Source organism: Schistocerca serialis, chromosome 5 (genome assembly GCF_023864345.2).
Source record: "Schistocerca serialis cubense isolate TAMUIC-IGC-003099 chromosome 5, iqSchSeri2.2, whole genome shotgun sequence".
Taxonomy (NCBI): Eukaryota; Metazoa; Arthropoda; class Insecta; order Orthoptera; family Acrididae; genus Schistocerca; species Schistocerca serialis.
In genome coordinates, this window is record NC_064642.1 from 296,037,115 (window position 1) to 296,181,293 (window position 144,179).

The following is a 144,179-nucleotide window of genomic DNA, read 5'->3' on the forward strand; positions in this document are numbered from 1 at the left end:
TGCAATAACCCTAACAGCATATGTAGCTGAACTCAGACGTTTCAGCAGATCATCAATGTGTTGCTTCCAGTTTAACCTCTCATCAATGGACGCACCTAAAAATTTTGAAACTTCTACCTTAGCTACAGACTTCTGTTCAAAGTCTATATTTATTACTGGAGTTGTGCCATTTACTGTATGGAACTGTATATATTGTGTTTTATCAAAATTTAAAGAGAGTCCGTTTGCTGAGAACCACTTAATAATTTTGTGAAAAACATCATTTACTATTACATCACTTAGTTCTTGGTTTTTGGATGTTATTACTATACTTGTATCATCAGCAAAAAGAACTAACTTTGCATCATCATCAATGTGGAATGGTAAGTCATTAATGTATATCAAGAACAGTAAAGAACCTAAGACCGAACCCTGTGGGACCCCATACTTGATAGCCCCCCAGTTTGAGGAATCAGCTGTTGTTTTAACATTACATGAACCACTTATTTCAACTTTCTGAATTCTTCCAGTTAAGTATGAATTAAACCATTTGTGCACTGCCCCATTCAAACCATAATGATTTAGCTTATCTAAAAGAATTCCATGATTTACACAATCAGAGGCCTTTGAGAGATCACAAAAAAAATACCAATGGGTGATGTTCGGTTATTCAGAGCATTTAATATTTGATCAGTGAAAGCGTATATAGCATTTTCTGTTGAAAAGCCTTTCTGAAAACCAAACTGACATTTTGTTAGTACTTTATTTTTACAAATGTGGGAGGCTACTCTTGAATACATTACTTTCTCAAAAATTTTTGATAGAGCTGTCAGAAGAGAGATTGGGCAGTAGTTGTTGACACTCGACGTATCCCCCCTTTTTATGCAATGGCTTTACAATGGCATATTTCAGTCTATCGGGGAAAACACCCTGCTCCAAAGAGCTATTACATACGTGGCTGAGAATCCTACTTATATGTGGGGAACAAGCTTTAAGTACCTTGCTGGAAATGCCATCAATTCCGTAAGAGCTTTTACTTTTCAGTGAGTTTATTATTTTACTGATTTCAGAGGGAGAGGTTGGTGGAATTACAGTTGTTTCAAACTGCACAGGTATGGCCTCTTCTATTAGTAGCCTTGCCTCTTCTAGTGAAGATCTAGATCCTATTTTCTCCACAAAATTTAAAAAATGATTATTGAAAATTTTTTCAATTTCTGATTGTTTGTTAGTACACTTGTCATTCAGTTTTATGGCACTAAAGTCTTCCTGTCCTCTTGGTTTCCCTGTTTCCCTTTCAATAATATTCCAAATTGCTTTAATTTTATTATCAGAGTTACTGATCTCAGACATGATACATATGCTTCTGGACTTTTTAATAACTTTTCTTAGTACTGCACAATAGTTTTTATAATACTGAACAATTTTGGGATCAGTACTCACTCTTGCTGTTAGATACAGTTCTCTTTTACGGTTGCAAGGTATTCTTATTCCTTTAGTTATCCAAGGTTTTTTATATGTTTTCTTGGAATTATGTTTAACTATTTTCTTGGGAAAACAATTTTCAAATACCCTTAAAAATGTATTGTGAAATAAGTTATATTTCAAGTTTGCATCGGGTTCCTTATACACTTCATCCCAGTCTAGCTGCTGTAGGCTTTCCCTAAAGTTCGCAATATTTATATTGTTAATTGAACGCACTGCTTTGAAAGTCTGATTTGATATACTGCATGGAGCTATGTCATGTACTGCAACTAGCTGTGCACCATGATCTGAAAGACCATTCTCAACAGGATAAGCATTTATGTCCTTAAACTTATCTTGATCTATAGATTCAAGATTCTTTATTAGCCATTGATCATGCAAGATGAAATAGGCTTCGTCAGTACATAAAATAATATTAATATTCCAGACACTATATATAAGGCATAGATATAATTAGCATATGAGTAACTTACAAATAACATAAACCTTAAGCAGGTGACTACAATGCTTAATACGTATTCTTGTTTCAGATACATACAAAGGTACCAAAAATGAGTTACATTGTAGTAGCAAACACAGTAGTTACGTAACACATCATAACACTGGCAAATAAAGTAGTTACCTAACACAGTTGAAATACAAAGGTATTAGATATGAAATATTTTGTAACAGTATATATAGTAGTTAATTAAGTTAATTATGCAATTACAGGTTTATCTCTGTGCTACTCAGATCATAATATTCTTGCGTAGAATAAAATGGATTGTCAGATAACCAATTGTACAAATTTTGTTTAAGAATTTTTGTGGGCATGTCCCGAGCAGATTGCGGTAGTTTGTTGAATATTTTTAAGGTATTCACTTTGTGTGAGTTACTACTTTTTGTTAGTCTGTGTCTTGGTATATCATAATCTGCCTTCCTTCTAGTGTTGTAGTTATGAATTTCTTCCCTGACAACACCTTCCATACCATTGTTTTTAATGTGTAACACACAGATATAAATATACAAGTTTACAATGGTCAACAGTCTTAGCCTTATAAAGAGAGGACGACAGTGCTCCGTGGGACCGACTTTACACATTATGCGCAGCATTCTTTTCTGCATCAACAAAATTTTGTTACTGTGAGAGCTGTGCCCCCATATGAGAAGGCCATATGTAATATGTGACTGGAAGAGTCCACAGTACATTGTTCTCAGAAAGTTCATGCTAATCATGTCCCTAAGTTTCCAAAGGAGATAGGAGACTCTTGAAAGCTTTTTGCAAACCTGATTTACGTGTTCTTCCCAATTAAGTTTGGAATCAATATGCATTCCTAATAGTTTTACAGTTTTGTTTTCTATGGTTTTGGGTAACCCTAAGAGAAGCTGTTGTGTTTTCTCTGAGTTACACAGTAATTTATTGGATGTGAACCAGTGGATGGCTGATTTGAGTGATTCCTGTGTGTTATTGTCCAAAGCTGAGATGTTCTGATGTGAGGTGAGGAGGGTTGTGTCATCTGCATAGCATATGGTAGTACTATTTATGTGATGAGGTAGGTCATTGATGGCTATGATGAAGAAGAAGGGTCCCAGAACCGAGCCCTGTGGTACACCAGTACTAACTGCTGCTACAGGGGAGTAATTATTTTTAACTGAGACAAACTGTCTTCTATTATGAAGATATGACTCTATTACTGCTAATGCTGGGTTACATACACCATAAAATTCTAGTTTTGCAACCAGGGTGCCAAAGGGAATGCAGTCAAAAGCTTTGCTCAGATCACACAAGACAAGTGACACCATATTCCGATCTTCAAAGGCTGTTAATGTCTGGTCAACAATTTCCAGGATGGCCGCAGTGGTATTTCTGCCCTGTCGGAATCCGAACTGACTATTGCTCAGAAGGTTGTGTGTCTCAAAATAGCTACTTAATTGAGTGTACATAAGTGACTCAAATACTTTAGAAAATATTGGCACAATTGAGATTGGGCGATAACTTTTAGGAAGATGTTTGTCACCCTTTTTAAACACTGGAATAACTTTGGAAATTTTGAGGGAGTCGGGAAACACTCCTGACTGTAAACATTTATTAAATATGAATGCCAATGGTTTAGCGATCGAGTCTACAGTTTTTTTTACTATGTAATTGGAGAGCCAGTAGCAGTCCATACTTTTAGAATTTGAAAATTTTGTGACTGTTCTTTTAATCTGAGCAGGTGTGATACTATACCAGTTAAAGACATGATCTACTGGTGGAAGGGCATTAAGTAAATCGCTTGCAGATGTATCTGTTTTTTCTATCTTACTTTCAATTTCTTTAATTGAGCTAATGAAGTAGTCATTTAGTTCCCTTGGAGTGAGCTGAGTTTCATGTGTGTGACGTGTGGGATTTTCTTGTGCTACAATCTGCCATGCTGCCTTGCACTTGTTTGTTGCACCTTCTATGTACCCTTCATAAGCAGCCTTTTTTGTCTGTATCAGCTTAAGTTTGTAGAATTTTTTACATTTTTGGTATGCTGCATAAAAGGTGCCCTCCTGCTCTGATCTTTGTTTACATGCATTTTTATATGCTGTGTATAGTACGAGCATGTTTTTTCTTATCTGGACCAGTTCGTCTGTGTACCATTCCAGCTTTTTATTTTTATATGTTCCAGAAGAGTTGGTTTTAATTAGTGGTGAGCATGAATACCATAATTCTGTATAATTTTTAAGGAAGTTTTCAAAGGTAGTTTCAACATCAGACTTCTCAGATGAACACTTATAGACAAAGTCCCAACTTGCATCCTCTAGTATACGAATAAATGACATAATGTATTCTTCTTTTTGTCTTCTTACCCATGTCATATTGTGCACACTAGTGGAATTTGGTTGCTTACTAAAGAGATTGAGAAGCAATGGGTCGTGGTCTGCAAAGCACCCATTTGCAAGGCTAACAGTGTAGCTGCCACGGGGAAAATTCACAATAATATTGTCTATGCATGAATTTTTACGTGTTGGACACTGGATGGTACAGTACAGATTAAGGGACCTTAATAAATTAAGAAAAGTTCTTGAGGTCTCATTACTTGTGTTTACCATTTCTATATTAAGATCACCACATATGGCAATCTTTGTTTTATGCATTAGTATTTTTCTAACCAGTAGTTCAAATCTTTCAAAAAATGTATCAATGTTGCCATTGGGAGATCTGTATAGGCTTACAATTATTAGATTTTCATCAGTCATTTTTATACAACTAAATTCTGCATCTAACTCTGTACAGTAAGATGATACATCTATTTTTGTAAAGTTGAAATTATCTCTGATAAAGATCCCAGCCCCACCATTTCGCCTCTGCTTTCTGCACATTATGTCTGCAGTGACGTATCCTTGAGGTACAAACATATCTAAAAAAGTTATCTGTCAATGTGCTGCTGTTCTTTGTTATCCGAGTAGGAAAATCAATGACGGAGCTCAAATTGAAAGAACTGAGTAATACTACTCCTATTACACTCTTTCAGGGAATCAACATTGAAATCCTCACAAATGATAATTTGCTTCCCCCTGTCTGACAGATAGCACAACAAAGCATCCAAGTTTTCTAGAAATAGCTGGAAATTCCCTGAGGGGGACCTATACACTGTTACAATTATGAAAGTGCCATCATTTAGTTTAAGTTCAGTGGCACATGCTTCCATATGTTGCTCTACACAATTTTTTTTAGTTTCTAAATTTTTTACACTGTGGAAGCTTTTGACATATATGGCAACTCCTCCTCTCATCATATTATCTCTACTTACATGTTCAGCTAATTTGTGCCCATTGATACAAACCTTTTGCATATCAGTGACTATGTGATGCTCAGACAGGCATAGTACATCTATTACAGTCTCAGTTTCTATATCTTCTAAACAAAGCAGAAGCTCATCAATTTTATTCTTCAATCCCCCAATATTTTGATGAAATATACTAACATTACTTTTCACTTTACTTTTGTGAGTATCTTGAACTTTTTTAACATCTTTAGTACTTGCCTGGCTGAGTTTCCCACTGGACACTGATCTTACACTAAAAAAGAGTTTCCACCATGAGATGTAGTTCCTCCCCCCTTTAAATTTCCTGCTATCAGCCCAGCCAGTTTACCCTTCCCTTTCTTGTTGAGGTGTAGGCCATGTCTAGTATTGTCCCACCTACAGAGTGAATCAACAGGAACCACACCAATGTGTGACCCTGCACCAGATCCAAGTAGCTGTTCCAACTCCAAATTAACTCTCCTGACAGAAGAGCTCAAATGAGGTCGGTCGTGGCGCTCCAGAACCGACACTGGTATGACTCGATGTTGATGCAATCTTTGCCAGGTCACATTCTATGCTGTACCCCAGATCTCTGTCAATACTGTTGCCCAGCCCACCCACAATAACCACAGTATCTTCCTTAGTAAAGCCTCTACATAGTGAAACTAAATCCTCTGTAACCTGCCCCAGTCCAGCACTAGGTTTGAAAAAACTTGTGACCTGGTATTCTGACCCTAATTCATCCTGCAGAAGTTGGCCCACACCCCTAGCATGCGAACTACCTAGCAACAAGACTTTCTTTCTCTTTGCAGACTTCCCTACATTCTCATTCAATTTGCTGCTGAAAGCTTGTTGAGCCATGTCTACATCTACTTCTGTGAGAGGCTCATCAGTTTCTGACTGAGGCAACAGGTCAAACCTATTTTGTACATTAATAACAAAGCTGTCAGAAGAATTTCTTGGCCTGTTCCTTATGCCTGTTGCCACTTGCCACCCCTGTTTACCCTTCTCCCCCCCTTAACCTGCCCAGTTCTCGCCTAGCCTCATCTAACTCAGCCCGAAGGGCAGCAATTTTCCCCTCCTGTTCCACAACCTTTCTATCTCTACTGCATAGCCTACAGAACCACGAGTCTCGCTCATTTTCCCAATTCCCACGCCACTACAATCGCCCCAATGAAAAAAGTTACTACATCCATCACCCCAGACCCCAGAGCTAACGATTCTATGGCACATCAGGCACTTTACACTCATGGTACAAATCGATTTTAGTGACAGAAAGACAATTAAGTTACCGGAAAACAATGAAAATACGTGTACAAAAAATTAGGCCTACACGCGACTATGTAAACAGTGGTTCAGAAGTTTTTTACTGGAAATTACTTAAGAGATGACGATACTCTACAGATATAAAGGGGCAGCAAACGTAATAGCACACTAAACTATCAGTAAATGCACTTAAAATTGCGGTATAAAGTTTAATCTGAAAGCTCAAAAGTTCAGCCTGGCCACAATATGTAAACAAAACGAACTTTACGTGATTGCTGTGAAAATACGCGAGTAAGACAAAAACCTTTAATGGTGCACTTGAAGAGCACTATAATTAACATAATAAATTAGTTTAAAGTGTTAAAAACAGTTTATTACTACTTAAATTACTTATCTTGTACGAGAGCTGTGACTCAGACGTCCGTATAGTAGGCGCAGGGCTACCAACAACCTGATGAAAGAATTGTGGTAACTTGCTCCAGGCAAAACAAACTGGGAATCAGTCTACTTCACCCACAAAGTAATGGAAGAACGGAATGAGTAACTGAGCAATTGGGAAGACGCTTAATTGTTAGGTGAACTCACACCATTCAGATTTGGACACATGTCTATCCTGCATGGTGAGTGCATACAACTATGAAGTACACACTAGTACAGGGTTGCCAACATTAGAGATGGTTTACAGGAAGAAGACTCCATCAGCATGTGATATAAATCATCAGAAAAGTGGCAGGAAAGGGGAGGGAATAAGAGAGTTGGCTAGAACAGTAAGGGAAGTATGGAGGAAGGTATAATGAGTGAAAACTAAGTCATTGGGAGAAGCAGGAAGAGCCAGTCAAACAAATGGGGGAATTACCTCAGAATGAAGTGGTTCAGTGGGTTATAATGTCAAGCCCAAAGGGAAGGGTGAAGTCTGTAACACGGACCAGGATCCCTACCAAGTGACTAAAACTACATCACAGTTGAATGTACATGGTGTATATAGTACAGGGCATTAACATCATTTTGGATAAAATTAAAAGTGTACTGAGACATGCTGTTTGGAGACAGCGCGGTTCAGGGGAGGGGTGGAGGCAGGTGATATTTGTCCCTGACTGAGATTTCTGTACAAGAGAAAGACCGAAGAAGAAGGATGCCAGTTTTGATGATGCTGCTCCCCTTTGTCAGAGGTAGGATCATCACCTGGATGGAGTAGCTGTGTTTTTCACACAACCAGACATGATGTTACCCAGACACAGGTGGTCATTCGGTTCACTGTTTAATGTGTGGGAGTTGTAGAATGAAATTAGGAACTTGGAAGAAGTTTTTACTGCATACAACAATTAGCAGGTACTAGTGGGAGGGAGGCGGTGTCTCGAAGAAACATGGGAATTTGCTTGAGACACATGGATGATTGAAGGAGCAGATGCAGGAGGTGATGGGAGTGGTTCTGCATGAATCCAGGGGAATACAGACCATCCTCAGAACAGCAGACTGGAGCATTGTATGCATGTTAAACAAAATTGCAGAGACCGCAAGGAGGTCAGCAGAGGCAAATAAAGTAAATGTGGAGTGGCATTCTATGTTGATCATGAACTTGGAGAACAGAGTGCTAAACAACACATGTATGCTCCAGAAACTGACTAAGGAATAAGGAAGTTGTGGATTATGCCAGGTCCTCAGCTGGCACTCTGAACTGGGATTTGGAAACAGTACCAGCTCTAACACAGGTGCTGGATGTAACACTGACATTAATGAGGCTACTACAGTCCCTGGGAGATAGTACCAGAGTTGCCAGATCGGAATTATGAAATCCGCAGGAGGCATCCATCAAGTGCTACATGAGCCAGTTAAGTCCTGTCTTGCTGTTACCTGAGCAGAACTTGAGAGGACTGAGGAAAGTGCTAGGAGAATTGCCACCAGAATTATAGCTCATAGAGCATAGCAACCAGAATTTGCCAATATACTACCACGGTGCAACAGTGGGTGATGCAACAGATAGAGCCTGATTGTTCGTATCGATGAAGGTACCAGTAGCGAGCAAGCACGCAGTCTTCAGATGTTACACAGTTCGAGGAAGTTGGAAAATTTGTGCAAGTAAGAGAGGTAGGGGCGTTGCTATTAGTGAAAGATGGGGATCAACAGGTGGTGATGACCAAGGATGAACTCCAGCAATGCCACAGCAGGTTTGTTACCACGTGCCTGACTCGTGAAATTGTGACAAGTAGGAGCACATGCAGCATGCAACTCCTCAGGGGTGAAACAGAGGAATGCCCTTTCCAAATGAAGGTGATCGAACTGGAACCATATTTTTGTAGGACAAATCTGCACTGGATATTCTCAAGTGCACAACAATGTAGTGATAGTTTCTAGTTGCTATAAGCAGGGGAAACTAATGGGGGTAAGACAATTGGAATTAAGAGGCAGCAGATTGTTGACAAATGGGATTTTGTGTTATATTTTCGGATCCATGTTTCATTTGCCAGTTACTGTGATGGGAGTTCTAAATGTGACGCAGCCACAGCCATACTGGCCATTGAACCATTAGTGATGTTGTTCCAACAAAATCTTACATTCCTTAAACCTAGCCTGGACCATTCATTAATCCAAAATACAGCAGCTGAGTTGTTAAGAATAGCCAATTTAGTCTTAGGTAATAGTTTTATTGATAAAGGGTAGAAGTAATTACAAGAGAGTCTGGGTGGGGGTAAGACCTGAGGGTCCAGGTTTTATCTGTAGGGGACAGCAGTGAAGTGCCACGGCCCAGTCTTTAAACAGAAAATTATTAGGCTTTAACAAAAGTAAGGAAAAGCAGAATGGAAGCACCATAGAGCATTTAGTTAACAGGTGTGGCAACATGTGGGTTACAATAACAGACATGCCAGTGGATTGCGCAGTGAGGACAACCGAGCTCAATGGTAAACAGTACACTGCAGCCGTAACCATGTCTCAAGTGGTGTGGTGTCGTCACGCCAGGGCAAGTCTCTTATTTTGGCAACATGGCTAGTGATACATGTGGGCTCTAGAGGTATATGAATAAGCCTGGATTTTAAGGCAGGAATCATTCATTATTGCTGAAATCCAGAAGTACCACCACGGCATTTGAGCAACGCTGTACAGCAAGATGACCAGGCTCCACCAGCTGCAGCCATGGGTTCTACACTAGGCTGCACCTGCCATCTCCACCAAGTCACTCGTGGGACTTGGTGTCTCAGCCCAGCTGATCTGCTGTCTGCACCTGTTGATTCTGATTTCCTAGCATGACTCGGTACCACAGTTCCAGCTGCCAGTCGACTGCTATCTGAGGGCAGCGATTCATACCCCACACAAAGCCACCTACGCGTTCTGTCACAGTGAGGCGAGTGGCCACTGGATCTGCATGACACTGAGGAAAGTAGTGCACACATCGCCACCACACATGTATATGCAGAGCCGAGGGGCCACCTCCCAAATGGGGCGCGATTGCAGCACTTCATGCACTGCTGATGTAATGTCCATGACCTACAGGGGCGGCTGGTCTCAGCAGCATGAGATGCGTAGTCCAGCAGCCTCAGGCAGAAGCCACTGCCAAAGTGGGTCCAGCCAGGGTCAGTGAGGAGAGGCACGCCTGCCTCACTATGCCATGTACCAAGGTCAATAATGCTCTTTGTAATTGAAAACATTGTTTGCCCTAGACCCCATAGCGTATCACCACCAATCATTCATGCCTCAGCATGCTACACTTTGTACATGACTGCAAATGAAAGGAGGAGCTAACTGTATGCTCTCAAAATCAAATACATGTAATACGAGTATCAGCCATATGCTTGCTTTGTGTAACTGTTGTGATGTAATTGTGAAGATTACCCTCATTTATCCTGACTTAGAGTGCCCTTGAAAAAGAAACAGAAATACACCATGGTGTAGTCTACATATATTCCTTGCTATTATATAATTATGACTTGTTATTCACCTACATATACATTGTTCATATCAGGTTACTGTAAGAAAATTGCAAAGCATTTCTGGCAACACACTAACCAGGAACACAACTTATAAAGTGACTACACAAAGGAATCTATCTAATGTTTGCCACAGGGATCAATATTAGGTCCACCATATTATAAAGTCTTAGGTGTTTATTTGAGTAAAAACTAGAACTGAAAGCCGTTTTACAGGGATGTAAGCTGTGCAACTAGTGTGTTGTGGATAATATCAGATTTTGAAGTTTTAACAAAATCAAATAGGGTTAATGCAAGAGTAGGTTTAATAATGAATAAAAAAAATAGGAGTGTGAGTAAGCTACTACAAACAGCATAGTGAATGCATTATTGTGGCCAAGATAGACATGGAAACCACACCTACCACAGTAGTACAAACTTATACGCCAACTAGCTCCGCAGATGACAAAGAGATTGATGAAATGTATGATGAGATAAAAGAAATTATTCAGATAGCGAAAGGAGACGAAAATTTAATAGTCATTGGTGACTGGAATTCAATAGTAAGGAAAGGAAGAGAAGGGAACGTAGTAAGTGAATATGGAATGGGGGTAAGGAATGAAAGAGGAAGCCGCCTGGTAGAATTTTGCACAGAGCATAACTTAATCATAGCTAACACTTGGTACAAGAATCATGAAAGAAGGTTGCACACATGGAAGAATCCTGGAGATACTAACAGGTTTCAGATAGATTATATAATGGTAACACAGAGATTTAGGAACCAGGTTTTAAATTGTAAGACCTTTCCAGGGGCAGATGTGCACTCTGACCACAATCTATTGGTTATGAACTGTAGATTAAACCTGAAAATGTGGGAATTTAAGGAGATGGGGTCTGGGTAAACTGACAGAACCAGAGGTTGTGGAGAGTTTCAGGGAGAGCATTAGGGAATGATTGACAAGAATGGGAGAAAAAATACAGTATATGAAGAATGGGTAGCTTTGAGAGATGAAATAGTGAAGGCAACAGAGGATCATGTAGGTAAAAAGATGAGGGCAAGTAGAAATCCTTGGGCAACTGAAGATATATTGAATTTAATTGATGAAAGGAGAAAATATAAAAATACAGTAAATGAAGCAGGCAAAAAGGAATACAAAAGTCTCCAAATGAGATCGACAGGAAGTGCAAAATGGCTAAGCAGGGATGGCTAGAGGACAAATGTAAAGATGTAGAGGCACATATAACTAGGGGTAAGCTAGATACTGAAAAATTAGAGAGACCTTTGGAGAAAAGAGAACCACTTGTACGAATATCAAAAGCTCAGATGGAAACCCAGTTCTAAGCAAAGAAGGGAAAGCAGAAAGGTGGAAGGAGTATATACAGGATCTATACAAGGGCGATGTATTTGAGGACAATATTATGGAAATGGAAGAGGATGTAGATGAAGATGAAATGGGAGATATGATACTGCATGAAGAGTTTGACAGAGCACTGAAAGATCTAAGTTGAAACAAGGCCCCGGGAGCAGACAACATTCCATTAAAACTACTGATAGCCTTGGGAGAGCCAGCCCTTACAAAACTCTACCACCTGGTGAGCAAAATATATACGACAGATGAAATACCCTCAGACTTCAAGAAGAATATAATAATTCCAATCCCAAATGAAGCAGGTGTTGACAGATGTGAAAATTACCGAACTGTCAGTTTAATAAGTCATGGCTGCAAAATACTAACACGAATTCTTTACAGATGAATGGAAACACTGGTAGAAGCTGACCTCGGGGAAGATCAGTTTGGATTCCGTGGAAATGTTGGAACACGTGAGGCAATACTGTCCCTATGACTACAATAAGGAAAGGCAAACCTACCTTTCTAGCATTTGTACACTTAGAGAAAGCTGTTGACAATGTTGACTGGAATACTCTCTTTCAAATTCTGGGGTGTCAGGGGTAAAATACAAAGAGTGAAAGGCTATTTACAATTTGTACAAAAACTAGATGGCAATTGTAAGTGTAGAGGGGCATGAAAGGGAAGCATTGGTTGGGAAGGGAGAGAGGCAGGGTTGTCACCTATCCCTGATGTTATTCAATCTGTATATTGAGCAAGCAGTAAAGGTAACAAAAGAAAAAAGGAGTTGGAATTAAAATCCATGGAGAAGAAGTAAAAACTTTGAGGTTTGCTGATGACATTGTAATTCTCAGAGACAGCAAAGGACCTGGAAGAGCAGTTGAATGGAATGGACCGTGTCTTGAAAGGAGGATATAACATGAACATCAACAAAAGTAAAACGAGGATAATGGAATGGAGTCAAATTAAATCAGGTGATGCTGAGGGAATTAGATTAGGAAATGAGACACTTAAAGTAGTAAATGAATTTTGCTATTTGGGGAGCAAAATAACTGACAATGGTCAAAGTAGAGAGGATATAAAATGTAGACTGGCAATGGAAAGGAAAGCATTTCTGAAGAAGAGAAATTTGTTAACATCAAGTATAGATTTAAATGTTAGGAAGTCGTTTCTGAAATTGTGTGAAGTGTAGTCATGTAAGGAAGTGAAACATGGACAATAAATAGTTTAGACAAGAAGAGAATAGAAGCTTTCGAAATGTGGTGTTACAGAATAATGCTGAAAATTAGATGGGTAGACCACATAACTAATGAGGAGGTATTGAATAGAATTGGAGAGAAGAGAAATTTGTGGCACAACTTGACTAGAAGAAGGGATCGGTTTGCAGGACATGATCTGAGGCATCAACGGATCACCAATTTAGTATTGGAGGGTAAAAATCGTAGAAGGAGACCAAGTCATGAATATACTACGCAGATTCAGAAGGATGTAGGTTGCAGTAGTTACTGGGAGATGAAGCAGCTTGCACAGTATGGAGTAGCATTGAGAGCTGCACCAAACCAGTCTCTGGACTGAAGACCACAACAACAACTGTTGTATGTGAATTTTTACTGTTGTGTTTATTGTGAGCCCCCGACTGGCGGGCGTGTTTCATCAGGGCACTGGTCACATTCGATAATGTTTTCACTAGTGGCTGTAATTCTTTCTGTAATTAAATTGTTTCAATTATGCAGAGAATTATATAATCTGCTAAAATACATTTGTTTTAATAACACCTCTTTTCCTATTACATTTTTTATGACATTCAAGCACAATTGTTTCTGTTTTATCTGCTGCATTTTACTTGTATAAGATGTGAATTAACTTTTTATACACTTGAGTATAAGGAATGTACTTCTTTGAAATAACGCAGTGGCGACATCTAGTGGGCCTTTGATGGAGGCATGTTTCTTGCCGCTGCATACATGCCATAATGTTATTTGCTTAAGTAGCCAAAACGGCTAATGATTTTGAATGCAGCATCGCATGTAATAGCGTAATATGTAAAATACAACACTTTCTTATTCAGGTATGGATATCTGGTACACTTCTTTTATTGTTTTCTCCTTTAAATTCATATCATTACGAGTGTTTTGTAAATTAGGTTACCTCTATGTGCTTTTATTTTCTAGGTCTGAAAATGGTCATTACCAATGAAAATTCGGTGTGCCTGAGCGGTTCTAGGCGCTTCAGTCTGGAACCGCATGACCGCTACGGTCGCAGGTTCGAATCCTGCCTCGGACATGGATGTGTGTGATGTCCTTAGGTTAGTTAGGTTTAAGTAGTTCTAAGTTCTAGGGGACTGATGACCTCAGATGTTAAGTCCCATAGTGCTCAGAGCCATTTGAACCATTTTTGAACCAATGAAAATTAATAACCTGATTGCAAACAAACATAGTGATTCACACACAAAATTATAATAAAGCACATAATGATTACCTACCAATGATTAGTTGAAAGGGTCTAACACGTCCACCCCAATAAATTGAATGTTTGCATTGCTTTCAGTAGCCTTTGTTACAGTACCTGCTTCCGACTCAAATCCACTCAATGTGCTCAATTCACAGAATTCTTGACTTATTAATCATTATCATCCTTCTTTCCCTTCCACTAATACTTTTCTTCCACACACTGATTTGTTGCCCGAGATCCCCCATGGCTTGATAAAATGTGATCATCCATCTCGTGTAACACTTCTAGTTTCAGCTTGGCTGGCAACACTACCTGTGGCCCCAATTTTGTCTCTCTACGTAACAATCCACTGTGCATGCTAAACTGTTGATGCTTGCCAAACTCGTTACATTCTTCATCTTCTGCACTGCTTGCCATTCCCCAAGGTCGTGATCTAGTGCCTGTACTACAGTTGTTTTCTAAGCCCGTCTGCATTGCCATGTTTCCTTCCTGGTTGTGGATTCCTTCATACACAAATTCACCGAGTTTCAATGCTCACCTTGTCAATCTACTGAATGAGTCCTTCAAACTAAGTAACACTTCAAAGCATCATGGTCCATCACTACCTTGAAATTCCTTCAGGTAACACCAGGAGTATGTTACCCCATATATCAAGTTAAACATTGAAAACTGCGTGCCCGACCGAGACTCAAACTCGGGACCTTTGCCTTTCACGGGCAAGTGCTCTGGCAGAAGTAAAGCTGTGAGTACCGGGCGTGAGTCGTGCTTCGGTAGCTCAGATGGTAGAGCACTTGCCCGCGAAAGGCAAAGGTCCCGAGTTCGAGTCTCGGTCGGGCACACAGTTTTAATCTGCCAGGAAGTTTCATATCAGCGCACACTCCGCTGCAGAGTGAAAATTTCATTCTGGAAGTTAAACATTTCCTTTTCTGTTGCAGAATAACTCATTGTACAGGTAACATAAGTACATCACTCTGTATATCCAGCTAAGCATTTCCCTTTCTGTTGTAGAATAATTCTTCTCGACTGTGATCAACTGTCTTAATATGTAGGCAATAGGACGTTCCTGTCCGTTAATCTCATAGCTCAAAATACACCCCAGAGCATGAATTGACACATCACATGATAATATGAACTCCTGAAAGTCTGGAAATACCAACACCAGACTACACATCAATACTCTCTTCAACTCAACAAATGTTTCCTCACATTCTTCCAACCATGCAAACTTAATCCCCTTCTTCAGCAACTGTGTAAGTGGGCTGGCAATGTTCGATAACCCCTTCATGAATTTTCCATAATAATCTGTGAGACTGAGAAAAAGACTGTAATTCCTTGGTCGTTTGCGGTACCAGAAACTCTACTGCCTGTATTAACCTTGGCTCAGTCCTCACACAGTCATTACTAATGACATGGCCCAGATAGCTAACCTCTTCTAGCAGCTTCCACTCCTGTTAACACAATGCTCTATGACGCTTCCATGCTACTTTTTTTTTACTTTTGTTAAAGACTACTAATTTTCCTATGAAGGACTGGGTTGTGGCACTACAAAAGAAATGCTTTTCATTATCTCCAAACAGTGGAAACACCTGGTGTGAATCTTGATGGAAGAAATCAGACATGACTTTACTGAAAAAAGGATACTGACATTAGTCTGGAATTATTTGAGAAATCCACAAAAACTGTTTTAATTACCATTTCTAAAACATGTTTTCAATCATTCTTTACCATATCTTCTAATTTTGTCAGGTATTACAGTGTTGATGCAATGCTAATTCCAGTAACAGTTCAGTGCAAAAGTTAATCCAGCTGTGGTGTGTAGGGTTGTGATGTAGCCTATAAAATGAATTCCTACAGATAATCACTAGATAACACATCACATTGCTTTGCTCTTCCAGGTAGCTGCCACACGATGTCAGTAGAGTGGCCCAAGTGGGTTTCTATATTATGAAAAGGATAGTTGCTACTCACCATATAGTGGAGATGCTGAGTCACAGATAGGTACAATAAAAAGACTAACATAAAATAAGCTTTCAGCCAACAAGGCCCCTGTCAAAAATAGCACACACACACACACACACACACACACACACACACACACACACAAACGACCACAGTCCCTCTGGCAGCTGAAGCCAGACTACGAGCAGCAGCAATGCATGATAGGGGGCAACTGGGTGGGGGTAAGGAGGAGACTGGAGTGGGGAAGGAGAGAGATAGCAGGGTAGGGGTGGGGACGGTGAAGTGCTGCTGGGGAGCATGCAGGGGCGAGGCGGAGAGAGGGTAGGGCAGCTAGGTGCATTTGGTAGGTTAGATGGAGAGCAGGGGAAAGGGGGGGGGGGGGGGGGGAGACTGGGTTCGTTGGTAGAATGGTGCCAGAATGGGAACAGGAAAAGGGGCAAGATGGGTGCGGACAATGATTAACGGAGGTTGAGGCCAAGAGAGTGAACAGGAATGTAGGATATATTGCAGGGAGAGTTCCCACCTGCACAATTCAGAAAAGCTGGTGGTGGTGAGAAGGATCCACATGGCACAGGCCATTGAAGTAGTCATTGAAAGGAAGAATTTCATGTTGGCTGGCGTGCTCAGCAACAAGGTGGTCCAGTTGTTTCATGTGGACAGACAGCTTGTTGGTTGTCATCCCCATATGGAATGCAGCACAGTGGCTGCTGCTTAGCTAGTAGATCACGTGACTGGCACAGGTAGCCCTACCTTTGATGGGATGGGTGATGTTTATGACTGGACTGGAGTAGGTTGTGGTGGGAGGATGTATGGGACAGATCTTGCACCTAGGTCTATTACAGGGATATGAGCCAAGAGGTAAGGGGATGGGAGGAGGGTTGTGTAGGGATGGACAAGTATATTGTGTAGATTCAGTGGACTGCAGGATACCACTGTGGGAGAGATGGGAAGGATGGTGGGCAAGACATTTCTCATTTCAGGGCACAACGAGAGGTAGTCGAAACCCTGGAGGAGAGTGTAATTCAGTTGCTCCAGTTGTAGGTGTTACTGAGTTACGAGGGCAATGTTCCTCTCTGGCTGAACAGTGAGACTTTGGGAGGTGGTGCATGACTGGAAAGATAGGCACAGGAGATCTATTTCTGTACAAAGTTGAGAGGATAATTATGATCTGTGAACGTTTCAGAGAGACCCTTGGAATATCTTGAGGGGAACCACTTTTCACTGCAGATGCAACGGCCATAGGTGGCTAGGCTGTACGGAGGGGACATCTTGGTATGGAACGTTTGGCAGCTATTGAAGTAGAGATATTGCTGGTGGTTAGTAGGTTTGATATGGACAGAGGTACTGATTTAGCCTTCTTTGAGGCAGAGGTCAACACCTAGGAGGGCGGCTTGTTGAGCTAAGTACGACCAGGTGAAACAAATCGAGGAGAAGCTGTTGAGGTCCTGGTGGAATGTGGATAGGGTGTCCTCACCCTCAATCCAGATCACAAAGACATCATCAATGAATCTGAACCAGATGAGGAGTTTAGGAAGGATTCCTCTAGATGGCCCATGAACAGGTCGGCATAGGACGGTGTCATGCAGGTGTCCACAGCTGTACCCTGGACTTGTTTGTAGGTAATGTCTTCAAAGGAGAAATAATGGTTTGGAATATATCAGACATTGGGAAAGGTAGTGTTCAATAGCAGTAAGGCCATGCGCATTGGGGATGTTAGTGTGAAGAGAGGCAACATCAATAGTGACGAGCAGGGCACCATGTGGTAAAGAAGCAGGGACTGTGGAGATTTGGTGGAGGAAATGGTTGGTATTTTTTATATAGGAGGGTAGGTTCAGGGTAATACACTGAAGGTGTTGGTCTACATGAGCAGAGATTCTCTCAATTTTTTTGGGGGGGGAGGGGGGGGGGGCGGCATAGTAACTGGCCACAATGGGGCGTACCAGTGTACACTGGTCATCCCCCATTTGGGGGGATTCCATGTGCCAAGCAACAACGCAGAAACAGTATGTGGGATTGGGTTCTGACTAAGGATAAGGAAACTTTTCTATATTGATGCAAATGGAAGGAACAAGAATCCACGGTGATGGCAAAAATGTGAATATATATATATATATATATATATATATATATATATATATATATATATATAAATAAAAACAAAGATGATGTGACTTACCAAACGAAAGCGCTGGCACGTCGATAGACACACAAACATACACACAAAATTGTAGCTTTCGCAACCAACGGTTGCCTCGTCAGGAAAGAGGGAAGTGTATGTTTGTGTTTGTTTGTGCGCCTATCGACGTGCCAGCGCTTTCATTTGGTAAGTCACATCATCTTTGTTTTTAGATATATTTTTTCCCATGTGGAATGTTTCCCTCTTTTAATACATTACACGCAGTTTTTTCGAAATTTTCCCGAATTTCTCCGTCCTTTAAACATGTTTTGGCGGCAACACAACCAACTAACCTTTGTGCACATCATTGTCTACCAACCCAAGTCCAACATAGCCCAGCTGTAACCAACACCTTTTCGCCTTTTTCACACCAGATCTCCAGTTACTTTCCAGTTCACCTTTATCTCTCCCCATATATTTTTATTTTCATTTTCATTTCAGCCTCATGTTACACTTTCCACCTTTTAATACCATGTCACCCTCACAACACCCCCACAACGACCCCATTAAGTTTTATTTACATTCCCTCCGCAAACATGCCTTCGCCCTAGCCAGATTATGCTCCCATATTCTATTTTCTCAGGCTTGTCTAACATTTGGCATTACCCCCAAAGGCCTTACACTTAAAGTTCCCATCTCTGGCTACAACCCTTCTTTCCATCAGTCCCTATACCAGTTCCAAACTGAACAATCCATTGCCCTCACCCACCTAATCCTTAACCTACACATCACCTTAGCCAATGAACACATCCGTCGACTCCTATCCTTAATAAAAGTCCTTAATCTTTCCTCTCCCACATCCACACCAGCTGTTCAGAGCATCCTCCTACAGGCCAACCGCAAATTAGAACAGCATGCCACCCTCCACCTCAAAAATCTATCCAATCTCCTGGTTTCCCACCTCCGGAAAGGCAACTCATTCACCCTTCACAACCTTTCCAGCAAACCTCAACCTCCTCTCATTGCACACAAACCCAGTCTCTCCCATCTACTCAATCTCCCACTTCCAGCTCCACTCCCTCCAAAACCTCAAAATTCCAATCAACACAATCTGGAACCACAACACCCTAATTCAGTAGTTAACCTTTCCTCCAAACCTCTCTCCCAATCCGAAACCTCTGTGCTATACAAAGGCCTCACCTTCAGCCCCACTCCTAGATTCAACCAAACAGCCCTCGTCAAAGATTTACTGTCCTACTCTCGTACTCTCTGCTGGAAATATCACTTTGCCACGAAGAAAAATGATCCTAATCCTACTCCCAATGATCCAAGTCCCCAGGACACTATCCAAATTGAACCCTGCCTGGAACAGTTCCGTCCTCCGTCGCAGTGGGACCCACCTCCTCTTCCTCAAAATCACCCTCTCCAAACCTTCCAGGAATTTCTGACTTCCAGCCTTGCATCTCAATCCTTCTTAAAAAACCCTAATCCTACTCCCAACATCACCACTACTGAAGCCCAGGCTATCCGTGATCTGAAGGCTGACCGATCCATCGTTATTCTTCCGGCGGACAACGGTTCCACGACCGTGGTACTTGATCGTCGGGAGTATGTGGCTGAGGGACTGCATCAGCTTTCAGACAACACCACATACAAAGTTTGCCAAGGTAATCCCATTCCCGATGTCCAGGCGGAGCTTCAAGGAATCCTCAGAACCTTAGGCCCCCTGCAAAACCTTTCACCTGACTCCATCACCCTCCTGACCCCACCGACACCCCGCACCCCTACCTTCTTCCTAAAATTCACAAACCCAATCATCCCGGCCGCCCCATTGTAGCTGGTTAACACGCCCCCACAGAACGTATCTCTGCCTACGTAGATCAACACCTTCAACCCATTACATGCAGTCTCCCATCCTTCATCAAAGACACCAACCACTTTCTCGAACGCCTGGAATCCTTACCCAATCTGTTACCCCTGGAAAACATCTTGTAACCATTGATGCCACTTCCTTATACACTAATCCTAGAGGAAGCCTTCTTGGTTACCCAGGCCTGCCAACCCAAAGTTTGGTACAGATTTATTGATGACATCTTCGTGATCTGGACTCACAGTGAAGAAGAACTTCAGACTTTCCTCTCCAACCTCAACTCCTTTGGTTCCATCAGATTCACCTGGTCCCACGCCACTTTCCTTGACGTTGACCTCCATCTGTACAATGGCCAGCTTCACACGTCCGTCCACATGAAACCCACCAACAAGCAACAGTACCTGCATTATGAAAGCTGCCACCCATTCCACATCAAACGGTCCCTTCCCTACAGCGTAGGTCTTCGTGGCAAACGAATCTGCTCCAGTCCGGAATCCCTGAACCATTACACCAACAACCTGACAACAGCTTTCGCATCCCGTAACTACCCTCCTGACCTGGTACAGAAGCAAATAACCAGAGCCACTTCCTCATCCCCTCAAACCCAGAACCTCCCACAGAAGAACCACAAAAGTGCCCCACTTGTGACAGGATACTTTCCGGGACTGGACCAGACTCTGAATGTGGCTCTCCAGCAGGGATACGACTTCCTCAAATCCTGCCCTGAAATGAGATCCATCCTTCATGAAATCCTCCCCACTCCACCAAGAGTGTCTTTCCGCCGTCCACCTAACCTTCGTAACCTGTTAGTTCATCCCTATGAAATCCCCAAACCACCTTCCCTACCCGCTGGCTCCTATCCTTGTAACCGCCCCCGGTGTAAAACCTGTCCCATGCACTCTCCCACCACCACCTATTCCAGTCCTGTAACCCGGAAGGTGTACACGATCAAAGGCAGAGCCACGTGTGAAAGCACCCATGTGATTTACCAACTGACCTGCGTACACTGTGATGCATTCTATGTGGGAATGACCAGCAACAAACTGTCCATTCGCATGAATGGACACAGGCAGACAGTGTTTGTTGGTAATGAGGATCACCCTGTGGCTAAACATGCCTTGGTGCACGGCCAGCACATCTTGGCACAGTGTTACACCGTCCGGGTTATCTGGATACTTCCCACCAACACCAACCTATCCGAACTCCGGAGATGGGAACTTGCTCTTCAATATATCCTCTCTTCCCGTTACCCACCAGGCCTCAATCTCCGCTAATTTCAAGTTGCCGCTACTCATACCTCACCTGTCTTTCAACAACATCTTTGCCTCTGCACGTCCGCCTCGACTGACATCTCTGCCCAAACTCTTTGTCTTTAAATATGTCTGCTTGTGTCTGTATATGTGTGGATGGATATGTGTGTGTGTGCGAGTGTATACCCGTCCTTTTTTCCCCCTAAGGTAAGTCTTTCCGCTCCCGGGATTGGAATGACTCCTTACCCTCTCCCTTAAAACCCACATCCTTTCGTCTTTCCCTCTCATTCCCTCTTTCCTGATGAGGCAACAGTCTGTTGCGAAAGCTTGAATTTCATGTGTATGTTTGTGTGTCAATCGACCTGCCAGCACTTTCGTTCGGTAAGTCACATCATCTGTGTTTTTAGATATATTTTTCCCACGTGGAATGGTTCCCACACACACACACACACACACACACACACACACGTACATGGCGTAGAATTACACCTGAAAATTTGCAAAAATACATCCAAATATGTGGGGGGGAAAATCACAGAAAGGATTAAATAGGGAGAACAAGATTAAATCTGAGGGAGTACGATGATAGTGAAAGGCAAAAAGCCACTAAAATTGCTGTGAAGTCACAAAGAGATCAAAGAAAACATTTATTTTATTTATATATTTTACTGTGGGTTGCAGGGTGCCCTCCCTCCACCCTCCCGTCTGCACCTAGCTTCCCTACCCTCTCTCCACCTTATCCCTGCACACTCCCCTACAGCACTTCACCATCCCACACCCCTACCCTGCTATCTGCCCTTCTCCCAACCCCAGCCTCCTCCATACCCCCTCCCAGTTGCCTCTCCCATCATGCATTGCTGCTGCTGCTGCACTGTTCGTAGTCTGGCTTCAGCTTCCAGAGGTTCTGTGGTTGTGTGTGTGTGTGTGTGTGTGTGTGTGTGTGTGTGTGTGTGTGTGTTTGAACAAAGGTCTTGTTGGCCAAAGGCTTATTTTATGACAGCCTTTTTGTTGTGCCTATCTGCGACTCAGCATCTCCACTATACGGTGACTAGCAACCATCCTTTTCATAATATTGTTACATTCCATCCTGGATTTTCCAAGTGTGTTTCTGTAACTTTAGTTGTGAACAGGACTTCGTGAGGTGGTGTTGAAACAAGTTTGAGCTTGCTGGGGTTTGTGAAACCCCAACTTACTACTATCATCCCAGAAGAAGAAAAGTCAAGGTATCTATTTCATTGCATTTTGGATGTTGTTGTTGTTGTGGTCTTCAGTCCTGAGACTGGTTTGATGCAGCTCTCCATGCTACCCTACCCTGTGCAAGTTTCTTCATCTCTCAGTACCTACTGCAACCTACATCCCTCTGAATCTGCTTAGTGTATTCATCTCTTGGTCTCCCTCTACGTTTTTTACCCTCCACACTGCCCTCCAATGCCAAATTTGTGATCCCTTGGTGCCTCAGAACTTGTCCTAGTAACCAGTCCCTTCTTCTCATCAAGTTGTGCCACAAACTCCTCTTCTTCCCAATTCTATTCAATACCTCCTTATTAGTTATGTGATCTACCCATCTAATCTTCAGCATTCTTCTGTAGCACCACATTTCAAAAGCTTCTATTCTCTTCCGGTCCAAACTATTTATCGTCCATGTTTCACTTCCATACATGGCTACACTCCATACAAATACTTTCAAAAATGACTTCCTGACACTTAAATCTATACTCGATGTTAACAAATTTCTCTTCTTCAGAAACGCTTTCCTTGCCATTGCCATTTTGGATATGATACAATATTTTACTGTGTAACTAATAGTAGCAAATACTGCTGTGGATGGATCCTTACAGGATCCTAAGGGACCAATTACGAGCATTGATTGATGACTCACTTGATCAGGGAGCAATTGCATCTGATGATGAAGATGAAGAAGATGCTGTTATTGTCAGTGATCACAACACATCATCAGAGCACGAAGAAGTGAAACAATGAAGACGTGGTCAGTGATAGTTATTATCTGGGAAAAGATGGAACGACAAAATGGAGAAAATAATTTTCACAACCTACTGTTAGAATGCCTGCTTTGTTAAGTAGATGTGTAATATTTTCTTTCAAGTTTAAGTCTATTGAATCAGCACATTAAGATATCTCAGATAACTTCAATACCCCATTATCAAAGCATTAATTACAAAAAATTCTGTACAGATATACACCAGAAGGTCCAACTTAAGAGTTGTGAAACCAGTTGTGTAGGTCTGTAATCGACTTGAATAAATACAGCTACAGTTGACTATTGGACTTTTCTTCAGTTTTACATTTTAATAGCTTTAATACCCATATTTAAACAATTGTTTACTATATGAATTGTTGATCAATCATGTACGAACAAAGTCGCATAACATTATTACCCACCTTACAGGTGTTGTTGGTGATGCTAAACAATATTCTACACTGCTAGTGTATCTCTTTCCTTACATTACTGAAAAAATTGTTTTGTTTACACATAAGGAGACAGGTAGTAAGAGACAGAAGCATTCACGTGAACACATACTAAAACCCACAGAGAAGCATCAAATGATGACAGTACTAGTGCTACTGTATTCAGCAGGGCAAAACAAAACAAGTAGATTGATTTAGGCATCTGATGGAACTGGAAAAGACATTTTTTTTCTTGGGCTACTATGTCCTTCCAAAAATTCCAATCTCTTGCAGTGTCTTCATTTTGATGGCAAAGATAATTTAGCAGTAAGGATATAAGTGCACAAATTGGTTCCCATTAGAGATGTTCTTGACCAGTTTTTAAGTAACTGCATAGAGCATTTCTCTGTCAGTGAATACATTACATTAGATAAGACATTAGAAGCATCTTGTGGGAACTGCAAACTATGATTTGAAAATCTTGACCTTAATTGATGCCTTGCTGTATTAAATCAGGAATTTTGAAGTCTATATAGCTCATCAGCCAGATGGACCTTTCAAAGTTAAACAATAAAGCAGAAGACTTAGTAGAACAAATTATGCAACCCATTTTGGGTTCCAGTAGGAATGTTATGACAGATAACTGGTTCACAAGCTGCAGCCTTACCTCCAAACTTATGAAGGAACATAAACGTACAATGGTTTGTTCAATGCAGAGAGACAAGAGAGATTCTACTATTTGTCAACACATGAGGTCGAAGAGTTCAATCCAGCATTTTTGGATTTCATGAAGAGAAAACTTTGGTTTTGTATGTTCCCCAAAAGAGTACAGTGGTATTACTCAAGTCAAAAATGCACCATGATGCTACCATCAATAATTCCACAGGTGATATAGCTAAACCAGAGTTTAACATCTTCTATAGTATTGCAAAATATGGACTTGATGTTGTAGATGAACTTCTTGCTTCACGTTATGTGTCAAAAAAAGGTAGGCTGTGGCCACTGATCTTGTTCTTTACTTTAAAGCAGTGGTTCCCAACAGGTGGTCCGCGGACCCCAGGAGTCCATGAGCTATGCCAGAGGGGTCCGCAAGACACTATTAGAATAAAAAATATATTAAATATATTCCGCATGCAGATTTTTTGTTTTGGCCGCTTCCTGCATGAGCAGAGCTTTAGCAAACACTAACTTCTGCGTCTAGCGTCTTCCTAGAGCCAACTGAGACTAGCACACTCTGGCGCAAAACTAGAATTAGATAGAAGCAAATAGTTCTGCTATATGCCGTTAGACTGCACGCGCTGCCTCTTTGCAGCTGACAACTGACAGTCACTTTACAGAGAAACTCACATTTCATACGACAATCAGACATTGTTAATTTACTGCCAGTGCTTTCAAAGACCGTGTTGTTTACATATTCAATATTCTGTATTAAAACATTAGTGTTTTCGCGGAAGCTACAGTTCGCGTAGTTAAAAATGGACCGTTGGTCAAAAAGTGGTTCGTTAAAACGAGAAAGGCCTACAGATGAAGAGGAAGAAAATGCATTTGATGTTCAAGCAAATAAGTCAGTGACTCTCGAACCGAAGTTGTCAGTGTCCATTGAACCTAAACTGTCGGCGTCCCTTGAACCTAACCCTTCCAAGATCAGTGTTAAGCTTAATGGAAAAATTAGAAAATATAACTCTGATTACTTGGAAATCGGTTTTACGTTCACTGGACCTGAGCAACAGCATAAACCTCAATGTGTAATTTGCTAATAAAGCCTTTCGAATGAATGTATGAAACCAGCAAAACTCCGCCGCCATCTTGAAATAAAGCACCCAGAGTACAAAAGTAAGTCATTAGATTTTTTCAAAAATAAATTAGGAGAATTGAAAACATCTCGTAAAACAATTACCAAACACTGTGGTGCAAATGTAAATGAAAATGCAACCCTTGCGTCTTACGAGGTGGCTCAGCTTGTTGCTAAATGTGGGAAAAACGACACAATTGCTGAGGACCTTATACTGCCATCAATTAGCAATAATACTTTGCAAGAGAATGTTAGGTGATGCAACTGCTAAGGTAATAAGAACTGTCCCACTCTCAAATAATACTGTTCAAAGATGAATTACTGATATGGAGTTAACATCAAAGAAACATTGCTGCCTAAACTTTGCGTGAGTGACATGTACACCCCACAATTGGATGAAAGCACAGACATATCAAAAAAAGCTATAATGTTGGTTTTCGCATGATCCTTATGGGAGGACCAAGTGTTCAAAGATTTTCTTTTTTCATGCGAACTACTGCATACAACAGCAGACGATATTTTTACTGCATTAAATAATTATCTCAATGAACACAATATCACCTGGACAAAATGTGTAGGCTTGTCAATGGGTGGAGCAAAGTCAATGGCTGGCAAAAAAAACAGGTCTTCTAGCTCACATCAAAGCAGTAGCCCCTGAGGTGAAATGGACTCACTGTACTATTGTACCCATCGTGAAGCCTTAGTAATCAAAAGATTGGCTGAACCTTCGCAAAAGATACTTAACAAAGTAGTTCAAATCATCAACTACATTAAAACTCGACATCTGCAATCCAGATTATTTTCTTTGTTGTGTAAAGAGACTGGCAGAGAGCATGAGCAACTTCTTATTCATACGGAAGTAAGATGGCTTTCTCGAGGTAGGATCTAGTCAAGATTTTTTGAACTTAGAGACGAGGTTCGTGTCTTCCTTCTTGACACAAAGTATGCGGATTTTCTCACTAACTTCTCTTGGCTTTGCTCAGCTGCATACTTGGCTGATGTGTTTGAACACTTGAATGTGTTAAACTTGAGTTTACAAGGAAAAATAGGACACATGTTCAAAGTTGAGGATAAGATTAGCGCTATGGCCAAAAAGTGTCAGATCTGGGCGTCAAGGATAGAAAACGAGTCACTAACAAACTTTTCTACTTTAAAACAATTCTTGGAGTCATCAGAGGAGAGTTTGTCTGACCAGAACAAGATCAATGTAGCCGAGTATCTATGCAGCCTAGCCATCACTTTTAGAGAGTATTTCCCTGAACCTGGCCTTGACGACAGATGGATTCGAAATCCCTTCAGCTGTGAAGAAATAGACAAAATCCAAGGCCTCACTGAAGAAGAGCAAGATCAACTTGTGGATCTGTCCAGCTGTGGTACGATGATAAACATTTTCATTTGTGATAAAATTACAGACTCCTGGGCATCAGCACACAAGGACTACAAGAAACTTGGAGATAAGGCAATGAAAAAGATCCTCCCATTCGCAACCACATATCGGTGTGAGCAAGCATTTTTTTCCTTGTGTTTCATGAAAAACAAATATAGGAATCGGCTCGACATGCGGTCGGATTTCAGAGTGAAAGTTTCCAGTTTGGAACCTAATATTTCAGAAATAATTGACTCAAAGGTCAGATTGAACTCATCTTATTAAGAACTGAAAATTAAAACTAACTGTATACTGGTGGAGTACTCTGTTGTAACTGAATTTTTTCAAATAAATAATACCTTATATTAAATTAGTGTTTTCTTATTTTTCACACGTCTACTCAATGCAATCTCAAGTGTAGTATACTTGAAAGACCAATATACTCAGTTTTAATATTTTCGTGTCATTTTCAGTTCATACTCAATTTTTATTTTTTTAAGGAGTTTGTTATACTAAACACCCAGATTTGAAGACAAAGATTTTGAGCAATAATCAAAAATTTAACAACAATGATGGCTAAATTGAAAAAGTTTTAAGCTGAATATTTTTCCAATAATGAATATGTCAATGTTTTTTCTAAGTACCAAAAACAGAAAACTTATAAAAAGACTCTTAATTTGGGTTCTTTAGGTACTTGATACTGTGATATGACAAGATACCAATCACGCTCGATGAGGGTGTCCTCGAGAAAATTTTGTTGGGAACCCTTGCTCTAAAGAATGTGGCAGGTATTAATTCCCAAATAACTTATGATTCTAATACCAGAACCAAGTATATACATCAGAAGTTCTTCAAGAATTTGTCTCTAGAACGTATTAGGAGCCGAGTAAATCAGAAACAAAATGTGAATCTCCTTAGAGAACTGGCTGCATGTGGCTGATGACATGCAACATAATTATTATCCCAAGAATCTCCAAACAAAGCTAGAAAAAAAAAAGGTGTTCATGTAAAATGTCCAAGGACAAAAGACCACAAAACAAAATATACTTGCAAGAGATGTGACAGATGTTTGTGTATGGACCATTTCATAGTAATGTTATGACTTTCTCAGTGAGGAGAAATTAGATTATGAATAATGGAAAGGTTTTTTGGCAATGTGTTTGTTATGGTACATGACTTCGTAATGCAGAGCAAGTAAATGTATATGACCTAATTTAGAGTTTTTTTCTACATTATATTGAGCTTTCTTAATTTAATGTGTTCAGTATTTCAGTACAATAGCTCTGGACACAAAACATTAGTTTCAATATTGTATGACTCGATATTTGTGACCAGTATGTGACTAATAACTAGTAAATAAAAATCCATTCATCTATATTAATAATACACAATACTACTAACCTATACCTAACTTGCAGTTTATTAAGCCACTAATTCAAATGCTAAAATATTTAAAATACACAAGAGAGTACGTGGGGTCTACTACTCCGCACAGACCACTGATGTAAGAATTTCATGTCACACCAGTGCTGGGTTAAGCATGTTCAGTTAATGAGAGAATGTTTCCTGGATAGGACGCTGACAGGCTTACAGAAGTATGCAAAAGTAAATCATAAAAACAAAATGTCCACAATACATAAATAAAACTTGCCCGTGCTCACCCCACCTATCCCCCCCCACACACACACACACTTTTTCAAAACAAAACAATGAAGACAAGATTTCGTTACACTAACTGCAATGGTCTGTATGGCAGTGCAACAGCTTTATCAGCAATTAGTTCCATTCTTGAAAGACATAAGCAGAGATTTGGAAGACACCCTTCGCTGGCAGCAACAGGCTCTTATTTGTTTCCTACATGTCCAGACATATACCTAAACTCCACCAACAACATTCCGGAAGTTGTTCAGGGATATTTTCCAAGTGTTTTGAAATAAGGACCAGCGATCTCCAGTGGTTCAGTACAGAGTACTTGCATTTTATTTTATTTCTTACCCCCGTCCACCTTCGTATACGTATTGCACTGAAAACATCTGTATGACAGTCCACATCTTGGTGGCATGCGCTGCATGTTTTGTTTGGAAACAACTGTGTTTCCTTCACTCACCCCCTGCCAACACTGATGACAAATTTACTCTTCACCCTCAAGTTTGCATTCAAAAAAATGGCTCTGAGCACTATGGGACTCAACTGCTGAGGTCATTAGTCCCCTAGAACTTAGAACTAGTTAAACCTAACTAACCTAAGGACATCACAAACATCCATGCCCGAGACAGGATTCGAACCTGCGACCGTAGCGGTCTTGCGGTTCCAGACTGCAGCGCCTTTAACCGCACGGCTGCTTCGGCCGGCTGTTTGCATTCAATACTGCTCAATTCTGTCCATGGTTTGTTTTACCTGCAGCTTCTGTTATACGTTAATAGTATCATACCACAGTAAGAAAAATTCTACTGATAAAGATCTGGACAAATGCATCTGAGTATGGATTCACTGAGTCCTATGGGAGAGATGCTCCTACATCATAATTAGTCTCTAATGAGCAACCACAGTCCATAGGTTCCAGGTACCAAAACACTAATAAAATATCCCTGACTAACTTCTGATATTTTATTGCTGACATTAAGATTCACCTAACATAAGAGTAAGATCCACAAACCAGTTTATCCTACAAGGATCTTCAAATTTTAAAAAAAGTTAATCGGACAGAGCAGTTCTGTGTGGATGGACGCTGTCTGCAAAGAGAAAGTCTGGATGAATCATATCACTAAAAAGGAACACAAGCGGTTCCAGTAGCTCCTCCACACGTATCTTTTTGCATATTAAAAACAAAGATGAGGTGACTTACCGAACGAAAGCGCTGGCAGGTCGATAGACACACAGCCAAACACAAACATACACACAAAATTCAAGTTTTCGCAACAAACTGTTGCCTCATCAGGAAAGAGGGAAGGAGAGGGGAAGACGAAAGGAAGTGGGTTTTAAGGGAGAGGGTAAGGAGTCATTCCAGTCCCGGGAGCGGAAAGACTTACCTTAGGGGGAAAAAAGGACAGGTATACACTCGCACACACGCACATATCCATCCACACATACAGACACAAGCAGACATATTTAAAGACAAAGAGTTTGGGCAGAGATGTCAGTCGAGGCAGAAGTGTAGAGGCATAGAAGTTGTTGAAACACAGGTGAGGTATGAGTGGCGGCAACTTGAAATTAGCGGAGATTGAGGCCTGGCGGATGACGAGAAGAGAGGATATACTGAAGGGCAAGTTCCCATCTCCGGAGTTCGGATAGGTTGGTGTTGGTGGGAAGTATCCAGATAACCCGGATGGTGTAACACTGTGCCAAGATGTGCTGGCTGTGCACCAAGGCATGTTTAGCCACAGGGTGATCCTCATTACCAACAAACACTGTCTGCCTGTGTCCATTCATGCGAATGGACAGTTTGTTGCTGGTCATTCCCACATAGAATGCATCACAGTGTAGGCAGGTCAGTTGGTAAATCACGTGGGTGCTTTCACACGTGGCTCTGCCTTTGATCGTGTACACCTTCCGGGTTACAGGACTGGAGTAGGTGGTGGTGGGAGAGTGCATGGGACAGGTTTTGCATCGGGGGCGGTTACAAGGATAGGAGCCAGCGGGTAGGGAAGGTGGTTTGGGGATTTCATAGGGATGAACTAACAGGTTACGAAGGTTAGGTGGACGGCGGAAAGACACTCTTGGCGGAGTGGGGAGGATTTCATGAAGGATGGATCTCATTTCAGGGCAGGATTTGAGGAAGTCGTATCCCTGCTGGAGAGCCACATTCAGAGTCTGGTCCAGTCCCGGAAAGTATCCTATCACAAGTGGGGCACTTTTGTGGTTCTTCTGTGGGGGATTCTGGGTTTGAGGGGACGAGGAAGTGGCTCTGGTTATTTGCTTCTGTACCAGGTCAGGAGGGTAGTTGCGGGACGCGAAAGCTGTTTTCAGGTTGTTGGTGTAATGATTCAGGGATTCCGGACTGGAGCAGATTCGTTTGCCACGAAGACCTAGGCTTTAGGGAAGGGAGAGGGTGATTTTGAGGAAGAGGAGGTGGGTCCCGCTGTGACGGAGGACGGAACTGTTCCAGGCAGGGTTCAATTTGGATGACACCATCCAAATTGAACCCTGCCTGGAACAGTTCCACTCTCCAAACCTTCCAGGAATTTCTGACTTCCAGCCTTGCATCTCAATCCTTCTTAAAAAAACCTTAATCCTACACCCAACATCACCACTGCTGAAGCCCAGGCTATCCGTGATCTGAAGGCTGACCGATCCATCGTCATTCTTCTGGCGGACAAGGGTTCCACGACCGTGGTACTTGATCGTCGGGAGTATGTGGCTGAGGGACTGCATCAGCTTTCAGACAACACCACATACAAAGTTTGCCAAGGTAACCCCATTCCCGATGTCCAGGCAGAGCTTCAAGGAACTCTCAGAACCTTAGGCCCCCTGCAAAACCTTTCACCTGACTCCATCAACCTCCTGACCCCACCGACACCCCGCACCCCTACCTTCTAACTTCTTCCTAAAATCCACAAACCCAATCATCCCGGCCGCCCCATTGTAGCTGGTTACCAAGCCCCCACAGAACGTATCTCTGCCTACGTAGATCAACACCTTCAACCCATTACATGCAGTCTCCCATCCTTCATCAAAGACACCAACCACTTCCTTGAACGCCTGGAATCCTTACCCAATCTGTTACCCCCGGAAACCATCCTTGTAACCATTGATGCCACGTCCTTATACACAAATATTCTGCACGTCCAGGGCCTCGCTGCGATGGAGCATTTTCTATCACGCCGATCACCTGCCACCCTACCTAAAACCTCTTTCCTCATTACCTTAGCCAGCTTCATCCTGACCCACAACTTCATCACTTTTGAAGGCCACACATACCAACAATTAAAAGGAACAGCCATGGGTACCAGGATGGCCCCCTCGTACGCCAACCTATTCATGGGTCGCTTAGAGGAAGCCTTCTTAGTTACCCAAGTCTGCCAACCCAAAGTTTGGTACAGATTTATTGATGACATCTTCATGATCTGGACTCACAGTGAAGAAGAACGCCAGAATTTCCTCTCCAACTTCAACTCCTTTGGTTCCATCAGATTCACCTGGTCCTACTCCAAATCCCATGCCACTTTCCTTGACGTTGACCTCCACCTGTCCAATGGCCAACTTCACACGTCCGTCCACATCAAACCCACCAACAAGCAACAGTACCTCCATTATGACAGCTGCCACCCATTCCACATCAAACGGTCCCTTCCCTACAGCGTAGGTCTTCGTGGCAAACGAATCTGCTCCAGTCCGGAATCCCTGAATCATTACACCAACAACCTGAAAACAGCTTTCGCGTCCCGCAACTACCCTCCCGACCTGGTACAGAAGCAAATAACCAGAGCCACTTCCTCGTCCCCTCAAATCCAGAATCCCCCACAGAAGAACCACAAAAGTGCCCCACTTGTGACAGGATACTTTCCGGGACTGGACCAGACTCTGAATGTGGCTCTCCAGCAGGGATACGACTTCCTCAAATCCTGCCCTGAAATGAGATCCATCCTTCATGAAATCCTCCCCACTCCGCCAAGAGTGTCTTTCCGCCGTCCACCTAACCTTCGTAACCTGTTAGAGCATCCCTATGAAATCCCCAAACTACCTTCCCTACCCTCTGGCTCCTATCCTTGTAACCGCCCCCGATGCAAAACCTGTCCCGTGCACCCTCCCACCACCACCTACTCCAGTCCTGTAACCCGGAAGGTGTACACGATCAAAGGCAGAGCCACGTGTGAAAGCACCCACGTGATTTACCAACTGACCTGCCTACACTGTAATGCATTCTATGTGGGAATGACCAGCAACAAACTGTCCATTCGCATGAATGGACACAGGCAGACAGTGTTTGTTGGTAATGAGGATCACCCTGTGGCTAAACATGCTTTGGTGCACAGCCAGCACATCTTGGCACAGTGTTACACCGTCCGGGTTATCTGGATACTTCCCACCAACACCAACCTATCCGAACTCCGGAGATGGGAACTTGCTCTTCAGTATATCCTCTCTTCTCGTCATCCGCCAGGCCTCAATCTCCGCTAATTTCAAGTTGCCGCCACTCATACCTCACCTGTGTTTCAACAACTTCTTTGCCTCTACACTTCTGCCTCGACTGACATCTCTGCCCAAACTCTTTGTCTTTAAATATGTCTGCTTGTGTCTGTATGTGTGGATGGATATGTGCGTGTGTGCGAGTGTATACCTGTCCTTTTTTCCCCCTAAGGTAAGTCTTTCCGCTCCCAGGATTGGAATGACTCCTTACCCTCTCCCTTAAAACCCACTTCCTTTCGTCTTCCCCTCTCCTTCCCTCTTTCCTGATGAGGCAACAGTTTGCTGCGAAAGCTTGAATTTTGTGTGTATGTTTGTGTTTGTTTGTGTGTCTATCGACCTGCCAGCGCTTTCGTTCGGTAAGTCACCTCATCTTTGTTTTTAGATATCATTTTTCCCACGTGGAATGTTTCCTTCTATTATATTGATATCATTTTTGTATATTAACATGAATATAATAGAGGGAAACATTCCACGTGGGAAAAATTATATATAAAAACAAAGATGATGAGACTTACCAAACAAAAGCGCTGGCAGGTCGATAGACACACAAACAAACACAAACATACACACAAAATTCTAGCTTTCGCAACCAATGGTTGCTTCGTCAGGAAAGAGGGAAGGAGAGGGAAAGACGAAAGGATGTGGGTTTTAAGGGAGAGGGTAAGGAGTCATTCCAATCCCGGGAGCAGAAAGACTTACCTTAGGGGGAAAAAAGGACGGGTATACACTCGCACACACACACATATCCATCCGCACATACACAGACACAAGCAGAAAGTATGATTTGAAAATCTCTGCCTTAGTTGATGCCAGGCTGTGAATTTAGGAGTCTATATAGGTCTACAGCCAGATGGCTGTAGCAATAAAGCAAGAGACTTAGTGGAACAAATTAGACAATCTATTTTGCGTTCCGGTAGCAATGTTATGCAAATAACTGGTTCGCAAGTTGCAACCTTGCCTCCAGACTTCTGAAGGAACATACACTTAATACAGTTTGTACAATGCAGAGAAATAAGACAGAGAGATTGCACCATCATTTGTCAACACATGAGGTCTCTAGTTCACCAATCAAAATGTAAAGCTCCGAAAATTGCACAATCTCCTTTACACCTCTTTATCAGAGCCCCATCATCAACAAACTGGTCTGGTCTCATCATATTATGTATTATCTTTGCCTTACAAACAGATTTTGTCAAGTAGTTATAGTCAGATATCAACCCTGAATTAATTTTCCCTCTACAGCACAGGGTGTGAGCTGATTTGAAATTTCCAGGCAGATTAAAACAGTGTCAGACCAGGACTCAAACTCAGACATTTGCCTTCCACGAGTGAAATGCTCTACCAACTGAGCTATGTAAGCATGACTCCCAAACCAACCTCACAGCTTAAATTCCACCAGTATCTCTTCTGCTGAGTAGTGCTTCGATAGCTAAGCCAACAGAACACTTGCCAGCAAAAAGTGAAGTTTCCAGGGTTCGAATCCCATTTCAAAACTGAGATTTAATTGGCCACGATGTTCCAGACATCAATCTTGTTGTGAAGTCGTCACTCTAGGTCTAACTAGTACTTTCCAATGGCAAACATTTTATGTGTCACTGTTTCAGGGCTAAAGATTTGAAGTGACACTTTGTAGCTCATTCAATGTCCTACATTTTCAATGCAAACGTGTTTTTGTGACATTATGTTGTGAACTTTTTGACAGAAGAGAAAACTAACTGAGACACTATCAGTCATTGCTTTGCTTAATACCTGAATTGTGTGATGATTCAAAGTTGTCGTCCTGATTCAGAAATGACTGAACTTTTTGTGACAACTAACTCTACATACTGTAACAACTAGAAAGTTTTAAATGGCAGGAAAGCGAATGTTTATACATCTATATACATATATTTTTAGAAAAGTATTGTACATAAATTAGTATATTAATGCTGCATCAACAGCAGGGTTAAAGCCAAAATTCCACTGCTGCACAGTGCTCAGGACTCTTCAGCCTCCATGAAGAGTCGATATGAACATCACATTATCACCTTGCTGCAGCTCATAGTCAAGCTCCCCCTAGAAAGTAAATAAATAAAATTAAAAAATTAATAAATAGTTCCAGACACTTTTTTATTACTAGGAAACTGTCACAGCAAAATAGTACACTTCACTGTTCTTGTGTATGTCAAGCTAATGTGGGCAGTACATCTCAGCTGATTATAACAACTTAAAACACCTGTATCAATAATAGTGAGAAAAATATAGATTGCTACTCACTGTGAAGATAACACTTTGAGTTGCAAACAGGCAACTGAAAAGGCTGGAATGTAACAATATTATCAAAAGGATAGTTGCTACTCACCATATAGCGACTCAGCATCTGCGATTCAGCACTTCCGCTACATGGTGAGTAGGAACTATCCATTTCATAACATTGCAACTGAAAGAGCTGTTACACATTTAGCTTTTGGCCAAAGCCTTCTTCAGAAAAGGAAACATGGGCACACACATTTACACTTGAATGCACACTTCACCCACACATGAGAGCCATCTCTGGCAACTCTAACTGGATTGCAACTGTCACGTTGAGCGACAGTCTGGAGTAGGGCAGGGAAGGTGCAAGGATAGCAGGGTACGTGTGGGGAGAGAGTAAAGTGCTGTCTGTGGAGGGGACTAGATGGAGGCACAGCAAGATTGCCAGGTGCAGCATCAGGAGGCTGTGGAGGCAGGGAGGTGGAAGGGGGGGGGGGGGGGATGCCAGAGGTGGGGGGGAGGGGGGGGAGGAATGGAAAACAAGGGGATCAGAGCAGGGGACATGTGGGCAGCTGCATTAGCAGAGGGTGGCACACAATGAGGATGAAGAAATGTGAATACGGAGGAGGTTATAGAACAGATGGAGCAGAAACCGTTGGGTGGAGGTTGTGGGAACAGTAGGTTACCACATTACAATACATTCTCCACTCTCAAAACTATCCTAGCCTCAACCTATGGTAATTTACTGTCCCACACCCTCCACTCAACAGTTTCTGCCCCCTCTACTGTATTATCTCCTCCTTATTCAGATTCCCTAACCTTCCTGGTGTGACACCCTTTGCTAATGCACATGTTCATATTTCACCTTCCCTGCTCCTCTCCTTTTATGCTCCCTGTTCCCCTCCCCCTCATGCCCCCCCCCCCCCCCTTTCACTGCTCTGTCACCTCCCAGCCCCACAGTCCCTGATGCTGCACCTGGCAGTCATGTCATGCCTCCACCTCGTCTCTGCACGCTCCGCCAGACAGCGCCCTTCTCCCTCCCCCCGTGCCCTGTACCATGGTATCCCTCTTCCTTCCCTGCCCCACTCCAGATTGTCGCTCAATGTGACAGCAGCATTTCAGTCCGAGTTGCTGCTGGATATGGCAGTCATGTGCATGAGGTATCCTTGCTTGTGTAACTGTGTCCATCTTTCCGTTTCTGAAGAAGGCACTCGCCGAAAGTTAAATGTATAACAGCCTTTTCACTGTGCCTGTCTGCAACTCAATGCATCATCTTTACAGTAAGTAGCACTGTATCCTTTTCCCAGCAACATCTTAGATGTGTGGCAACATGTACACTGTGTATTTTCATATCCAAAAACTATAAATACAAATTCCACCAAATACAGCACAGCAGATTTCAAAGCCATGAAATCAAGATTGCGCTGGGCGATGAATGTGTGTCTGCCAATCATAGCTCATGTCATATGATCTCGCCAGCCAATGACAGCGAATATTCAGAGAACAGGACGCATTACGTAGACAGCAAACAACAATATCACTGTCAAGTAGAGTGAACACACAAATAGGAAAAGTTAACGGTTCAAATTAATTTACACAAAGCATAGCTACAAGAAAGGCAAAGCTTTCACATATCGACTGTAGGCAATGAAAACCTCATAACTCCATCTGTCTGTGAAAATTCGAAATTCCAGTAACCAGTGACTCCATAATCAGAGAGAGATTTGAAAGTGTACGTATTCCCCTTATCTGTCAAAAACGAAGCTTCCACTATACAGTTACACATGTGGCAACTTCCTGTACCAGTTTATATTGTTTTTTTATGGAACTGTTTTCGCTTCACCCGCAAAATTTAACAAATGGAATTACGAGGTTTTCATTGCCTACCATCAATATATTGGTTGTCAAATATTTTTGTTGTTTTTCTGGGGTGCACTTAAGCAGGATCCTCAGAGCATAGGGCACAGCTTAAATTGCAGCTGCTGAATATTTCTGACATGCATAATTACTAATTTCACTGCTTTGCACCAAACAATCCATGTGTTGCCTGGCTGATTGTATGTTACATCAAGAACTTCGACTTTTCCATAGAAAAGTCAATTAGTGTGAAATTGCTCAAGAACCCACAATTTTTAAGGACAATTATACTTTGTGCCTCTACGCAATTTGTGTCATCTTTACAATGAGTAGCAATGTATCCTTTTCATAATATTGTTGATAATTTAAAGACAGGTTTTTATTGTTTAAATTAGATCAACATTACTAAAACTGATGTTTATATGCATTTCAATCAGATGTGTTACTATCACTGTATTCTCAAATCCTCTCAATTGATAATACGTAACCATATTTCTAATACAATTTGAACAATGGGCAATATTAAGAAGATTCTCTGTACAAGCTGGCAGTGAAAGCAACAAGAATCAGTCACTTGCATTCAGTTATAGGCAACATAACTGTGTCACTTTGTTCCACAAACTAATTCTCTTTGGTGATGTGCTGCACTGCTAAGGTAATTCTATATTTTCCAAGCATCAGAACTTAGTGGCTGACTGTGACTAGTAATCAGCTGTTGCACAGGTTGAGTGCTGTCTCATGCTACTGCTTTGAATACCGTTAACTTGTACTTTAACACAGTTAATTGTCAATTTCATATTCTAGAGCTTTTATAGCTTGCATTAACTTGGAGCACAGCTCAACTAGTGAATGCTAGGACACACCAATGCAGAGAAGCTTTCAACTAGTGAATGCCATAACACCTCAACGTGGAGAAGCTTACAGCTTGTGAAAGCCAAACACTCACCAAGGTTAATATTTTATTAAACAAACCACTGATTGTGATTTTTATTTACCACATTCCAGCACCTTACTTAAATATTACTAAACTTTTGTAGGCACTTGGAGTTAGACAGCGTGGCACAGTACCACAAATGCTCACAACAGCTGGACAGTAATTTGTCAAAGTCTATGCAGCACCCTTCCTCAACACAAAATAACAAAACTAAATGACTTTTTTATCGTGACTGTAAACTTTTAACAGAGAAACACTATCCTTCAAACCTAGCACACAAAAATATTTCTCATGCTTTATCTACACATGCCACTTCTTCTCCAATGACCATCATGAAACGGACACAAAGGAGTATCCTCTCTAATATCCATTATTACCCAAAAGCTGACACAACTTAACTCATCATTTGCCAAGGCTTTGATTACTTATCATTGCGCCCAAAAATGAGAAACATCCTAGCCATAATTCTTCGCACCCTCCCAAACTTGTAATCCATCACCCACCCAGTCTACGAACCTCTTGCCACATGAATGACATCTTAGTGGATGACCTATGTGCTAGACCTTTTTTATGCATCCACTTAGCATACCCTGGCTCCAGTCTCATCACAGGCATACTCTATGCTGCCAATGGAAGGGGAAACTGTGAAAACAGTCATTTCATATGTATAAAATCTGCAGTAACTTCTGCACAGCCTATTATGTGGGTATGCTCACTCAAATGAATGGCCACAATCAAACTGTGAGCATGAGCAGAGTTGACCACTAAGCTGTGGAACACAACGCTGAGCACAACATGTTACACTCCAATGGCTGCTTCACAACCCACACAATCTCAAACATCCCCTTCAATAACAGCTTCTATGGGCTACATAGGTAGTAACAGTGCTTATAACACATCCCCTGATCCTGTGATTCTCCTGGCTTCTACCTCTGCTCACCCCTGTCTCACAACCACATTCTCCCAGCCATCCTCATGAACCTCACTTCACTCATTTTACACTCATACCCTCCTCCCCACTGTTTACTTCTTCTTCTATTCAAACAAGAACAGTCCCTGAAAAATTTGTCAGGGGTCAAAAAAATTCTGTATGTTTTGCTATACTTGATAAAACAAAATGATTTGTCATGACAGACCATCCACAAACACTCTACTATAATTTGAAGTTAGCAGCTGTCTAGCACTTGGTAATTAAATTGTTTTTCAAATGTTTTGGTAATTTTAGTATCAATTAACACTTTGTGACACTCTTTTGCTTACTAAACAATGCATATCTTACCATAGCACACAAATAAGTTTTAAACATTACTTCAGATAAGCTGAGTATGGAAGCTATAGTGTGTGAACTGAAAAGAAAATGATGTAGCAAACACTTTCAAGATTCTTTCATTCAAGCTGTTGATATTCCTGAAGCAGCAAGATGCGATTGCTGAAAGGTAATCTAAAGTAAATAACTGTCACATTTTCACCACATTCTATCTATACTGCACATACATGCTGTAGGATATTTGCTCAGTGCAGCAACAATAGAAACACGTAAGAGGCAACAACTGTTGCAGTTACTAGCAACACTAAAAATTCAAAAGAATATATTACCAAGAGTTCCCAGTCAGCATCATTAACAAGAACAAGTATACCAGGCCTCCTGAAACAATAAATACAAAATAAAATAAATAGCTAGACAAAGAAACTTTCCAAATCAAGTAAGAAACCAAATGTAATGTAAATACTAGGTTTTCATTCACTCTGACAACAAATGGAAATTAATGTACACTCAAATATAATACACTATACTCATTTCAGTTCCTATTGTTTCTGTACATATGAATCATAACATAACAGGATGTGCACAAGAGAAGTAACTCACAAAGAAAAAACAATAAGGGCGAGTAAGTGTGGCAGAAATAATGAGGATGAGATTGGGTTAAAGAAAGTGAAAAGGAGCAGTAATTAGTGTGATTTAAAATAAAAAAAAAGACTGTGAATTTGTACTGACAAGGCAGTTTCCATCATGAGAGTTCAGTGGGAAAAAGGAAGGGACCAAAATCACAGAAATTATAAAAAAAATTCTTCCTGCTCTTGCTGTTCCAGATCATGAATGGTAACATAGATATTGAGTTTGGCCAATGTAGACAGTCTATACTTGGCCATTTACCTTGATAAAGCTGCCTTGGCTGCTAGTCACACAGTAGAAAATGTTGGACAGAACTATTAGTTTTAATCACAGGCCACGTGCATACTTACATATTTCACACAATTGCTGGCATGCTGCACCAGTGGTAGAAGTACAGACTGTATCACATTATTTGCCAGCCCATTCCTCTTGACTACATACCAAGCAAAACTATCTTTATACATCCATCAAATACCATAATCTAGAGCTCTACCACTGGCACAACATGCATGTGTTTTGTGTATGAGAAGTATCAAGTTTTCAATCAGAACCAATGGACAAAAACCTGCTGTCAACATTTACAATGGAAACTCCTAGTTGGAATACCAACAATACTAGGAAAAGTATAGACTGCAACTCATGGTAAATATGACATATTGAGTTGCAGACAGGCACAATGACAAGACTTACACAATTAGCTTCTGGCCAAAGACTTCTTCAGAAAAGAAAACATTCACAAAAGCAAGCATACCCCATGCACACATGACCATCATATCCGGAAGCTCAGACGAGAATGCAACTGTCACCCCCCACCCCCCACAATCTCTTATCCCTGTCCCTTCCCAGCCACACTCCAGATTGCTGCTTTCATTCAAAATGACAATTTAAAGACTGATTTACTACCAAAAATGGCAGTCGTGTGTGTGAGATGTGCTTGCTTTTGTGTGTGTGTGTGTGTGTGTGTGTGTGTGTGTGTGTGTGTGTGTGTGTGTGTGTACACGCTTTCTTTTCTGAAGAAGGCTTTGGCCAAAAGCTTAATGTGTAATAGTCTTTTTGCTGTGTCCGCCTGCAAATCAACATGTCACCCTTACGGAGAGTACGAGTCTCTACTTTCCTAATATTTTTGTCCACATTTACATTTTTACTTCACAAGGAAGTGACATAATTTTATGTTAAGTGTATATTTCTGCAAGTACCCAGAATTCTCTAATTTTGTTAGTGTGGTTTATGTGTATATGTGTATTTAAGACAGAATAATGTCTATCTACAATCCTTTGCAAAATGCCCCCAAAATTTTAAAACTAGCCATAATGGAATATCCTCTGTGGAAAACAAACAACAGAATGTACCAAAATAACCATTCACTAGCTCCCAGTCTCTTTACTATATAGTGGGACGTTATCTTTACTCATTTCATTGTTCATTTACACACCTCTTGTGATGCACCCTTTTAAATTCCCCGGTGGCAACATCAAGCGCTCGTGTACTATGAATCTTCCTGAATGTCTTAACGATTGTCACAACAGACTACCTCGCTTCAGTATAGTCTATTTACAACACTGTGAGAATTACTAAAATTATATTAAAAGTTTACATCCTGAAGCATGCTAGATCTTGTGTTGGTCTCCTGAAATTTTTTTGTATTGAATAACATAGTGGGAACCATATAAGAATACATGCTTGATCAAATCATCCATCTGGCTAGATATTCCATTAGCACACTGTTTACTGACCAAACAGTGGTATGGAAAGACTTTAAGAAATCAAGTGATATTGTTCCCTATTATATACAGCATTACAAATAACTGACTGCAAACCTACTTCATTAATATTATTAATTATGTAAGTCATCTTAGTACGTCCTTGAAAACTGGATTACTTCTATCTCACTCAAGTGTAACGACCTGCAGTAAACAACTAGAGGCGTTTCCTAAAAACAAAACTTAATACAAAATTTTGATCAGGTCTGAATGCCTCAACTTTATGAAGATGTTTTAGTTGGATTTTAATTTGTCTGATGTATGTTTGTGCATTTTTCATCTTTGCATCTGTGGAATGGCCAGGCAGAGAAATGTATTAAAGTTTCATCTGTGAAAGAATGACAAAATTGAGTTTGGAGTGCCAAACTATATTGATTTTGCTGCACTTGCTTCAGCATCAGTTTCATCAACAAACAACCGAGAGAGAGAGAGAGAGAGAGAGAGAGAGAGAGATTTAAGCAAAAATTGAAAAACATGTTTGATCTCTTTCTCATCTTCATATTCTCCGAAAAAATAATACATTTATATATTTATGGAGAACAGGAAAAAAAATCACAAAAATGAACAGTCTGCACCAAGAAAAGTCAAACTTCATAGGTATGTATGCCAATGCCTTTTCCGTGCTCATCTTAAAATTTCTTTTATCCAAAGTAACACTATACAAATTCCACGACAGCATTACCTTGTCAAAGAGCAAAAAACATTTGATTTGAACTCATCGGGCTGGGTGTATGATAAGAGAACAGTCCTACAGCCAGTTAGCCATCACTGTAGTCACTCTTGCACATTTACATCTGCAATGGAATCAAGCTTACTAACTCTTTAACGTTTCAGAAACTTTTAGGTTGTGCACCTCACATGTATAAACAAAATTCAACTATTTTGAAATGTTTCAACTTTACAACCTGGTCCAAAACATATCCTGCATCATCAGCTTTGACCTAAATTTTTTTTTTTTAAGGTTCAATAGCAGTGGCTCTTTTCAGTAACCTCCCGATACTAACCTGAAGCTCATAATATTTGGTGGTTCATATGGTCTGAAATTTCCTTGTTAGTCATCATCTCCTCCTAGAGCACAGTGTTGACTGCCCATGTGTAAACTGTTTGCCCCCAACTGGCCACTGACTACAAACCATCCATATGTAGGCTTTTAATTTCGATCAGTCTTTAGAACAAAATCAAATACATACATGAAAATTGCAAAGGATTGTACTTTTAGCATTTGTTTCAGTAATCAGAAGAACGAAGGAACTTCAAAAACTAAAAAGTAAGTTACATATTACTACGCACATCAAGTAACTTTCTGGGATGCAGCACTACACTTCAAAGCAGCACAGATACATGACACTACTTTTCAATACAGTCACCAGTGTTTCCGCAAACAACAGTTGGACTATTCTACTAACCATTCCATTCATTGACAACAGAAAATCACACAATGGAGCCATTCGAGAACCACTATGTATATGTCCTCATCATTGGAAAAACTGGTTGCTGTTAATCAATTCCTCAATTGTTCAGACATTCTTGTCTTTAGTCGACGTCGATAGTCTTCCTTCCCCATCAGCATCACCCACATTTATGCAGCCTTGGTCAAAGTGTTGGCACCATTTCATTCCTATTGGACACAACACTGTATTTGGACTGTACACTTCCAGAACTTCATAGTGAACCTGTGTGTAACTCAGATGTTTGCCCACAAGAATCCTGCTGTCCTGCACACTTCAACTTTGCAATATGTTTCCACCTGCTGTGCCATTTCACTCCCACACTGCGAAGCACCTATTATCCATACCCAAGTAGAACTGTGTCTGCAGGAAATTCAGAAGATTTACTCTCTTCTGACAAGCCTCACTCTTCTTACACAACAGTTTTAGCTTCACACGACTTGTGTAACTTTCTGCAGTAATTTTCTCTGACACTAAGAAATTTCACTTCTTAAACAAAATAAAAGCTTATTAGGACCACAAATCCTTAGCACGTTAACACAAGTTTTGTATGCTTTCTTCATCTTACATCTCAAAACATTAAACTGGATTTTTATGCTTCACATATCTGCAGCAAATTTTCCATCTGCTATACCCACAACTCTACTCCATCGCAATGGTATTCTGCAGAATGCTATTCTTTGCTCTTGAAACAAGTTGCTATTGTTTGCTAGTGAAGCAAGATATAAACTACCTACCTTTAAAACAAAAATTTATTGAAAAGCCACATATTACTTACCTAATTTGGAAAAGTAATGTTAAGTAAAATTAAATAAAACAGAGATACATTGCATAATTTCTAGTAAGTGACTTACACAGTTTCTCCTTGTAGAAAAAGCTCTGGTCTTTCTTTCAGTAAGTTATCCTTAATCCACAAAAGAAGCTTCCGAACTGTCCCTGTTAAAAGAGAAAAATTGTAAGCTGTGTATCAACTGTGATGGTAAGATACCTTTAGCATCACCATAACCTCTACTAAAATGTGGAGCACTTTTAAGTTCTACAAACAGCCAGTAGATGGTGTAACGAGGTTGAAGAGGACTGGCACATGACTTACCATGAGGTAGAGACATCCTCAGAAATACCTAAGATTGCATTACAGCCATTCCATTTTGCATTGATAGATGTGAACAAGATTCGTTCCACATGGACAACACACAATTCAACCAAAGCTCAAAAAACAGGTTCATGTAAATTTGTGTAAGGAAATGCTCATAAAATACAACAAGAGTACTTCCAATCCATAAAGCAGAAGACAAAATGTGGATAACTTTTGTACATCCTGAAATTATATAGCAATTGACTGTTTGGATATTGAGAGATGAAGCAAAACCTACAAAAGTGTTTCATTTGTGATTCATGACAGAGAAAATGATCTTTGTTCCTTTGATGACATTGGATTTGTAATGATCATTCCTTTAGAAGATCTAAGAACATAGAATGCTGCATTTTATACAAAAGTTATTTGCCCCATGTCATTAATGGAACAAGGAAAAATAACAAAAATGTGACGGTCTTCACCATGCCAAAGTAAGCTGTCATAAAGGACATCAAACAATTGGTTACTTGAGAGACAAAAACATTGGAATCCTGTCTCATTGCCCTTATTTATCCGATTTATTGTCCCAACTTCTTTTTGTTCCCTTATGCCATTCAAGAACGCACGGACATTTATTTTTGTCATCCCAAGAAGCTGCTGAATTGCTGAATACTTCTAAATCATGTTTTTAAAGTACCTACATCATAGTGGAAGAAATTTTTTGAGAATTGGTTCAAATGCCTGTAAAAGAGTACAAATTTTAAACGGCAATAGTTTCAGAAACATTGTTTTGTAAAACTTCAAAAGCAGCCCTCATACTAGAGAACTACTACAGTTACTGCAGCTCCACTACTAAACATGAAAAGATAACAAAAGATAGATTTTAGACTCTCTCTCTCTCTCTCTCTCTCTCTCTCTCTCTCTCTCTCTCTCCGTGTGTGTGTGTGTGTGTGTGTGTGTGTGTGTGTGTGTGTGTAAAACATATTAGAACATATTAGAAACAAATGAGCTAAATGCGAGAATAAAGATGGATTTCTAAACATTCCATTAACATCTTTGGGCTCCTGCAACACAAATGTTGGATGGATGGAGTGACATCCAAGAGCTAACCTGTAATTGTAACATACTGTTATCTTTTTTTACTAATCTACCATGGACTGTCCATGAAGTTTGATGAACATTCTAACTTTGACATTCTGATGGGAGAGCCAGGCTTATGATTGACTCAGATTTCAATGACAGGAAGACTGATATATTTTTAATCTAGGATATAATCATGTCTGACGTGTTCCACATCCTGGAGGACCTCCTCACTACGGATCAATTGGAATGAAGTAAATCTAATAACTAATAACTGGTGTTTTCTGGGTCTCTCTCTTCAGTATAAACATATTACCGTAATTTTTCTGTTTTTATTTCTATAGCACCATGAAGAAGGAACAATAGGTTCTCAAATTATGAAATTTCAGTTTTAATTCCATTGATGTGGCTGTATCATGGGGCTATAAAATTCTAAATCTTCAGTTATTTATTCAGTTATTTTCTGGCTCATTGGAAGGGACTCATATGGTTTTAATTATCATCTCAAAAAAAACAGTTACAAAATTTTTCATCTGAAACTTCTTGGCAGATTAAAACTTTCTTCTGAACAAGGAGTCAAATTTGGAACCTTTATCTTTTGTGGGAAAATGTTCTTCCAAATCAGCTCTTCAGGCACAGCACTTGGCCCACCTTCACATCTCCACTTCCACAGTACCTCTACCCTGGAAAGATTCCAATCAACGAAGTCCAAAGAAGGTCAATTTGGGTAAAAAATTTGGTACTCAAAACTTTTTGTACAGTGGTATGAGGGAGGGCCATGAACAACTTACTGGAAGTCCTTTTTGGTGGGGTGTGAGCACTGGGTGGGTGGGAAGGCAGGGATTAAAGGACATGTTTTTATGCTTTTTTTAAATAACTCGGAAACCGCAGATTCTAGCAAAAATGATTCCTGGTACAAAATTAAACAACATTAATTTCCTATAAAGAGAATCCTAATCATTTTTTCACTATAAAGAGGATCCTTACCACACTTTTCTATGGATAATAGTTTCCATATTGCAGTTGATGAAAATATCACTGATTGCTAAAAATAGTATTTGAATAAGACTATTGTTAAATGAAGTGGACCAAGAACAAATATTAAATGTGTGCACCACATCTAAGTGCATTAGAACCACATTAAGGGAGTAAATGTGTTCTGGTGATGGGACAGGCTGAAAAGATGGGGGGGGGGGGGGGGGGGCAGGGGCGGGGGGTTACCATGTGAGGGAAGGCAGGTTGCCAGTTTGTGGTCAAGCACTTCCCTACATTGTAGGACCGCAATCTGAAGAGCAAGCAGGTGAGTCCCCTGTCCCTAACCCATTATGTCACAACAAACAATTACAGGGTGTTTCACAAAGCTGTACTGAATTTTACCTCAGTTCAGCTTATTAATGAATGGCAACACAGTGTGCAGACACATCCTGGGGGTGTTTATTTTTTGTGAAGTGCATTAACACTATATGGAATACAGACATGAGTTACTAATAATACCAACACATGGGCAGATTCTACTTAAATCTCTGCAAACTGTTAAACACTGCTAGAGTGAAAACTTATTCTCAGTCATTCTATATGGCCTTCTCCCAGGAAAGGTGGCTTCCAACACTGTCAGCACTGCTAACTTTTCAGTTTACAGACAGACTATAGCTCCTCAGCAATTCCCATCCAGTTCTCTTACATGAGTGGACAAGATAACTTAATCGATCTCTATTTATATAGTGGAATTATTAAGTGAGTACTTATCTGCAATTGTTAATTGAGCTTTTGTGTAAAATATGTTCCCATAACCAACGCCCGAGAAGTGTTTAGTTTGGAAGTTTATACTGTCAGTGACCTATGTAGTGTTGGTGGAAAAGGGATTGGAATCATAAATGTCGCAACTTCTTGCTGTCTATATTGACAGTGTGTTGTAAGGCTGTGTAGCCATCTTGTAGGCACTTGGTAGTGAATTAATGTGTACCACAAAGTTACTGCACTTCTCTCGCCATTGTGTTAGTGATAGGCTATATAAATCTCTTGCATAAAGGAATTGCTGGCACATCACCAGTACATAATGCAAAGTAGGTGGGAATGTGCATGATGGAATGGGACTAATAATGTATAAGTGTATGTGCTGTAAAGAATTGCCTGACTTTTGTTGAAATGTCTTACGTTCCCTAACAACTTGATGACCTATTGCTGTTGCAGGGGGAGCCTCTGCGTCTCATCAGAATTTCAAAGAGCTGAGGTTGGGCAGATGCATTTGATACCCCTCACATTATGAAAAGTATTCCAGCCACTGCTAACGGAGACAATGAAACCTGGGATAGGCTCTTCAGTGGCGTACACAACAGCTCCTGCAGTTAAGATTTCTACATAACTGTTCACTTAACAACTGCAAATAAGCATTCACTTAATAAACTGAAAATAACTCAACTATATAAACATGAGGTCAGTGAGTTGTGTGCGTGAGTGTGTGTGTGTGTGTGTGTGTGTGTGTGTGTGTGTGTGTGTGTGTGTGCGCGCCCACGTGTGTGTTTTTTTAAGTGAGTGAACTATTGTTGAGAAAGGCCTTAATGGCCAAAAGCTTTATTTGTGACTGTCTTTTTGTTGTGCCTATCTGCGGCTTTTAGCATCTCCACTATATAGTGAGTAGCAACTTTCCTTTTCATAACATTGTTACATTCCATCCTGGATTTTCGATTGTTTGAGCTCAGTGAAGTTATTTCATCTAGTCAGATAAGAACATTGAACAGGAAATGCTGGCTGTAAACTTTCCAGCAAGCAGCACTCATAGTGGGAGATGTTACCTTTCTTGGAAGAATGCTTTAAGCACTGTACAAGATGACCTAGAATTGCTCTCCCCTATAGGGGTGTAGAACAATGTGCATAGATTTACGTAAATTCTGTACATATGCTGTTTCTTGTGTTAGTATTACTAGTAACTCATATCTGTATTCCAAGTAGTGTTAACACATTTTGTGGAAAATGACACCCAGATGCTGGGTTAGAGTCCCAGTCCAGCAAATAGTTCTAATCTTCCAGGAAGTTTCAAATCATTACATACTTTTCTTTTTTTGGTAGGCTCCCAGCTTACAAGTCACCAGAGATTTAAAAGGCAAAGGGGCAGTATAATTTTGTGAAATACCTTGTAATTGTTCCTCATAACTTTTTGCGATATAGAGAGAGGAGAATCACCTGCTCGCTCTTCAGTTTGCAGACCTATGAAGGAGAAAAATGCCTGACCACAATTCAGGAACCTTCCTTTCCTAATGCATCTTCCTTGCATCCCCCCCCCCCCCCCCCCCCCCCGGGCCCCTCCCAAAAAAAAAAATCCTGCCATTCACCCAGAACACAATATCTTCCTTAATACAGTTTTACTGCAATTACTGATGGTACATATATTTGTTCTTGACTCATTTCATTTAACAATAAACATTATTATACACTATTACATCATCTTTTTTAATAAGCTGCAATTTTTTTCATACCTCCAACGCAGAAACTATTAGTCATAGAGAAAAAAAATGAATACAGTACTTTTTGTAGGAAATGTAATGTAGTTTAATTTTATACTGGGAATTTCAAGTTATTCACGAAAAACATAAAAAAAGGGACCTTTCAACATCCCCCACCCTCTCCCTCACACCTCGCCAGTGAGATTTTTAGTATGTTGTTCCTGGCATTCCCTCCCGCCAATGTAAAAAACATTGCAACTACATGAATTTTTCCCCTAATTTTCCTTTATCGACTACTCTAAACATCAGCAGAGCATTTGTTTGCAAAACCCAAAAGTTCTGGGTTTGAGTCCCGGTCCAGCATATAGTTCTAATCTGCCAGGAAGTTTCAAATAACTGCTCACTTTTCGTTTTTGGTAGGTTTCCGATCTACTTGTCAGCAGTCCTCGTCTGGTACACACTGAATTCCCTACACCAACAAAAAGATTATTAATATTATTCAGAAATAGAAAGTAAGGTGTTAAGAAGACAAAAAGGTGATACTTCCTTATATGGAACAAAATGGTACATGAATGTTAAAAATAGCCACACAAATAATTATGAATGCGATGACAATTAACACTAACCAACAAATGTGTGCTACAGTTATAGACAGCTCGATGTTCTACCGAAAGAGATTTGCTGAGACTTCACAACTTAAAGAAGCTTTTTATAAATACATCACCTAATAAAGGGCAGGAATGCACAGATGTCCCTAATTGGAAATGACATGTACATTCTGTTGCATAACACAATGGTACACTAGGTGCAGCCAGAAACATTTCAGAGACCTTCCCTAGCAACGAAAGACAAAGAACAGAAGGGGCACATAGCCCGGCATAATTCCAGAAAGAAAGGACCGCTGATGGTGCAGCAGTGAACACATAAGCTATTACTACACCCTGAATGAGCTGGGCATCCAAGCCATCAACATAGCAGAATGACATCGAGGCGACGGAGAGCTATCATCACAATACTGACTGCGCAAAGTGTCACAAGAAAGCTTAAGTCAGACACAAGAGTAGCTACTCAGTAGACTGACATGGCAGAAAGCGTGTCTGACAGGTAAAAGTGTGAAATTCTGAAGCAACCCACAGGGCTGGCCAGATGAGAAAAACAGAACAAATGAAGTCATTGCCACCTCACTGTACCAGAACACATGAGATCCACTTGGTCTTGTCTGGAATGACTTGGATGCTGTGAGCCACAACGCCAAGTGAATCAAGACTGATGTGGAGCGGTGACCATCACCATCCAGCAGGCCTTCTGGATGCAGGGCCTGGGTGCAGATCGACATCCATCATCATGCAGACATGTCACAGCTGCCACCCATCTCTATTCCTGTGGCAGGCTTCGATGCCACTGGATGTTACACGTGTCTCTGCACAAATTAACATACTCCGAGCAGAACGGGCAGATCTCTTGTATGTGTGCAGAGAACAATGGAGTCATGGGTGACCTTCCTTCTCTAGGAAGCTGTTAGTTGCCCTGAACAACACAGATGCCACCATGTACTAATTTCATGGGGCAATGTCCTTGTGACAACACTGGTGCACACCATCAACTCAGCCACCGCCACTGTGGCTGTGAACCACACCTTGGTCAGCACATACCGGGTGGTCGCTTGCAGCCTGCACTTCTGCACTCGCTGAATGTCCATATCTCAACTGTCAAACAATGGAAAATCCAGGATGACTGTAACAATAATATGAAAAGGAAAGTTGCTACTCACCATACACTGGAGATGCTGAGTCGCAGATAGGCACAACAAAAATACTGTCACACACACACACACACACACACACACACACAAATGCAACTCTCATACACATATAACTGCACTCTCTGGCAGCTGGAGCCACACTGCGAGCAGCAGCAGCAGTGGATGATGGAAGTAGCAACTAAAAAATGGCTCTGAGCACTATGGGACTTAACTTCTGAGGTCATCAGTCCTCTAGAACTTAGAACTACTTAAACCTAACTAACCTAAGGACATCACACACATCCACGCCTGAGGCAGGATTCGAACCTGCGACCTTAACAGTCGTGCGGTTCCAGACTGTAGCGCCTAGAACCGCTCGGCCACCCGGCCGGCGAAGTAGCAACTAGTTGGAGTAAGAAACTGGGAGGGGGAAGGATAGTAGGGTACGGGTGGGGGACAGTGAAGTGCTGCTGGGGAGCATGCAGGGACAAGTTGAAGAGAGGGTAGGGAAGCTAGGTGCACTCGGGAGGTTAGGTGGTGGGCAGTGGAGAGGAAAGAGAGGGGAGGGGTTGCGGAAAAGGAGAGAAGTAAAAAGACTGGGTGCGATGGTGGAATGAGGGCTGCCTAGTGTTGGAATGGGAACAGGGAAGGGGCTGGATGGGTAAGGACAATGTTAACGAAGGTTGAGGCCAGGAGAGTTACAGGAACATAGGATATGTTGCAGGGAGAGTTCCCACTTGTGCAATTCAGAAAAGCTGCTGTTGGTGGGAAGGATCCATATGGCACAGACGGTAAAGCAGTCACTGAAATGAAAGATGTCATGTTGGGCAGCATGCTCAGCAACAAGATGGTCCACTTTTATGGCCACAGTTTGACGGTGGCCATTCATGCGGACAGACGGCTTGTTGGTTGTCATGCCCACATACAAGGCAGCTTAGTTTGTAGATCACACAACTGGTGTCTCAGGTAGCCCTATAGCCCTACCTTTGATGGGATAGGTGATGTTTGTGACCAGACTGGAGAGAGGGATGTATGGGACAGGTTTACATCTATTACAGGGTTATAAGCCATGAGTTAAGGAGTTGAGAGCAGGTGGTGTGTACAGATAGACAAGTATATTGTGTAAGTTCAGTGGACAACAGAAACCCTGTGGAAGGGGTGGCAAGGATAGTAGGCAGGATATTACTCATTCCAGGGAATGACGAGAGGTAGTCGAAACCCTGGAGGAAAATGTAATTCAGTTGCTCCTGCCCTGGGTCGTACTGAGTTACGAGAGGAATGCTGCTCTATGGCCAGTCGGTTAAACTTTGGAAGGTGGCGAGAGACTGGAAAGATAAGGCATGGGACATTTGCTTTTGAGAGGATAATTACGGTCTGTGAAGGCTTCAGTCAGACCCTCGGTATTTTTTTAGAAGGACCGTTTTTCACTGCAGATGCAATGAACAGAGGTGGCTAGGCTGTATGAAAGGGACTTCTTGATATGGAACGGGTGACGGCTGTCAAAGTGGAGTTAGTAGGTTTGGTATGTAGCCATATTTGAGGTGGAGGTCAACATCTAGGAAGGCAGCTTCTTGTGTTGACTAGGACCAGGTGTAGCAAATGGCGGATTGTTGAGGTTCTACATCTACATTTATACTCCGCAAGCCACCCAACAGTGTGTGGCGGAGGGCACTTTACATGCCACTGTCATTACCTCCCTTTTCTGTTCCAGTCGTGTATGGTTCGCGGGAAGAACGACTGTCTGAAAGCCTCCGTGCGTGCTCGAATCTCTCTAATTTTACATTCGTGATCTCCTCGGGAGGTATAAGTAGGGGGAAGCAATATATTCGATACCTCATCCAGAAACGCACCATCTCAAAACCTGGTGAGCAAGCTACACCGCGATGCAGAGCGCCTCTCTTGCAGAGTCTGCCACTTGAGTTTGCTAAACATCTCCGTAACGCTATCACGCTTACCAAATATCCCTGTGGCGAAACGCACCGCTCTTCTTTGGATCCTCTCTATCTCCTCCGTCAAGCCGATCTGGCACGGATCCCACACTGATGAGCAATACTCAAGTATAGGTCGAACGAGTGTTTTGTAAGCCACCTCCTTTGTTGATGGACTACATTTTCTAAGGACTCTCTCAATGAATCTCAATCTGGTACCCGCCTTACCAACAATTAATTTTATATGATCATTCAACTTCAAATCGTTCCGCACGGATACTCCCAGATATTTTACAGAAGTAACTGCTACCAGTGTTTGTTCCGCTATCATATAATCATACAATAAAGGATCCTTTTTTCTATGTATTCACAATATATTACATTTGTCTATGTTAAGGGTCAGTTGCCACTCCCTGCACCAAATGCCTATCCGCTGCAGATCTTCCTGCATTTCACTACAATTTTCTAATACTGCAACTTCTCTGTATACTACAGCATCATCCGCGAAAAGCCGCATGGAACTTTCGACACTATCTACTAGGTCATTTATATATATTGTGAAAAGCAATCATAACACTCCCCTGTGGCACGCCAGAGGTTACTTTAACATCTGTAGACGTCTCTCCATTGATAACAAGATGCTGTGTTCTGTTTGCTAAAAATTCTTCCATCCAGCCACACAGCTGGTCTGATATTCTGTAGGCTCTTACTTTGTTTATCAGACGACAGTGCGGAACTGTATCAAATCCCTTCCGGAAGTCAAGGAAAGTAGCATCTACCTGGGAGTCTGTATCTAATATTTTCTGGGTCTCATGAACAAATAAAGCGAGTTGGGTCTCACACAATCGCTGTTTCCGGAATCCATGCTGATTCCTACAGAGTAGATACTGTGTTTCCAAAAACGACATGATACTCGAGCAAAAAACATGTTCTAAAATTCTACAACACATCGACGTCAGAGATATAGGTCTATAGTTTTGCGCATCTGCTCAACGACCCTTCTTGAAGACTGGTACTACGTGTGCTCTTTTCCAACCATTTGGAACCTTCCGTTCCTCTAGAGACTTGCAGTACACGGCTGTTAGAAGGGGGGCAAGTTCTTTCGCGTACTCTGTGTAGAATCGAATTGGTATCCCATCAGGTCCAGTGGACCTTCCTCTGTTGAGTGATTCCAGTTGCTTTTCTATTCCTTGGACACTTATTTCGATGTCAGCCACTTTTTCGTTTGTGCAATGATTTAGAGAAGGAACTGCAGTGCGGTCTTCCTCTGTGAAACAGCTTTGGAGAAAGGTGTTTAGTATTTCAGCTTTACGCGTGTCATCCTCTGTTTCAATGCCATCATCATCCCAGAGTGTTTGGATATGCTGTTTCGAGCCACTTACTGATTTAACGCAAGACCAGAACTTCCTAGGATTTTCTGCCAAGTCGCTACAAAGAATTTTACTTTCAAATTCACTGAACACTTCACACATAGCCCTCCTTACGCTAACTTTGACATCGTTTAGCTTATGTTTGTCTGAGAGGTTTTGGCTGCGTTTAAACTTGGAGTGAAGCTCTCTTTGCTTTCGCAGTAGTTTCCTAACTTTGTTGTTGAACCACGGTGGGTTTTTCCTGTCCCCTCACAGTTTTACTCGGCACGTACCTGTCTAAAACGCATTTTACGATTGCCTTGAACTTTTTCCATAAACACTCAACATTGTCAGTGTCGGAACAGAAATTTTCGTTTTGATCTGTTCGGTAGTCAGAAATTTGCCTTCTATTACTCTTGCTAAACAGATAAACCTTCCTCCCTTTTTTTATATTCCTACTAACTTCCATATTCAGGGATGCTGCAATGGCCTTATGATCACTGATTCCCTGTTCTGCACTTACAGAGTTGAAAAGTTCGGGTCTGTTTGTTATCAGTAGGTCCAAGATGTTATCTCCACGAGTCGGTTCTCTGTTGAATTGCTCGAGGTAATTTTTGGATAGTGCACTCAGTATAATGTCACTTGATGCTCTGTCCCTACCACCTGTCCTAAACATCTAAATGTCCCAGTCTACATCTGGTAAATTGAAATCTCCACCTAAGACTATAACATGCTGAGAAAATTTATGTGAAATGTATTCCAAATTTTCTCTCAGTTGTTCTGCCACTAATGCTGCTCAGTCGGGAGGTTGGTAAAAGGAGCCAATTATTAACCTAGCTCGGTTGTTGAGTGTAACCTCCACCCATAATAATTCACAGGAACTATCCACTTCTACTTCACTACAGGATAAACTACTACTAACAGCAACAAACACGCCACCACCGGTTGCATGCACTCTATCCCTTCTAAACACTGTGTGCCTTTGAAAAATTTCGGTAGAATTTATCTCTGGCTTCAGCCAGCTTTCTTTACCTATAATGATTTCAGCTTCAGTGCTTTCTATCAGCGCTTGACGTTCCGGTACTTTACCAATGCAGCTTTGACAGTTTAAAATTACAATACCGATTGCTGCTTGGTCCCCGCATGTCCTGACTTTGCCCCGCACCCTTTGAGGCTGTTGCCCTTTCTGTACTTGCCCGAGGCCATCTAACCTAAAAAACCGCCCAGTCCACGCCACACAACCCCTGCTACCCGTGTAGCCGCTTGCTGTGTGTAGTGGACTCCTGACCTATCCAGCGGAACCTGAAACCCCACTACCCTATGGCGCAAGTCGAGGAATCTGCAGCCCACACGGTCGCAGAACCGTCTCAGCCTCTGAATCAGACCCTCCACTCGGCTCTGTACCAAAGGTCCGCAGTCAGTCCTGTCGACGATGCTGCGGATGGTGAGCTCTGCTTTCATCCCGCTAGCGAGACTGGCAGTCTTCACCAAATCAGCTAGCTGCCGGAAGCCAGAGAGGATTTCCTCCGATACATAGCGACACACATCATTGGTGCCGACATGAGCGACCACCTGCAGATGGGTGCACCCTGTACCCTTCATGGCATCCAGAAGGACCCTTTCCACATCTGGAATGACTCCGCCCGGTATGCGCACGGAGTGCACATTGGTTTTCTTCCCCTCTCTTGCTGCCATATCCCTAAGGGGCCCCATTACGCACCTGCCGTTGGAGCTCCCAACTCAGTAAGCCCACCCTCTGCGACCGCCCGGATCTTGCAGACTGTGGGGCAACCTCTGGAACAGGACAAGCAGCCATGTCCGGCCGAAGATCAGTATCAGCCTGAGACAGAGCCTGAAACCGGTTCGTCAGACAAACTGGAGAGGCCTTCCGTTCAGCCCTCCGGAATGTGTTTCGCCCTCTGCCACACCTCGAGACGACCTCCCACTCTACCACAGGTGAGGGATCAGCCTCAATGTGGGCAGTATCATGGGCAGCCACAGTCATAGTCTGATCGGGGGATGCGTGGGACAATCTGGCCGTCCCCGACAAACCCCCATCCGGACTCCCACAGTGATGCCCATTGGCAACAGCCTCAAGCTGTGTGACCGAAGCTAACACTGCCTGAAGCTGGGAGCAAAGGGATGCCAACTCAGCCTGCATCCGAACACAGCAGTTGCAGTCTCTATCCATGCTAAAAACTGTTGTGCAAAGAACGTCTGAACTAATCTACAGAGAGCACAAACAAATCGACACAAAATTTAAACGGTTATTAAAATACAAGATTGCCTAGTAAATGCAGTAATGCTACTACTTGCGCACTGCTGACACACTCCTCGGCAGCGGAAGGAAACTACGCGATTTTACACTACTCAGGTACTAAAACGCGATGCTACAACTCTCAAATACTATAATACGCCTGAAATTTATGAATTAGACAATGCAAGTACCAAAAACATGCAAAGAAATTAAGAATTAAACTATGTAACAAATAAGTGAGCTAGGAGTCTATGACTTTCTGCTGTCAGCTGCTTACCCAACGGCACCAGCGAGCACACCTCCACAGGTTCTGGAGGAATGTGGTGAGGATGTCCACACCCTAAATCCAGATCATTAAGATGACATCAATTAATCTGAACCAGGTGAGGGGTTTAGAATTCTGGGTGTGTAGGAAGGATTCCTCTAGATGACTGATGAATAGGTTGGCATAGGATAGTGCCGTGCAGGTGCCCACAGCCATACCCTGGGATTGTTTGTAGGTAATGCCTTCATAGAAGTAATTGTGGGTGTGGATATAGTTGGATATGGCAACTACGAAGGAGGCTGCTGGTTTGGAATCCGTCGGACGTTGGGAAAGGTAGTGTTCAATAGAGGTAAGGCCATGGGCATTAGAGGTGTTAGTGTAAACAGAGGTGGCACCAACAGTGACGAGCAGGGTGCAGTGTGGTAAAGGGACACGAACTGCGTAGAGTCGATGGAGGAAATGGCAGGTATCTTTTCTATAGGAGGGTAATAGGTTGAAGGGGTTGGTCTACGAGAGCAGAGATTAGGTTCATTGGAGCAAGTAAAAGGGGGCGGGGGGGGGGGGGGGGGGGGGGCTGGTAGAGAGGTGAGCAGAGAGATGGACCCCAGGGAGAGGTTCTGGGATGGGCCTAAGGACTTGAGGAGTGGCTGGAGATCCTGCTGGGTTTCTGATATGTGGTCACAGTGGCAAGGTTTGTAGGTGGACATATCTGACAATTGGCGGAGTCCTTCTGCCAGGTAATCTTTGCAGTTCAAAACAACAGTGGTGGAGCCTTTGTCCACAGGTAGTATTAGACGGTCAGGATCAGTTTTTAGATGGCTGTGGTTCTTTCTGAGGATGTAAGGTTAGTTCGCATGTTGAGGGATTTAGGGAATGATGGTGAGGCAAGGTTCGAGGTTAAGAAATTCTGAAAAGTTAATGAGGTGATATGGGGGCAGTGGGGCTGGATCACAGATGGATGGAGGAGTGTACTGAGTCAGGCAGTGTTCAACATTGGTCTTTGGTTGAGTCTGATTGGTAGGGTTGGTGGCAAAAATGTGTTTCCACTGTAGGGACCAGGAGAAGGAGAGGTCTTTAACAAGTCCTGCATGACTGAATTTGCCGAGTGGGGGCAAAAGGTGAGGCCTTTTAAAGGACTGATATTTCTGGGGGGCTATGGCTTTATAGGAAAGGTTCATGACTGTGTTTGAGGTCTGTTCAGCTTCTGCATTTTGTGTGGTGATGGGAGGGAGTTTTGGAGGGTGGGGTAAATGTAGCAGTCTTGCAAGACAGGGTTTGTCAGCTATGAGGGGATGTGGAGGAGGTTTTGAGGTTATTGTAGAGGTACTGGACAGTGGTACTACAAGGTGGGAGTACGAAGTGAGCAGGGTGGAGAGTTTTTTGAGATGGCGTTGAGCATGTTGCTCTAGTTCCTGGAGGGCAAGAGTTTCAATGTGTGTTATGGGTTCCAAGAATTTGAGATTGCATAGCAGGAGAATTTTGCAAATGGAGAGAAGGTACTGCATGGAGGTTTGGGCCTGACTGATATGGTTTTGCAGGACTATGTTAGTGAGGGCTAGCACCTAGCTGCCCAACCCTCTCTCCACTGCATCCCTGCACGGTCACCAGCAGCACTTCACTGTCCCTCAGCCCTACCCTACTATCCCTTCCCCTCCCTGCCCCAGCCTCCTCCTTACCCCCACCCAGTTGCCACTCCCATCACGCACTGCCACTGCTGGCTGCTGGAGCTGCTGTTCACAGTGTGGCTTCAGCTGCCAGAGAGTGCAGTTATATGTGTGTGTTGCATTTGTGCGTGTGTGTGTCTGTCGTCTATTTTTGATGAGGCCGAAAGCTTATTTGTGACAGTCTTTTTGTTGTGCCTATCTGTGACTCAGCGTCTCTGCTACATGGTGAGTAGCCTCTTTCCTTTAAATATTATTATATATCTCAACTGTCATATTTTATTGACAATAAGTGTTTTAATGTTGCGACCCTATTTTAATACCACCTTCAGGGATCAGACAGGCATCTACCTCTGAGATGGCATACCCATACTCCTGAATGGCGCTCCATTGAACTCCTGGCATTGACCTGACTTTGGCACCAACCACGATTGCATCCTACCCTCAAGGTGCTACAGTTCTCACAAATTAAGACATTGCAATTATTTTACACTTGTAATTTCCACATATTTCTGCTATCACTGTACCACCATGATATCTGCTGTGTAAAATCAACCACTCAGTGAACAGCCTAACTCATACATATCAAATGGCAAAAGTGAAAACTCAATTTGTGAACTCTTTCATGAAATTTCACTTACACGTCTTGTCAGTATGGGGCAACTCCAGTGTATGTTTCTTCACTTTGTCAAACAGCAGCTCTGCTCCTCCACTACAAAAAGAAGTAACAATGAAATTAGATAAGGAGCGGTGACAAGCATAATTCTGATGCAAGCACTGCCCACATTATTTAAGAATGTACAGATTAACATAAGCAATGTAAACTGGTATAGCTAACACAGTAACATTTAATTATTTTGATTAATGCACATTAAACAATTTATTAACCTAAATCAGGATGGTCAGATGGAGATTTAAGGCTTGTAAATGCACTGCAGTTGGGCACAGAGGTTGACAGTTGCTGGAATAAACACATCAATAGAAAGTCTTTTGAATCTCAAAAATTGAATACAACAGAGTTGGTGTTTAAGAATAAGTATATTGATAATATGATTTTGGGTAACAAGGTTACTGCATGGTAACAAATCACAGCAAATAATGCAAGAAGTTTTGGTAAAACGAATTAGATAGTTCCCGTGTGTGTGTGTGTGTGTGTGTGTGTGTGTGTGTGTGTGTGTGTGGTTGGGAGGTACCCAATGGCAAGGTTACCTGAACCATTAAGACAATTAGAAGAAACGAATGTGGATGAAACGCCCAAAATGTGATAAAATTAGTTTGAAGCAATCTGATGTAAAATTCCACTCACCCTCTCCAAATCTCACCCATGGTGAATTGCACAATCACACTAAAATAAATTATCAACTAAAATACATCTAAAACAAGAGGCAAATGAAAATAAGGACACAGAATATGTGGCTGGGTGATCACTTACAAAAAACATGAATGAGCCAGCCACAGTGATAACATTTTAGAAACTTCTCATTAAAATTTGAGCGAACAATTCGGACAGTTCAAAAAATCGCAAAACACATACTATGTTTGACTCATCGTCAGTAAAAATATTGTGAAAATCTGTTGGCAAATGAGCCACTGTGCTCTTGTGAACTGCACGCCACAAGCACCACTCCTTCATCATACGGCTGTGTCCTTACACAAAGATGAGAGAGAAAGATTCCATCCTGTCAATGTTGTTGGAAAGAGGTATGCCACAGCTGCATTGTTGACTTTATCAGATGCAGCTTATTGTCTGTCACTTCCAGGCACTCTTCTTCCCACTGACTGATGACACTGTACCTTAACAACAAGGCGATAGTGTGGGCAGGGACGGCACACTGAACTACCCGAGGATCGCAAAATGCATCCTTGGTTACTACGTCTGCCTACACATGTGCCCAGGCATCCAGCAGAAAGGTGGAGCGTGGCCTACTGGATATTCAGGACTACTTTATCTGCTGGGTACAAGTGTTGTAGAGAGGTAATGAACACAGGGTGTCGGAATACTCAAGAAATTTACTGTTGCATCACATATCATCTGCTCCCTATCTGCTAAGTCGTGTATAATTCCACATTGAAAACAGTGAAGTCTTGAGCAACTGGATCTTGAGGACACAATCAGGAAAACCAACGGAGTCATCTGTTTACATCCATCTGATAATACAGCTACGCACTTGTGGTGCTCATTAAAAACATCATAAAATATTGTATGAGATGGAGAAGTGCAACCTCTCCAGCACCATTTTAAATCTAAAATTAATTTGAGCCCCTACTGTAACCAGGGGGACAGTCAGTTAAAAACCTGGATTTGAGTTTGTACTTGCCCCATACCAAATTACTCCAGCATATGTTTCATGCAGATCCCAAACAGCCTAGTTGCTCGTGGACAATTGGAGAAAAGGTGTTACAAAGTCTCATGAGCAACAGTATGGTATGCTGGTGAAATAAGAGCAGTGAGGACCTTACATGCTTGACACAATGAGGAGCTGCGGCCAGATGGTGAGTGGTGGTTCCCCAGGCTCATCATAGTGACTGTGTATGGGACTGGTCCTGTTATCATCCGTGGCCAGCCTGATCTCCTCAAGGTGATTAGTGTCAATAATCTTCAGGCATGAACAGCTTGTTGATTCATACACTGTGCATCCATGGTCTAGCTGCAGTCTCATAAAAGCCCTAAAAATACTGCAGCATATTCATCCTGTCCTGAGGCTAAGGCACTTTAAGATACCCAGTACCTTCTGTGTTCTTCCCCTTTGTCATTTAGTTATGGTAACCACAACAGTTTGGAATAAAAAATGTGGCCCAGAAACTTCGCCATGTCTTTAAAGTGTAGAATGGTATGCCTCGTATGCAAGTCAAGTACATTAAAAATACAATGAGAACGATAAAAATAAAACACACACACACACACACACACACACACACACACACACACACACACACACACATTTATTTATCTGCAGAAACTGTAATACTCGTCTTTGCACCTCATGTCTTTGTAACTCACTCCTCCAGCCTCTTCACTGTAAGTTGTAAGTAATGGAGTCACTGTTGTAGTTTTGGAGGAGGGACAGAACTGCAGAATTGGCCACAAGACTCCTCACCATAGATGTCATACTGTTAATGGCAATGGCAAAGAGGGTGACACTTAAAATATGCCAATATAATACTGCTGGATAGCCACCTCCACCAGGGTCAGGTAGTCAACAGTTGACTGCTGTCTCCTGAACCGATGCTGAATTCGCTCCAAGGACTTTCCTACACAGTGTGTTAAAGTGACACCCAGGAAACTACTGGGACGCATTTTCTGCTTTTCTGGTTTGAGGAGAGGTATCAAAAGTGCCTCACCTCACCAACTGAGAACTTGTCCACCGTCAAATTAAAACACACTATGAGTATTTCCATTGTGGCTGATTGCAAGTTTTGCAGCCTTCTGGATCGGATTTGGTTGTAACTGCGCACAGTATCACAAGCCACAGACAGTGCTCAATACAACTCCCACATGCCACATGGAGAAAGAGCAATTATAGGACAAAGAATTGGTGAATTTGAAGTTCCACGTTGCACAGTAGCAGCAAAATGCTGGATCGTGCCTGGCAGTGTCAGTATTCATTGCAAAACGCACTGCCACTGTCTGGACGATGTCTTATGGTGTTATTTGGAGACATCCCTGGTTCAGCACCGCTGCAATACATACACAAATGCATTTACCAGAAATCCTTCTGATGGCCTCCATACTTCCGCAAAACAAATGGTGTGATTGATCGAGCCCAGGAACTCTTGCCATGAGCTTCTCTTGCTCTTATTGATTATGTGTCAGGCCCTGGTTCTAGCTATTTGTAAAGCTCTAAGGTTTTCTACAGTTGTGCGGAACTTAAACCGTCACGGAGCTCAACACCTGACCCCAACTGCAGAGTGCCATTCCTCAATTCACTAAGGTACAGGCTGCCTTCTAAGATTACATAAGGACTTTGAGATGGATAAGTCGGCAGCATGGTGGATCACTCAGGTGATGTAGTTCATTCAGCTGCCTCAGTGTTCAAACACAGTCAGTTGGCTAAACAGAGTCTAGTTATGTCTGCTGATCATCCATCTAGGTGGTTTACTTTTCAGTATTGCTCCATCTGGTAGGTGGATCCAGAGTAAGAAGTCATCACTGGAATGAAGATCAACAGTAACCTCCACTCAGCAGAATCTGCAACTGTTGAGGAGCAGAAAGGGAGATCTAAGGCTGGGGATAGCCCAGTAGCACAGTCAAAATGAGTTGGATTGCCCGTTTCAAGATATCATAAGGCTCTCTAATGCTTGACCCCTGGGGCAAGAAGACTGGAAGCCTCATAACACATTATGGGCATTTAAGTCTCACAAAAGGACAAAAAGTACTGGGAGTTAGTAAGATCTGTGAGAGCGTAAGAATCTATTGCTTCTTGTGGAGGCAAATACAGTGACCACATGGCGATCCTCTGACCGATATGACCTTCAACTGCAAATGTTTGCAGCTCAATGACCAAGGATAGTGCAGAAGAGTGGTATGTATCGTGAAGAAACACAGCTATCCTCCCTCAGCTTGCCCCTGTCATGTCATCCTTGTGGTGGAGGGTACAGCATCGTGCCCAATAGATGGCAGTAAGCTTAAAATGGGTTTCTTGTAAACATGAGAACAGGGGAAACTCCTGCACTAGTAGTTGCAGTTCCTTCACATGTGTCCTGAACCCATTGATGTTCTGCTGCAGTATGGGAGCCATTTTATCAGTGAGGTTTTTCTTTCATCCTGTCTCTAAGCCAGGGTCTGGAAAGAAAGCTGGTAGTCTGTGTGCTGACTCATCACACTGTCCAGTGAACTATATGCTCCTACAGGTGCACACAGAGAATGCTGGTTAGCTTGCTAGTCAATGTGCAGCAGCCCCATTATGAGTAAAACATCATGCGCACTCCACGCGATTTTACAAAAACCTCTTATTACAAAAAAATTTACTATAACGAAAGGTTTAGCTTCGTATGTCAGCTTCATGGTGATGTGCCCACCATCCCTCTAATGGTCTTGGTGCATTATTACACCAGACATCAGGCCACAGCTCTTGGCTGATATATATCTACAAATCAGCAAGTTAAATGTTTATCCTTTTCTCTGTTTTCCTCGCAACCTATTTAGTAAATTATGTGTGTATTTTTTTAAAGAGGATTAGGATTAATCTCACAGTTTTGTAAGTGTAAATTCATTCAGTCTGTAGTGCAGGAGTTGTTCATTTGTTTTGAGCTCTGCAGTCTTCCTCACACAATTTTACAGAAACCATTTATTACAAAAATGAAAAATTGACTATTACGAAAGGTAATAGACAAGACATTTGGTAAGCTAGTCAGTCAGGCTCCAGCTCTCAGCTGATATACATCTACAGAGCAGCAAGTTAAGTGTTTATCTTTTTCTGTGTTTTTGTCATAATACATTTATTAAATTTCGTGTACTTCTCTGTATAAAGAGTTCAACCTCGCTTTTTGCAAGGGTGAATTCATTTAGCCTGTAGCTCAATAGCTGTTCACTGAGGAGCCAGCTTCATAGCTTATTAACATGTCAGCATCCATTGGTGACACATCTGGAGCATAGGAAGTTGTCTCCTTTTATAGTTTACTTCTTCAGTTAGTCTTGCGAGGATGGTTAGGACGTGTGCATGCTGTGCGTGGATGCAGGAGGAGCTGGTCGCAGTTCACAGACAGCTGAATGCGCTTTTGGCTACAGTCCGTCACCTTCAGGCTGCTGCCTCAGGGTGTAGCAGTGGCGGAGAATCTGGCGCATCATGTGGGACACCTCAGGTGCCGCTTGTTTTGCGCAAGGGCTCTGCTTCCGAGGCACCTCACAGTATTGCCCATCATGGTTGCCCATCACCGCAGGGTGAGTGGAGTGTGCAAACGTGTTTGCATCTCTCAATATGGATGGCCAATGTGGCCAATGTGAATGGACAGGTGGCCACTCCCTCAGCAAAGTCCAAGCAGGCACACGGGGAGGGGTTTACTAGTTATCGAGAGCTCTAACATCATGCGCATTATGGAGCTCCTTATGCAGAGAATGTTGAGGGCTGAAAAGGAAGCAATGTGCACTCAGTATGTCTGCCGGAGGGAGGGATGGGGGGGGGGGGGGGGGGGGGGGCTTATCGAAGATGTGAAGTGGCCTCGCCTGTGGCTATTGAGTGTGCAGGGTGCAGTCATCTGCATTTTGTGGCTCACACTGGCAGCAATGACTCCTGTCACATGGGTTTGCATAAACGGCTGGTGGAGGTGATGAAGACTGCTGGCCTCATGAGTTGGGTGCAAGCAGAGCTCACAATTTGTAGCACTGTTCCCAGAGTTGATTGGGGCTCTTTGGTTTGAGGCCGAGTGGAAGGTCTCCAACAAAGGCTTTGTTGATTCTGTGACGGTCTTGGCTGCAGATTTCTAACCTGTGTAATGTGGGGATTTGTAGAACCCCCCTGAATAGGTCAGGGATATAATACACAAAGGAATTAACTATTCAGGTAGCAGAGTACTTGTGAAGTGCCAATGAAGGTTTTTTCGGCTAGGCAGTATTTTGAGATGCTCTGATGAACACTCGTCAGGCAATATGCAGCAAGGGAAGTCAGATTGCGTTCAGAGTACAGACACTTCAAGTCTCCAAATTTTATCAGTAAACTGTTAAAGTATTTGTAATAAAGTTCACGAATTTACTGTCCTCCAGGAAAGTTCTCGTACTCACGTTATATGTAGGATCAAGAGTTGGCTGAAACCCAAAGCAGAAAGCTCTGAGATATTTAGCAAGTCATGGAACATATATTGGAAAGGCAGATTAGAGGCCACAGTACAGGGAGTGTTCGTTGCAGTTCACAAAAATATTGTCTCTACTGAGGTCAAAGTTGAGTGTGACAGTGAATTATAATAGGTGTCGGTAAAACAAGAAAATTGTTGGAGATTTTTACCAGTCATCCGGTTCTGCTGTCACAGTTCCATAATCATTCAAAGAAAGTCTACTGTCAGTAATGCATAAATACCCAGATCACGTAATACTAGTTGGAGGTGACCTTAACCTACCAAGTATAGACTGGGATGTCTAAGGATTCACTGTGCGAAGTACAGACAAATAGTCATGCAAAATACTTTTCAATATGTTTTCTGAAAAATGTCTTGAGCAACAAGCTCGGCAGCCCACAGACCTTTTAGCTACAAATAGGGCAGATCTTATCAGAAAGGTTAATATGCAAACAGGAATTAGCGATCATGATGTCATTATAGCAATTATGGCTACAAAAGGTAATAAATCAGTCAAGGAGTCTAGGAGAGCATTTCTACTAGGTGAGCGGATAAGTAGTTGTTAGCATCTCACTTAGACACTGAATTGACATCACTTAGTTCGAGTAAGATGGATATAGTGGAATTATGGGCAAAGTTTAAGCGGACTGTAAATATTGGGCTGGAGAGTTATGTGCCTAGTAAGTGGACAAAGAATGGGAAAGATCCGCCATGGTTTAATAATGAAATCGGAAAAAGCTGAGGAAGCAGAGGCTGTTGCAGTCACGGTTCAAAAGAAAATGCACAAATGACGGCAAGCAAAGGTTACTAGAGACTCGTGCATCTGTGAAAAGATCTTGGCATAAAGCATGCACCAACCACCACCATCACACACCTTAGCAAAAGATCTGACAGAGAACCCAAGAAAATTCTGGTCCTATGTAAAATCACTAAGCAGGTCCAAGGCTTCCATTTGCTCCTGATTTAACAGTCTGGTGCAGCAGCTGATTTGACGCTTCAGGCAGACTCCCAAATGGACAACGTAGCAATAAGCATCCCTGCCGTAGAGATGCAACTGACAGATTTGAAATCCCAAATCAGTTTTACAAAGAGTAGTCTATGGCATTAGCTCCTTACCTAGCCTGCATTTATCATGAATCTCTAGCCCAAAACAAAGTCCCAAGTGACTGGAAAGAAGTGCAGGTAACTCCAGTAAATAAAAAGGTTAGAAGAACAGATCCACAAAATTACAGACTAATATCCCTAACATTGGTTGGCTGCAGAATCCTGAAACATATTCTCAGTTTGAATATAATAACTTGTGACAGAAGCTTTACGTCCACGAATCAGCATACAATTAGAAAGCATAGCTCATGCGAAACTCAGCTTGCCCTTTTCTCATATGATATACTGAAAACTATGGGTGAAGGGCAACAGGCAGATCTCGTACTTCTAGACTTCCAGAAGGCATTTGACACAGTCCCCCACTGCAAGCTATTAATAAAGGTACAGGTATATGAAATAAATTCACAGATATGTAAGTGGCGCGAAGACTTCTTAAGTAATAGAATCCATTATATTGTCCTTGACAGCAAGTGTTCATCAGAGACAAGGGTATCGTCAGAAGTGCCCCAGGGAAGTGTGATAGGACCGCTGTTCTTCTCTATATACATAAATAAACTGGTGGACAGCAATCTATGATTGTTTGCTGACAATGCTATCATGTACAGTGTAATACCACAACCCCTCTCTGGGATCCTGTATCCTCTTCCAGTCTCATCACTACCCTCCAGAACACAGTCATATCAGTTATTTACACCAATTTAAACTGCTGCTTTGATTTTGTCTTTTCTGGTTATCTGGATTCGAAAACATGAAAGATTTTTTTTTAAGCTATTCTTTTGACATTGTTTATCTTGGGCCTCACCAGTATGCAGAATGAAGGAAACATGCTGGATTAAAAGCTGATGTGCCATCACAATTTGTACTTTATACAAACTTCAGTCACATGGTAGGAATAGTTTTGCTACTGTAATTATGGAGTAATTAACGATTAAAGTTTCGATATTTGTAATCATCAAAAGACAGCTAATTTTATATTTTCAAGTTACAAAATTGTTTGTATCCCTAATAGAAATATGACATGATGATTTTTTCAATCAGAACTAAATGTGCTCATGTTCTAATTGGTGTTAGTTAATAAAACTGTAATTATGACTATATAGAAATATAAAATTTTACTCGTACAAAATTTAATTAATTGAATCTAGGCCTTTCATTCAATAAAACTAACCCCTCTGTTATCCTGAAAATGATAGAGTGATTATCCTTTCAGCAAGTAAAATGATACATGCGAATTAATAAAATGTATTGTTGCAATGATAAAACATGTAATTTATAGTCTTAATAGAAACAGACTCTTTCCTGTCTTTGTACAAAATTATTCACTTTTATTTGATGTACATTTCTGTGTAATTTGGGAAGATGTATGTAAAAATTTTAATTGTATAAATCTAAAAATTAAATATGTAACAATGACAGTAATTGTTTACCAGCCAGGGAAGGCGAGAGCACTAATGCGCTGCTTCCTGGACTCGGGTAGACGTGCCGACCCCAGATTGAATCTCCTCGGCGGATTAATGACGAGGGCCGGTATGCCGGCCAGCCTGGATGTGGTTTTTATGCGGTTTTCCACATCCTGCTAGGTGAATACTGGGCTGGTCCCCGTGTTCCGCCTCAGTTACACGACTCAGAGACATCTGTACACGTTCGCACTCTTTCATGACTTACACTCGACACAGACAGTTGAGGTACGCTACTTACGTCCGAGGAGGTTCGAGGTGGGGGTAGGAAGGGTATCTGGTCACCCTCTGCAACTAACACTGCCAAATCCATAATAACAAGGCTGACCCCACGCTGACATGGGACAAGGCCCAAAGAAAGAAAAAAAAAGAAATGACAGTAATTGTTTAAAACTACCACAAATAGAGGCGATTTTTACGCAGCCAGAATTTCAGTCTGAGGTCAGTCTTACGTCAGTCATGAGACAGTGTTAACTCAATTTTACGTATGTAGTTCATCGCCAAACATCTAGTGTGCAAAATAAAACTCTTTGCGAACAAGAAATACTGGAAGCTTTTTTAACCATTGCATGATACCTGGGTGGCGATGCAGCAACATCAAGATGAACCTATGGCAGCATTAAGAAGCAGCATCCCGGATTACACAACATACTTATTATTTATTTGGTGGAGGATATCCATAACATGATTTTTAAGCAACGACACACATCCCAAACTTCACAACTCAAAAACATTATGTTACAACAGTAAGGTGTCAAAGTTGAGTGGCTGTAGGAAGAGATATGATGACTTAGACAAAATTTCTAGTTGGTGTGATGAATGGTAGCTAGCTCTAAATGTGAAAAAATCTAAGTTAATGAGGATGAGTAGGAAGAAAAACCTGTAACATTCAGATACAGTACAACTAGTGTCCTGCTTGACACAATCAAGTCATTGAAGTATCTGGGTGTAATGTTGCAAAGTGATATGAAATGGAACAAGCATGTGACGACTATGGTAGAGAAGGCAAATGGTCGACTTTGGTTTGTTGAGAGAACTTCAGAAAAAACTGGTACACCTGTAAAGGAGAACGCATATAGGATGCTGGTGCGATCCAGTCTTGAGTGCAGCTCAAGTGTTTGGGATCTGTACCAGGTCAGATTGACGGAAGACATAAGCAATTCTGAGGTGGGCTGCTAAATTTGTTACTGGTAGGTTCGAACAATATGTAAGAGTTATGTTTCAGAAACTCAAATGGGAATCCCTGGAGGGATGATAATGTTCTTTTCAAGAAATGTTATTGAGAAAATTTGGAGAATCAGCATTTGAAGCTGACTGTTGAATGATTCTATGGCCGCCAACATACAATGCGCGTAAGGACCACAAAGGTAAGATACAAGAAATTATTGCTTATACAGAGACATATGGACAGTCGCTTTTCCCTCACTCTATTTGCAAATGGAAGAGGAAAGGAAATGACTAGTAGTGGTACAGCGTACTACACACACCACACACTGTAGAGTTAAATGTAAATGAAGATGTGGATGCAGATGTATGTTTCTTTCTATGAAATTTAGCTATGATACTGAATTTTTCTTTACATTTGGGAGGAGGTCTCCAAACTCGAGAAAATGAACTTTCACTTCCGATCAAATGTGCATGAGAATGAAATATTCTTGACATGCCCCATACCTCCTAACCCATTTGAAATACTGAAGCAAGGTTTTGGCAAATCATAGCAGGAAAAGTGGAGAGTACTTTGCCATGTGCTTGACACACGGAACTTCTACATCAATATAGCCATAGCTGTAGCTTTTATTTAATTTTTACAATCCAATACAATAATTTTTATAAAATCATTGATAAGTAGTGAAAAGAGAATGTGCTAGTATGAAAATAAACATGAAATTTCTATTTTTGTGTTACTGCAAACAAGCATAATGTTTTATGTAATGTATTGACCTCTCTGGCTACCTACTGCTTGTTTAATAAGATGCTGTTTCAATCCTACTGCAATAGCTACTGCAAGGTGAGTTTGTGCTAATTATACAGTGTTTTGGCAAAAGAAAAAAAACTGAATCTGTCAACATGAGAAATGTAGTCATTACTCATAACTGATGATGCTTCTTCAAATGAGAAAAGAATCCTATAGGCCATCATATTTTTAATTGGGGACAATTGGAATGGAAACTTAATAAATTTTCTTCTGGGTCTTCACCTGAGAAATATGAAAATTATTTGCAGCAAATAGTGTACCACATTTTTTTTTCCTACTCCAGTTCAGAGAGAATTATCTTTTGATTGTTTAAAGATAGCTTATACACATTTACACCTATTATCACCTGATCACCACACTGACACATGGACAAAAGGCCCTGAGATTCGAGTGCCCAACATAATCGCAAGCTAACCATCGTCTTGAGCAGTTTACAAAGTAAGTTGGTCAGGCTAATCAGTCGACAGGTGTCGAGAGACACTGGGTTCTTGCTGGGCTTAAATACGGGGCTAACTAAGCCATCTTGCCTTGCAATGGTGACACCCGGAGCCAAATGCAAATGAAGATTCTGAGTACATGTTGCCTTTGGGTAACATCCAAGTGTTACACCATTGGGTTGTGGATGGAATCTGGGCCTGGGGCTGAGTCAAGTGAAGAGGTAAGAGGGTGCAAGAATTACCATTCAGGGAATGGTTCATTGTAGCCTTCAGCTTGGTGGGTGTTGAAACAGAGAGGGGATTCTTCAACTCACCATTTCTGCCAGAGAAAGGTAGCAGAATAGGAAGAGGACGCCTATGCTGTCGTGAAGTGTGTCGTGGGGTATTCTGCAAGGACTGATGGATCAGTATACGGAGAACCGTGCAGGATAAGACCCCGGACAGTTGATTGTCATTGGTGGTCCAGAAGGCTGCGGAGCTTGGACCAAACCTGGGATGAAGAGCCATACATCCCCAGGGAGGAAACACAGTGCTCCCAGCATTCCGCTTTACTCTGCTTAATAACGTAGCGAGCCTTAGCACAGTGACACTTAAAAGTGACAAGGTTAGCCCGTGAAAGGTGTATAAATTGTTGAGTGACCGCCACAAGGGGTGTTATGCACTGAAATCCCTGAGGAGGAGATACGAGGGTCGGAGTTGCTGTATTAAGGTAGGTAGTTCAATATAAGGAAGTGGCCTATCTGAAGGCAGGTAGGAATTGCAAATGGTGATTTCTGGGGTCGTATGCACTCGTATCACTATTGCTTTCAGGTTGGTACAAAGGGAGATCCAGTCACTAATGACATCACTGCGAACCAAAATGCAGACCCCTTCAGATGCTATCTCGGGGCGAGCACAGTTCTGACAGAATGCTCAATAACCATGAAATATTGGAGAGTGGTCATAATGGAAGTGTGTTTCTTAAAGAAAAAGGCAGAACACAGAATAAGAGAAACAAGCTGTATCTGTGGTAGATGATGACAACATCTATTGCAATTCCACTCGATTATAGTGTCGCGAGAGTCCAGGTTAATAAAGAAGCCGAGGGGAGGTTATGTTATCGGGTCAGTGGTCATCACCAATGAGGATGGGGTGACATCCATAAAAACTAGGTCTGATTCAGAGTGAGAAGGAAGGGGCAAAGCCACCCAAGATGCCAGCGAAGTCTCGACTTTGGACTTGTACTCCTGCTTCTTCTTCTCCCTTGGAGGGAGGGAAGAGGTGTTATCAGTAAGGGAATATGTGGCAGTGATGTCCAGATTGGACAGTGTGTGAGCAGCTTTGGGGCCCTCATCTGACCCGAGGTTGCATGTTTCCTATATTGAGAACACCGGGCAGAGGTATTTGGAGATGGGGGCTCCATCCCTTTCTGGAGCCAGGGAAGACAATTTCTTCTCTGGCTAAGTAGGAGAAGGAGAAGGAGAAGGAGGAGGAGGAGGAGGAGCAGTTTCTTGAGGAGAGGGACAAGAGCTGCTGGAGGGAAGGGGGAACAGCAGGGGTGGGACAGAGGAGGGGGCATGGGACAAGAGTAAGGAAGAGGAAAGAGGAGGAAAGGATGTAACAGAGCCAAACGTAGAAGACATCAACACCGGGTGAAGTCAGTTATAGTTTTGACGAGCCTCAGTATAAGACAATCTATGGACTTATACTCTTGGATCTCCTTTTCTTTGTTGTAAGGTGGACAATCAGGCAAGCGTGGAGAGTGTCAGTCATGACTATTTATACACACATAGTGAAACAATGGGGCTTCCCTCATGGAGTGGATGTCCAGTCACCACACACAGCATCCGCTGTACAGCAGGAAGATATGTTCCCAAAAGAAAAGCACCTTTTGGGTGGCGGTACGTATGGCTTCATGCCACATTGGTAACACGTAACCTGGAGCTTCTGTGGAATGGTATCTCCCTCGAAAGCCAGAATAAAAGTGCCGGTATTAGTGTGGTTGTCTTTACAACATTGCTGCACACATCGAATAAAATGAACGCCTCATAGCTGCAGATTAGCCCGGAATTCCTCATCAGTTCAAAGGATGAGGTGCCTATGAAAAATCGCTCGCTGGACCATATTCAGAGACTGGTGAGGGTTAATAGACACTGGGACTAGATGATAAAAAGCATGTAGAAAAAGATATGATCAACCAGGAGCCCAACCTCAGCTTACAGAGAGACTCCATTTCGTCAAACTTGTCCTCCACAAAAACAATGGCTTTGTGGCGATGAATGTGTCCCCGTCCATCCTACTGCAAACCACGTAGCGGGACTGCAATAGCTTGGGGCTCCGAGTGTACACGCACAAATTCAAGAAAGAATCACGAGCCCCTGGAGAGTATCCACAGATGAAACAGGTATTTAATTTGTAATGTATAATAGAATAACACAGCTTTTTTGCTGCAGAGTATAACTGACTCAATAAAACTCTTTCATAACTTTGAGGCTGTGAACACACTGACAACTAGCAGAACCTTGCCAACTATGCATCAAAGTTAATATCACTGATGAATTAAAGGATACTTTTAGTAAGATGATTCACTCCCTCACTTTGTACTGGGATAAGGATGGAATGATGTGATTCTGTCAGAGACAGCAAAGGACCTGGAAGAGCAGTCGAAAGGAGTGGACAGTGTCTTGAAAAAAGGATATATGATGAACAGCTACAAAAGCAAAACACATGTAATGGAATGTAACTGAATTACATCAGGTGATGCTGAGACACTTAAAGTGGTAGATGAGTTTTGCTATTTGGGCAGCAAAATAGCAGATGATGGTCTAAGCAGAGGGGATATAAAATGCTGACTGGCAATGGCAAGAAAAGCATTTCTGAAGAAGAGAAATTTGTTAACATTGAACTTGAAGCTTTTGAAATGTGGTACTATAGAAGATTACCGAAGGTTAAGTGTATAGATCACATAGTTAATGAGGAGGTACTGAACAGAATTGGGGAGAAAAGAAATTTGTGGCACAACCTGATAAGCAGGAGGGATCGGTTGATAGGACACATCTTGAAACATCAAGGGATCACAAACTTAGTATCAGAGTGTAGGGGCTAAAAAATGTAGGATGGAGACCAAAAGATGAATACAGTAAGCAGTTCAGAAAGATGCAAGTTGCAATAGTTATTCGGAGATGAGGAAGCTTACACAGGATAAAGTAGCATGGGGAGCTGCATTGAATCAGTATTCATACTGAAGACCACAACAACAACAATCTTCTCCATATATTTATGTGTTGCATTTCAATGCATTCTAATTTTGTTTTCTTATTTAAAGCCTGTATGACAAATACCAGGTCTGAGAGCCATATGTGATGGTAGGATCAATACACAAATTGAAAACCTTCTTTTTTAGACATACTACTAAGTTAGCCTTCTTGAAATATATAAAGCTCCAATACTTTCTCTTTTTGTTAGAAGCCTGAGTATCAATTCCAATTGCTGGCTGTGCTGAATTATAGGACTTATCCCTATAGATCATTTGGACTACCTGCGAAGAGCACTATTTCATCTGCAAATGTCAGATGGTACAATTTCTTTCCTGTAGTTGTGATTCCTGGGTTCTCCTAATCTTGTCTTCTACAGGCATGTTCTAAAGTTTCTTCAAACTGTAAATAACTTGGTTGAGATCAGATCTCCTCCTTCAACTCTTCTCCAAATGTTAAATTTTTCACCTAATTTTTTTTCAGATTTATTGCTGTTTCTGGTTCCATTTATGAATCATACTCATTAAGGTTTAAAGACTGGTGCTAACACTGCACAACACTTTGACATAAATGGGAATTACATGCACATCTTTCTGATAGCACACCTTACCAGCAACTCTCCCCTTAGTATTTCTGTGCCAAATGTGATGCATCTTTCCTAAATCAATTTTAATATAATATCTCCACTTCTGTGTAATACCTGGCCAGGTAGCCACATGTTAACGCAACCACTTCCGGGGCAGGGAGGTATGCTGGCCCCACATCAAAACCGTCCAGCACATTAACAAGGGGCTGGTGTGCTGGCCAGCCTTGGACGTGGTTTTTAGGCAGTTTCCCACATCCCACAAGGTGAATATACTGGGCTGGTTCCCAAGTTTCGCCTCAGGTATATGCTACGCATACACTTTCTCACACTAGCATACAGGACGTACTCTACATGCAGAGAGATTGGGTACACTGCTTCTGTCCTGGGTGGGAGGGTGAAAGGGGGGAGGGGGGTGAATAGCAGACTCATGACCTTGGCTGTTTGTTCTCCTTAAATACTTACTTGAAATACTTACTTGGTGTCAGCATCTGTATAATGATCACATTCTATACAAATACAATTTAGTATTCCTATTTCCAACAGACAACATAATTTCATCTGGGTGGTTGTTTTTGGTACATCTTCATACAACACTGCAATTTAATGGTGTTTCTTATCTGAACATGGTTTTTAAAGTTTTAAATATTGCTTTAGTGTTTTGAAAGTACAAACATAATGTTAGTACCAGTCGCATGCTGAATCCCACCCCGTATATCCCATATCGTCTAACAATGCACTTCTGCTTCTGCTTGCAGAATAGGCTATGAAGTAAGCACATAAAGCCTCAGCTACAGCTGTGATTGACTGATGCCCAGCCCGTACTACCCAACTCCCTAAAATGTCAACCACAATGTTATTTTAATCAAAGTGTTGTAGAGGTAGTATTAAAAGTGTGTAAATAATTTCCATGCCAAATATGGCCAAACATGACACACATTTCCAAATCAATACAATTGTTACATATGGACTTACTGAAATAACTGTTCAAATGTAGATCAAATATTAAGCAACATATATATTTGTACAACATTTGTACAAGTGAAAATGAAGTATTAACATGAAAATAAAATTCAAAAGTTAAACAATGGAAACTTCAGGCTAAAAATCAACAATATAAGGGAAAAGATAGACTGCTAGTCACTGTAAAGATGACATGTACGACATGCTGAATTGTAGAGAGGCACAGCAAAAAAACTGTTACACAATTAACTTTTGGCCAAAGCCTTCTTCAGAAAAGGAAATGTGTGTGCACGCACATGCACACATTCATTACACAAGCAAGTACACCTCACACCCAAATTACTGCTGTCTCCGGCAGTGAGAATCAGACCAAGCTGCCAAAGATGGCATTCGTGTGTATGAGATGTGCTTACTTGCATGTAAAATCCAGTTGGGCAGGCATGGCCATAGTGAGGGAGTGCATTCACTTTACGCAGAAAGAGCTGGACAAGAATGCGCAAACTTTGCTCCCATGCCACCTGCATATGGCACAGGCACTACCAGCATACACATGGAAATGGGTGGAGTGCAACTCTTACACTGATAATGAGATACAGAAACGACATGATACCACAAAACAGCTCAGCAAATTTGCCACTGTCAGGAGCTCCAAAGGCCAACAAGGAGGTAAGTAACACCAGAGCTATTGCGAATATGATAAAGAAAGTACTGGATTCAGCTACAACTTCAGACCTCATGAAAGTATGAGCATCATACCCATCGCAAGGACTATACTGAAATGGAAAATTATTAATGGCATTGAGGAAGCAAAGGAAGAAATGGAGATCAGGTGGGAAATACGCAGGGTCATCAACAAGTCTGTGTTTCTGAAAGCGTACATGATTGCAATGGAACGAGAGATTATCCAATCACTGAGAGATGATGTTGACACGCCGGCCGGGGTGGTCGAGCGGTTCTAGGCACTACAGTATGGAACCGCGTGACCGCTACGGTTGCAGGTTCAAATCCTGCCTCGGGCATGGGTGTGCGTGATGTCCTTAGATTAGTTAGGTTTAAGTAGTTCTAAGTTCTAGGGGACTGATGACCTCAGAAGTTAAGTCCCATAGTGCTCAGAGCCATTTTTTTTATGTTGACACTATGGCCTTTCCATCAGATGGAGGGAATGCAATGCTGGTGATGTACAGCGACAACTATTATCATAAAATTGGCTCACTGCTACAGGGTCCGACCTATAGAAAGCTCAAGAAGGATGCAACCACTATGGCGACCAGTGACTCTACTGAAGAGCTCAGGTCTACCAGAGGACGTGAAGAAGTGGTCATTTCCCAGGGTACCAGTGATGCCACACCTGTATGGACTGACCAAAATCCACAAAGTCATCTCTTTGTAGCCATGTGTCCTTAACTAGTTTCACCACATCAGCCGAGTTCTTAACGTGTCCCATATGGGATTTTAGAAGTGTTGCAAGATATTTGGCTAGTTCACAAGGAAGGGTGCCCACGAAGCCAATACTCAACACCATTGATTCACACAATTATGGACTAGCTAAATATTTTGCAACACTTCTAAAATCCCTTATGGGACATATTAAGAACTCAGCCAATGTGGTGAAAGTAGTTAAGGACACATACCTACAAAGAGATGACATGCTAGTGAGTTTCAAAATTATATCACCATTCATAAAATTACCTCTGTAAGATTCCTTGGCAATCAGTCTCAACATTTTGAGACATAGTTACTTTTAAACATGCAATGATGAACACCAACTCCAAGTTCAATGGAGAATTTTATATGTAGCCATGGGATCCCCATTGGGTCCAGGGATAACAGATCTCAACCTGGAACACATTGAGGATGTGGCTCTTCAAAGTGCTAGCCAGAAACTCAAGCACTTCTTCCGCTATGCTGATGAAGCTTTTGTAGTATGGGAGCATAGAAGACAGGTAGTGGATTAGTTTCTGGATAACTTCAAAAGGAACCATCAAAACGTTGCTTTCTGTATGGAAATAAAGGAGACTGTTTTACCTCCCTTTCTTAGACATACTAATGAAGAAGGAGGCAGTTGGTACACTAGACCATTCAGTACATAGGAACAAGACCTGCACAGACCTATACTTATATGCAACAAGCTGCCACCACACAGGGCAACGGCAGACAGTGCTTACCATCCTGGTACAAAGGACATGAGACATTTGCAATAAACAAAGCCTCCCAGCCGAACTACAACAATACAGGAAAGTGTTTTGTAAAAACTGGTAGTGAAGCACAGACAGCAGGGCTTTCAAGAAGAGAAAAGAAGCAGCAAACTGGAAAGAGGAAGAAGACAAGAGACTCACTTTCTCCCATGTTTGGGACCACTCTCAGCAAGAACTGTGAGGCTACTTGAAAAAAACAATGTAAAAGCCATCTTCTGACTACTGGTGAAGTCGAGAGTGTGGCTCTGCGAAAGACCCATTAAACTGAACCTACCTGGAATCTACAGCATCGTCTGTGAATGTGGCCAACACCACACTGCTCAAACACAGTGCTGTACTACAAAATGCTGTGTGAAGCACATCAGATATTTGTGATTGGGGCATGTAGAGAAATCAACAATAGCAGAGTATGGAAACAAAGAAGACTACATTTTTGGCTTTGAGAACACCAAGGTGCTACACCAAGCAACTGGCTATTGGGGCAGCATTATGAAGGAATACACTGAAATACAGATTCATGAGAAACTGGTCAAAAGGGATGAAGGATACTACCTGACTGTGGCACAGAACCTTGCACTAGCAGCAATACGACAAGAGATCACCCAGCACCATCACCCTCCTCCCTCATAAGATATGGCAGGAATACTCAGTCAGACATGATAGCACACTGGCTACCCTCAGCACCGCAACCTCCCCCTCCGCCTTGCCACCCACACAGTATGCAGTACCCAGTGCTGTAAGTTGAGGGGGGGTGGGAGCTACATCCGCAATATCTTGATATTTTGCCAGAACAGAACATGATGAGTATGACACACTTCGAAACATATTGGTATTTAGCATTGTCACCCAGCTTGAAACATGACAGCTTTCATCAACATGGCCTTTCAATTTTTAGATATTGTTTTAGTGTCCCAAAACTCCAAACATGGTGTTAGTACCAGTATTTGTGTGAATTAGGTGTGTTTTCTCCCATCCTGCATCATCTAGCAAAGCACTTCTGCTTATGCCTGCGGAATGGGCAGCACAGTGAGTATGAGGACCCCTGGAAACAGCCACAACTGGCTGATGTCCTGCCCCTACCACTCAATCACTGAAATGTCAATCACAAAGTTATTTTAATTGAAGTAATGTACAGACGGTATGGAAAGTTCTGGCAGAATATAAAAAATGTAGGAGTTACGTAAACAACTTACTGAACAGTAGAAGTGTTGAGTCTTTGACAGGCACACACAAAGGAATGAAAACCTCGCTAGCTTTTGGAAGAATACTCTCTTGGAAGTTTTCACTCTTCTTTATTTGCCTGTCAATGTCTCAATGCTTCTATTCAGTGACTTCTTTCCTTTAGTTCTAAGTTATTTATGAAATGTAGTTGAGAATAGCGGAGGATATTTTAGGACTTGGTAGCTCATTTCTTAATCATTTGTTCTCAAAAGATAGAGGCCTAAAGATAATGGCGGTCTGTGCTAAATCTAAAACTTTTTTAATTACTTCTTAATAACAAAACAAGGGCAAGAGCCAATAACATGACGTGCTTAGGATTTCATAGCATTAACATTACATTTATCATTTTCCATTGATCTATTGGAGAGGAGTCTCTGGGATGTGGATTTCCCCCCCCCCCCCCCCCCCCCCCCTCAGATACATGGATAATGTACAATTCTAATGCAGACAGAGTTATGAGCTATAATCCTTGTGAAGATATTCTTCAATGGAGGAGTTGGCCACCAGGAAGTTCTTTTATTCACTCTGAAACCGATCTTTATCACTTACAAGACCTTTGATATGCTCTAGTAAGTTACTGAATGTATGAGTACCCATGTATTTGACTCCTTTTTGTACTAATGTTAAGCTTTTATAGTCCTTATACAGATTGTTTTTATTTCTGGTATTATAATCATGTTTTGCACATTTTGTGTAAAAAGAGACATGTTGGAAATGACAAAGGGCATCAACGAGCATATGTACTGAGAAGCAGTAGTTAGAATACCAAGTTTCTTAAAGAGGTCTCTGCATGGTGATCTAGGACTGACATCAGATATAATTCTAATGACTTGTTTCTGAATTTTGAAAATGTTCTCTTTGTGAGTTTCCCCAAAAGATGATTCCATGACTCATTAATGAATGGAAGTAGGCCGAATAAACTAACTACTTCATTTTTAAATCACCTATTTCTACTATCATGCATACTGCAAATGTAGCTGAACTAAGATGTTTCATTAAGACTAGAGAGTGAGTTTTCCAATTTAGGTTGTGGTCAATTTGTAGCACTAAAAATTTGACACTGTCTACAGCTTTAATTTCATTGTTTGAATACAATATACTTATAGGGTCAGGTATTCTTTGTTAGGTACTAAACTGTATGTACTGGGTCTTGTCAAAATTCAGTGACAACCCATTTGCTGTGAATCACCCATTGATACTTACAAATATTTCATTAGCCGATTGCTCAGTGAGATCACAGGTACTGTGTTTTTATACCAATACTTGTATCATCTGCAAAAATAGGACAAAATTTGCATTTTGTGGTATTGCATATGGAAGGTCATTAATATATAATAAGAACAACATGGGACCTAAAATAGAGCCCCGGGGCACCCCTTGTCTGATGGTTTCATATTTTGAATGACTATTGTTATGTGGTAAGCCTGATACAGACACATACTGTTTTCTATTAAAAAGAGAGGATGAGAACCATGAGCCTGCTACTCCTGTTATCCCATAATATTTTAACTTTTGTATAAGGACATCACGCTTAACACAATCAAAAGCTTTAGCCAGGTCACAGAATAATCCAAGTGGTAATAACTTTTAATTTATTGACTCTAATATATCATCTGTAAGGTGAATATAGCTTGATCAGTTGACAATCCTTTCCAAAAGCCAAACTGATTGCGAATGAGAATATTTTTCTGTACTAAGTGTTTATAAAGTCTATTGTACATAACCCTTTCAAACACTTTTGAAAATATTGTCAATAATGAAATGGGATGGAACTTTCCACTGATGATTTGTCTTCTTTTTTGTGTAATGGTTTGACAATAGTGTATTTAAGCCTATCTGGAAAAGTACCACTGTGGAGGGATTCATTACATAAGTAACTCAGTATGTCACAAAGTTCAAAGGAGCAATGTTTAATTATGGTAGTGCTTATTTCATAATAACCACTGGAAAATTTGTTTTTAAGAGAGCTAATAATATTAGAAATCTCTTTCGGTGAGGTAGGATATAGTTGAGTTTTGTCAAACTTCTGCGGAAATGCATTTTTTAAACATTTTAAGCTGTCTTCTGAGGAACTATGCAAAACTAAGTTGTCTGCTACTGAAGGGAAAAAATTGTTGAAAGTGTCTGGAATTTTGGAGGTATCTCTAGTAAACTCATTATTACATTTAACATAATTTCCTCATTTGCCTGATTAGTTTTTCCTGTTTGATTTTTTACTATGTTCCATACAGTTTTTATCTTGTTATTAGAGTCATTTATTTTTTGTTGAAAATAAATACATTTTGAAGTTCTGATTACTTTGTTTAGAATTTTACAATATAATTTATAATGTGATTTAGCTCTGTAGTCATTGTTTTCTCTTGATATTAAGTACAGTCTTCTTTTTGTCTTGCAAGATACTTTTATTTCATTTGTAATCCAAGGTTTTGAAACATTTAATCTATTTGCTTTGATTACTTTCTTAGGGCAACATTTAATCTATTTGCTTTGATTACTTTCTTAGGGCAGCAGTTTTCAATGTGACCTATGACTGTTTTAGAGAAATGGTTATCTTTTTCATTTATCCCGAGTGAGTTGTATACATCTTTCCTGTATGTATTCCTCAAACAGTTTTTTATACCTTCAATTCCTGTTTCATTTATCATATGTATAGTTTCCCACTTCATTTTATTAGTTGAATCAGACCTCACTATATGAGGGCTATCCACAAAGTACATTACGTTTTGGAAGTAAAAATAAATAAAGTATTGGAAAACTTTTTTATTATATACAGATGAAAGCCACACTTAAATACTACTTTTCTACATAGTTGCCATTTAAATTAAGGCACTTATCGTAGCGATGGACGAGCTTGGAAATTCCTTCGTCGTAAAATTCGGCCGCCTGCGCCTTCAACCACGTGGTTACCTCTTTTGGGACAGAAAAGGTGTGATTTTTGTGGATTTCCTGGAAAGAGGCACTACAGTAAACTCTCAAAGGTATTGCCAAACTCTGCACAACCTCAGAAGAGCAATACAAAACAAGCGCAGGGGAAAGTAGGGCCCAAAGATCTTGCTGATTCACGACAACGCCCGGCCCCACACGGCAAATGCCACTCGTGAAGTTCTTGAATCTTTTAAGTGGGAGTTGTTTCCTCATCCGCCGTACAGTCCCAACCTGGCACCGAGCGACTTCCACTTATTCCCAGCAATGAAGAAGTGGTTGGCTATGCAGCGTTTTGATGATGATGCACAGCTTCAACAAGAGGTAACCATGTGGTTGAAGGCGCAGGCGGCCGAATTTTACGACGAAGGAATTTCCAAGCTCGTCCATCGCTACGATAAGTGCCTTCATTTAAATGGCAACTATGTAGAAAAGTAGTATTTAAGTGTGGCTTTCATCTGTATATAATTAAAAAAATTTCCAATACTTTATTTATTTTCAATTCCAAAACGTAATGTACTTTGTGGATAGCCCTCGTATTAAATGTAAGCAACTGGCCACCTTGATCTGAAAGGTCATTAAATATTGGATTTATACTATGATTTGCTAGTGTGGTAGTATCTATGAAAATGTTATCAATATCAGTGCTGCTGGTACCCATAACCCTGGTTGGGAACTGTACTAAGGGAATGAGATTATAAGAAGTGGTAAGAGGCTCCAGTATGGATCTTGAGTATCTATCCTCCAGAAAATTTAAATTAAAATCTCCACTTAGTATGAGTTCATTATTTTTAGAAGTTACGAAATTTAACACTGCATCATTCTGTTTAGTGATTAGCTGGAAAATACCAATTGGAGCGCTGTATATTGTTACTATAATATTTTTTCTTTTGTGTGTTTCTACTTGTGTGGCACATGCTTCAAAATGCTGATCACTACAGTATTTAAGAACGTCAATGTTTTTATAACTGCAACCCTATGTAATGTAAGTGGCAACTCCTCCTTTCTCCATCTCTTTTCTACAATACTTAGAAGCTAACGTATACACTTCCATATTAAGCATTTCAATTTCACTACCTAAATGACGTTCAGAAATACAAATAATATCAACAGGATTTGTAGACTGTAGCTCATCTAAACAGATACGAAATTCATTAATTTTGAATTTTAAACCTCTGATATTTTGATGTAGTAAATTTACTGTTACTTTTTTTGTCTTCACAAATATTATGCTTAACATTTTCAGTTGCATCTTGTTTCAATATTGAATGTGTAGATAATGAGCTTAACCTAAAAAAGAACTACTTCCACAAGTTGCAGCGTCCCCCCTTAAAGAATTTGCTAGTGTCCAAAATTAAAGCGACAAACCGCTTTTTCCCAATGGCATATCTAATTTATGGTATAATCACACAAAATGTCAACAATGTCCATATAATCGTGTTCTGTACAGAAGATGGCATTCTGGTGAATGGACAACCACGTAAACGATAACGTCAGGGCACCCATCAAATGACGTAGTGTTTGCCGGATAGTCCCACATCCACAATCGCTGTGTACACAGTCACAGATGGTGCAATATGGCACAAAGAAGACACCTACCACACACTCTGTGCAAGAGGGCCATAAGAAGAATGGTTGCAGGACAGTCGCAAACTGATGTGGCCCGAAGGCTTAATGCAATACTCGACCTCATACATGGTTGATGTTTTCTTGGATACTGCACATATGGCATGGGTTGTTCGCTCTCCCAATTTGAATCCCATAGAGAATGTCTGGGATGTGCTAGGGAGACAGGTTGCATCCACCGATCACTCTCCAAGACTTGAAAGCAGCTCTGCAGGAAGAATGGACATTATTGCCTCAACATGAGACTGATGACATCACTCATAGCATGTCCCATCGCTGTCATGCCTGTACTACAACTAGACATGGCAACACCCTATGCTGAGCGCATTAACCAGTTGTCGGAATGTGTGCTCAAATCCGTTAAGTTGGAAAAAAAAACTAAGAACATTTTTCTCTACTGATAAGCATGTTGCAGTTGTTTAAATTCTGTGTTCTTTACATTGTTTCTACTTTACTACTGTGTGTTTACATTGTTATGTGGCAAAATAAATGTAACTTTACAAAATTTCTGTCTGTTGCTTGAATTTTGGACACCAGTGTATTTTCGAGGTTAGAAAGAAAAGAATGCTAGCTCAGAATTCAATATATTGACATTGAGGTCATTACATAAAGAGAATATGTTATTTTAGACCAGCCAGGGTATGAAACTTGTGAAGGGATTTAGATAAATTGGCAGAAACCTTACAAAGGTATCTAGATTAGATTAGATTAGTACCATGGATCATGAATACGATGTTTCGTAATGATGTGGAACGAGTCAAATTTTCCAATACATGACATAATTAAGTTAATTTAACAACATACTTAAGTTAATATAACAACTTTTTTATTTTTTGTGTTTTTTTTTATTTTTTTAATAATTTTTTTCTTTTTTTTTTCTTAATTTATATCCAACAATTCCTCTATGGAGTAGAAGAAGCTGTCATTCAGAAATTCTTTTAATTTCTTCTTAAATACTTGTTGGTTATCTGCCAGACTTTTTATACTATTTGGTAAGTGACCAAAGACTTTAGTGGCAGTATAATTCACCCCTTTCTGTGCCAAAGTTAGATTTAATCTTGAATAGTGAAGATCATCCGTTCTCCTAGTATTGTAGTTATGCACACTGCTATTACTTTTGAATTGGGTTTGGTTGTTAATAACAAATTTCATAAGAGAGTATATATACTGAGAAGCTACTGTGAATATCCCTAGATCCTTAAATAAATGTCTGCAGGATGATCTTGGGTGGACTCCAGCTATTATTCTGATTACACGCTTTTGTGCAATAAATACTTTATTCCTCAGTGATGAATTACCCCAAAATATGATACCATATGAAAGCAATGAGTGAAAATAGGCATAGTAAGCTAATTTACTAAGATGTTTATCACCAAAATTTGCAATGACCCTTATTGCATAAGTAGCTGAACTCAAACGTTTCAGCGGATCATCGATGTGTTCCTTCCAATTTAATCTCTCATCAATGGACACACCTAAAAATTTGGAATATTCTACCTTAGCTATATGCTTCTGATTAAGGTCTATATTTATTAATGGCGTCATACCATTCACTGTACAGAACTGTATGTACTGTGTCTTATCAAAATTCAGTGAGAGTCCGTTTACAAGGAATCACTTAGTAATTTTCTGAAATACAGTATTGACAATTTCATCAGTTAATTCTTGTTTGTCAGGTGTGATTACTATACTTGTATCATCAGCAAAGAGAACTAACTTTGCCTCTTCATGAATATAGAATGGCAAGTCATTAATATATATTAAGAACAACAAAGGACCCAAGACTGACCCTTGTGGAACCCCATTCTTGATAGTTCCCCAGTTTGAGAAATGTGCTGATCTTTGCATATTATGAGAATTGCTTATTTCAACTGTCTGCACTCGTCCAGTTAGGTACGAATTGAACCATATGTGCACTGTCCCACTCATGCCACAATATTTGAGCTTGTCTAGCAGAATTTCATGATTTACACAATCAAAAGCCTTTGAGCGATCACAAAAAATACCAAAGGGTGGTGCTCAGTTATTCAGATCATTCAAAATTTGATTGGTGAAAGCATATATGGCATTTTCTGTTGAAAAACCTTTCTGGAAACCAAACTGGCATTTTGTTAGTACTTCATTTTTACAGATATGTGAAGCTACTCTTGAATACATTACTTTCTCAAAAATTTTGGATAAAGCTGTTAGAAGGGAGATTGGACGGTAATTGTTGACATCAGATCTGTCCCCCTTTTTATGCAAAGGTATAACAACAGCATATTTCAGTCTATCAGGGAAAAATGCCCTGTTTCAGAGAGCTATTACACAGGTGGCTGAGAATCTTACTTATCTGTTGAGAACAAGCTTTTAGTATTTTGCTGGAAATGCCATCACATCCATGAGAGTTTTTGCTTTTAAGCAAGTTTATTATTTTCCTAATTCCAGAGGGAGAAGTGGGTGAGATTTCAATTGTATCAAATTGCATAGGTATGGCCTCTTCCAATAACAGCCTAGCATCTTCTAATGTACACCTGGATCCTACTATATACACAACATTTAGAAAATGATTATTAAAAATATTTTCAACTTCTGACTTTTTGTTCGTAAAGTTTTCATTCAATTTGATGGTAATACTGTCTTCCTGTGCTCTTGGTTGACCTGTTTCTCTTTTAATAATATTCCAAATTGTTTTAATTTTATTATCAGAGTTGCCGATTTCAGACATGATACACATACTTCTGGATTTTTTAATAACTTTTCTTAATATAACACAGTAGTTTTTATAATGTTTGATAGTTTCTGGGTCACTACTCTTTCTTGCTGTCAGATACATTTCCCTTTTCCGGTTACAAGATATTTTTATACCCTTAGTAAGCCATGGTTTGTTACAAGATTTCTTATGAGTATATTTAACTATTTTATTAGGGAAGCAGTTTTCAAATGCATTTACAAAAATGTCATGAAATAAATTATATTTTAAATTGGCATCAGGTTCACGGTACACCTCATCCCAGTCTAACTGCTGTAGGCTTTCCCTGAAATTTGCTATTGTTAAATCGTTGGCTGAACGTACTACTTTGGAGGACTGTTTAGTATTGCTGAATGGAGCTATGTCATATATTGTAACTAGCTGTGCACCATGATCAGAAAGACCATTCTCAACAGGCTGAGCATTTATCTGGTTAACTTATCTTGGTCTACAAAGAAATTATCTATCAGTGAGCTGCTATCCTTTACCACCCGAGTAGGAAAATCAATAACGGGCGTCAAATTGAAAGAACCGAGTAATACTTCAAGGTCATTTTTCCTATTACCCTCTTTCAGAGAATCTACATTGAAGTCCCCACAAATAATAATTTGCTTCCCCCTGTCTGTCAGATAGCACAACAAGGAGTCCAAATTTTTCAGAAATAGATGAAAATTTCCTGATGGGGACCTATATACAGTTACAATTATAAATGTGCCTTTATTTAATTTAAGCTCACAGGCACATGCTTCTATATGTTTCTCTACACAAAACTTTTTTGTTTCTACACTTTTTGCACAATGATAATTTTTGACATATATGGCAACTCCTCCTTTCTCCATATTTTCTGTCATTACATGTGCAGAGAGCTTATATCCACTTACATTTACCTTATCCATATCAGTAACAATGTGATGCTCTATTTCATCCTCAGCTTCTAAATCTTCTAAACAAACCAGAAGCTCATCTATTTTATTCTTTAAACTCCCAATATTTTGATGAAATATACTTACATTATTTTTAATTATACTTTCATGAGAACCTTTCCTTATTCTAACATTTGCAGTACTCTTCTGTCTGAGTTTCTCATTGTGCTTAGGCCTAGTTCCTATACCAGTGGTCACATGGTGTTCAGAGAGGCAGATTATGTCAACTGGGTTGGGTGACTTTAATCCATCAATGCAATTACCTAGGACTGAGATACAACTTGGTGGAGATAAAATTTCTGGTGATTGGTGAAAATTTATAATTGACAGCTGTGATTGGTGACCCAATGTGTTAGAATTGTGCTGTTTAATTTCTTTCCTAAATTGAAGATTTGTTTCAATCCTGACCTCTCGTAGAATTTGACATCTTTCTGTCTTACCTATCCTAAAAATGGTGCTGCTCCAACACCTGTAATCACTGGTATTTTACCATTCCTGGCAGTGCCTCCCCCCCTTAAATTTCCTGCTATTACCCCAGTCAGTTTCCCCTTCCCTTTCCTGTTGAGATGTAGGTCGTGCCTGGTATAGTCCCACCTACTGAGAGAATCAACAGGAACCACACCAATATGAGCCCCCGCACCCGACCCAAGCAGCCGTTCCAACTCCAAATTAACTCTCCCAACAGAAGAGTTCAAATGAGGCCAGTTATGGCGTCTCAGGACAGATACAAATTCAACATTGGTGTGTCTCGATGCCGACGCAATCTTTACCAGATCACACTCTATACTGTACCCAGGATCTCTGTCGATGCTGTTTCCTGGCCCTCCCACAATAACCACGGTGTCTTCCCTGGTAAATCCTTTACAGAGTGAACCTAAATCCTCTGTCACCTGATCCAGACTAGCACTTGGTTTGAAAAAATTTGTGACCTGGTATTCTGGTCCTAATTCCTCCTGCAGAAGTTGGCCTACACCTCTGGCATGAGAACTGCCTAACAACAAAACTTTCTTCCTTTTCGATGACTTTCCTACATTCTTTTTCAATTTCCTATTGAAAGTTTGTTGTGTCCTGTCTACACCTACCTCTGCTTGAGGCTCATCAGTTTCTAACTGAAGCAACAGGTCAAACTTATTTTTGACATTCACCACAAAACTGTCAGACTTAGTTCTAGGCCTGTTCCTTCTGTTACTTGTTGCCACTTCCCACCTCTCTTTGCCCTTCTCCCTCCTTAACCTGTCTGAACTCACTTCTCTTCACTATGGATTTTTGAATAATTATAAACATCACAACATTTGCTGATGGGTGGAAGGTTATTGGTGGTGGTGGTGGGAATTCGTGAATAAACATTTTCCAGTGTGCATAGTGGCGCACAAGATATGATGTGCAGAATGCATTAGACGCTATGGAATATACATGTTCTGTGTTTGTTGATGGGGCAACGTAATATAATTTGGTAGTCAAATGTAATAATATGTGTTGTACAAATAAAACTAAAGTTTATTTTGTCCCTTACATAGTTGTTACCTGTCATTCAGCTGTGTTAATCTACATAAACTGCAACATGTTATGGGTCCAGGTACTGGATTAAAGTGAAATAATAAGCTTTAAGGTGACATGTACTTGCGCAAAAGGTGCGCGGAAGTTCGTATAAACTTGGATTGTGTACACTATACGAAGAAGAAAATAACTGTACATTGAGTACAACACAGAAACCGCAAATAGAGCGGCTTGTAGGGCGCGAAAATTACGCGACCTGGAAATTTGCCATTGAGACGTATTTGCACATGGATGACTTATGGGATGTCATAAATGGTAAACTGGCACCTACAGAATCAAGTTTTGCTACTAAGGATCGGAAGTTAATTATGTTCACACAGAAAAGGCTATGTCAGCAAAGGAGGTATGGGACAAACTGAAAAACGCATTTGAAGATGGCGGTTTAACCAGAAAAGTAGGATTACTTCGTGAGCTGATAACCACAAGATTGAGTAAGTGTAAAAGTGTGGATGAATATGTGAATAAAATAATTTCAATCTCCAATCGTCTGAGGAATATTGGTTTTGAAATTGCGGATGAATGGATTGGAACTTTATTGTTAGCTGGACTACCAGAGAAATCTTCGCCAATGATTATGGGTTTGGAAAATTCGGGAATATCCATTACAGCGGACAGTGTTAAAGTAAAGATTCTACAGGAGGTGAAGAATGAACCAGATTCTAATGCTTTAAGAAAAGAAACAGTGTCAGCTTTACACTCTAAGTACAAGAAGAAGAAGCCAATAAGATGTTTCAGATGCCAGAAAATTGGACATATTGCTTTAAAGTGTAATGAAAAGTTAAGTATAAAAGAAAAGAAGCATGTTAATTCTAGTAGTCCTGAGAGAAAGACTATCGATAAAGGTAAGGCATTTTCTGTTTTTACTCTTTAATGAAGCGAGTTACGCAGAATGGTTCCTAGATTCAGGGGCATCTGTGCACATTACCAAAGCTCCATCAGGTTTGTATGATGTTCAGTCAAGGACTCACATTGGAATTTCTACAGTTGACAGATCTAAGTTAAGGTGTGAACTCGCAGGAAAAGTGGATTTTAATTTGCATGTGAATAGGGAAAAGGAAATTGTTACTGCTCATGATGTACATTATGTAAAGAATATTGAAACTAATTTGTTGTCAGTAAGCGAAATAGTACAGGAGGGTAACAAAGTTATCTTTGATATAGAGGGAGCCAAAGTGATAGACTCTTGTGGTGATATTGTAGCTACTGCAAGTAATGTAACAGGTATTTACAATGTGAACGCAGTTCAAAATAATGCTGAAACAGGAAATCACTCTGTTTATGCTGCAAAAGGTTTCTTGTGGCAAAGGAGACTTGGACATTTGAATATGAAAAGTATGACTTTACTGAACAATATGGCAACTGGGATGGAAAATTATGGAATGAATAATGTTCAATGTGAGTTTGCAAGGGGAGCAGGCTAGATTGCCATTTAAATCGAGTCGGAGCAGATCTACCGAAGTCTTGCAACTCATACATTCAGATCTTTGTGGACCTATGGAGAATGAATCCTTAGGAGGTAGCTTCTATTTCCTGACATTCATAGACGATTTTTCTACATATGTGCATGTTTATTTTATAAGTAGCAAGGATAAAGTGAGTGATGTATTTGTTGTTTATTGCAAAATAATGAAATATATGCTGCCCAAACAAGACAGACTGGGAAGAAAATTAAAATTATTAGATCAGACAATGGATCAGAATACGTAAACAGACGGTTAAAGGAACAGTTGAATGGAATGGGTATTAGGCATCAGACTACCATTCGCTACAGTCCTTCTCAGAATGGAGTTGCAGAATGAGCCAATAGAACCATTGTAAAAAAGGCAAGAAGTATGTTAAGCTATGCTGAGCTACCTAAGTGTTTTTGGGCAGAGGCTGTGTCAACATCGGTGTATTTAATTAACAGATCACCTACCAAAGCTGTGAGACAAAAGACACCTTATGAAGTATGGACTGGGAAGAAACTGGATCTAAAGCACTTAAAAGTCTTTGGATGTGAAGCCCTGGTTCAGATTCCAAAACCATTAAGAGGAAAGTTGGATGCAAAATCTCAAAAATATATTTTTGTTGGCTACTGTAAGGATTCAAAAGGCTACAGATTTTATAATCCTGTGAATAAGAAGACAATACGTAGTAGAGATGTATTTTTGGAGGATTATAGACCTAAAATAAAGAATAGTAGTCAAAATGACACAGTAATGCAATCAAGCATAATGTGTGATAGTGCTGAAACAGAGATGGAAACTGAAACAGAAGAAGACGAGAATAAAGAGGAAGCTGATGTGCTACCCGAGAATCAAATTGAGGAAGAAGATTCAACAGAGGAAGTCAGTTTAAGGCGGTCTTCACGTATAGTAAAACCAAAAGAATATCCAGATTATGAAATATATGCTGCCCAAACCATCAACAATGAACCAATCACAGCTGATGAAGTTTCAGCAAGTTCAAATGCTCAAGATTGAAAAAAGGCTGTTGAAAAGCAGCTGCAATCTTTTGTGGATAATGATACATATGAATGGGTGGGCGTGCTTGAAAATAAAAAGCCACTGGGAACAAGATGGGTGTTAAGTATTAAAAATCCTGAAAGTGCAATACCAAAATTCAAAACCAGATTGGTAGTTAAAGAATATTCCCAGAAAGAAGGAATAGATTACAATGAAACTTTCTTGCCAGTGGTGAAGTATTCATCATTAAGATACCTTTTAGTTCTGGCAGTAAAGGAAGACTTATTAATTCATCAAATGGATGTGAAAACAGCCTACCTGAATGGAAGACTGGAAGAGGAAACATATGTGATTTCACCTGATGAAATTAAGCGACCTTATAAAGGGAAAAGGAGAATTTGGCGTTTGAAGAAAGGCATATATGGTTTAAAGCAAAGTGGCCATTACTGGAATAAATGTTTGCATAAAAGTTTGATAAAACTAGGTATGTTACAGTCAAAGGCAGATTCCAGTATATATCATAAAAGAAGTAATGAAGAAATTGCAATCATGGCCATATGGGTAGATGATTCTTTTATTTTAACCAATAGTGAAAGCCAGATGGAGTTTTTAAAGAACAGTTATGGACAGAATTTAATATGCATGATTTAAGGGAAATTAATCAATACTTAGGCATGAAGATTCTAAGAAGTGCCAACAGAGGAGAATTATCGATTGATCAATCTCTGTAAAAAAGGAAGATCTTAGAAAAGTTCAAAATGAAAAATTGTAAACCTGTTCCTACTCCTATGAAAAACAATGCAAAACTGCTAATAACTGATGATGACAAGAAATGTAAGGAAAGTGTACCCTATTTGGAAGCTGTAGGAAGTCTACTGTACTTAGCACAGTCTTCCAGACCAGACATTGCATTTGCCACAAATGCAGAAAGCAAGTTTTGCAGTGATCTGAAAGAAAAGCACTGGATGGCAGTCAAGAGAATATTCAGATATTTAAATGGAACTGCTGATTATAAGTTAAAATACTCTGAAACTGGAAATGCAAATTTAGAAGGATACAGTGATGCAGACTGGGGAAATGAGTTAGAAAGAAGATACTCCATCACTGCAAGTTGTTTTAGACTAATGGGAAGATTGATATCAAGGTCTTGTAAGAGACAAAGAACTGTTGCCTTGAGTACTGTAGAAGCTAAATATATGGCCTTGTCCTCCACTATCCAAGAAGCTCTTTGGATCCATACACTGATGAGTGAAACAGAATCTCCTCCAACATTAAAGCCAACTGTGATATTTTGTGACAATATGGGAGCTATTAAACTTGCAAAAAATAATGTCACCAGTGTAAGATCCAAACATATTGACATAAGGCATCACTTTATAAGACGACATGTGGAACAGGGGAATATAATCCTCACTTATCTATGCACAGAAGAAATGTTATGTTATCTCCTAACCAAACCTCTCAGTGAGGACAAATTTCAGAAGCTGGTTAAACATTATGGTGTTGAGTATCTGAAAAACATTCGATCAAGGGGGAGTGTTGGGTATATGTGAAGAAACATTTTCCAGTGTGCATAGTGGCGCACAAGATATGATGTGCAGAGTGCATTAGACTCTATGGAATATATATGTCCCATGTTTGTTGATGGGGCAACATAATATAATTTGGTAGTCAAATGTATTAATGTGTGTTGTGCGAATAAAGCATAAGTTTGTTTTGTCCCTTAAATAGTTGTTACCTGTCATTTAGCTACATTAATCTGTATAAACTACAACAGGACAAATTTTGCAAAGTGTCAGTCTTTATGGAGAGGGGTTCATCTACTGTAATTACTTTAAATACAGTACTAACACTACTTTTCTTGTAACTACAATGGTTAACAGACTAATTATGGATGTCTAATAGACAGGACAACTTTTTACCATGATCAAATGGTTTGTTAATCTCAAGTAGGACTTGGGGAATGTATTTACCAACCTGAGTTAGCCTCAAGAATCACAATGACACACTTAGTAGTTTCATACCACACTCCAGGAATATGTTTTCTGTCAGTGTTTTGGAACACCCTAAAGACTATCAAATGTAGCTTCTGTAGTGAAGGTACGATTCAACTGAGCATGGTAGGTATACGAGGACATAAGCAATACTATTTAGTAGCAATTAACTTTTACCATGGAACGAACAATGATTTGCACATTGCATAGCTGATAGTAGACCATGTGGTCTAGTGAAGTGTTTAGATCCAATAAGCAAATTTAATGTACTAAGCCAAAACACATATTTAAACAGATCAGAGTACTTACTGTAAGTGATAAATTTAGCATCTGGGTGAATACAAACCTATCTACTACGATACAACCATATGAAATAAGTTTTTTTCAACGAAATTTATATCTGAAGCACTCAGCAACCATTATGGGGAAGCCCAAAAATTTTATTAGGGTAATAACCATCCTTTAATTCACATACAGTATTCAAATGCAACATTTTACATTCCTCTGAAAAATAGTTTTTCCCCCTCTGTCATACGCCTCCATGCAAAAATTAAAGAGCACATTCTTTACTATAGAAATACTGAAATCTCAAGAAGCCCACTGTTAACACTGATACAGGAGTGAATGTATAGTTAAACGTTAGCAGCAGGCAGTCGTTTTTCTATTATCTCACAGGTACGTGCAAAGAGAAAAATTAATTACCAAAATAATAAATAAATAATGCTCGTAAAATATAACCTTGCCGGAATTTTCTTCGACTGTCGAGAGTTGTAAGTCACATGCTACTATTCGCTAGAGATTCAACACATGCTATTGACATCGCAGATTACGCTACCACACACTACACACTGATGATACGCAATGCCCTCCTATGCACAAATTTTCTAGAAGTGCTTCGCCGTTCATGAAGAGTAAGTCTATTTCTGTAGACAATCATAAAAGTTTCGTTGATGACATTCGTCCAGGAAGTCTGTATTACGTTGAAACTACAGGAAGATACACTACCGCTAGTAAAATGATATTTTATCAAACACAGAAGCATAAAATAACGACTGTGCACAGCGGCAGGGCAGAGCAAGATTAATAAATTTATTGTAAGTACGACTGACACATTAGTATTACATTTTTCTTTTTTGGTAAAGTGACTTTTGGGAAATGTTAATAAGTGAACACAATGGTACTTCAAACGAAGGAGAAATGCGAAAAAATTACCCATGCCAATAAAATTAAGTCAGAAAAATTACATACCCAAACTCTACAGTTAGACGAAGCGGCAAATTTGTATCTGCCATATTTTCGCAATGATGACAACACAACGATAACACAGTTGTACTTTGTTCCTCTAGGATTTTCCAAAACCTTCGTTTGAAAAAATATTTTTATTGACACATTAATGTTTCATATCAAATGTCAAGAAATGCACAAGTTACAAAGAAGTTTCTTCAATAGAATCCTTCAAATTAAAAAAAAATCTCATGGCACTACTGTAAAAACAAACTACTACTACTAGAATAAACAAGCACACCAACATTACACTTACTGAAGTAAGTGTTTGTATATAGCTGTCGCCAGAACCGTGTGTGAAGTGCAAGGACTGGAAGATGACAATTGTTTGCAATGTATGCGAGCTTGGAAAGTCGAAGTATAAATGTCCGGAATGTCTGATTTCTTAGTAAGTATTTACTCTGTCTGATACGTAGGATATTATTGTAATGTGGAAACCATGATGGTAACTGTTACAGCAGCCCATTTTTTGCATTTTGCACCATGAATATATTCTGTAGGATTTACGCCCTACTTGTTTTTCTTTTATGCACTTCTGAAATACTCCTATGAGCGGCGAACTGCATAGTGCTTGATTCGTCTCGAGACCGGAATCTTAAATAAATATCACCCCTAGCCATAACAAAAACTATTTTCAGTTATATTTTGCTGAAATTGAAGGAGATTGTGCAGATACATTTTCAAAGTCCGGATTTTTTACCATCTCAACAGCAGTCGCATTATAGAATTATAGGCCTATATATTGTTTCCAGTTTCTGTAGCAACAACAGAACTCCAATCCTGGATTAAAGTCCACTGTAAAGCCAGCTACGCCATTGTGATTTTACCCATCACACCATGGTGAAGGCTTGGACTTTTAGAAAATTTGTGCATAAGGGAAAGAGTATTGAAAGTAGAATACATTTTCCATTAATACCATAGATGGTATCATTGTATTGTAATACGTATTTCAGTTGTTCTCTTGACTGCTGGAAGACTCACAAATCTTCAACAACATGTAAGCCTGTAGTATACAGACAGGTACAGCGTCGTCTTAATTTGGTAAGTGCAGCAGAAGAAAATGCTGAATCCACGTCAGAAGATGCTGTTGCCAAGGAGAAGCTACAAGCATTAGGTATACATTGCTGTTTTTTACATAGTAGTATTTAGTGATATAGTAGTCCCGTATAAAGTTCATCTACTTGTAAGAATGTGTAAATGGCAAAGCTAGAGAGAGAGAGAGAGCAGTGTTATTTATGTAATGGGCACTAGTTTACTTCCCACTAAAATTAATGTTCACTTTCATTAGCTTTACTTTCTTTTTCTTTTGTATCCAAGCATTAATGTGATACGTCTAGCAAATGTAAGGAAATTGCAACGAAACTTCAATTATTCCACATTGTAATATCATGTATGTACTGCTATACCCAACAAAAATCTAATTACAGGTTAGAAATTAGAGGTCTGTTAAATGAATTATGAAAATGTAGCTTTCACTTGGACCCAAAAAAATTTCAAATTGGAAACAATATTCTCTCTACTGAGACTGAATTTGATCTGTCCAGTGAAGTTACCTGGTCACATACAACAGATCTAGGTGGAAAAAGTAGTTAATTGTTGGATGTTTTTACTGGCCACTTGATTCTGCTGTGACAGTTTTACAGTCATTGACAGTCAGTCTACGGTCAGTAGTATGGAAGTACCCACATTGTGCAATATTAATTGGAAGAGACTCTAAACTACAGAGTATAAACTATTCATTGCAGGGGGTACAGGCACACAGTCTTCCGAAGTTCTCTTGAACGCAGTTTCCCAAAAACTGTCTTGAGCAGCTAGTTCTACAGCCCACACACAGTGGAAATATTTTAGACCTTATAGCTACAAACAGGCCTGATTGGTGGTATCAGTATGGAGACAGGTATTAGTGATCATGATGTCATTATAGCGACTTTGGTAACTGAAGTTAATGGAATCGATAAAGTAGCCTAGGAGAGTATTTCTGCTAGAAAGAGCAGATAGACAGTTATTAGCATCCAACTTGGAAATGAATTGACATCATTCAGTTACAGTATGATGGACTTAGAGGGTAAATCTTAAACGGATTGTAAATCATATTCTGCAGAAGTATGTGCCTAGTATGTGGAGTAAGGACAAGAAAGACCCACTGTAGTTCAACAACAAAATTCAAATAATGCTGGGAATTGAAGGCTGTTACACTCTCGGTTCAAAAGAGAAAGTGCGACTGACGACAGGCAAAAGTTAACAGAAATTCATCAGTCTTTAAAAAGATTGATGTGCGAACCTTTAAACAACTACCACCATCGTACATTGGCAACAGATCTGCTGAACTCAACAAAAATCTGGTCCCACGTAAAATCACTAAGTGGGTCTAAGACTTCTATCCACTCACCCATTTACTAGTTTAGTGTAGCAGTAGGAGATAGGAAAAGTAAAGATGAAGTTTTAAATTTTGCAGTTAAGAAATTGTTCATGCAGGAGAATCGTACATAGGTACCGTTGTTTGACCGTCGCGCAGTCTCTCGTATGAGAAGGGATTGAGAAGGTCCAAAGAAGAGCAGCATGATTCGTGACAGGTACATTTAGCCATCGTGAGAGCGTTACAAATCTCACAGAACGTTTGAAGTGGGACACACTTGCAGATAGACGACGCACTAAACAGAAGGGGCTGCTCACTAAATTCTGAAATCAAATCTTCAGCGAGGATGTAGAGCATATATTATTACCACCAACTTTCAGATCGTGTAATGATCATCATTCAAAGATAAGGGAAATAAGAGCTCGTACCGATGCATTCCGACAGTCGTATTTCCCTTGCGCGGTCTGCGAGTGGAACAAAGGGGGGGAAATATGACTTTGGTGCAAATTGTGCCCTCCGCCACACACCACTTGGTGGCTAACGGAGTATATATGTAGGTGTAGATGAAGGGCATAGTAATAAGCATCACTGGCATAGACAAACAACAGAAAGAGTTGAAAACAGATAAATTACCAGGTCTGGATGGAGTCCCAATATGGTTTTACAAAGAGTCCTCTGCGGCATTAGCCCCTTACCTAGCTTGCATATATTGTGAATCTCTTGCACAGCACAAAGTCCCAAGTAACTGAAAACAAGTGCAGGTGACTCCAGTATATAAGGTGGTTAGAAGAATTGACCCAGAAAATTACAGACCAATATCGCTACTTTGGTTGGCTCCAGAATCCTTGAACATACTCTCAGTTTGAATATAATAAACTTTCTTGAGACTGAGAAGCTTTATGTCCACAAATCAGCATACGTTTAGAAAGCATAACTCGTGCAAAACTCAGCTTGCCCTTTTCTCACATAATATGCTGCAAACTATGGATGAAGGGCAACAGGCAGATGTTATATTTCTAGATATCCGGAAGGTGTTTGACACAGTGCCCCACTGCAGGCTGTTAACAAAGGTATGAACATATAGAATAAGTTCACAGGTGAGTGAGTGGCTCGAAGACTTCTAAGCAATAGAACACAGTATATTGCGTCCTGGACAGTGAGTGTTCATCAGAGACAAGGGTATCATCAAGAGTGCCACAGGGAAGTGTGATAGGATCAGTGCTGTTCTTTATACACATAAATGATTTGGCAGACAGTGCGGGCAGCGATCTGTGATTGTTTGCTGACGATGCTCTTGTGTACGGTACAGTACATCTGTCTTAAGATTCACCTGTTTGTTCCTAACCCAATGCGATGCTTCGAATGTCAAAGATTTGGCCATACTAGTATGGGACTTAAAGGGAGGGATACATTTGGCAATTTTAGAGGCTCAGCTCACAAATCGGGCAATTCTTATATACTTCCTCCGAAATGTGTAAACTGCTTCAGGGATCACCCAGTGTGGAGCAGAATGTAATGTTTACAGTGAGGGAAAGAAAATTCAGGAGTTGAAAATCAGAGACACACACACTATGGTGAAGCTAAGAAAGCTTTCAAAGCTATGTGACCTCCGTTTTTGCTACTTCTTTTGCATCAGCCCTTAAGACGTCAATTGCCAAGTGTTATGCCCATACACAAACTAAGATGACAGATTCAAGTATGAGCACTTGCACTTGCCAGTGTACCTGTGGGGGAGGGGGGGGGGGGGACATTTGGTAACAAAAGTTACTCAGAAGCAGTCAGCAATGGGCACCACCTAAGCCACATACCACTGCCCACCATCATAAGCTGTTCCCTCGACCCAAGCAACCACCTCCTCCCGTAAGAAAGAAAGCCGTTATTCGGAAAGTAGTTCCAAGTCAAAGAAAGTGGTAGTTTAACCTTTGGATTGGCAAGCTCTCTCCCTATCTGATGGGGACTATGCTCTTGAGAGTATGGACTTCTAATCGGAGGAACCGGAGAGCCAGAAACCGGCTAACGTTCCCCCTGACCTACCCGGTAAATTGTCACCTCCGAGTGAGAAAGAGAAGAACTACAATTGCTAAACAATGCCTTCCGCAGGGACTTCACGTATTGTAGTGGAATTTAAATGGATGTCGCTCACATTTGGAAGAGCAAGCTCTCTCCCTATCTGATGGGGACTATGCTCTTGAGAGTATGGACTTCTAATCGGAGGAACCGGAGAGCCAGAAACCGGCTAACGTTCCCCCTGACCTACCCGGTAAATTGTCACCTCCGAGTGAGAAAGAGAAGAACTACAATTGCTAAACAATGTCTTCCGCAGGGACTTCACGTATTGTAGTGGAATTTAAATGGATGTCGCTCACATTTGGAAGAATTACAGCTCCTGGTCCAGGAGAAAGCATTCTGCATCTGCTTAAAAGAAACACATCTTGAAGTCACTGAGACTCCAGCATTGTAGGGTTACCACGTCTACGGGAAGAATGATATTACTGGAGACAGGGCTAAAGGTGAAGTGGCTGATTTCGTTGATGACAGATGCCACTTCTTTTACCACGACCATACAAGCAAATGCCATGAAAGTCCTAGCGCCCTTTAATGTAACAATGTGTTCATTGTATCTTCCACCTAATGATGCTTTGGATGCAGACACGTTGACAGAACTCTTCCTGGCACTGCCACACCCATTCCTCCTCCCCTCTCCGCCCCCTCCCCCCCCCCCCCCCCCCCTGCTTGTCCAGGGGTTAGAATAAGCCCGAGGTATTCCTACCTGTCATACAAGGTGACTAAAAGGAATTTCACACGTTTCAGCCATTATGTGATGGACCCCTGTAGGGTTTTGTAGGGTTTCACCTCCATTCTTCAAAATTTTCCTAAAGAGCGAGCCAATTGGGGAAGGGCGCTTTACAAGGTGCATGTTGTCCATCGTGCATTGAGATCTTTAGCCCATTTTCTCGTAGTCGCATTGCAGTCCTGCCCATTCTCCATCTCTTGGTCGAGAACACCTTCCTGGGTGCGTTTTCCACCATGCACTGTCGATTTCTGCATCAACGATGACCATGGACTTCTTTGCACCTGATATCCAGCACATTGTGGTGGGACCGCCATGTACCCTGTTGGTTGTAGCCCCCTGAACACACAGGGATCTCTCTGCTGATGCCTGCACCATTAACTCCCCACATATGCCAAGGGGTAGATGCCCATCCCCCTGGGGCATTGGGACTCCTGGCAATGGCCATCCTGCCAGGTGGCATTTAGTGCGGCTAGGTGGCGCCTGTGGGGAGGGCACCTAGTTGGAGTGGATGGCATCGGGGTGGATGACACCCAATGAAGCATAGTCCATCATCTCTTGCTGGTGGTGAAACACTAGCAGTCTCTTAAGCGATCACGAGCTCAATTCAACGCACAGAAGTACAACCCCAAATTGTTCCCCTCCCTGGCCACACCATATGAGGAATGTCAGGTTAAGGATGGCAGCGGATCTTATTCGCCCCGGTACCTTGTGTATTCGAGAGCTGATGGGGAATCTTTCATGACGATGAAGCCTCAGTTTTTTGTTGAGCATTTAGAGGACGAGTTCAGGGAGGTGGAGGGCTTGTCCAAAATGAGATCTGGATCAGTCTTGATCAAAACAGCATCCTCTGCCCAGTCATGTGAGTTACTCGCTTGTGATAAGCTGGGGGATGTTTTTGTAATCATCGCTCCCCATGAGAGCTTAAATATGGTCCAGGGTATCGTATTTCACAGAGACCTTCTTTTGCAGTCCAACGATAAGCTGCATGCCAGTTTTAGAGCGGCGAGGTGTACATTTCGTCTGGCATGTCCACCGTGGTCCGAAGGATAATCAGGTTGCCACCGGTGCCTTCATCTTGGCCTTTAAGCGAGATACATTGCCCGAGAAGCTCAAGGTGATGGTCTACTGGTGTGATGTAAAGCCATATCTCCCTCCCCCGATGCGGTGCTTTAAGCACTGGAAGTTCGGCCCTGTGTCTTCCCACTGTACTTCCAGCGTCACACGCCAAGATTGCAGATGCCCATCACATCCTAATACTCCATGTGCCCCGCCTCCCGTCTGTGTCGACTGCGGAGAGCACCATTTGCCTCGCTCGCCTGACTGCAGGATTCTCTCGAAAGAAAGAAAATTGTAGAGTACAAGACCCTGGACCAACAAACCTACACTGAGGCTAAGAGAAAAATCTAACACCTGCATCCTGTGCATATGACATCCGCTACAACAGTTCTGGCATCATCAGCTCCACCAACCCACGTGATCTCTCAGAGCCGGAAGATTACACCAGCCCCCTTGATGGTGGGGGGCATTTCCTTCCGTGTTGCTCCTGCACCACCTACCTCGGAAGCAACACCGCCCCCAACCATCAGCAACATCCATCCCTACTTCTAAGCCGGAGAAGCATAAGTTTTCTCCGGCTTCTCTCGCTAGGAAGGGGTCCCTTGGGTCACTCCCTTCCCAGGTTTCTTCTAGTGGGAAAGATGGCACCTACCAGCGGCTGAAGAGCCCAAAAACAGCTGGTTGTAGGGCTTCAAGCTCATCCTCAGTCCCGGAGGCTGAGCCAGTGAAGTCCTCCAAGCCAGGGAAACCCAAGGAGCACCAAGAGAAATCAAACAGAAAACCCCCTTAAGACCAAGGAAATTGCGGTGGCACCCACACCACTGATACCTACAAACTCTGCAGCTGAGGATGGGGTGGAGATTTTGGTGTCCGCTGAGGACCTAGATTTCGCTAGACCCTCGGACACAATGGATATAGACTGCTCAGGCAATAAATCGGTGGCACCAGGTGACTCTGAGGTGTAAACTGCCTCATTGAATGTTCCATGCCTACCCAGTCTCACGATGTCATCCTCCAGTGGAATTGAGGCGGTTTTTTTTCCATCGCCTGGCTGAGCTGCGGCAACTGTTAAGCTTTACACCTGCCATCTGCATTGCACTCCAGAAAACCTGGTTCCCAGCAATGCAAACCCCTGCCCTCTGCGGCTATAAGGGATATTACAGGAACCGTAGCAACTATAATCTTGAGTGTCAGGTGGAGTTTGCATTTATGTCCTAAACTCGGCCTGTAGTGAACATGTGGTACCCCTTCAAACCCCTCTTGAAGCTGTGGCTTTCAGAATGACGACGACGCAGGAAATAACTGTCTGCAATGTATATCTTTCTTCAGATGGTGCAGTACCCTTGAATGTATTAGCTGCACTGATTGATCAACTCCCTAAACCTTTCCTACTTCTGGGAGATTTTAATGCCTATAACCCCTTTTGGGGTGGTACCATGCTTACTGGCCAAGGCAGAGATGTTGAAACTTTACTGTCGCAATTCGACCTCTGCCTCTTAAATACTGGGTCCACCACACATTTCAGTGTGGCTCATGGTAGTTATTCAGCCATTGATTTATCAATTTGCAGCCCAGGACTTCTCCCATCTATCCACTGGAGAGCACATGATGACCTGTGTGGTAGTGACCACTTCCCCATCTTCCTGTCACTGCCCCAGCATCAGGCACATGGACACCTGCCCAGATGGGCTTTGAACAAGGCGGACTGGGGAACTTTCACCTCTGCTGTCACCGCTGAATCTCCCCCACAGCGGCATAAGCAGCACCCTTCCATGGAGCACCTCATAGCCTTTAAACAGCTCCATGCCCTTGTTCGCTACCTTATCAAACAACGGAAGAAGGAGTGTTGGGAGAGATAAGTCTCCACCATTGGGTGCCACACGTCACCTTCCCAAGTCTGGGCAAAGATCAAACGTCTTTTTGGGTACCAGGCCCCAACAGCTGTCCCCAGTGTTACCATAAATGGCGAGCTATGTACCGACACAAATGCAATTGCCGAACACTTTGCTCGAGCCTCTGCATTGGAGAATTACCCCCCAGTCTTTCGCACACTCAAACGACGGCTGGAAGGGAATGTCCTCTCATTCACTACATGCTGCAGTGAATCCTATAACACCCCATTTACAGAGTGGGAGCTCCTCAGTGCCCTTGCACATTGCCCCAACACAGCTCTTGAGCCAGATGGGTTCCACAGCCAGATGATTAAACACCTCTCATCTGACTGCAAGTGACATCTTCTCGTCATCTTCAACCAGCTCTGGTGCGATGGCGAGAGAGCACCATCATTCCAGTGCTAAAACCCAGTAAACACCCGCTTGATGTGGATAGCTATCGGCCCATCAGCCTGACCAACGTTCTTTGTAAGCTGCTGGAATGTATAGTATGTCGGCGGTTGGGTTGGGTCCTGGAATCACATGGCTTGCTGGCTCCATGTCAGGGCGGCTTCCGCCAGGATCGCTCTACCACTGATAATCTTGTGTCCATCAAATCTGCCATCAAAACAGCCTTTTCCAGACGGCAACACTAGATTGCCATCTTTTTTTACTTACATGAAGCATACTACACAACTTGGTGACATCATATCCTTGCCACATTGTATGAGTTGGGACTCCGGGGACAACTCCCGATTTCTATCCAAAACTTCCTGTCGCTCCATACTTTCCGTGCCCAAGTTGGTGACTCCCATAATTCCATCCATATCCAGGAGAATGGAGTCCCGCAGGGCGCTGTATTGAGTGTGTCTATTTTTAGTGGCCAATAACGGTCTAGCGGCAGCTGCTAGGCCCTCCATCTCACCTTCTCTGTATGCAGACGACTTCTGTATTTCGTACTGCTGCTCCAATACTGTTGTTGCTGAGCGGCACCTCCAGGGAGCCATCCAAAAGGCACAGTCATGGGCTCTAGCTCACGGCTTCCAGTTTTCAGTCGCAAAGTCGTGTGTCATGCACTTCTGTCGGCTTCATACCATTCATCTGGAACCTGCACTTCACCTTAATGACGATCCACTCACTGTAGTGGAGACATAGCAATTCCTAGGACTGGTTTTTGATGCTTGATTGGCTTGGTTCCCTCATCTTCGTCAGCTTAAGCAGAAGTGCTGGCAGCACCTCAGTGCCTTCCGTTGCCTAAGCAACACCAATTGGGTTGCAGATCGCTGTACGCTGCTGCAGCTCTACAGAGCCCTTGTCCAATCCCAAACTGACTATGGGAGTGTGGTTTATGGTTCGGAAGTGCCTTCAGCATTGCATTCACTCAACCCTGTGCACCACTGAGGGGTTCAATTAGCGACAGGAGCTTTTAGGACAAGTCTGGTGACCAGTGTACTGGTGGAGGCTGGCGTCCTTCCACTGCAGATCAGATGTGCACAACTGCTGGCCAGTTACGCAGCACACATTCATAGTTCCCCTGAGTATCCGAATTATCTTCTCCTTTTCGCACCCGCCGCAGTCAATCTCCTGCATCAGCAGCCCACATCGGGGCTAACGATTGCGGTTCGCGTGCGGTCTCTTCTCTCCGAACTAGAGTCCTTCCATGTACCACCTCTACTTGCGGTCCATTCACGTACGCCTCCATGGTATACGCCTCAGCCCGCAGCTTCGTCCAGACCTTTTGCATGGCCCTAAGTACTCTGTTAACCCTACCACTCCCCGCTGTCACTTCCTCTCGATTCTTGACGTGTTCCGGGGTTCTGAAGTGGTTTACACCGACGGCTCAATGGCTGATGGTTACGTAGGCTTTGCATATGTTCATGGAGGACATATTGAGCAGCACTCCTTGCCAGTTGTCTGCAGTGTTTTCACTGCAGAGCTGGCGGCCATATCTCGTGCTCTTGAGTACATCCGCTCATGCCCTGGTGAGTCATTTCTCCTATGTACTGACTCATTGAGCAGCCTACAAGCTATCGACCAGTGCTACCCTTGCCACCCTCTGGTAGTGTCCATTCAGGAGTAGTCCCATTCCATGGTGTTTGTGTGGACCCCAGGACATGTCTGAAGCCCCAGCAATGAACTTGCCGACAGGCTGGCCAAACAGGTGACGCGGAAACCGCTTCTGGAGATAGGCATCTCCGAAGCTGACCTGCGTTCTGTCTTACACTGCAGGGTTTTCCGGCTCTGGGAGATGGAATGGCATAACAGTACGCACAACAAACTGTGTGTCATTAAGGAGACTATGAATGTGTGGAAGTCTTCGATGCAGGCCTCTCGCAGGGAATCAGTTGTCCTCTGCCGGTTCTGCATTGGCCATACATGGCTAACGCATGCTTACCTACTCCATCGCGAGGACCCACCTCAGTGTCGCTGTAGCTCCTCAATGACAGTCGTTCACCTCTTGCTGGACTACCCACTTTCTGCCACTCTGCGGCAGGCTTTTAACTGTCCCAGCACACTACCTTCGGTGTTGGGCGACAATGCCTCCACAGCAGCTTTAGTTTTACATTTTATCCGTGAGAGTGGGTTTTATACTTCTATGTAGGTTTTAGCATATGTCCTTTGTCCCTCTGTGTCCTGCACCCTAGTGCTTTTAGGGTGGTGGTTTTAATGTGTTGCAGAGTGGCTGGCTTTCCCTTTTTATTCTCGTGATTGGCCAACCACTGTAATCTGCTTTCACGTTTTACTCTCTTCTGTTTCTAGCGTCTCTCTGTTGTTTTCTTGTCCTCTTTTGTTCCTTTTAGTATTGGTTGCCTTCCCTTCGTTCATGTGGCTTTTCCTTTCTTTCTGTTTTGTGTTATGTGTTTCATCCATTTTCTTCTCACACTTGTGGCATTGTTTTTTTAGGAACAAGGGACCGATAACCTTATAGTTTGGTCCCTTCTGTCCTCTTTTAAACCAACCAATCAACCAATCAAACATTCTTCCTTGTGGGAGACTTCAATGCACACAGTGTGCTGTTGGGCTCAGCTACCCCTTGTTACAAGGTTCGGATGATCAAGCGACTCATCCATTTTGAGAATATCTGCCTTCTGAACATCGGTCAGATGACACACTTTTCCACAGCCATAGGGCCTTCTTCAGCCATAGGCCTTTGTTTTTGTTCCCCAGCTATTGCAGATGCCATTCAGTGGGAAGTGGCTACAGATTTACATTCTAGTGACCACTTTCCAGTGTGGATACATCTGCCGACTAGGGCGGTGGCTGACAGGAGACCACAAAGATGGACGATACAAAGGGCAAATTGGTTGCAGTACAATCGACAGGCTAGTTTTGAATAAAAGGATTGTGCACAGGAGACGGTGGCCCATATCACTTGTCTGTGTCTATGATAAGTTATATCTAAAAATCTCTTATAGCTCATTGTGGCCCTCAGGATATCCATGCCAGTACTGACTCCCATGATTGTTTTAAATTTACATGTTGGCCTTTCTTTAAATCTACCAAAAATAAGATGCAAATAGTGCCATAATTTCACATCTCTATGTAACTTAACAATATCTTGTATGTTTATAGTGTATTCTAAGTTTGCCCGTTTGTTTGTTATTATGGGATACTAAATTATCAGTCATATCAGTTTGGAAAAGCTTGAAAAATGTATAAACTTCATTATAAATAAAGTTTGGATATCTTGTGAGACTGGGTGAAACTTCTGTGTTATGATTTTGCTTAGTTAGTTTTGTTTTAGAGGCCAGTTTTTTATTCCATTTTGAAAGTTTGTGTTTTCCTAAGAGCACCTCAATTTCTGAACTTATTTCTTCCTCACTCTCGCTTTCGTCATCCTGTTCTGTGTTAGTAGATAAAGTGAAAGTGAAAATGGTACAAACCTTCAAAATTCTCAGGAAAAAAAATCAAGTATTAACACAAGCAGGCGCGCAGGGTCTGGAGTGCCCACTACCGCTTTCCCTGTGAAACAACACAATACTGTGGGCTCTTGAGTCGTGGAGGGAGGGTAGTAGAGGGAAGGAGTAGGGGAGAGGGGGCGGCAGCTGAACAAATATCTAGAGCTGCCATGTCACAGGGCTAAGTGTTACGCTACAGCACTAAGAAATTCTGCAATGGGTACTCGATCCCCCATTGCACCCACTAAAAGGTTAATAAATTAGATCTGGATAAATTGAAAGGACTAGAGGATGTTGAGTGTTCCAAAGGGAACATTAAGAAAAAGTTAAATGAAAGGAGTACATGGAAAGAAGAATAAGGCAGAAATTTTTGTATAACGCGGTAGATATTGAATTTAATTGAGGAAGGAAGAAAATAGCAAAGTGCAGCAAATTAAGCAGACAGTAGAGAATACCGATATCTAAAAATGAGTGTGGCACACTTAAAGCAGGGCTGGCTAGAGAAGAAGTGCAGTGTTGTAGAAGCATGCATGACTATACAAAAATTAACTAAAGACTTAGAAAGTAGGAGAAGCATCCGTATGAGCATAAAAAGCCAAAATTTTAAGTTGGTCATAAGAGAAATTGGGAAGGGGTGTTTAGAAATATTTCAAAAAGGGGGAAAAAAAACTTGAGGACAGTATTATGAAAAAAGGATGTGAATGAAAGTAAGATGGGGCCGTGATATTGCAAAAAGAGTTTACAGAACACTGAAAGACCTAACCTGAACCAAAGTACCTCAAGTACTTAATTTTCTCTCAGAATTATTATGATCCTTGAGAGAATCCACCATGACAAAACTGTTCCACGTGGTATGTAAGATATACGGGTTCCCACAGACACCCAGGAGAATGCAATAACACAAATACCAAAGAAGGCAGGCAATTGGAGATGTGTGTGTCAACAAACTATCAGTGTAACAATTCATACCTGCAAAATAGTAACATGAATTATGTAGAGAAGGATGGAACGAATGGCAGAAATTTACCTCAGGGGATATCTAAGTTTGGTTTCCAGAGCAATATAGAATCACCTATTTTAGAAAATAGACTGAAGGAAGTCAAACCGGTATTTATAGCATTTGTGGGCTTAGATAAAAGGTTTTGTTTGCAATGTTAGATGGCGTAAACTCTACAACATGTTACAGATTGCAGTTAGATTAGGAGAACACGAAAGGGAGGCAGTAATTGAGAAGGAAGTGAGACAGGGATGTATTACATCGCCTATGTTAATTAAACTGTAAGTAGCAAGCAGTACACGAAACAATAAATTTCGAAAAGGGAGAAGAAATAATAACTTTGAGGTTTGCTGATGTCATTGTAATTGTGTCAGAAGTGGCAAAGTATTTGGAAGATACTTTGAATGAAATGGCTAGTCTCTGAAAATGGGTTGTAGAATGAATCAACAAAAGTAAAAACAAGGGTTAATGGAGTGTAATGAGATTAAAGCAGGCAATGCTGAGGAAATAAAGATTAGAAAGTCAGACACTAAAAGTAGTAGATAGGTTTTGCTATATTTGGGAAGCAAAATAACTGATTACTGAAGTAGAAAAGGTATCAAATGCGGGCAGGCTACACCAAGAAAACCATCTCTGAAAAAGAGAAACTTGTTACAATCTAATATAAGTAATTGTTATTAAATCTGTTGTGACAGTATTTACTGTACACAGAAGTGAAACAGAAGTGATAAAAAGCACAGACAAAAGGAGGATTGAAGCTTTTGAAATGTGGTCGTAACACCAACAACAATCACAATCTACCAGTGGGGCAGTTGAGGCTATTAAGTGGGCACCACGGATGGTTGGAGTGTGTGCTCTACCCTGTAGCACTTATTTCTTCACGATTTGTAATGATGAAACACCAATACGTACATTCCTTTTGTCCAAGTCAGCATCCATTTAGGGAGTTGCAGGAAATACTTTATTGACAATTTAAAAAATTTTCTCACATTTGATTTAAAGCCAGTACTTGCCATTCTTTTGTTTGGCCGACAACAGGATGGAAGCACCCTGAATCAGACCACAGAGCACATCCGGCGACACAGGCTTTCCGATTGTGTCCTCTGCTCAGACACTCTCAGCGCCGTTCAAAGTCTCTGTGCGCTGTAAACTGCCCATCCCTTAGTTCAATGGGTCCAGGAAAACTGTCACTTGCCCGCTCTTGATGGAGCCACTATGGTGTTTATGTGGGTTCCTGGGCGTGTCTGTCTGCCAGGAAACAAGGCTGCTGACACTGCTGCCAAGGCTGCAGTCCTCGTACCTCAGCCCATTAGTTCCTATGTTCCCTCTGACGATCTCTGTTGTGCTGTCTGACATGTGGTGGTGTCACTTTGGCATCGGCATTGATCCTCCCTTCATGGGAATAAGCTCCAGATCATTAAGGCTCTATCAGTGGCTTGGACGACCTCTTCTCGGCCCTCGCGCCACGAGGAGGTCATTTTAATTACACTATGCATTGGGCACTGCCTTTTTAGCCATCGTCATTTGTAAAGTAGCGCTCCCCCCACCACTTTGTGCCCAAGTTTTAACTGTTTGCCATTTCCCGATGGAATGCCCATTTTTTAACTGCTTACGTTCCCGCTTGGGTTTGCTATCTTAGTTATTGGCCGTTTTAGCGAGTGGCGCTTGGGCTGTAAACTGCATTTTACTTCTTATCTGTCGTAGCGATATGGCACAGGCCATTTAATTTTTAGTTCTGGACCTCCAATTCTGTGCACCCTGTATCAGACCTTTCTCCACATCCCTGTTTTTAGCTGTATTCTCATGTCGATTGGGATTGATGTGCAATCACTTTTTAATTCCTGTCTTCGTGTTCCATAGTTTTGACTTGGGCACATATGACCCCAGTTGTTTTTGCACCCTAAAACAAAAAAATCCAACCCAATCAGGATGTAATCCTAGAAGCAGTTTACTTCTAGTTAAGATTGCTGATAGGCAGAGCTTCCCCAAGTGGCATCTGTTGCCAACCATTAACATTCATGGGAAGAGAACTACATGTTCTCTGTTGAGACTTGACCAACGCACTGTTGGGAGGCACATTCTATCTCTCTCTCTGAACTTGATTCTCAGCCTGTTATGGCATGACTCTCCCACTATGTCTTCCTGATAACTTCTCGGACTGTGTTTAATCATTGACTTGTGTTGTCCCTTTGAATGACTGGTGACAAATATGCCACCCCATCGTGTGTCTCCTGTATCAGATCTATATATATTTTTTATTTTTAGCTGTTAAATCTTCTTTTCCTCACCCTGGCACCTGGACACTTTGTTAAGAAATGCATTTTTTCCCCTCATTCAGAAAGTGTAGCTATTCAAATTTCTTTATTATGAGGACTATAAATATAGCATATTACTGTACATTATTGGTGGATGTAAATGCTGCCTCTGAGGAAATAATACTGGGAACCAATTACTGATCTTCTGCTTCTCCAGAAGAGGTGCAGTTGCATCAGCAGGCCTTAACTATGAAATTCGCTGGGTATCCATTGAATGTGTTTCATAGGAACCTAATTTATCCCTGTCTGACTTGCGTTGGGGCTCTTACAGGAATAGGAAGTGTCTAGTGGACAAAAATTCAGTGACAGTGGAACAGTTAAACAGAAAATGTGCGGTTGGCTGCTGGAATGTCCCTCACCTTTCTTTGATGAAGGGTCAAGAAGTTGCCTGAAAATGTATTTCTATGAAAGAAAACTACAAAAAAAGTCACTTTGTTATATCAGTCACAAATATATTTGGAAAAAAAGTTTAATTTTAAATGGTTTTTATATTGTGGTTGCTATGATACTGAATATTTCTCTACATTTATATACTGCAGTGATGATTGTTTGAACAACAGATTACATATAACTAAATTAAATACTCTTATTGTAATTATCTTTCAGCGGAATCGGATGAACTCAAAGATGTTCTGAAAAACCATGAATTAAGAGAGATGTTAATAGCAATTGATAAGTCTAAATTTCCTTCACAAGCAATACAGGCAGCAATGATGGAACCTATGTTTGTGGAATTTGCTGACATTTGCCTGAAAATTGTTGAGCCACCAGCAGAATGAAAAGCCTATTTGTATACTCGGAATGCTTTTTTTCCATGTAACATTTGTGTGTGCTGCATTAAGTTCTTTATGTGAAAATATTGTTGTGTATGTGAAAAATTATTTATTTAAGATTGTTGTGATGTAATTATCTTGCTGCAAACATCATTTTATAAATTTGTTATACATTAAAAATGCTTCGTTTTAGTAGCAGAACAAATGTATTGACTGTGGCATAATATTTATGTTGCTGTTGCTTAAATTTCTAATGAATAAACACATTTTCTAGCTAATAGTATCGAGAATGCAAAATAAGACGACAAGAACTTACTTGTTGTTTCTGGTGCAAATAAGCCAGTCTGTAGTCATAGGGCACCATACATGTGACCACTGTCCCACTCCAAATAATTTTTGTTATCCATATATGTATGTGGAAAAATATATAAATCTAGGTAGGCATAGTTTCATTTCTGTAACTAAAAAATGTAAAATTAGAAAAAGTTCTCATTGTTTGTCATTGTGCATAGCAAGCTAGTTTCAAATGGTGCTTAACTGTTTTCAGTTGCAATACTTTAGATCTGTTATGTCAGACATGATTACTATCAATTAAATATCTGCAATGACAGTGCCATTAATATTAGACATTCATATATGCCAAAAGTACCAATACTGTTCTTTCAAAGCAGATTATTTTGATCACCTGGAACTGTTCATGTAAAATAACAGCTCCTTTCAACCCCAAATACTTTTCTGCTTTACTCTGTATTGTAAGGCAAATAAGTGAACCGCTACAGTAAAATCTATTTGTTTGTCATATTCAGTGTTCCTGTTTGATAAATATATGAAGAATGTTTTCAGAATTAATGGAATTTTTGGTGCACTTTAAGTTGAAATAAAGATGTGTGCATTCTCCCAAAATAATATGCCATTGTAATGTAATTCATGTGTGAACTATCTGCAAAGTAAGAAAGAATTATGTTCAATCAGTATGCTGAAAAGCAAGCAGTACAAATTTATAGACACTATTGAACCAGTTAGCAAGTGAGTGGTCTGGGTCATCTGGAAATGGAACAGCTGCATGAAAGTGGTTTGGAACTCATTCAGCGCAAAGTCGCAATTAAAAGTTAATTGCTAATGTGCCTCAGATCTCTGGCAGACACGCATCCACGAAGATCTTGCTATGTTAAGTGATTAATATTGAAATCAAAGCTAGTTTAGTTAAAATCACATTTTGGACTATACTGGCCGGCATGGAAAAAAAGGGCTTCAAAGTCATCTCTCCGTCTGCATTGTCAGCTTTTTTTCCCACTGATAATTTCAAATGTTCATAAAAATTTAAGAATAATAGTGGACAACTCTTGATGAAGGTTTCTCGGGTCTCCAGGCGGGTGGTAGCGTTGATATCTCGCATTGTTTTGAGAAGTTTCATACTACCCGAAACATTGTGAGATATCAACGCTACCACCTGGCTGGAAACCCGAGAAACCTTCAACAGTTTACGCCGGGAAAGCCTACAGTCACATATTGGGCAATTCTGTTTTTAGTCTAAAATACGATGAAGTACTTTCCAAAAGCAAATTCTCACTAGCTGCTAGAGGAAAAAATGAAACCACCGTTACAAGAAATTTTGGAGGAAAATAATTTTTTACTTCAACCTGTGGTAGCAACAGAATCACTAATGTATTTTAACTGAAAAAAATATATGAACATCCTCAAAGTTTACAGATGCATATGCTCCATCTTTTATTTCAGAAACTTAAAAGTATTCCGAGATAAAAAATAAAATATTATAAGAGGTGTGAAACCATGCTGACTGTATAGCAAAAAATGTAGTCGCTGATGTATTTTCATTCTGTAGGACTGCGAAGAAACTTCCCACAAGAAAGTTGTTAAGGAAACTACTAAATTATTTTTGGTAACATTTTAGAGATCATTATTGTATTGTATCACATAGAGAGACAAATTACTTCCATGATATTCCGTACGCAGCAGTACACAAGTCATTGTAGGCCGTCGCCAAGAGTTTTGTTCAAATGGCTCGCTTTAATATGACAGAATATGTTCTACTTCCCAAAAATATTTTACTAGCTGCTAATACATATCCTTTGTCATTGCATCCATCACTCAAAATGCCACCATACGCTATGCAAAAGTTAATTGTATTTAATTTTAAGCCAATATTTTCACTGAAGTCTAGCAAAACATTTGTTTGAAAGGTTTTGTGAAACCCAGGTTGTATCTAAAGTTGCTGTAAGCCTATTATTCTCCACACACAATACTTGCTTGGTACACAATCTCGTTCTTACTACTACAATGTCCCTGTCTTGTGTTACAAATTTCATCCATCATGACAGTTCTTAATTTTAAAAAAAGTTGGTGGAGAAGACCGCATTGAAGTGACTGGCCAGAATAATCAATTTTATCAGACCCTATATTTCTCTAGACGTGGGATACTACCCTCTTGTCAAACTAAAGTAATACAATTCTACGTTCTAGCTTTTTATAAAAGTTGTCAAATATCATAGATTTCTATGCTCTTCTCGAAGAATCAGAATAGGTGCCGAGACTGTTCTGGTGTTACTGCACTGTTTATATATAGAGTCGATACAGAAGCACCACAATGTTTTGTGATTTTATGAACCGCATTACCACCTTACTACGAAACAGCCAGTAAGTCCTTCTACGAAAATAAGGAGTTAAATTTCGAATGTACAATTAAACTGAATGCAGTAAGATTATATCCAAATGTAAAGACATTCGATACAGGTTTTTAGGGAAAACTGTTGTTAGTTAATGCAGAATTGACTATCTTATTTTAATTGACACTTACTGTCGAGTAAACCAATCGCCACCACTTGTGATAAATTTATCAGACGTATACTGTAATGGAAAAACATTCACAGTATGTCCTCTTTCTCTGGCTCCGTATCTTCAGATTTACTGTTGCTTGTTTCATCCAGGTGTATCTTCACAGATTCCACTATGGTGTCTCTTAAACCTTGGTTCAAGAAATAAGTTTCTTGCAATGCTTCTGCGTGTTTTAAGCACCTCTCCCAGTCCTGCTGAGTAACATTGTCAAGAGCTTCGTGTGTTAGCTTCTGGGCACCAGCAAGTTTGAAAGTAGTATTTCTTTTCGCCACTTCTCACTTTACTTGGGCATATATCAATCAATGGGATTATACTGGCAGTGATGCAGTGGTAGACGACCAGTTGGTGTCCCATTTCGTTTGCCAGTTGATCTAATTTGCAAGTTTTTTTGGCACCTATGATTTTTTCCTTAGACAGGATTTCAGCCTTTGTTTCATTGAATCAAAATGAAACATCGTTTCTCTATAACCACTCCTTGCACCAATTTGAATGTGGCAACTTTTCTATCTGACTGGAGTGGTAGCTGGCGTTATCCATCACGGTAATTGACCCTTCTTCCGGCGCAGACAACAGTTGAATAAACCAATTCTTAAAAACTTCTCCATTCATTTCTGAATGGTAATCAGATTGGCAAGAACTTTTCCTGCCACAAAAAACAAGTTTGGCCTCTGGTATGAAGCCTATGGTTAATGAACCAGCATGGGTGATGATTAAATGGCCACTTTCAAACCACAGTTTCCTTTGGAGTCGTGCCATATATACTTATTGGTGTGGTTCTGTGATACCCAAGTTTCATCCAAGTACACTACAGGCCTGGTGTCTTCAGCACACAAGAAGTGCATCATACACAAAAACTTTGCTTTTGCTGCTGCAATGTCTCTGCGTTCTATTAATAATTTTCGTCCGTCATTACATTTCTTGAATCGGAAACCAAGGGAGTGGGGAAGATGAAGAACAGAGGTCCCTGAGCCCAGGCATTGGATACTCTCCGCTGTCATAATATCCAAGTACAGTTCTACGCACGAGCTCTTTGGTAAAATTGTCAAAGTCGGTTGATTTCCATTCACATTCGTATCCCTTTCTTGGAGAATTGAAACACTCATTCACTTGGAGATTCTGCCATTGACACAGATTTGCTAATACAGCCTACAGTTGACTTGGAGACACCACACGCTTTAGCAGTAAGTTTATGAATTTGCGCAAAATTTAAGTTATTCCTCGCTTCTTCATTGTCGGCCAGATCAGTAAAAAACTTGAGTACATTCGATACGGCAATTTTCGATTGTCTTTCCGCCCTTTATGCACACTGACCGGAGGAGTACTACAAGTAGGCCATTGCTCCTGCATTCTTATTCACCACCGAACACACATCAAAGCACCTTTCTAAAGTCCGAGATCAGATGTGAACACTCGATATAGCATGGTAACACTGAGCTTTCAGCTCCTCTGACCTACCGCACTTTAATGGGACCTACATGGAGACAAAGCTGAGAGGCGGGCGAATCGCAATCCGCAGCCCCTCCTAGCAGCAGGCAGTGGCCGTGACCTTGAGGACTCTACTATTGTGCCGGCCACTCTAGTGCATTTACTTTTTATCTAGGCTGTCTATTGAAGGGTTTGCTTTTCTGAATGTATTTGGATCAAAAAGAAAGTATTTCATAAAGACTGATAGTCGTTAGTTTTGTTTACATTTTAGTCATGAATCTCATGCGAGTGTAGATCCTCTTTTTATTATTATTATTATTATTATTATTATTATTATTAGACTTAGCGGTTCAAAGTTAAATTGATTCTTGTCGTATAGAGTTTAGGTATTTAATTAAAACTTTCAAAAGTAGGTTTAAAAGTTTGTTTACACTAGCGTTTAGTTACATATTGGTACATGCTATGAAACTTCAGTGCTCTTGTGCTTTTATGTAAATTGTTCTATCAAACTATGTGTGAAAAATGTGGTGGTTGCCTTAGAAATCTAAAGGGGGAAGTTTTCTGTGAAAACTGTAGGTTATGGTTTAATTGGGGCGAATGTAGCGGCGAGTAAATGGAGATTGGTAATGAGGCTCTTCCATGGCAATGTAGGTTATGTAGAAAGGACAGAAAAATCACTTAACAGGAGACAAAAATTTGTGCACTTAACGCTGAATTGGAAAACACAAATTTGGAATTATGTAGGGAACGGGAGGACAAAGAGACGGTGCTGGGAAAAGTTAGCAAGCAGCGGGCGAAAAAGGGAAACTGTTGATAAAACTTTGGAAATTCAGTTAGTAAATCAGTTTTTCTTGCTATCTGAAGTAGTGGCGGAAGGGCCTCATCCAGATGTAGTTGAATGTAGGTTGAAGTAGAATATTTGATTAAAGAAAAAAGAGAGGTGGGGATCAAAACAGAACAGTACAAGAAGAATTCTACTTCTAGGTAGCAGTCATGGGAGGGGTATTTTCAGGAGAAAATAGGTGCATGGTACCAGGTCACAAGTTTTGTGAAACCAAGTGCTAGCCTTAGCCAGGTGACAGGAAACTTATGTCAGCTATGCAGGGACTTTGAGAAGGAAGATCAGGTAATTATAGTTGGGGAGCAGGAAACAGCCTGGCTATGAATCCAAGATATAATATTAAGAGCAACCTGGACAAAATAAGAGCAGAAACCGAGCACACAAATGTGGGGTTTGTGAAGGTCTTTCAGTGCCCTGACGACCCAGGGTAAATACTGCTGTAAGACATGTCTACACTGAGCTGAACAGGATGCTCCAGACACCAGCAAAATCTCACGTAAGTGGAGTTCCAGTTGATGCTATTGGTAGGTGGGGATACACTACACATGCCCTGCACCTAAATAAGAAGGGGAAATATGTTAGCTTCTCTACTAGCTGATACTGTAAGAGGGACCACAGTCACACACAGGATGATCCCTGTGGTTAATGGGACCAGGCAGACAGGTTTTTTAGGTTAAAGCCAAAATCCAGACAAACAACATTCAAGAAAAATAGAATAAAAGAAGCTTCATGTACACTAAATAGGGATAAAGCTAAGGGTAGTACCAATTTACTTCAGCAAAATATTAGGGGAATAAAGAGTAAAGTAGATGAGCTGTTAGTGTGTTTAATTGATATCAAAAATAATAGTGAGATTGATATACTTTGTCTGTCTGAACACTATATAACTCTGGGGATGGGAAGTGTCAGTATAAATGGGTATAATTTAGCATCTTACACTCGCAGATCTAGCATGGATAAAGGAGGAGTCCTCATTTACACAAATCAAGGGTATAAGCACAAAACTGTATATGTAAGCAAATTTTGTGCCAATTAGCATTTTGAAGTTTGTGCATGAGAACTACAGCTAGATAATGTAGTGTTGATATTAGCATATTCATAAAGAAGTGTAACTCCCTATTATGCTGTCTGTCAGAAAAGAAGAAGTTATTAATCTGTAGTGATTTCAATGTAAACTTTCTAAGCAATTCTGATAGGAAAAGTGAACTAGAAGTATTATTAATGACATACAACTTAGAATCAGTGATCAACTTCCCTACATGTATAGCTCAAGACAGTAGCAGTCTAACAAATAATGTATTTGTACAGCAAGAGGCTTTAAAACTAACACATGCTTCCCCTATGGTAAACAAATTATCAGACCATGATGCACAATTGATTGACTTACGGAACCTAGCAGGGTGTACAGTTCAGAAAACATTAAGTAAAAATGTAAGGCTGGTCAACCCAGTATCTATAGAGCACTCCAGAGCAACTTTAAGAAATGTTAATTGGGGAGATGTATATAATGAGCCAAATGCTAATGACAAATGCAACATATTTCTGGATAAATTTATATCCCCTTTTGAACATTGTTGCCCCCAACAAAATTAGTAAATGTACCACCAGTTTTCAAAGCAGCCGTGGATTACTACAGGTATTAAAGTATCTTCAGAAAGAAAAATAAAATTGCGAGAGACAGCAAGAATTAGTAAAGAAAAAGCAGTACATGGAAGAGTCAGTTTTGAGAAATCCCTGTCAGATTAATTTTCATCTAACAACCCCTTGTGAAATAAGGAGGATCATTAAATCTTTGAAAAATGAATGTTCTGTTTGAGTAGATGACATCTCTAACAAGATATTAAAACAATGTGGAGCAGTTACATCTGATGTTCTCAGTCACATCTGTATTGCATCACCAACTCAAGGTATTTTTCCCAGACAGGTTAAAATATGATTGTCAAGCCTCTCAAAGAAGGGGGAAGGGAGGACACCACAGATGTCAATAACTACCAACCGGTATCCTTGCTTACAGCATTTTCAACAGTTGTCGAGAAAGTAATGTACTCGAGTGGTTAGCAATCTCAACAGTAATGGAGTACTTAGTAAATCACAGTTTGGATTTCAAAAATGCTGTTCTACTGAAACAGCAATATACAATTCCACTGCCTACATAACAGTCCTTAAAAAGTAAAATGTCACCAATAAGAATTTTCTGCGACCTATCCAAAGGATTTGATTGTCTGAACCATGACATTATATTACAGAAATTTCAATTCTATGGTATTAATGGAACAGCATATGATTTGTTTAAGTCATATCTACAGAACAGGAAGCAAAAGGTTTCTTCATATGGTTTAAGTGATTTAAGGAAGTTTCCCCACTTCACCTAACTGGGGTGAAATTACATTAGGTGTTCTACAGGGTACAATCGTGGGTCCCCTTCTTATCTGAAACAAGATGCTAGACTGACACTGTTTGCTGATGATACAAACATCATTATTAATCCAGTAAAAGAGACTCCAATAGAAAATGATACAAATAATATCTCTGGAAAAGTTACTGATTGGTTTTCTATGAATGGGCTTGCTCTGAACTTAGAAAAAACACAGTACATCCAATTTTCTAATTTTGGATCTCCTAAAGCGACTAGGTGCAGCAGTCAGAATAATTGCTAATTTTGAGGATATAGGAGTTAGCAAGCAAACATACTTTGCATACTTTCAGTCTCAGATGTCGTACAAAATAATATTTTGGAGTAACTCAACACTTAGGCAAAAGGTATTCACTGCTCAAAAGAAAGTGGTGAGAATAATGTGTGAGGTCCATAGTTGCATGTATTGTAGGCACCTGTTTAAAAGGTTAGGAATTCTTACAACAGCCTCACAGTTTGTTTACTCAATAATAAAATTTGTTCTCAACAACATGGACCAGTTTAAAAACAACTGTGACATTCATGATTGTAATACCAGAAGACAGACAGACTTACACTGTCCTCTACTTAACCTATCTTTAGCACAGAAAGTGTTAAAATATGCTGCTGTAAAACTTCCGATAAATTACCAGATGAAATAAAATGACTGACAGACAGCAGTAATAGTTTCAAGAATAAATTGAAATCGTATCTCCTTGACAGCTTCCTCTATACAATAGATGAGTTCTTGTTGTTGTTGTTGTGGTCCTCAGTCCTGAGACTGGTTTGATGCAGCTCTCCATGCTACTCTATCCCGCGCAAGCTTCTTCATCTCCCAGTACCTACTGCAACCTACATCCTTCTGAATCTGCTTAGTGTATTGATCTCTTGGTCTCCCTCTACGATTTTTACCCTCCACGCTGCCCTCCAATGCTAAATTTGTGATCCCTTGATGCCTCAGAACATGTCCTACCAACCGATCCCTTCTTCTAGTCAAGTTGTGCCACAAACTTCTCTTCTCCCCAATCCTATTCAATACCTCCTCATTAGTTACGTGATCTACCCACCTTATCTTCAGCATTCTTCTGTAGCACCACATTTCAAAAGCTTCTATTCTCTTCTTGTCCAAACTGGTTATCGTCCATGTTTCACTTCCATACATGGCTACACTCCATACAAATACTTTCAGAAACGACTTCCTGACACTTAAATCTATACTCGATGTTAACAAATTTCTCTTCTTCAGAAACGATTTCCTTGCCATTGCCAGTCTACATTTTATATCCTCTCTACTTCGACCATCATCAGTTATTTTACTCCCTAAATAGCAAAACTCCTTTACTACTTTAAGTGTCTCATTTCCTAATCTAATCCCCTCAGCATCACCCGATTTAATTTGACTACATTCCATTATCCTCGTTTTGCTTTTGTTGATGTTCATCTTATATCCTCCTTTCAAGACACTGTCCATTCCGTTCAACTGCTCTTCCAAGTCATTTGCTGTCTCTGACAGAATTACAATGTCATCGGCGAACCTCAAAGTTTTTACTTCTTCTCCATGAATTTTAATACCTACTCCGAATTTTTCTTTTGTTTCCTTTACTGCTTGCTCAATATACAGATTGAATAACATCGGGGAGAGGCTACAACCCTGTCTCACTCCTTTCCCAACCACTGCTTCCCTTTCATGGCCCTCGACTCTTATAACTGCCATCTGGTTTCTGTACAAATTGTAAATAGCCTTTCGCTCCTTGTATTTTACCCCCGCCACCTTCAGAATTTGAAAGAGAGTATTCCAGTTAACGTTGTCAAAAGCTTTCTCTAAGTCTACAAATGCTAGAAACGTAGGTTTGCCTTTTCTTAACCTTTTTTCTAAGATAAGTCGTAAGGTTAGTATTGCCTCACGTGTTCCAACATTTCTACGGAATCCAAACTGATCTTCTCCGAGGTCCGCTTCTACCAGTTTTTCCATTCGTCTGTAAAGAATTCGCGTTAGTATTTTGCAGCTGTGACTTATTAAACTGATAGTTCGGTAATTTGCACATCTGTCAACACCTGCTTTCTTTGGGATTGGAATTATTATATTCTTCTTGAAGTCTGTGGGTATTTCGCCTGTCTCATACATCTTGCTCACCAGATGGTAGAGTTTTGTCATGACTGGCTCTCCCAAGGCCATCAGTAGTTCTAATGGAATGTTGTCTACTCCCGGGGCCTTGTTTCGACTCAGGTCTTTCAGTGCTCTGTCAAACTCTTCACGCAGTATCTTATCTCCCATTTCATCTTCATCTACATCCTCTTCCATTTCCATAATATTGTCCTCAAGTACATCTCCCTTGTATAAACCCTCTATATACTCCTTCCACCTTTCTGCCTTCCCTTCTTTGCTTAGAACTGGGTTGCCATCTGAGCTCTTGATATTCATATAAGTGGTTCTCTTCTCTCCAAAGGTCTCTTTAATTTTCCTGTAGGCAGTATCTATCTTACCCCTAGTGAGACAAGCCTCTACATCTTTACATTTGTCCTCTAGCCATCCCTGCTTAGCCATTTTGCACTTCCTGTCAATCTCATTTTTGAGACGTTTGTATTCCTTTTTGCCTGCTTCATTTACTGCATTTTTATATTTTCTCCTTTCATCAATTAAATTCAATATTTCTTCTGTTACCCAAGGGTTTCTATTAGCCCTCGTCTTTTTACCTACTTGATCCTCTGCTGCCTTCACTACTTCATCCCTCAGAGCTACCCATTCTTCTTCTACTGTATTTCTTTCCCCCATTCCTGTCAATTGTTCCCTTATGCTCTCCCTCAAACTCTCTACAACCTCTGGTTCTTTCAGTTTATCCAGGTCCCATCTCCTTAAATTCCCACCTTTTTGCAGTTTCTTCAGTTTCAATCTGCAGCTCATAACCAATAGATTGTGGTCAGAATCCACATCTGCCCCAGGAAATGTCTTACAACTTAAAACCTGGTTCCTAAATCTCTGTCTTACCATTATATAATCTATCTGATACCTTTTAGTATCTCCAGGATTCTTCCAGGTATACAACCTTCTTTTATGATGAGTTCTTTAATAGGAATAAATAAATCTATAGGTATAATATGTGTGTTTTGTACCATTTAAGGAAATGGGGTAGGTAATAAAAATTGTAAGCTTTTTAGAAGGAAAAAAAAGGAAACCTTGATTCATGTGTACGTTTCTTTGCACTTGACACATTGCACATCATAACAGTTACTATGAGATTGATTAATGGAACATGTAACTAACTAATATATGGTGCTGGGGTTCAGTACACCACAGAGCAGCTGTGCATGCCTTTCCCAAAACATAATTTTATTTTTTACACCTGATGACAAACATAATTTAATTAATGAAAAGGGAGATTCTTCATGAAAACAATGTCGTAAATGGTGACACTGTTGTTGAGGTAATAGTCAAACACTTCTTAACATATTTTCTTCCGTTTTCGTGTAAAAACAACCTTGTATATGGGGCCAGCATTTGCAGAAACTGAATTGCTGTAAACCACTTGCTGAGATGAAAAATAGTCATGACAACGAGTTTTTGTATCACTAGTCAGTCCATACATCACAGCAGTGGAACTTGGTGTGTCACAGGGAATGAGGTTCTTGGTTTAATGGCCTGGGCTACGAGGATGATACAAACCCCCCCAAAAAACTGAATCTCAAGGTATGCTGCATGCCAATGGGATGCATGGCTATTGAAGTGAAACCATCATTAGTGGGCAACCTGTGGAGGACCTACCACACACAAGAAAGGAAAGGGTACCATGTAGTGCATAATTTGATTAACTTTATTATCATTGAAAAGTGCCACAAAGAATGAAAGGGTAGCATTTAGTGCATAATTTAATAAACTTTATGCTCACCATCTTGAAATGGTTTGGTTGGAGAAACAAAGCCCCTAAAATTCACCTTGTCCTAGGGTTTCTGACAAGCAAGGTGACAGACGTCGCAAGTGGGGGACCTGCACTAGATCTATAAACCTGGGCAAATGTTTCCCCATTACCTTGCCTGCCCTTCTCCCAGCTTACTGCCCCAAAGTTTGATACCCAAATCCTGTCATCCGGCTTTAATATGATTGGCCACCTTCCAGCATTCTAGCAGTATTCCAACTTCACGTGGACAAACTTCATGTCATTTTCATACTTTTCCAGGTAGCATAAATCTGCATAGCATCAAATCTCCAAAAGCAGATCGTTCAATGACCATAGGTTGGACAAGGGGGAGTTAAGACTAAAGGCAAACATAAGAGAAATGTGTTTGGTTACAAGCCTCATATATGACCATATTGAAGGCATACCCAAAGCAGGGTAGGGAACTATCGCAGCAGATATGGTCTGTGTGATGGGAAGTCAGTATGGCAGTGCACAATCTGTGGTTTACCTACCCCCACAAATGGCTGATTAGGGTAATATGGTGTTGTCGTGGCATGAGCAATACCAAAGCAGAAATAGTGGACGAATGCCCAGACAAAGATACTGGCCTTATCTGTGACTAAAACCAGGCATGCCCCAAAGGTCCCACATATTGATAGGAGGCAGTTTATCATAATCTGGGATGTAGTGCCCTGAATAAGAAGCAACTAGTAAAAGTGTGTAAACACATTCACATACACAAAACGTATACTGATTGCAGTCTCAAGAGCATGGGAACACCACCACATAATCAACATACATCCTTTCCATGGGCTGATTAATGACTTTCAATGATAGGAATCATTGTTAGGTATTTAATACTAGATTGCTAATGCCATGCATCTCATAATCTGATAGAAAACGCCAAATTTGCTTATTAATAGCCTTCCATATGAAATACTCCATAGCTTTCATCTTAAACCCCCAAATGACCTCCTGCAGGAGTTTCATTGTAGTATTTAGAAACGAGAGACTAAATCCATGGGTGACACTATTTTATGACCATGGCTTACCCGAGCAGAACGACACAGAATATTCCCCTTCATGAAATACAGCCTAACAATTTCCCCTTTCTTAATTCTCCCCTTCAATCTGCTTAACTGTGGGACAGATTCCTGGTGTTTCCTGACATATTTAAAAAAGAAGAGAACATGTAGTTAATACTGAGCAAATTCAATGATATGAGGCATCCAATTTACAGGATTCACATGTCTTTTCATCCAGAAGTTTATCTCGTTCTTCCCCAAACATCCTGCTTTGGCCATCAGCGATAGTATCCTTGGTACTGCAGATGTGCTTAACCCAGAATTAGAAAGCAGAAATCCTCACTGCCCATCTTGCAATACATCTTGGCATTGCCAACACCTAACTGAGGGCCCTGTTATCTGTTTCTAACAAGAATGGACAGTGGTCAAGATAGCTTTTCATCTTCTCAACTCAAAACAAAAAGGCCAGGGCCTCTAGTTCATACACAGAATATTTTGATTCAGGTGAGGAGAGGGTATACAAAGCATATGCAGTAGGCAGTCTCCCATTAGCTTCCTCCTGTAGAAGGATAGCCACAACACCTACTATTGATGCTTCAGTCTGGACAGTAAATTCTCTATTAAAATTGAGCAATGCCATCACAGGGGCACAAGGCAAAGCTACCTTCAAGGCTTTGCATGCTGTTTGCTGGGAAAAGCCACATTTAAATTTCCTCCTTTTTCCCTGTGGTCTTCAAGAGGTGCACAAGCTGAGCAAAGTTGGAAATAAATTTCTGAAAAACATTGATCATGCCAGTTCTTACAACTTATTCCTGGGGTACAGATTTAAAAGTATAAACTTGCAAACAAGGTGGAAAACACCACACAGTCTCTGGGCCATACGAAGCAGTCAACATTGATATTAATAACATACAAAGAACTGAACCAATCTAAACCATACACAAGCCAGGAACGTCAACTGTAAAAGTACAAAATGGCAAGTAGGTCAAGAGAGCAAATTGGGAGAGAGATCTCTAAACAGTGTGGCGTTCGCTGTGTTATTCTGTGGTTTGGTATTTAACTAATTTGTAAATGAAAATGATAATCTTATTTTATTACATTGAGTAATTACTAAATAATTTTTCTCCTGGCTAAAGAATTGGTCAAGTTGCTAAAGAACTCCAAGTTAACATCGTATTAAAGTGTTGTCTGTAAGTTGTGTAAGTGTCACTAAATCACAGTTCATACAACAGATTCTATACAACTATGGATTATGATGGAAACAGTTATCTTCAGCAAAATGATCATTAAAACCACCAAATATCAGCCGCGCACAACACTGACGTATGTTACCTGGAGCAATATTCTTCGCAACTCATGCGTAATTAATTTCGGCTCCATACATCAGCTAGAAAAGTTCGTTATAACGATCGTGCTATGAGCACTGTTTTTAAAGAACCAATCTGATTCGAATTATTTTCATTAAAATGAGTTCGGAACCACCGGTGCACATTTATTTTTACACATTTGTATTACGTTCGGCATTTACGTCTGCAGAGTTGCGTAATTTGAATTTGCCACTAAGATAATTGTTAAGATTGGGGCAGACAATTGATAGAGACTTTCTATTGTTAGACCAAATAAGTAAGTATTTGAAATGCTTATTAAACTCTATAAACTCTACTTTCGTATTGTGCACTATTTAGACTTCATCAAGCAAACATTTGATTTGTTTCTAAGGAAAACACAGACAAAAACGCGATACAAATCGCTATCATCAATGGCTGTGCTCCTTGCAGCGGAAAGAAATAACACAGATAATGCTTACTGAGAGAGGAATTAAAGTTACAAATAATTATTCACTCATATTTATAATAATAATGAACTCTATTCTCAAGTAATAATTAACAAATAATTACAATTACTTAACTGACCTGAGTTTGATATGTGTCCGCAACCTACAAAAGCCACCCAACAAAAGGTAAAAACAAAGGAAGACAAATGCAGATCATAAAAGGAATTTACAATTATCATTGTCTTTGTATGATACACATCGATATGTCCAATTACATCATAGAATATTATATAGATAATTAATATTTATCATCGTTTTCACCATTTTTTCATATGTTGAATAGATAATGTTTATAACTGTTAGAGGCATAATTTCCTCTCGTCGCACTGTAGCTAAAATTTATCTCGTGGATGTTACAATAGGTAGCAGTCTATGTGTGGCAGAATATCATCATGTCTGACTTCTAAACTAGCATTCTAAACATAGAAGTGCATTGAGTTGGCAGCCACAGTACCTTGTTGTCTCTGACACCAGAAGCTCTTTCCAATACCATGACACAGATGCCCCTTTTGTTGTCCACCATAACAAATTTGCTGGCTGCCAGCATCATTAGTTCCAAGTTCTTTATTGTCATGGCATTATAGACAGACACAGATACCAAACCAATAAAGTGCACTATTCCCTACGAATTTTTCAGGTGTGAGCATGGCTGAATGGACTTAGTGTGTCTCCAACACCCTGACTGGAAACTACGTGACCCAGAAAGAAAGTATCACATTGCACAAAGCTCATCTTTGATGACTTAACAGTGAATCCAGCATTATAATATGCTCAAGATGTTACTCAAAACATTCACTAAAAGTTACAAGATGCCAGGGTAAGTACACCAAAACTGCTGATACGAAAAAAAAAAGCTTAGTCCAAAATTCCAGAAAGGACGGTGGCCAAGATTCCAGTCTATATCCATCCTGCCCCTTAGGTACAACAAAGATGGGGGAAGAATAGGGTGATTTAGACAGTCTCATAATCCCCTCTTCCAGCATCTCATCTATAGCAGTCTTCAGATGCTTAATCCAAAATGGAAACATTTGATATGGTGGATACCTTATGGGGATATTGTCTGTAAACTTTGTTCTATATTATTCCCGTTTCATTTCATCCAGACATGTTTAGTGTCTGCATGACCACATAGCTGGCAGAGCCAATGAACCTGTTCAGGAGATAAATGACTACAATCATAATTGTCTCTCTCAGCAGCATCTGGCATGACTACTCTTATTTGATTCCTGTGCAACTCTTCCTGACAAATGTTTACGAAAGTTTTAGGCATGCACCCTATGGACACCAAAGGAAAACTTGCCTCTCCTCCGATCTGGGATTAGGTCCATATATTGGACATAATTCGCCCCCAAAGTAGTGGGAACTGACAAATTCCAAGCCACCTTGGCTTTAATCATCTCGGTAAGTGGATCTGAACTTTAATGGGAAACCCCCAACAACTACATTTCCCTGGAATTCGCTACCCTAAGGACACTCTCCCACCAGTGACACAGAAAATTTGCATATCCAGCTCTATGCCAGATATCAAACATGATTGACCAGGCTCATAGAACTTCCAGAAACCAAAATGCACACATTGGTTCTTCAATGATGCTCCCGCACACAAATATCCAAGATCCACTTACAGAATGGAATTTAAGGTGAAATAGCCTTCACCTCTTGGCTTATACCAGACTTGTTCTTTGGCTACTTGAAATTCCTCACCAGTTGGCTCTTAACTTGGCACCTATAACATGTGATACCTGATGAGTGTGATCTATTATCTGACACCTTGCTCTCATATGGCTGCCATACTCTCATGTGGCTGTTGACTCCTTAACTCAATCCCCACATGTGTATCTTCAGTATGGCATATGGCCTGCACCTTCAAAATCAGTCTTTCCATCTTCTTGAAGCTCTTACATTGCTCGCTAAAAATGACTCTTCATCAGTTTCTGGGGAGCATTCCCTTCAAAATATTACAAATTATCTCATGCTCCTGAAACTGTAAGCATATGTATTTTTGTAATGGCTCATCATGCAGCGGTACACCAAAGTAACGCTTTTCTATGCACTGATGGCACATCTGTGTGGTCAAAGTCCCTAGATATTGACCGCCTAAATTCCAAAAATCCTCCTTCAAAAATAGTTTGATCAAAACACCAAGTGGCCATCAGACACAAAAGTTGGTAAAACTACTTGTCACTCAGGTTTAACACTTATCCATACTCCTGTAAATCCAAGAGAATATAAAGTGACCATTTGACCTCCTCACTGCACATCATAGACTACAGTCCCCCTTCCTGCAGCAGTCCTCTTGAGGGTTAGGCAATTTTGTAAAATATCTGAATAACCCACATACGATTCTTGGCTAGTTCTCTCACTATGCTCTGGTTATATAGATACAAGCTGCCTCCTCCATCACTGATTCAGTGGAACAACTGATTAATCTGTATGTTCTCCTGGGCAATATCTCAGCTTGCTCCTGTAACTGTTAGCATAATGCACCACTCACGTCATAATTCTACTAATTTCCAAGTGTGATGGCTGAGTAGTATGAAAGAAGTCCCTTAGGAAATAAGCTCTCCTGGCAGCCACCGAAAGCTGGTGACAGCATCACTCACATTAGTCAGGTACAAGTTTGGTGGGGCCAAAATGCAGTCAGTTGCCTTGCTCAGCCAGTGGCCAGATTGGCCATCCTCCAGGAAATGTCACAACCTCTAATGGATGATAATCCACACACAAGCTCATCCTTCCACAGCTCTGGAGCACAGGGCAACACCCTCTCAGACATTCTGAAACACAATTATCCACAGATAGTGTCTGCTAGGCCAGGCAAAGACAAAAGAAAATGTCCTTATTAAAACTATGAGAATTTAAAATTTTGAAAATTGACATCTGTCACCTGTGCTAATTTTCCGTTTTGCACACCAATCACCACTCCTGTAACAACACTCTTCTACCAATGTGTGAGGGCAGTTAAGATTGGTGGTGCTAAGTTGAGAGGTGTGCAACAACATTTAGGTAACATCTTTATTAACAACTTAAAAATCTCAAATAGCAGATCAAAATCAAGCTCCAGTTCACATTTACAGTTCAGTAACACAACATATAATAATCGCAATACATGGCCGTTAAAAAAATAAAAGACAATACCGCATCACTTCTACTGCAATTTACAAAATTTAACCCCCACAGTAAATGGCTGCCAATGCTGCAAAGAAAAGAACTACCCTAGAGATGTCAGGTTTATGATGCCATTTACATTTCCCTTAAAAAGATCACATAGCACAAATTCATGTGAGTACATTAGCCACCTACTCACTGTTGATAGTACACAGCACACATACCATTACAGTTTTAAAACTCAAGACTGGCCCTTCCAAAAACTCAACCTCAAACACTAATCACCAGAGTTTGAGGAAACACAGTTTAGTTTAAATAGGACCATCCAAAACATGCAATACCCAAAACATAAAGATGACTTCCAGTTATTGGACACCAGTGATGAAAACTACAACTGCCATTCATTCAGTAATCTAACATGAGACCTATGATTATTAGTCAAAAGTGAACAGAAAAAAACTTTTGTAGAAATTAAAAAAAAATTGAGCTTGACAACAGCAGCTACACCAGCATGCATCATTCAGCACAGCTTACTACAACTGCCTTTTAACAAAGTTCACAGGATCTCCAAAACCCAACTCTGCAGTCACACAACAGGTTTCTAGTGAGGCAAGAATATAACAGTTCATTTGATACAATTGATTGTAATTTTGTACAAGCTAACTGAGCTAATACAAACCCAAGGTAATATGCTGGCAGTGAATATTGTTGATGATGCCAATTTCTCGCCAGATCAAGGCATGTGGCACTAAACCCATGCACTGCCAGTATGATGTCAGATGATATTCCCTTGATGATGATTCAAGGGGAAGACCAAGCTTGGAAAGCTGTGCCCCACAGAGCAAAGCCCAGAGCACCTCACCAGTTGCAGTCAACTTGTATATTTTTCTGGTGGCACGCACAGGATGTATGATGTTTGGCAGGTGTTTAAATGGCTTAGTGATGTGACGGAAATGAACTGTCACATAAGTGTCAACATCAGTAAAAGACTGATGCTAAACATCAGACTATGTAGACCTTATTCTGACAGTTCTAATTGTTCTGCTTCGGAGGTGATTGAATATGAAGTCTGCCTGAAGCAACCCTTAGCCCGTGATTAAGACCCCAAATGTTGCTGGATCCCCACTTAAGCAGAGAGACAGGGTGAAAGAAAAACTTCACTAATAAAATTCGTCCCATACTACAGTAGGATGTCAATAGTTTCAGGACACATGTGAAGGAAATGACTCCTGTGCTTTTGTTTAGAGGAGATACATTTTAAACTGACTGGCATCCCGGTACTAAGTGGCTATACCATCCACCACTATGATGACATGAGTAGAGAAAGCATCCCCCCCCCCCCCCCCCCCACACACACACACACACACACACACACACACACACACACACACACACATCACTCCTCTGCTCTATTCTTGGTTACTGAACTGCAAGCAACTGCAGTTTAAGTTCATGTGGATCACAGGTTTACTTTATGCTTACTTTATTTGCCTCCACAAGAAAGAGGCTTCCACAAATTTTAATGATCAATTTCCATATATTTTCTCCTACTGAGAGACTACAGTGTCCTTAATATGTTATGGGGCTCCCATCTACTTGCCCCAGTAACTGAGTTTTAGAGAACTTCATAATGCCTCAGGAGCTATGCATTGTTGACATGGACAACTCCTCTCTCACATATAGTTCTGAGTGGGAAGTTGCTGTTGATCTTTATTCCAGTGACTACTTCTCACTATGGATCTGCCTACAAAATGGAGCAATAATTGAAAGAGAGCTAATTAGATGGCAAAGCTGACTGGACACTGTTTATCCAGCTGGCAGTATTTGAAAACAGGCAGCACCTAGAAATGGGTGGATCACATCACATTAGTGATCCACCATGCCCTCAACTTATCCATCCCGAAGTTCTTGGGTCATCTTCGAAGGCAGACTGTACCTCAGTGACCTGATGCACGCCACACAGTGATCTGCGTCAGGTGTGCAGTTCTGCAACAGTTTCAATGCCACCCAACAGCAGAAAAACTCACAGTCTTTCCAGTATCAAGAGCCAAATCTTGACACATCTTCAAGTGCAGCAAAAAAAGGTAAAGGCAAGTATTCCAGTTACTCCACTTGTTCTACAAATGTATGGGGGAGCCATCAAGAGACTATCAGGTAAAGCAGTCATCTGCCTATAGCAGCAGTGATGGAGCAGGGGTGTCCCCAAACATCCAGAGACATCGCACAGACAATGGCAGATCATTTTGTAATGACAACTGCCATTGCCAGCCAGGATCCAGTATTCTGCCACTACCATACAACCATGGAAAGGGGTGAGTTGGACTTTGGATCCAACATTTGTGAATCACAACATTGCCCCTTCTCCATATGGGAGCTGGACTGTCTAAGACTTATGCTACTGCACCCAATCTTGATCAAATCCACTACAGCATGCTGTGAAACTTGTAAACGGTGACAAAGAAAGTCCTCCAAGATTGTTTTAATACGATATGACAGACAGGATAATTTCCCAACTTGTTGAAGGAGGCAACTTCGATACCTCTCCTCAAACTAGGCAAGGACAAAACATGTCCATGTGTTACCAGGGAGTTGTCTTCATGAGCTGCATAGGAGAGGCTCCAGATGAATGGTCGATCAACACCTAGTTTGGATATTAGAGACTAGGCAGCTCCTTAGCCCCTTTTAGTGTAAATTGAGGAGATGTCAATGCACTGCCGACAACTGGCTCATGCTAGAGGCAGCTATCCAGCAGGCTTTCCTATGTAAACGGTACGTTTAGGTATATTCTTTGACATCAGTAAGGCGTACAATGCTACTTGCAGACACAGTATTTTAGGGCAGCTCGAGAGAGAGAGACTTGCATGACATTGCAGCTAGCTATGGGTCTGTGGCGTATGGATTGGAAAGACCTTCTTACAGCACACTACACTGTTGGTTGTTCAGCTATGGAACACCTTTTCTCCAATTATCCATATGCAGTAAGGTCTCTTGGGATCTGAGTGACGCATGTACCGGAGTCAGCTGGTGTGATGTATAAAAGCAAATCCAGGGACTTCGTTAACTGCCATCCTGGTTACTGCAGAGGCCCAGAGTAATTTTAGGTTTAGTGCGGTACAGGAGAGGCTGCCCTCTTGCATTCATTTTTTCTATAATATTTTATGACATTTTAAAAGGGCATCACAACTGTATAGCTGTGTTGTCAAAGGGGCCTAAACAGGGAGACTCCATTGGTTTCCCTTGTGTTTCACCTGATCATGTCCTCAAGATCCAGCTACTTCAAGGATTCACCGTGTTTAATATGGAAATACATGTAATCTTGAGGGTACTGGAGCAGATGAGATGAATTGTGACCACTAACTTCCTCACCTGTTCTGACTCCCTGACTGCTGTCACTCTCTACAACATTTGTATCTAGCAGATAAAATAGTCCTAGACATCCAGGATGTCCTTTTCCACCTACAAAGTGTCAGGAAGGAGTTGTCTTTCTGATGGGTGCCAGGGCACATGGTGAAACAAAATGACGGCTGTAGTGAAATGTCATCTTTCAGAGTGTGGCTTAAGCAAAATCAGACCCATGAAAGAATTGAGCCAGGATTCTAAGTACACATCATTCACCATCTGACAAACTTTATTACCATTAAAAGGACACTATATGTACTATGAGAAACTATTTCTGAGATCAGCAACAATCACATGAAACAGCAGTTGAAAAGGGAACAACAGCTCGGACACCAACAACAGTTTTAAAATGAAATAAAGCCTTCTATCAAATTATAACTCTTTATAATATTGATATCAAACTATTACCAAATGTTATCACATAAACCCCAGACTGTATATATTTTAACAAAGGGCACAGCTTGGGAGAACAGTAACTGGCACAAATAAGTTAAATATAACTTTCACTATTTTTAACAAAAACACTACAGACTGCCCCACGGGGCTGACTCAACATTAAAGAACCATGAAACTAAGGGACAACAGCCTAAATACTAGAATTAAAAAAAAAAAAAAAAAAAAAACAACAACAACAACAAATGTGAAATGTCAGGGCTAGGCTGCTGCCTCTATCTCCAGTGAGAAACAAGTTCTGGTGCTGTGACTAACCTTAGAAAAATCCCTTAAATGCTAGGTTTAAGCAATGCAATGCTTTTCTTCTCACAAGATTTGACAGTTAACACCAAACACAAACAGAAGCCAACAGGGCAATGACCTGATCAAATAAGGAATAACTAAAAACAAGTGTGAGGTCTGCAAAGCCAGTGCTGTTACAGCCCCTGACATTAAAAGAAGGGCGGGAGGGGGGATACCACATTAAACACACTCCTAAACCAAAAGAATGAGCAATGTACAACAGGAGTGGCTTCCCATAGTAATTAAAAAAAATTGGCCAAATTTTAAAATATTACACTGATAAAATGAGGGGTACCAAACTGGCATAGAATAACTGGCTGCACAGGCCCTTATAATGAGAAAAACAATAGTTACATAAAAGAATTACTAGATTACAATTATGTAAGTTAGCAAGTGGCAACCTCCACTGACTGCTTAGGCCTTTAGAATGAGGAAAACAGCAGTTACCTGGAACAGTTAACAGATTACAGGCATGTAGAAGCACAGCTGCAAAGGCAGTATGGTCCAAGAGTCCTATTTGGCAGCATACCACACTGTCCATGATGCTAGAACAGACTAAAGGTGTGTCTAAGTCCAGGCAACCGTTGCACACTCAACACAGCTACAGTTACAGTCCTCAGTAAGAAGGCTTAAGTTGAGTCAGCATTATAGTACACATTGCACTGTAGCACTGTGGGTATCGCAAAAGATGGTAGAATAGAAAGAAAATTCCACAAGTATTTCTGAGCATGGACTAAGAAACCTAAACACCCAGAAATTAGCAGCTCAGCTCTGATTTACAAAGGCATCAGGAACGAGACACGTGGGACAATGGGACTCTTACACAGACAGAACAGTCATGCTCACTTGTATAATTTGATGTACCCTTTCAAACAATAAGTGTGTGTCTCAGAGCCAGAATTCCCATTAGGCAAACAAGGGTACTTAATTCATGGCCACAAATCAGTTACCATGTGCAACTAGATTACCACATGGCAGATTAATCAGTTCCAGAAGACTTGAGTGAGCTTTATACTAAGAAAGTCACTATACACAAACAAGCTTTCCAATGCCCAAAGTCAGTGCAGCTCACCCCATATTCAGCCATGTAAACCCCCTTGACACCAACAGAGGAGGATGTCGCTGCCCAAGCACCACTGGTCCCAGCTCACCACTGCAAGGCAATGCCTCGCTTTCTCAATTGTGACACCACCACCACACCCTGTAGATAAACAGTTCACTCTATACTGTGGCTGTGAACGCATGTGGATCAGGTGGACAATTTGTGAAAGGAAAAGGAGCTGACATGGCTCATGTAATAGTCAAAGAGGTGTGTCACAATACTCAGATATTTCAATTTGCCATCCCCACACATTCTATAACCTCACTGTTGAGGCAGAGTGTCATGCGTCAGTGGGAAGAAGAGTGGATGGAATCGGCAGACAACAAGCTGTACCTGGTGAAGTCTACTTCTGCCGTGGCATACCTCTTTCCAGCCATGCAGATGGAATGAGGTCCTTCACAAAGGACACAACTTTATGATGCACTCAGCCATGGCATACTTCCTTCCAGTCACAGAAATGTGAAGAGGTTCTTCTCACTAGCCTTCCCATAGCATACAGTCCTCAGATGTATGACTTCTTGCTCCAATGAGAGAACCATTCCATGTGTGGTGCTTGTGTGTACAGATCATGGTGCTCCACATTTTAGTAGACTATATTTAATACTCAAACAAGAGGGCAGCAGCTCATTTGCTGACAGATTTGCCCTCTGTTTCGATTGACAGTCAAATGAATGTGGTAAGACTTCTAAGGTTTCGTGGAATGTCCAACTTGTTCTCTAAATTTTTAGGGAGAATTTTATAATCAGGATAGCTAATTCATTCACATTTCTTGTAAGTGATCAGTCAGTCACATTTCTTCATGTAATTATTTTAGCTCTGCTCATATTTATTTGTGTTTTAATTGCTGGTTTCAGAAGCTTTGACCATTTTTACATTGTGAATTTTAAAATTTTCCCGGCGAATTGACTGTTCAAACAAATTTCAGGCTTGCAGCCGGTCGTCGTTCAATACTTCGCACAATATTTCAACTGGGCACCTGCCAGTCACCTTCAGGTGAGCCGTCGCAGACTGACGAAAACGTCCTCCGTTCCGCAATATATAGCGTACTGTAAGTATTCTGCGCATGCGTCGAAAACTTGATAGTTGAACCACACTGCCCGCCGGCAGTGCCCTCACTGGTGGAATAGCGGAACTCAGTCGCCCTCTGCGCTGCTGTTTGCCACAGCCGTCAATGCACTCTGTCGTGTTCGATTTGAGCAAATCGTGGAGATGATGGGATTCCATGCACTGTCCAGCTGGTAGCTGCTGTCACGGTTTAACAGATTTTCCGCCAGTCATATTTCTACGGATTCTTTAATAATGGAGTCCCAGAAAGACGTTGCTGTGGACAAAATCATTGTTTCCTCATACTTCATACTCCATTAACGGGGCACTAACAGTTAAAACTAAGAAGCAGGAAGTGAATAAAGAGGAGAACATGCCGGAACAATCTTTAGCTTTTCTTCCTTTTGTTGGCAACACTTCATTTAAAATAGCAATAATCCTCCGAAAATTTCAGGTAAAAGTGGTTTTCCGCCCACCATCGAAGATTGCGGACCCTGTGGGATCAGTTAAGGACAATCTGTTACTACGAAAGGCCGGAATTTACAAGATACCGTGTCAATGTGGTATGGCTTACATATGTCAAATCACACGCACCGTGAAAGAACGCTGCACTGAACATCAACGTTACACCCGCCTTTTGCAGCCAAGCAAGTCCGCTATTGCTAAACATTGTATTTCTACTGGACATTCAATGGAATATGAGAAAACAACGATTTTGTCCACAGCAACGTCTTTCTGGGACTCCATTATTAACGAATCCGTAGAAATATGACTGGTGGAAAATCTGTTAAACCGTGACAGCGGCTACCAGCTGGACAGTGCATGGAATCCCATCATCTCCATGATTTGCACAAATCAAACACGACAGAGTGCATCGACGGCCGTGGCAAACAGCAATGCAGAGGGCGACTGAGTTCCGCTATTCCACCAGCGAGGGTGCTGCCGGCGGGCAGTGTGGTTCAACTATCAAGTTTTCGACGCATGCGCAGAATAGTTAGAATACGCTATATATTGCGGAACGGAGGATGTTTTTGCCAGTCTGCGACGGCTCACCTGAAGATGACTGGCAGGTGCCCAGTTGAAATATCGTGCGAAGTACTGAATGACAACCGGCTGCAAGCCCGAAATTTGTTTGAACATTTTTACATTGTTTTGAAGGTATGAGTTATGTGATAGTGCAGATTGCCTTGAATGAGGTTGGGACAGAATGTGTGTTTTTGTGTAAGACTTCCTCTTTCTCTTTTTGTGCCCTTTTAACCACATTTGTTTGTACTAGTATTTGTATGGCTGCTGATAACTGAGTCATTAAGCGTCCATAAATGAGAAAAACCCATGCAATATTTTTTTTGTGGACAAAAAGTGAGCCTTTTGATTACCTAAGGATCTATCTCTAGTTTAGAACAAAATGAGAGAACTGCGGTGTGTGTGTGTGTGTGTGTGTGTGTGTGTGTGTGTGTGTGTGTGTGTGTTTTGTAAAGTTAAGTTTATAGTAACAACTGAACTCAGCCTTGGAATATTACAGAGGCATTTCTCTTACTGTTTTAATAGCTGGCTACTCCTAGTCTTTTGTAAGCAATCTATCAGCCCCCATAATATAATTTTTCCTGATGTAGGATATATATTGTACTATCATGAAAGACAACTTTTCAGACTAAGTGTGCGTGACAATAGGATGTAGTTTTGCTTTATTTATTTTTAATATGAAAATTCTGATATTTTCAGTCATATCTGTCTTGTATTATTTTAGTCTTGTTGCAAGCAAGTGCACAACTCAGTGCCCTAAACTCTCCAGACAAAACTAGAAAATTTGTACTGCAGTACCAGTGGCACACCTAGTAAAAAAGGTGCAGATGGTTTTGGTCTGAGAAGATTCAGATTGTTAGTGAAGTCCTTGTTCCCTAAATCATTTGAACAATTTCTATCAAAATAACGTGGAAAAAGTCAGTTCAGAGGCTAAGTATACATGCATACTGTCTTGCTAACAATTCTCTGAAAAACTCATAACTATCTCTCTTCTTTTGTTACCACACATTTTTGGTTCCTATCTTCCATCTTCTCTGGTCTTGCTTTATTTCTTCAAGAGTGTCACATAAGCCTGGGCTTTAACAAGGTGGCATATTGCACATTTTATGGTCTGATAGCAAGTAATGTGTTTTGCTATTCTGTACATCATTGGTGTGGTGTGTGATGTTTTCTGAGACACTGTTTGTACCAAGAGGTTAAAGGGTTGATGTAGAGCATGTTTGCAAATACTACACACTAAAAAGTTGCAATGTGGTAAAAAGATATGATGCTGACAAGAGACAGGTCACCTAGTTAAATCCCAGCCTTGCTTGCATACTAAATTTGACTCTAACCCTCTGTTCTGATTTTAGTGCTATCTCTCTGTTTTAAAATTAAAATGTGGACCACTTTGAATCTATATGAAAACATACTAAACTACAAATATAAATCATTCTTTCTCATTTTCCCAGCTCACAAACTGCAAAGTCTTCCAGGCTCTTACATTGTTCTCAAATTTCTTTTCACACTGCACACACTTAGGCAATAAATGAGGTTAGTCACAAAAAGGTCTAGTGACCCCATAAAAGTACAGCTGAATTGATTCAATTACCACTCCACTGCTGAACTTTACCCCTGAGCCACAACTGAAGTGCCCCTTGATAGTGTGTTACAGCTCTACCTTTGCTGAACTGTGAGGCTGGGCCAATGTGTCTGCCTGCCATGCCCACCAGCGTGCACTGTTGCTGGAATCATCAGAACTCAGTCACTACTCTCATTGTCCATGCTACACTGTCACACTGGCTACAGGGCTGCCATTGTAAAGCTCAATGTCAGCTACAGCAGTTGCTGTATTAATCAGGGATATACCCCCATAAACTGGTAGTGAGATGGAGAGGGTATCGCTCATATCATTACATGAAGCATTTGGGTTGCATTGCTGCCAAAGAGGCTGGAAGAATTGTATACATGCCGCCGCACAGTACAGAGCTGCACCAAGTGTTTGCTAACGATAGACATTGTGGGTGTTGCAGAAAACCCAGAGACTCTGCTGATTGGTATAGGGCATCTTGTTGTCTGAATTTTTGAGAGGTAGGACACATTAGCAAAAGCTGTACCCAGAGGCAAGGACAGTACAATCGATAAAGGAATAATTATAGACAATAAGAGGGTCCACAGTGGGAAAATGACAAGACAGACAGCTCCTGCCACCCAGTCCTGCTCCCAATAAAAACCATGAATGCAGTCCATTACAAGGACATCGATGAGGTGGCTAATGTAATATTGGAAGGTAAACTCCAAGGGGAAACTGTCAAAATTTTGATTGATACCGGTGTGCATATCAGTTTCTTATTTGTGTCTAACAGTGATAAGTGAGCACTAAAACAGCCACATTGTCACATCAGTGGACTAATCCAGTACATACATGCTCTTTAAAGTTAAAATTGATAGTAGCAGTAATTACCATTGGGATATGGAAGTTGTGAGGAAGAGAAGGAGAGATTTTGATGTCATTTTGGAGAATGATTTTCTACATCGGTATAGAGGCATGAGAGATTATAGGATGCAAACTGTTAAATTCATTGGGAAACTTCACTGTTTCAGCAGTGATGCCCATACTCCGCAGCCACAAGGAGCCCATGAAAAAGCACCATTTCCCAGGCTTCTCTAGAACTGTGGCCTACCATTCTCATTGCAATTAATGGTGGTAGTAAAGAATTCTCTGGATCAGCATCAAATTTGACAGCAGCTGGCATCTGTCCTGCTGGCTGATCCAGTCAGCCAGAACAACATTCTTGGCTGGCTACAGGTCCTTGTGAAAAGAAGTGTGAGTAAAGTAGAAGCTGTGAAAAAGAAGTTTTATGTTCCTGTGCATATTGACAATTTTGGGTAGCGAGAGGTAGAGACACCCTGTGGAACCATACTTGCATGTGGACAAGAGGTAGATGAGGGAGAATTACAGTGTCATAAGCAGTTAAAAAGTACGAAAAAGAAACAGTTACACATGAAGAAAGTGCTTGTCATGACACCACTTCTCAGTAACAAGTTACGGGAACATGTGGATAGATTGTATTGTTTAGTTTGCAAAGTGTGCACTTAAGTTTGGAATAGAGAAGTGTTCTTATGCAAGCCATAGAGCCAGTACCTGGGGCTTGTTGTAAGTTTGTCTGGAGTGGAGCTAGATACCTGTCTTTGGCTCGGACTGGGCTGTTTTTTAGGTTAGAAGGTCTTAAGGAAACACAAAAAGGGCTTCAGTCTCAAAGGGTGCAGGTCAAACACAGGAAGAACATAGATCTACACTCCTGGAAATTGAAATAAGAACACCGTGAATTCATTGTCCCAGGAAGGGGAAACTTTATTGACACATTCCTGGGGTCAGATACATCACATGATCACACTGACAGGACCACAGGCACATAGACACAGGCAACAGAGCATGCACAATGTCGGCACTAGTACAGTGTATATCGACCTTTCGCAGCAATGCAGGCTGCTATTCTCCCATGAAGACGATCGTAGAGATGCTGGATGTAGTCCTGTGGAACGGCTTGCCATGCCATTTCCACCTGGCGCCTCAGTTGGACCAGCGTTCGTGCTGGACGTGCAGACCGCGTGAGACGACGCTTCATCCAGTCCCAAACATGCTCAATGGGGGACAGATCCGGAGATCTTGCTGGCCAGGGTAGTTGACTTACACCTTCTAGAGCACGTTGGGTGGCACGGGATACATGCGGACGTGCATTGTCCTGTTGGAACAGCAAGTTCCCTTGCCGGTCTAGGAATGGTAGAACGATGGGTTCGATGACGGTTTGGATGTACCGTGCACTATTCAGTGCCCCTCGACGATCACCAGTGGTGTACGGCCAGTGTAGGAGATCGCTCCCCACACCATGATGCCGGGTGTTGGCCCTGTGTGCCTCGGTCGTATGCAGTCCTGATTGTGGCGCTCACTTGCGCGGCGCCAAACACGCATACGACCATCATTGGCACCAAGGCAGAAGCGACTCTCATCGCTGAAGACGACACGTCTCCATTCGTCCCTCCATTCACGCCTGTCGCGACACCACTGGAGGCGGGCTGCACGATGTTGGGGCGTGAGCGGAAGACGGCCTAACGGTGTGCGGGACCGTATCCCAGCTTCATGGAGACGGTTGCGAATGGTCCTCGCCGATACCCCAGGAGCAACAGTGTCCCTGATTTGCTGGGAAGTGGCGGTGCGGTCCCCTACGGCACTGCGTAGGATCCTACGGTCTTGGCGTGCATCTGTGCGTCGCTGCGGTCCGGTCCCAGGTCGACGGGCACGTGCACCTTCCGCCGACCACTGGCGACAACATCGATGTACTGTGGAGACCTCACGCCCCACGTGTTGAGCAATTCGGCGGTACGTCCACCCGGCCTCCCGCATGCCCACTATACGCCCTCGCTCAAAGTCCGTCAACTGCACATACGGTTCACGTCCACGCTGTCGTGGCATGCTACCAGTGTTAAAGACTGCGATGGAGCTCCGTATGCCACGGCAAACTGGCTGACACTGACGGCGGCGGTGCACAAATGCTGCGCAGCTAGCGCCATTCGACGGCCAACATCGCGGTTCCTGGTGTGTCCGCTGTGCCGTGCGTGTGATCATTGCTTGTACAGCCCTCTCGCAGTGTCCGGAGCAAGTATGGTGGGTCTGACACACCGGTGCCAATGTGTTCTTTTTTCATTTCCAGGAGTGTAGGAACCATTTGTATAACAGTTGTGAATTGTCACAGCTGTATTGGGAAAATACCAAAGCTCCAAGCACTAATAGAAAGCACTGGTGCTCAAGTTGTAGACACCAAAAGCTGTCTAAAGCTGGAGATAAGTTCAGGTAAAATTTTTGCAAACGACCTTACAGTGTTGTGAAGGAATAGGCTAAATACAGTCAGCAGTGGCGTGTTTGTTGCTGTTAGAAGTAGTTTATCTAGTAGCAAAATTGAAGTAGATAGTTCCTGTGAGTTAGTATTGGTAGATATCTTTCTTGGCAACTCAGATAATGCAATTGCTGGAAGGTCCAAAGAAAGCTTGAGTGTAATTTGAAATGTACCCCAGCTCATACATTTATGATCGGTGGTGACTTCAATTTACCCTCAATATGTTGGCAAAAATACATGTTTATATCATCATCAGACATTTGTGCTAAACGCATTGCTTGTCCATCCTCTTTTGGAGTACTGATGCGTGGTGTGGGATCCTTACCAGACAGGATTAATGGATTACATCTAGAAAGTAAGGCAGCAAATTTGGTATCATCAAGAAATAGAGATTGTCATTGGTGTGATATAGAATTTTATATGAAAATCATTAAAACAAAAGCATTTTTTGTTGTGGCAGTATCTTCTCAAGAAATTTCAGTCACCAATTTCTGCTCCAAATGCAAAAAATAATTTGTTGACGTTGACCTACATACAGTGAAATGTTCATCATAATAAAATAAGGAAAATCAGAGAAACATGGAAAGATATAGGTGTTCTTTTATCCACATGCTGTTTGAGAGTGGAATAAGAGAGAATTAGTGTGAAGGTGGTTTGACAAACCCTGTGCGAGGCACGTAAGTGTGATATGCAGAGTAGCCTTGTAGATGTGGATGTAGATGCAGATGCAGACACAGACCCAGATGGTTCATGCCAGCTCAATCGGTAGAAGCTAACTACAATACAACTGAAGAAGAATTATTAGCCCTTGTTTTTGGGGTAAGCTATTTTAAATATTTCTTATATGGAAGAAAGGAGAAGAGGAGTTTGTGGCACAACTTGACTAGAAGAAGGGATCGGTTGGTAGGACATGTTCTGAGGCATCAAGGGATCACCAATTTAGTATTGGAGGGCAGCGTGAAGGGTAAAAATCATAGAGGGAGACCAAGGGATGAGTACACTAAACAGATTCAGGAGGATGTAGGTTGCAGTAGGTACTGGGAGATGAAGAAGCTTGCACAGGATAGAGTAGCATGGAGAGCTGCATCAAACCAGTCTCAGGACTGAAGACCACAACAACAACAACAACATGGGAGAAAATTCACTGTGGTCACTGACAATGCTGCCCTTTTGTAGATGTTAATTTTAAATGATCCCAGTAGTCATTTAACTCACTGGGCATTAAGATTATCAGAATATGTCTATGGTGGGCTTCGCGAACTGGGTCGTTTGCAGCAGAATGCAGATATTTTAAGCCGAATAGTCATGGTGGTGCAGGCAGACAATGTTTTAATAGAAGAAATACAAGAATCATAAGAAAGAGATGTGAAATGTCAGCAATATGCCTCCCATCTGGATTTTGTTGCAGAGAATGGTATAATATAGTCGCAGAAGAAGCTGAATAGCACTGTGGTGCAGCGGTTATAATACTAAACTGTTGCATGGAGGGTCATGAGTTCAAAACTAACCTGGACTGTACAATTTTAATATCTATATGCAGTTTGAGTGCATTGTAGCAGTATCCACAAATCTCAAGAATCATTGTACTGTAATGTTCTGTATCTGTATATATACTGTATGTGTTCGGTTCAAATGGCTCTGAGCACTATGGGACTTAACTTCTAAGGTCATCAGTCCCCTAGAACTTAGAACTAATTAAACCTAACCAACCTAAGGACATCACACACATCCATGCCGGAGGCAGGATTCGAACCTGCGACCATAGCGGTCGCGCGGTTCAAGACTGTAGTGCCTAGAACTGCTCGGCCACCCCAGCCGGCGTATGTGTTCGGGCCGGAGGCAGTTCGCTCCGTGCTCTTATATGTGCAAGTGCTGAATAGACCTTCGTTAAGTGAAGTTAGCGTTTGTTATTCATCTAATTACACCTTATTCTACATGACATTATTCTGCTGGAGACACCAGGTATTGAAACTTGTGATAGCGCACATTATTGATGATGCAGTGGCTCCCATCAGGCCATGACAGAGCCACTGTTTACGCGGGGAGAAACCCGAGTTCGAGCCATATTCAACAGATCGCAATCTACCAGAAACAGAAGAAGAAGAAGATGTTATGATGACAGCAAAGGTGTGCCACCACATGAGACCTCCTTCCAGGTTCTCTGGTGATGATCGCCAAGATCCAAACAAGAGGCGGAAGGTATATGAGCGTGTAGCCACATTTAACAAATGGGATGACACCATGTGTTTGGCTAACATATTTTTCTACTTGGAGGCCACTGCCAAGCAATGGTATGAGAACAACGAGGAGAAATTCACAAACTGGGAAGTATTCCACGCAGAACTGCGCAAGTGTTTTGGCGACAGACAATGACAGAAGTGCAAGGCTGAAGATAAATTAAAGTGCAGGGCACAGCGTCCAGGAGAAACTACAGCATCCTACATTCAAGACATCTTGGAGCTGTGTAAAATAGTGGATCCTAGAATGAAGGAGGAAGACAGGGTTGCACATCTCATAAAGGGTATTGCTGAGGACATGTATCAAGCCCTAATCCTGAAGGAAGTTTCGACAGCAGACAACGTCATAAAATGGTGCCAGTATATCAAGACAATGCATCAAAAAAGGATTACATGCAAGATGTTTGAATGGCTTCCGAATGTCATACCAATGTCTGTGATGGAGGAAGCAACTGATTTCACAAGTGTTCTTCATCTGATAGTGAGAGAGGAAATTCAGAAGGCACTTGGATTGCAAGGCGAGCAAAAAACTGAGACGCTTCAAGAGATCATTAGGGAGGAATTGGAACAGACGTTGAACCGAGTCTCTCGTCCGTCATTTCCGTTTAAAACGGTGAAAAAGTCAAGACCCAGGTGGAGTTACATTCCTACAATGCCGCATGAGGAACCTGTTTGGGCACCAAGGAAGACTGACATCTGGAGGACCCGGGATAACCAACCAGTATGTTTCAACTGCGGACGACCGGGACATGTGGTGCGCTATTGTCGAGAAACGCGGAGGATATTTGATGATGCCTGTGCCAGAAAGCAGACTGATCTTAGCTAACACCAACTCCGGGATGATGAAGATGAACTAGAAGATGTGGTTGCAGGACGACCATCTCCATCACCGTTTAGAAGCTCTAGCTGATCACCTAGCCTCCACAACCTGGAAAACTAAAGGGTGTGACCTTCCTTGGAGGTGAGGCTGCTGAAGAGAAAAATCGTCCGCCGTCAGTCACTACAAAAATGATAGGAAACTACTTCGATATCCTCAGGGATGGCTGACCAGCCCAAGTTCTTGTGGACTCTGGAGCATCATATTCAGTCATTTTGGAGGAGAACCATCACCAGTTGCAGAAAACCATATTGATTGACAGCAAAACATATTTTCTGAAGGTGGCTAAATGGAAATATGTAAAACCTACAGGAAGATGTACCATTCGTGTGAGTATAAGTGGCCATACACAGCCCTTCAAATTCATTGTCTTACAAGAGTGTAGTCATGACATCATTATCGGATGGGACTTTTTGAAAACTTCTTAGGCAATTATAGATTGTGATAGCTCAAAGATTATGCTAGATGAAATGAAATACTGTGGACAGGAAGATGTGCATCCGAGTGTGTGGAGACTGTGTGCTGGATGAGGTGATCATTCCTGCAGTCAGCACTAGAAAAGTAACTATCATGTGTCATGCTATGCATCAACCCATGGATGTAGTGGAATGTAAGAGAAGCATACCACTGAAGAATAACTGGTCATCCCAGCCTCTGTCGTCTCGTTTAAGAATGGATTCGGTGAATTGTGGATAGTTAACTGTCGCCGAAAACCACAGATCCTTCCAAGATGCATGTGCATATCAAATGCCAAGCCATTAATTGAAGAACAGCTGAACATCATAGAAACCTCCCATGCCAAGTCTGTCGGCGAAATTAGCACCACCACTACAAGACAAGATCTTCTAGCTCAACTATCACCAGATCTCACTAAGGAACAACAGAAGAAGCTACTTGCTATTCTTCTAGAGTTCTCTGTATGCTCCAGTCCACAGGTGAAGATCAAATTAGACAAATCGATGGTGAAGTACCGGATTAGCGCTGGAGACCATGAACCAATAAGCCAGAGAGCATACCGTGTGTCAGCATCGAAACTTCGAATAATTCGCAATGAGGTACAGAAAATGATGAAGAATAACATCATTCAGCCTTCGCAGAGCCTTTGGTCGTCACCAGTGGTCCTCGTCAGGAAGAATGATGGCAGTTGGCCCTTTTTTTGTTGATTACAGGAACTTTAATAAGATAACTATAAAGGACGTTTACCCTCTTCCATGAATTGACGATACACTAGACTGTCTGAAGGGGGCTAAGTTTTTCCCAACCATGGACATGTACTCGGCATACTGGAAAATCAAAGTAGATGAGGCTGATCGTGAGAAAACTGCATTCATCACCCCTGAGGGCCTGTATGAGTTCAAGGTGAAGCCGTTTGGTTTGTGTAATGCACCAACAACTTTTGAGCAGATGATGGACAATCTTCCATATCACCTGAAGTGGACGAGGTGTCTTTGTTATTTAAATGACATTATAGTGTTCTCAGAGACCTTTGATGAACATATAAAAAGACTGAGGGCCATTCTTAAGTGTCTCCAACAAGGTGGACTGGAACTTAATCCAAGAAAGTGTCTCTTTGGAGCAAAAGAAATCAAAATACTTGGACACCTTGTGTCAAACAAAGGTGTGCGGTCAGACTCAGAAAATGTGAGATCTGTAATGGAATTTCCTATTCCTAAAAGTATTAGAGATGTGAGGAGCTTCCTCGGATTATGTTCTTATTACTGTCATTTTATCACAGGCTTTTGTATCAAAGCCAGGCCACTCCAAGAGCTGTTAAAAGCTGATACTAAATTTATTTGGGGTGGTGCTCAACAAGATTCTTTTGATGTGCTGCGAAAAGCTCTGATGACTGACCCTGTACTTGGTCTGTATGATGAGGGAGCACCTACAGCTGCCTGTACATTACTTTTTCTAAAATTTTTGAGAATGCTGGCAAAAGTGAAATTGGTCAGTAGTTTGATGGTATCTCTTTATCCGCTTTCTTGAATAGAGGCTTAAAATCTGCATATTTTAGCCAGTCAGGGAATGTCCCAGTTACACTCCTGGAAATGGAGAAAAGAA

At 41.2% G+C, this 144,179-nt stretch overlaps 2 protein-coding genes across 2 annotated transcripts; one reads left to right on the forward strand and one right to left on the reverse strand.

Annotated features, from left to right (window-relative positions):
* Positions 1-33,939: 33,939 nt before the first annotated feature.
* LOC126481241 (ubiquitin-related modifier 1) lies at positions 33,940-93,571 on the reverse strand. The gene is made up of 5 exons (XM_050104854.1): positions 93,366-93,571; positions 58,626-58,696; positions 44,043-44,124; positions 39,683-39,731; positions 33,940-35,118 (listed from the first exon to the last, which is right to left on the reverse strand). Exons 1-5 carry the CDS (start codon positions 93,407-93,409, stop codon positions 35,050-35,052), a joined length of 315 nt encoding a protein of 104 aa, XP_049960811.1. The 5' UTR covers positions 93,410-93,571; the 3' UTR covers positions 33,940-35,049.
* A 60-nt stretch (positions 93,572-93,631) lies between these two features.
* Positions 93,632-109,950, forward strand: LOC126481240 (zinc finger HIT domain-containing protein 3). The gene is made up of 3 exons (XM_050104853.1): positions 93,632-93,789; positions 94,355-94,515; positions 109,296-109,950. Exons 1-3 carry the CDS (start codon positions 93,719-93,721, stop codon positions 109,466-109,468), a joined length of 405 nt encoding a protein of 134 aa, XP_049960810.1. The 5' UTR covers positions 93,632-93,718; the 3' UTR covers positions 109,469-109,950.
* The last annotated feature ends 34,229 nt before the right edge of the window (positions 109,951-144,179 follow it).

Coding starts and splice junctions, on each gene's coding strand:
- LOC126481241 (XM_050104854.1), bottom strand. CDS start 93,409: ATGGCAGATACAAATTTGCCGCTTCGTCTAACTGTAGAGTTTGG. Junction 58,697..93,365: donor CGTCTAACTGTAGAGTTTGG/GTATGTAATTTT, acceptor TTCTTTTTGTAG/TGGAGGAGCAGAGCTGCTGT. Junction 39,732..44,042: donor TTTCTACAAGGAGAAACTGT/GTAAGTCACTTA, acceptor TTATTGTTTCAG/GAGGCCTGGTATACTTGTTC.
- LOC126481240 (XM_050104853.1), top strand. CDS start 93,719: ATGACAATTGTTTGCAATGTATGCGAGCTTGGAAAGTCGAAGTATAAA. Junction 93,790..94,354: donor CCGGAATGTCTGATTTCTTA/GTAAGTATTTAC, acceptor TACGTATTTCAG/TTGTTCTCTTGACTGCTGGA. Junction 94,516..109,295: donor GGAGAAGCTACAAGCATTAG/GTATACATTGCT, acceptor ATTATCTTTCAG/CGGAATCGGATGAACTCAAA.